Consider the following 144,179-nt stretch of genomic DNA (forward strand, 5'->3'; position numbering starts at 1 on the left):
ATTTTCCTGAGATTGCCCTTAGGAATCAACCAGCTGAGTCTTGCAAACCAGTTCTATCTGCGTGAACTGCATACACTCATCAACCCTGGGACTGTTTTTATTAACCGTCTTACCAGAGCACCCATAGGCCTTGCGCAGAACCGAGCCCTCGGCGCCCTCGATACCACACAAACACTGCCGGATGCTGTTCCAAGGAGCCAACGGCGTAATTCAACGCCAGGATACGCATTCGCGTACAGGAAACATGGACACGAAGCCCGTGTCCGGTCTCGGGAGAAACGCCACGTGAAGGGCGGCACTTCTACAACCTGCCAGCGCCAGCCCAGCACCTGCTGCTGTACCTCCATGGCAGGAGGCGGTTCCGTACTTGTATTCAGGTACGCACTGTCATGTTTTGTTATTTTCTGCCGTGACGCCTCACGCACTTACTTTTAAAAAGAGTGAAAACTTTGCTGACATGCCTGTGAAAAACGAAGAGCAGTTTGGGTTTTTCCACGGCTACGTAATCCTCAAGAGCGATGTCGTAACAACCGCGATTTTACAACGTACCTACAAAACGCGGTCCGCACCCTGGATCCGAGGCACCTGACGCTGGGCGCCCGGCGCTCCCCGCAGCCTCGCTCCTTCCCGCCAGCGGCGCCGCTTCTGCCTCCCTGCACCGGCAGAGTCGGCCTCCCGCTCCCAGCTAACGGCAGGGCTCGGGGCGCCGGGCTCCGCGCCCACCCGCGGCGGGCGGCGCCCAGGCGGGCCGGGCTGGGCCGGGCCGGGCCGCGCGGCACGGGACCAGCCCGGCAGCGCCACGGCCCTTCCCGCCTCTCACCCCGAGGCGGGCACGACGCCCTGAGGGGAGAGGCGATGGCGGCAGCGCGCCTCGGCAGCCGTGCTCCACGGGCCCCCTCCCTTCCTCACACCCCCCCCCCCCGCCCTTCCTCACACCCCCCCCCCCCACCCTTCCTCACACACCCCCCCCCCCCCCCCCCCCCGCCCCGCGCCAGGTGCTCCCGCTGCCCGTGGAGGCGGAACTCACCCTCCGTGCCGGCGGTCCCCGGGGGGCGGCGCGGGCCTGGCGTGAGGCGGCGGCCGGCCCGGGACACCGGTGGCTGCGCCCCTGGCTCCGCGGGAGGCGGGCGGTGCCGGCTACCCGGCGGAGGTGGGGCCGGGGCGGGGAGCGAGCGGCTCGGACACCCCCGCGCCCGCCCCGCGGGCGGTGCCGCGGAGCCCTGCCGGGCGGGTGGGCTTCCCCGCCGGGCCGCGGGGCTGCGGCCGCCCCCGGCACCTGAGGGGAGGGCGGCGGGCCCGCCTTTCGCGGACGGGGCTCCCGGCCGCGGGGCTGCGCACCGGGGCACCCCAGCCGGGCGTTAGCGGCCCTCCGCCCGTGAAGCAGGTAGCGAAGCGGGTGCATTACAGGGCGCCCGGCGGTAAGGCGGGAGCTCTCGGAGGAGGCGCCGAGGAGCCCGGTCTGTGAATCGCCTCCACCGCGCTCGAGGCGCTGGGCACCCGCGCTGAGGAGACTGCGGATGGCGGAGCCGTTTCCAAGCGAATGCGGGGCTTGCGAGGGAAGCCTGAGCACCCGGGAGCTGCAGGAACAAGATGTGCTGCCAGCGTTACCCCGAGGACCGGGCTCCCGCCACCGCCCAGGCCCGCTGGGCCTTCGCAGGTGCCTCCTCGGCAGGACTGGCTGGTGGGGCGAGGCGTCGGTGTGACCCAGGCGTCGGGAGCATCTCAAGCGGGAGCTGATGAAGCCTGACCACCAGGTATCTTAAGCCAAAACTACTGAAGGTCCTCATTTTAGGACAAGTAGAGTCTCCATTGAGTTCAGCTCTGCTTGAAGATTAGAAATTTAAAGTATGTAAGTTTTAGCTAAGAAGTTTTTTCATCGATGATAAGATTTGCAGCAAGTATTTTTCTAGGGATGCAAACCCTTATCCTTTGTTTTTCCCTGTACTTTTATGTAAGCTGAATCTTGGAAATGAATACAGTAATTTGTGTTGTTTTGATAGCATTAACTAACTGATGCAATCCCACATTCTGAAAATGAAATTGTAGGGATACACTTGCAAACAGTCTGCTCTATAATTGAGTTCATCCTCCAGACACAAGCTTTATCTAAGAGATCTTAAAGGGTGCATCTTTTTGACTCACAGAAAAAGCTCTGTGGTGCGGCACCATACGGCGTTTGCCTTCGACTGCAGGACTCGTGGGGAATGCTTGGGACTGCCCAGCTGCTCTCCCTAGTATAAGTGTTGGCTACACTGGAAAGCCCCTTCATACCCGATGGAGCCAAAGCTCTTCATCCTGCATGCAGCAGCTTCTCAGACAGCATGAGGAAGGAGTGCCTCCGATGCACCAAAAATAACGCAATCAAAAGTTCATTCTGATTTGAAAGAATTGATTCCAAATTTGAACAGACTAATTTCCAAGTCTGCTAGGACAGGGGTCTGTCCTACTAAACCTACTGGGTTCATCAGCATGATTATATTAGCACACCTCTATAATTAGTGCATCTAAACGCTTAGTTGCTCAGCGGCGTTTACCTAGCTCTTGGAGACCTGTACTTGCCACACTGACCACTGGTCACCCTTGGCCACCCATCACCAGCAAGCACTGAGAGAGACCTGGCTGTGAGTGGCTTCCTACGCTTCTGGCCCCACACGAAAGCAGCACAAATGTAATGCAATTCCAGTAGCAATGGAAGGTCACATAATCATTAGACATCTACTCAGCAGCAAAACCAGAGCAATACATTTCTACAGCAATTCTGGAGTGGCAGAAATTTGCATTGCTGAGTAGAAAAGTAATGATATAAATGAGAAATGCTCAGAGGGATAATTACTGAAAATCAGCTGTTTATAAAGCTCCAGACTATGACTTAAGTGAGATGGCAAGGACACAGGAACTTCTACTCTATTACACTGTATATAAAGTGAGTGTAACTTTCCTATAAAAATGGAAATGCATTCAGAGGGTAAGTGGAAGAGTCTCCCTGTCAGCCTCCAGGCTACTGAGAAAGAGTAGGAAGAAGGAATATTTCCATGGAGAGGTAGTAGAGAAGATACAATTATTTATCAAAAAAATAATCCTGTGTTCATTTCCCAGTGAGTCATCCAAGCCTTCTAATTACTTTCTACAGATGTAGAGGAAAAGCTAAAATCCAGCGGCCCCAGACATGGACTCCAGCACACTCTCGAGCACGGTTCCATTGATCAGGTCACTCCCTGTGACGGGCAGCGCGCCCCTGTAACAGAGATGCCGTACATATGCGTCACACAACATGCACACCGCAAAGTTTAGTTCAATTTTATTTTCCACTAACAGTTTTCGAATGATACATCATGCAGTCTGCCAGTGTATCCATCCATCTCTGGTAGAATTTTAGAAGGAAGATAAAAGACTTATCTCCACGGGATGGGGGAAGGAGGGTTCAGATCTGCTATCAAGAGTTTAATACCTTTCAGCATCTTTTGATGCAATGGCAAAAAAATTTCCCCTTGTTACCAGCAAAACGTGTCCACAATTTATTTTTTCCTAAATTGAACACTACTGTAAAGATACATAGAGCCCAGAGAATACACATCTGCAGTACACGTTACACACTTTACAAACTAGACATGTATAATTCTACAGAATGCCTCAACCCCCGTGGTTCTTCCACAACGAAAAGTATTTTGATGGACAAGATTGTGAGAGCGAGAGGAACTGGTGGAGCGGTGTTCCATTCTGCACAGCAGATGTTCTCCAGTGCACTTCGCGGCTCATACAGGCACAGCGAGGACAAAAATCAAAGCAAGGGTAGATTAAGATTATCCTGCCAATTTATTTTTTGATTCCTTCCATTTCCAATTGAGAGGTACTTCACTCATGTTTACACAAAGCCTTTCTCCTCCAGTTAGGGAAATTTGATTAGGCCTTTTCCTTTTGGACCTGCATGACCACTTTGTTTAAATACTCATTTATGAAAATGAAACAATGTTCAGCTTAAATTTCTTTATTCCATATATTCCCAAGCCTTACTTATGAAAATTTCAGGCAAATGTGCATCTTGGTCCACTAGGCTTTATAAAATGAAATTTAAATTTACTCATAAGGTTCTGTAGGCAGAAATTATTGTAGTAGAGTTTTTGTGACTTATTTCTTAGTTTTCAAGATATTCAGGATAATCCATTCTCACCCTTGTTGAGTTAAATACAAACTTAAAAATGCATCAGCCAAGATCTTTCCAGGTTTAAAACTTGCCTTGCTTTCAGAGAAAACAAGTTGATGAAACGTGAACTCAAGGACAAACACAAGATACTTGAACATATCAGTAAGAGAAGCTCAAGTGAGCAGGAAATACTTTTTAATTACTAGCAAAAAGAACAATATGCACTTTAGTTCCATCTGAAGTACATTTTCCATTTGTGAACAGTACTTCCATCAATATTTGTCCCATGCATAACATTTTGGATGTGAAATTTAATTTGCGCTATACAAATCACAACTTTAAAATCAGCCTAGAATAAATATAACACAACATTCAAAGAGCAAAGAAAGTAAGACAGCATCAAGTAATGGAAAGAGCAGGAGACAGGTTTTGATCTCTGCAGAGCAGATGTGTGGTTCATTTGTATATATAAAATGTGTAAGACTTAAAAATGGTACAAAAGTTGAATATACAATACGCAATACAAACTTAAGTTGCCTAATTAAAATAGGCTTACAAAACAAGTATCTATATATAAGCAGAGTAAGTTCAATTAACAGAATTAATGATTTCCAATCGAGTAAATATCTTCTGTATTTCTTTTAGAGAATTTTAGCCTAAGGCATCTTCTCAGCGTTTCAGTTACAGAAAGTCCTCCTACAGTCTTGATGTAAAAGTTAACTTGGAGAAACTTATATTATCTTTGCTAGGTGAACTGACTGGCTGATCAGCACTAGCACAAATTAAGAGACGTCAAAGCTAACTTATTCCTCAAGCTGAAGAAAGCTGTCTCAACTGCCGGACATACCTAATGGTGATGCTGTGAGAAACTTAATACTTTGTTTTTCAAGCTAATGCTGCGTTTACAATATACTTCCATACCGAACCTTGAATTTGAGAGACAGAACAAAAGCTTTACTACAATACAAAATCTTTCACAGCAATTAAGTTTGCTATCTTTTCCAAGACAACTGTTTTAGAACCAAAACAAGAGGATCATTAGTTCATAGTAGAAATTTCAGCTCTGAACAGCTGATAAGATAGCACAGAGCAGTTCTGAATTAGTAATTTTATTAAAGATTGCATATGGCAAGTTCACAGTTCATTTTTCTGGCAGTGCACATGCACATAAAGAAAGAAAATATAAAACTTTGAAAAATACAAAATAAATTAAATACATGCAAATTTGCAACTTCATTAAATACTTTTAGCAAAATGCTCCCCAAAATAGTGCAACATTAAAAAAAACAGTTAAATTAAGTTCAACTTACTTTGCAACAACCTAAATTTCAGTAGAAAAAAAATCTAAAGTCAATTCACAATCTTTCAAAATGCTCTACATTAACTAAGTAGTTCTATGTCTACTAATAAACACATTTAGAAATTAAAAAAAAAAAATCAATCTCAAATTAAACAACAGCAAACATCTGCAAAACAAGACTAGAGGGCTATGCTCGGCCATAACCTTCCTAGAATCCACGCTTCGTTAAGATGTAACCTTGCGTACTATGCACATCTGAAGGAGGAGGATATGTGTGTGTGTGGCACAGAAGCGGTAGGCAGGGAGGACAAAAAGTAGCTTCTGCCTGCCAGCGGAACCTTCCCAGAACGATTCCAGTGCCCCCTTGCTGAGAAGACGGAAACCTTCTGTCTGGCACGAAAGAGCGATCCAAGAAAGGCAAGCGGTCTCATCCTTAGCACCGTGCGCGCAGGCGTACCATCCCTGGGACAACTTGCCTATTGTAACTTAGAAAGACGTTCTTTTCGCCTTGCAGTATGCTCTTCACCTCCTAACAAACGTATTCCCCGATCTGGTCTGCAAAGGACAGCTCGAGTAGACAGCTCTCGCCTCCTTTTGGACTCTCTCTAGAGAATTTTTTTTAAGGTCGGGTCTGGGGTTTGGGGAATTTTTTTGTTTGTTTGCTTCTTTAAGGTAGCGTCTGTTCTGGTAGGGGACTGTTCCCTCCGGTACCTGAATTCCGGCGTGAACAGATCAGGGCTTGCCGAAGGCATGTGGGATGGGGAAAGGGGCGGGGGGGATGCTTGTCGGCTTTTCCAAGACAAGATTTCCACAGCATTCTGAAAGCCTTCAAAATTTCATAGAGAACAACGCTTACAAACACATGGCTAGCCATCACACTGCAGGAAAACCCACCACCGTAGGGAGAACTACAAGCAGATCAGATCTTCATTTTAAGATAGGTCACACAGATATATTCATGTAACTACCAAACTTCAAAACTTAGATCTATACTAACAGATTTCTCTGCATCCCGTTTGATCTTTACCAGGTACTGCAATAAAGGTTATTTTATACAGTCCAAAGATTTTTATCAGGAGATTACAAATGGTTCTTTGGGGAAATTTACTTCTGAAAATGTAAGCAGTAAAATTAAACCATATAGCAGCACATTTTCATCCCCTAAAAATATAAAATAATATGTATATTATACAGTAAATCAGTCATGACAGAGCACAATCACCTGCCTTTGATGGCACTTGGTCATTGAATAATTAATTCTTTGATGCCAGAAGTCGGGATTTATTGATGCAACAGAGGACTTTGAAAAAGCATCAATCTGAGCGTAGAAGCCCCAACCTAACCAGCGCCAAGGGGTCAAACGCAGTCAGTGAGAGATTCGGAGTGGCAGACTTCCTATCCTTACTTAGATGGTTATGTTAAATACATTGTACAAGTATCTGCAGAAGAGTTGAGCTGAACACTTCTGTACACGTGGAGATCCTACGAAGCTCAAAATACCTGGGACCCGTGCGTTGCAGATGGCTGTAGGAAGCGCAGGATGAATACGATGTGGATCAGGTTGAAGAGGGGTGGAAAAAAGAAACTAGTGACTTAATGACAGTCCTTAACATGCTAAGTGGTACTGACCTGTCAAAAGAGAGCAAGAAAGGTAATGATAATTAGTGGATGTTTGAGATTAGAAAGCAGATACCCGAGGTGGCAAATCACCTGATAGCTACACAGAAAGGTTGATGCATTGCAACCAAAGAGCCACCGTAACAGCAATGAAATGAGAGTCACGTAAAGCACAGTTTTAACAATTCATGAAAATAGCGTTTCAGTTACCAAGAGAGGAATTTTGTCACATCTATCTTTCCAGCCCACAGTCATAATGAAACAATTCTCTTGAGGACATTGATTCTTTGCCACCTGTAGCATCACGTTATGTCTCGCCTAAATACATCCTTAAACACTATCTAAAGGTCTAACTTTTTTTCCCTTTATCTCTCTGTTCTTATAATGGGATTTTTCTCTCCACTGGGCAGCACTTGGGATATGCTGAAGAGCAGACATGTGCATATCTTATACAACAAATAAGGAAAGTAACTGCAGCTGAGTTTGAAAACTGATTATAAAATGAAAGACTGAAAAAATACAAATCCCAAACAATCCTTCTGTTTTATATGCCTCCTGACAGAGAGGTGCTTTGCTAATATACACACACATATATAAAAAAAATATGTGTTTACATAAATATATAAAATATTGTATATAATATCATGGTAATATATTATTAAAATATACTATATAATTTTATATAACACATATGCATATTATACAGGCATCTTTCTCACTAATTTGATAGCAATTCCACCCAGAAGCAAAGTTTAAGGCACATTACCAAGTACAAAAGGTGATTTAAAGTTGATTATAAAACATTTAGAAATTACAGACTTTTAAACACTCTTGGGTTTGAATTCCCCCTCCCTTTCTCATTAGCCATATGGCAAGCACCATGTAAGTAACTGAACATGCCTAGCACATTTTTAAATTAGCTAATACAAAATCAGCCTTACAAAGAGAAGTGAGTTTTCCTCAATTAAACATTTTCTTGTATAGCTATTTAAAAAAAGCCAACCTTGTCCATATTCAAGATCAAGTTATAAAAATAAATACATAAATATCGATGCATCAGTGGTTTTAAATTTACCCTAAATTAATGGTGGGAACTGTAGTTAGCTCCCAACTGTCATCCTTATTAGCACCTTAAAGGAAACCAGGATGATTATTAATTTATGTACCTTACTGGCTAGATTAACCATGGTCTGGCTAAATTAAATACAGGAATTCATCTTGCTCAAGGATGGGGAGGTGCTGGGAACGTACCAGAGACTTTAGGATAAGGGACTTGCAGACAAGAGCCTGTTTGCACAGTGTATTTCACAAATACAGAACCCCGCACAAGTTGCTTTAATAATTTCAGCATGATGGAGCATTACAGCAGTCGTTAGCATATCTTCACGTCAGTTCCTTCTCTTTCGAAATGAGGTCTCAGACAAGTTTGAGCAAATGTTAGAAGGGCAGGACAGGCAGATAACCAGCTTCCCTCAGATTTGAAATACGAAAGCACGCACATGATCAACCCATCTGCTACTGGTCCGTCCGTCCCAGGTTTCCAGGCAGTGCCTGAGCATCCCCGGCTTGCTCACAGGTCTGTCCATACCAGGAGAGGATCCTCCAGCCTGCAGCTCAGTCACTGAGAAAGGGTGTTGCAAAATTGGTGACAGCAAACGTAGAAGTTTGCGTACAGCACCTGAAGTGCTCTCCAACAAAGCCTCTCAAGTGTTGGATCTTATCGTCCATGCTAAGCCCCAACCTGAGCTGTCCCCAAGCTCTGCTAGAGACCCTCTGCCCTGTGTGCGGGGCCAGGTTGGGTCCCAGATGTAATTAGAGATGATCTCTGCTCCATCTTGAGAAAGGCTTGATTAAATCATGAGCTGCGGAAGTGCAGCACTACCATGGCCACCTCTTCATGAGCAACCTGAGGAACAGGACCTGCATCCTCCAGATGAGGTGTGAGGGGGTTCTGAGTAGCTCCGTTTCATGAATTTAAAGACAGAACTTCGGAATGGGCTGACTTGTGTTAACACTGATCTGGCCACATATCTGAAGCATGAAGAACAATTCGACATAGATTTCTACACTTAAGGCATTGTTCCCATTATTCACTTCAATCTGGCAGTTACTAACTAGCATGCTACATGGGACATTCAAATTTGCTCAGACACTGCCTTTATGCTTATTTCCACTTCTAAAACTTATTATTATTATTATAGGTTTTCTTTAATGATTTAGGAAAAAACATATGAAACCAGATTTTATAGTAGCTTTGATAATTTTGTGCAGATTTTGGCCTAAACTTTGTGGGGCAGCATGAGAAAGAGTCAAAAGAATTTGGATTTTGGTTTGTGTTTTTTGATCCTATCTAAAGCAAAACACATACCGTAGTTTTTGCTCTTTTAATTCCCGATATTATTTGAAAAACTTTAATATTAACCTTTTTTGAAACCTGCACTGTGTTTAGCTATATTTAGAAAGTTTTCCCACAGGGAGCTTTAAATACGACAATGTACAACTAAACTCTGTAGCTGACCAGCAGAGAAACTAATATGCAACCACCCACATGGCATGATTTGCAGCTATTCACACATGGGGAGTATTGTCCTTCAAGGTTTTGTCAAAATACTTCGCAAAATTAAAAAAACTTTGTAGGAATTACATTGAAGAAAACTTTTCAACCATTTTTATTAAAACAGAAAAGATGAAACTGTAAGATCTAACTCAAACCTGTGCTACAGAAATAAACATTTAGAGATGCCCAAGGCCGTCTCCATGAAACCCCAGTATAAATTCAGCTACACAGTCGTAGCAATTCCAGCGCTTTTTGGAAAAAAGAAATTTCCAATTTCTTACAGAAATACACTGCAACCCAAGCAGGACTTCTACTTTCTACTGCAGCAATTATCCTGGTAGCTGCACCAGTGTGACCTCCCTTTCCAACCAATCACTTCCAAAATCTAGGTCTGAGGTATGCCCCGGGGAACAAATTCATCGCACTTGTATTTTCAAAAGCGTCTGCAATGTAGCCAGAGCAAGGAATTCTCTCATAAGAGTTCTGCAGACACTCCTGGGCCTCCCGAGTCTTCTGTTTAAGCCAGCTATGGCAATTTGCAATTTCAGGACCACATTTTATTAACACCCACACTTCTTCCTCTCCCATCTGCTACTGTTATTCATCAAATGCTATGCTTTGTGGGGTAGAAATCATCTCCTTACATCATGCACATTGCACCTAGGCAATGTGGCCCAAACTGAGCAAAGTCTGAACTTTTACCTGATTAGTCTCACAGGCTTGCCCAGCTCTGCAGAAGAAATTTTACCAATGAACTTCATAAAAAAAGCAAAAGCAATAATGGCTGTTACCACAGGGTAGGCTGCTGGGTTAATAAATCATAATCACCGACCAGTCTAACAACAGTAAGTGTCTATTATCTTTACTGTGAATGACGAATGAACATAAGATAAATTGCCCCTCATCCTGGTATAAAATTTTCATTCCAGAGATACAGTTACGTTACTTGACAGCAAACATTTATATGGAAACCCCACCTTTATTTCACTGCTGTTAAATGAATATAAAAGAAAGTCCCGTTCTAACTCTAGCTGTGTAGAACTGCGCCATTCAAAAGCACGGTGTAGCTCTACAGAGCACAGAAATCTCTCAACAATATGATGGAAACTATCTGTATAAAATTTTCCCTGCACAAGTAGTACCTTTGCTAACATTCTTATTTGGGCCCTTGGGCTTTCATCCAACAAGCTCAGAATTCAGATTGCTCTGATACTCACAAAATCCGCTGGCAGCCAAACAGTTGCAATTTGCCAATAATCTTATTAAGCAAAGGACCAAAAATGATGAGAACTGACCTTCTTTAATCACTGCCTGGCCTTAGTTTACTACATCTGCAAGACATCTTTCTAGATGTGTGCAAAAAAAAAAAAATCTAGAACTTGACTAAGTTTAAAAACCAATTATAAAGCCTAAAATATGGTTCTTTGAAGTAGTAACCATAGAATAGAATCATAGAATACGTTGAGTTGGAGGGGACCCATCAGGATCATGGAGTCCAGCTCCCACAACATTTCAAGTTGTTGCCTTACATATAACATGTAATACCTAATATAGCCAGGCGTTAGACTCGATCTCGAGCAATAAGGAAACTAGACCCATAAAAGCCATAACGGACCTTACTGTCAACTGAGAAAAAAACACCCACACACACTTTTTAAATGGCTTCAACCCAACCTGTAGGGCTTCCATTTGGTTTTCAGAAATTTTTTTTCTGATTTTTTCAGAAACCATAATTCGTAAGTTTACCCTGTTTCTTCTAAGATTTTCTATCTTCTTTTTCTCCACCCCTATTGCCCATGAACTCCTCTGCAGTATGTTCCAAGCACAGGCTGAATCTGCTCATTTTCCACTGCCCTCAACTCTAAAACTCAGCATCTAAAACATTTGAGAGGTATTCTATGCCTTCTGATTGCTTTTAGTTGACTTCCAAAGCCCTATCCTGTTATACAGCCATCTAGTTTTAAGTGTGCTTATTTTGTTAATAACTTTTATTAATCTACAGTTGTTCACTTGACACGTGTCTATACCTAATGTGTGGCCTGTTTGAGTCTGACACTTAATTTCATAGCAGATGGTATATTAAAAGCTCACCAGTTTATGCAGGTAGCAGCTCTTTTTTCTCACAGAGCAGCTGTTATGATATATGTTTGGAAATATTTTACATGCCTCTGTATCACACTCTTTTCCCTTTGCTCTTTCACGGAGGTGGGAATGCAATGAAGTAGACAGACAGAGACAGCCTCGTTTGTGAGATGGCAAAGGCAATTTCAGTTCAGACTGAACTAATGCACAAAAATACTCAGCAAAGACTTGCCCTAATTCATCCACAGCGAAAATATGTTGCTTGCAGCTACAGGGCTCATGGAAAACACAATGAAGAGAAACAATCCGCACAACACAATAACAGCTTGAGTGCGACATGATGGATGGTTTGCATGCATGCATGACATGAAACAGTCTCAAAAAAAAAAAAAAAAGAAAAAAACACTCAAGAATGCCGAGTGCCTAAAGGAAACCACATACTGTCAGAAGAGAGTTATAAGACAGAATTAATCCTCAAGGAGGCAAAAAAGCCAAAGTTGGAGGGACAACTTCGCAATCCACTGGCTGCTTTTCACAGCCACTCACTACTATCCAACTCTTAGTTTACGTCTGCTATTATTTTAGATTATTGTTGGGATCACCCTGCATGGCTCGACCTTAAGGAGAAGGAGCTGTGGCGTTGATCTGCACGGCTCGACCTTAAGGAGAAGGAGCTGTAGCATTGAGAAGCTGGTAAACAGCTGGATATCTGCAGGGCTCAGCCTTGAGGAGAAGGAGCTGTGGTAAACAACTAAGAGGAAGCAAAGGAGTGCATGGACACCTGCAGGCAGCGAATCCTGACTGTGTGAGAGGCGCGTGGACAGCGCATGATATTTTGTATAGAGCCAATTGCAATAATGTGTGTAACAAGCTGTAACCAATCATGAGTGTGCGTGCAGTGACTAAACAAAAATTATGATATATATCGGAGTCAGACAAGACAATAAATGGCTTCGGAATATAACTCTCATAGAGTTGTGAAGTCCATCCTTCTCCCGCAGATTATAACGTCATGTTACAGGCATACTATCTCAGAAATAACGAGCGTTTAAAGAAATAAATGGAAGGGGAGGGTACAAGAAGCAGTCTCATGGGAATATGCTGCTCCTCTTTCCAGGATGAGATTTTTACTTAGGAGAAATGCTCAAGCCCTTGCAATTAAAGAAAAATATTTACATTTTTTTCTGAAGAGAGCTGAATAAGAGTGCAAAGCAAAAGAAACAAAAGTAAAGCTTGCCAAATCGTGACACTCAAATTCAGAAAGCTCTGTGCTGCTGCCACTCACGGCTGCTCTACCCCTGTCCTAGGCTGGAATACCACAAGATGGAAACATATTAATATTACAGAAAGCAGAAAATTATATTGGCAGAAGGAACCTCCGGAACTCTATTTTTACTACATGAGTTTCACACCTCTATGTGTGAATTTCAGTAGATTTACCAGAGCATTTTAGTTTATTAAAAAAAGTTTTAACTGACAAATCATTAAAATAAAAACTCTCAGCAGCAGCTTGCAAAGCATTCTAACAAGGCATTCCTCAAATTACTAATTTTCACAGTTAAATTATCAGCAAATGACACCTACTAAAACTAGAAAACGAATACTGTGGGTCTTCTAAAGTAAAAATTAAATACAAGAAAACTGTGTCATCAGTGAAAGAACAGGTGAGTAAGGTACTCCGGTCTTACTTCTCGTCTATTTGGTGTTGTGATAGTAGCTGGAGTTTGACATCCCTCCCCCTCGGATGGCATGGACAGCCGTTGGAGAAGACGCTGGGTAATGACCAGGGCGGATGGGCTTGGCTGCAGAGGAGAAGTAGGAAACCAAACAAGACATTCAGCTTTCACACAAGGTGTTCTACCTTAACCTTCTCCTTTAGTACAAACCCCATTGCCTCCAACCAAGGGGCTGTGCTGGGCAATGTGGTCTGTAATCCAGCTCTGAGGAACATAGCATTCCCTTCCCTCAGCCAACAACAAATACATCCATTTTCTGCTTATGACAGAGCCCATGCATGGCCCTCATGTCTGCAAAGATTATGGACTGTCTATACAACAGAGGGAAGTCACAACCCACTTGGTGGTCAGTGATGTACTTCCTATGTCCAATTTGACTATTTATATCACAGAATCATTAAGGTTGGAAAACACCATTAAGATCATCAAGTCCAACCCTCAACCCAACACCCCCATGCCCACTAAACCATGTCCCGAAGTGCCACGTCTACACGTTTTTTGAACACTTCTAGTGATGGTGACTCCACCACCTCCCTAGGAAGCCTGTTCCAATGTTTGACCACTCTCTCCATAAAGAAATTTTTCTAGAAAAATTTTTTTTTCCTAGAAAAAGAAGAAATATCTAGTCTAAACCTCCCCTGGCACAACTTGAGGCTATTTCCTCTCATTCTATCGCTGGTTACTTGGGAGAAGAGACCAACACCCACCTCACCACAACCCCCTTCCAGGTAGTTGTAGAGAGCGATGAGGTCTCCCTTCAGCCTCCTCTTCTCCAGACTGAACAACCCCAAAATATCATATACATCAATGAATGATATCAATATAATTCCTGAAGATGCTGAGACATAGCTGCCAACGGCTTTCTACCAGAGGTAGCATACATCAGGAAATATTGTGTGCTGCCTAATTCTCTTTCAGGTTTTAAGACACCAGGATTAGCATCACCATCCAAAACATTATCCTTCTACTTTAGCAATTCCAACAAATCATTTAAAAAATTGCCCCATCTTAGACACCATTTGATTGTATACATCCATTCAGATTTCACCATAAAGATATATCAAGCATCTGAATTATATAAGAAGATTTTTGATTCTACATAGTCCAAATTAATTGGAGTAGTCAGGAAAAAAGAGAGGAAGGTCCAGAAACGCAAGGAAAGAATGAAAGCAGAAAGAAAATATGTGGGGGAGGAAAAAGAAAGTGAGAGACTAATTTAGAGAGACAAGTTTTCAGGTCACTAGAAGGGCACACAAGACCCATTATGCCATTTATTTACCGAGTTAAATAGCAGAGGCACTTTAAACTTTAGGTGGGGCAGATTCTATTAAAAAGTGAAGTCTTTGAAGATTCCCGTGCAACAGAGGAGAAGCAGACCCTGTGGTTTGCCCTGGACTGCTGCTTTCAAAGTGCTCTCTATTTAAACATGAGCAAACAGGCCAACCATGAAGTATGTGAGCAACCACTAACCCTTTAGCTCCATGTCCTTACCAATTTGAGCAGAGTGTGCTCTCCGTGCCATGTTTTTGGCTCTCACAGCCTCCTTAATGCGATCTACCTCCTGCTGGTACCGTTTGCGGTCTCGCATGGCGTTCTCCTTGGCCTCCTTCAGTGCGCTCTCCAGGGCCTTAACTCTCTCTGCCGTAGCTCTAAGTCGTTTTTCCAGCTTAGGAAGCTCACAACGAAGATCTGCATTATCACGTACCAACTGCAAGAAAAGAGGTTTCAAAGATATCCTGTGAGAAACTATGGGAAAGGTCCTCTTACAAGGAGAGGCAGAAAATACGACCGATTCCTCTTCACACCTTGTATACTATGAATTCCAGGAATGACTGTAAAAAGCTTATGTCAAAGACATAATTTTCCAGAAAGATGAAAGAAGTGAGTTACTCCATTCAACAGAACTTCACACATCTGATCCTGGAGGATGAGAGCTCTGGGATAAACCCTGCTACTACGATGTCCGCTTCTCTAGACATTAAGAGCAAGTGTGGCAGCAACTCTGCATTTCTTTGGAACGCAGAAATGCCTGGCATTTCATGAATACTTGATCACCTCATTTCAAAATGGCAATGCTTAAATATGGCTTATAGACAACACTGGGTATCATGAAAAATTCATCAGCTCCACTGGTTATGGCACGCTTCCCTATTTGTTCCCTACTCAAGCATATGGGAAAATTGGAAACTTCAATGCCTCAAACATTGCTAAGAAACCACTTAAGGCCTGTAGCTATAAATGTGATGATTATACGCAACTTCAAATTCATGTACTTCCTCAATTAAATATGAACCTGAGCAAGATCTATCGATTATTGGAATAACATCTAACTACACTTGCAACAACAGCCAAGACACAGAACTGATTTTTTCATAAATAAAAAAATTGATGCAAACAGTTCGAAAATCCAGTACGACTTCTACTGCACAGATTATACTGCTACTATAAGTCAACAGAAAACTGTTCCAAAGGTATGATTCTCCCTTTTCTGGAGTAAAGGGAGGAAAGTGGCTTAACTACCACATTAATAATAGACTAAAGCAACAGCACGTACTAACATTCATACGTTGTTTGACAATCAAAATGTTTTACACCTGCTAGTCCAGGCTTAGTGCCAGAAGAAAAATACAAATAAAGCTAAAAAAAAAAAAGTCACAATGTGCTTTTTCTGCAAGTGTTGAACCCTTGTTCTACCAAACAGTTATGATATGAAATAAGAGCAGGATGATATCACATTCAGGTCAAGTCCAATGTCATTTCTCCCTTTAGGTTTCTTATGAGATATGGACTCCTAATTGGTTTTGAGTAAATATACACTAATGAGAGCTATAAAAATCCAAATCTGAAAACCCAGCAGATGCATGAACTGAGTGCAAAAAAGGCGAAACAGTAAAAGGAAAAACACTCCTAACATGTCCGAGTTTCCACATTCAGAAACTAGGTCTTTAAACCATCTGTTCACTGGGAATCTCAAAATACTGAACCTTAGCGAACGCGTGTCATGGTCCAGCACTGCTTGCTTTTTTGGCACTTCCACAGGAATAAAGCAAATCTTGGAGAACACTGAGTCTCACTAATAACAGACTCAGAAGCTGCGCTGGAGAATGTTATGTCACTATTCAAAAATGAAATCAAAAGTACCCATACTACTTTGTGCTCCACACCTGAACAGTGGGACACAGTACAGAAATACCGACAGCTGACGAGGGTGGAAGCATACTTATTGGCAGAAATGATCCAGTTTTATCTAACGAGGTGCTGCCTAGATATACACACTTCCAGTAAGCAGATAAGTCTCTTTCCTTGACGTATACCCGAGATACTGGCCTACCACACATCCCCTCCACCCCGCATTTGCACGGCGAGTACCTAGGGTGAAGGGCTCTCCGTAGCCCTTGTCTCTCTGAACAGCAGGATTGCAAAGGAAACGGGAACTCCATGAATGAGGGAGGAGACAGAGATGGACATGCCCAGAAATGGCCAACCTCAGCATCCTGGGGAGGCATCAGCCCTTAAGCTGCACAAAAAAAACTCTATTTCTTCGCTTTCCTTATCTGCTGGTTGACTCCACTCATGTCACCTCCAAGGGTGCCTCTAAGCAGCTTTAGACCAGGAGTCAAAACTGGGGATGCACAATCCATCTAGAAACCAGCTATCAGCACCCAAACACTCTATTCTGGTTTTTATGCATTATACCAATACAGTGACTAGCAGTCTTGCCAAAACTGCTAGAGTCTGTTTTCACAGAAAAAAAAAAATTGTCCATTTTAACATATTGATAAGAAGTACAGGTAGTAGGAAGAGCAGCTCTACCACCAACTCTTAATGCCAACAACTTTACTTGAGAACGTCCTCAGACAGTACCTGTTACCTTCCAAAATTATCCTTTTAAATATAAAAAAGTTTTTTTTTAAAAAAAAAGGTAATTTGTAATACTACAGAACAGTGATGCATGCAAAGTTCTTCCCATAGGTGAATTTTCAGAGGCAATTACTATTAATCAATGAAAAAAACACAATAGCTTTTGGTCTAATAGTAACTAGGCACCGGAAGGAAGGAGAGAAAGGAGGAAGGAGAGCCCCTACCTGTTTGTGAACCTTTGTAAGCTGTTCCAGGTTGTTCTCAAGAAAGGAAATTTTCTGCTTCTGCGCAGCACTTCCACCTCCATCATCGCTGTCAAGTTCAACGCTCTGCACAGACAGTTGCAGCATTCAGCAAAGCCAGGCAGAAACTCAAGGGGAAGCTCAGGTCTTTTGTAAATTTAAGCTTCCCAAAGGCAGAAATGTCTTACAGAGCCCCAAATTAAAGACAGTTTACATGTTCATTTGATATTTAAGAGCCACATTCCCCAGTACACAAAAAATAAACTATTCTTACTGAACAATTATGGGGGGGGATCAGGAATAGATGGTACTCTAAATACTCAATCAAACTTCAAAGGACTGAAAAGCATTGCGAAGCCTTTGACTGTGCAGCTTCAGACTCTTCTTCAAGAGTTAAAAATACATTAATTTCTGCCAAATAATAACTTCGCCAGGAAAAGGCTGACTATTCACAAGCCCATAGAAAGGGCCGCAGCATTCAGTGTAGCGTAAGTTAGTGCAAGTTATATTGAGTAATTTCTGGTACCTATTAATACCATCTTTGAGAATTTTGTAACTGAACTAAATCGGATTGGTTCATTTCACTTAACCACCAAGACTTGTCCTTAACAAATTAGGACCAAATAAAAGCTAATAAACAGCAGAACAGTTTTAATCTTATTACTCACTGTTACTGAAAAAGACAGCAACCCATTTTGTAACAACATGCACTAAAGGCTTCCAGCAAATCACAAGAATACTGTAAAAAAAAAAGAGAAGTCTTTGGTTTAAAAGAGTATAGAGTCTTACTTTTTTAACGCGGGTGGTGAGATCTTGCACAAACAGTTTGCGTAGGTTGTGAAGAGTCTGGAGTTCTCTTGCCTGGAATCAAAATAATAATAAAAAAACCCCACAAGCCAGTAAGACACAGTAGACCCTCTCAGGTAAAAATTCCCTTCAGATTTGAGTAGATAATATGACTTTATTGTGATTTACTTAAAGAGATGTACCAGCCAGTAGGTATATGCAGCTCACAGAAAGGCAGAGCCCACGCTGTTCCCCACTGAAGAGCTCCTGCACCTCCCAAGGTGTTCACCACACCAAAGATACTTTGGAAAAATATGTCAACTTTGTCTTAGGGAAACAACAGCAGAAAGCTGAAGTCTTACAAGTTGGCCACTGTTACACACATCTAGTGATGTGAAAGAGCTCTGGATTCACTCTACAGCAAATGCACTGGCCTGATATGAATGCTTATTGCTGGGCACTTCAAGATGCTTTTTAAGTTTTGGCAAAAATCCAGGCTTTCCCAGCTTTTTTGTATGAATCGACTTCTCAGGGTCAGTGAAATAATCACCTTACTGGAGATGTGACACCAGGAGTGGCAGCCCTGCACCTACTCCCAGAGGAAGGAAGCACTAAACCACTTGCAGGAAAGGAAACTATACGGATAGGCAGTTCACCCCAACCCCACACTGCACCAAAGCCATGCTGAAGAGAACTCTTTCCAAAGTTGCTAAGAGCAACTTTAGCTTTTCCATTTTATGCTTATAAACTGGCAGACAGGAATTTAAATGACTTAATAAGCTCCACCCCGACTACAAGCTTTTGAACTCAAATCTTTTATTTTTCTCTCTCAAGAGAAAAAGACAAAACTGACGAGAAACCAAAACCAAGAAGCTTCTTTCATGGACAGCTAGAAACTACATTACAAGCACAGCTTATTTATGTTGAGTGATGTGGTACCCAGAAGAAGCACCGTGTGCCATTCGAAGTCAAACAGCCGCAGAGCACACACCTCCCCCAGAACTCCCATTCGGGGTGCTGCCCCAGCAGACCTCCAACCCTGTAACCCCCTCCCTCACACCCCCTACTTTTGCTTTCTCACCAGCCCAGCACTGGGAAAGAGAACGAGTCAAAGCAAAGGCAGTAGCTGTGTTCCCACCAAGACTGTCCAGAGAACCATAGAATCTCTGGCTTGGAAGGGACCTGTCAAGGCCATCTAGTCCAACCCCCCGCCATGAGCAAGGACATCCCCAACTCGACCAGGTTGCTCAGAGCCCCGTCCAGCCTGACCTGGGATGTTTCCAGGGATGGGGCATCGACCACCTCTCTGGGTAACCTGGGCCAGGGGTTCACCACCCTCACAGTGAAAAATTTCTTCCTTATATCTAGTCTGAATCTGCCCTCTTTTGGTTTAAAGCTTGTCCTACCGCTACAGTCCCTTGTAAAAAGTCTGTCCCCATCTTTCCTATAAGCCCTCTTTAAGCCCTGGCAGCTGCAGGAAGGTCTCCCCAGAGCCTTCTCTGCTCCAGGCTGAGCCCCCCCAGCTCTCCCAGCCTGTCCTCCCAGCAGAGCTGTTCCAGCCCTCGGAGCGTTGCTGGGGCCTCCTCTGGCCCCGCTCCAGCAGGTCCGTGTCTCTCCTGTGCCGAGGGCTCCAGAGCTGGACGCAGCCCTGCAGGGGGGTCTCCCCAGAGCAGGGCAGAGGGGCAGAATCCCTTCCCTCGCCCTGCTGGCCACGCGGCTTCGGGGGCAGCCCAGGATACAGTTGGCTTCTGGGCTGCAAGTGCTCATGTCCATCATCCCTCCCTTCTCAAAGTAATCACCCCAGTGACACACAGTGCCTGTGGAGCCTGATGGAGCCCCCTTACCAGCGGGCAGGTATGAGCCACCACCATTTGGCCTTTGATGGCTCATGTTTTCTTGTAATTTGCTATGCTTGACTTTTAATTCCTGTTGCAGTAATTATTAAAACTCTAACAAATTGAATAAAATTTTGTTGTAAGATAGTTCAAGGATGTTTATTCAAAAATTTAAAAAATACCATCTGGGTTTCTGCAAGCTGACGGCATCGTACTGCCTAACTGTGATTTCCAGCTGTCTTACTTATTCGGTGTACAGGGCAAATCAAGTCTACATGCAAAGTATCCAACAAGTACAGTTCATAGCAGAAAGGCTGGTTAAATCTGTCCCTCGCATGAGTTTCGTTTAACAAGGGTTATATCTGGGGGAGCTATCAGGAGCCAAAGCTGAAAGGACCAGAATAGTTCAGCTTCAGTAATGAACTCTAACTGATCCTGAGGCCCCTATAAGCTTAATTTTTAAAGCATCACATAGAGAAGAAAATGCTGCTTTTGAATTAATAACCATGTTAACACTAGCAAAAATTACTGTATGATGCTCCTAAACCAGCTATGGTTTTGACCAGCTTCTGAGATCTTTGAGAAAGCTTGCGTATTTTACAAACAGATAAAACCGAAGCTTCCGACAAAACTGTGCAGCAACAGCTTCAGGACGGGTGTCATCCATCATAGACTGCATTTTTAACATTGCACGCACAACATCATATTTCTCCACAAGCTTTTACACTGGTCGAGTCAGGTATGTATCACTTTATTGTAGCTACACCACCCAGTAGGCTGATTATTTCAGGTGATTTGAAGGAACAAGGACAGCAAAACAAAAAGAGTGCCGGTAGACTTACCAGTGACAGCTTATTCACAGGAGGCAACAATAATAGTACTTAATCTTAAATTTTAAAATCCAATCTCACCATTTGGCGAAATGCACAAATTTAGCCTATTATGAATATTAAATAGCCTTATTAAATAGCCTATATTGGTCATTTCCTTGGGCACAGATACAAGTGATGAAGACCTAGGGGGGAAAAAAGCTCAGTAAAGTGTAATTAAGACATACCACTGTTTCCTCCAGCCCCTTAAGATCTTCTCTTGCTTGTTCCCTTTTATCATTAAGCAGTCTAGAAAGATCACAACATTAAACACAAATCAAAATTGTTGAAGTCATATAAAACAGAAGAGAATCAATCAACATTCAGTTTGAGTAGAACATCTGCAGATACGAGCAAATCGTACATCTCTCTGCATCTGTAATTATGCTTTCGACTGTCCCAAATATGCAGCTTTCTCACATGGAATGGCTAGGCACCATCTCGATTTTGTGTGTCCACACATGAAATTTTTGTCTCTCATTTCCAGGAAAGGCTTTTACTCGGATGTCCGATATATTACTTAAAAAACAAAACCCAAAAAAGCCCACCCAACACCCCCAACTTCTTTCTTGTTTGTTTTTGCTATGCATTAAGGAATGAGGGATTTAACACTTGCTATGATATTTCATAAAACCAGAGCTCTAAAAACATCTTTTTTGGCAAGTATAAAATGCACTATTGAAAAGCCTATGATATAAAAATATGGAGTAAGTGGTAAACATTTATTAGCACTGTCTGTTGGTTTTGTTACTGAAATGACATTTTCAGTGTGAATATTTCAATGCAAATGCAACTCACTAGCACATCTCCTGTGGGCACCTTGAGAGACACTATATTCAAGGACACCAGATGAGAAAACTGTTGACTTACATGAGCTTTTCCAGCTTCATTTCTCTCTCCTGGTCCTCAATTTTTAATTTATCATAATCAGCACTCAGTTTCTCTTGTTCCAGTTGCAGCTTCTGATTCATACTAGAATGCAAAAGAAGTCATCAGTACAGCTCAGACCGGAACCCCATAAACAAGGGTGGGTAAATCTCCATAAACAAAATGGGGTTACACAGAGAAAGTAAAGTTGTAGATCTCTACTGAAAAATTCTGGAAGAAATTAAGTGTAAAGAATCTGAAGAACGATATTTAAAAATATTTGAGAATTAAATTCAGTGGCTTGCTTCCTTTATCTTAAAGGACACAAATTGTTCTTGCAAGCTTTCTGTCCCGCTTCCTCACGTTTCTCATTTCCCTATTATTAGTCTTTGGCCACACAATAAATATGATGAAAGAATGAGCACTACATCAGGTTTGCCTGGATTACGAACACTGACTAAAAGAAGAGCAGAGGAGCAAAGAATTCCATTTTTCAAGTGCTGGAGTTTCTGAGTAACAGAGTTATATTGCTGTGTCAGGAAGAAATATTAAGGGTTTGAAAATGGGACACATTCAAGTCACCCAGACTTTCAGAAAGTCTGTGGCAGGACTAGTTGCTATCAGGGGCCCTCAAAACCTTTATCTTTTAAAATCTGTTCTCCTCCAAGCTTCTCTTACCTACTGACCTGCAGGTGTAACATTATTCTTTCTTTTTCCTCTTTATAATTTTATGGTCTTATTAAAGCTCCACAGTAAAGAACTAGGCACTACAGTCCACCGTGCAAAATAGTTAGAGGGTGGGCTGTTGCATGTAAGGACATCACTTTCTGTAAGACACCAAAATACGTAGACATCAATTAAAACTAACAAAGCCAACCCCAAAACAACCCTACGGTGCCACAGAACAGGGCAGGAACAGAGAAAGCGATGGAGCGAGTGAACATACTCTCTGATTTCATCGATTATTTTCTGCTTCTCTTCAATTTCATCCCTCAGCCGGGACAGCTGCTTCTGGTGGGCTTCCCTGTGACTCTCCATCTGCTGCTCCAGGGCCTTCTGCAGCGTGCAAAAACCAGAGCCATACGTGAAACAGAAATCCGGTAACACACAGCTAAGCTTCCTTCTTCCTTCCGATAGCTAAACCAACCTATCCTTCTGGATTTGAGTGAAGCTTAGCAAATCAGGTTAATTCAGGAATCTGCCTGATATATCTTTCTGTGATTACAAAACTGTGCAGCTACTCATCCACACATTTAATTTGGACAATGTACACCAGTTTCTACTCATTTCCTTGCAAAAACTACCGCATGTGAAAGCCAGGGTCTTGGCATATTAAGTGCCAAGAATGACACTGTTTTTTACCAGTTCTCTATTATTTCACCTGTTTATTCACCAAGAAAATACATGTACAGCTAGACCTGAAACAGAAATAAAACCTGAAACACCCTACCCCTCTCTGAGAATTGTTTATCCGCAGTCCTGTTATTCAAATTCTATGATTAGAGGTATCTCAAATAGTAAGGAAAACTTAATGCATGCCTTTAGATGGCTAATAAAAGATTGGCTTTTTTCTTCCAGCTGCAAGGAATAATTGTACATATAACTGCTTTAATACTTAAACTTTTTATAATGGAGGTAAAAGTTCTGAGGCTGACAAACTTCTATCACTATCCTTGTAAAATTATATTTTTCCTTTTATGCAATTTGCAACCCCATCAGAAACACAACTCGCACATTACTGCCTAACATTTCTTCTTTGCATTCCAATGGAAGAAAATACCAGAAAACAGGTTTATATTTCATTATTATTTCTAGGAGATAGACAGAATTCTTGCTAAGCAATTTGGGAAAGTGGTCTGGCCTCTTTTTTATCAAGTACCTAAATTATATTAACCCCAGTATTCCGATTCACTACTTCACAAATTGATTTTCAGCAAAGTTCCACTGGCAAAAAATCAGAGTAACATAGAAGTGAATCAATATAATTTTTCACTTGTATATAACAAAACTGTTCTCAACTATGGATGCAATATACTGGCTTTTATATTTCGGTTGTCTGTTTGTGTGATTTGAGGAACCCAGGCACCTCCAATTCGGCAAACACGGTCCACCACATGGTCTCTACTCTTTGAAGCTAGCTCAGCTTACAAACTGGTCTCAGAAGACACACTCACCTCAGATAGTCACGCTATGACTTACTTTTTTGCCATCATCTGGTCAACAACCTCAATACTAGCAAGTTCTCTAATTTCACATTGCAAAGGTTGCTCAATTACACGAGGTCAGGTTTTCTAACAGAGGCTGGCAATTCTGACAGAGGCTGAAAGTGTTTTCTAAAAGCACACAACATGTGCAGGAAGAAAATAATTACACCCTAATTATCAGCTTAAAGAACGATCTCACTGAGAAATGCCTTCTAAAATTGCCGCACCCCATACTACCTTCATCTCCTCTGCGTCCTGAAGCCGGGTCAGATGCTCCTTCTCCTTATCCTTGAAACTGACTTCGTGCATTTTTTCTGTTTCAAGTTGGAGACAGTTGAGAATTAACCGCACGGTTCCAGGACATGCTACATCCAGCCATTTAAAAAAACCAACCAGTTCCTCTTTTTGCAGGGGGCACGGGAGCAGGGGAGACAGCTTTGGAGGGGCAGAAACAGCCACGGTTTGCAGTACCCACGCTGTGACCATACTGCCCAAACCCCTTTTTCCTTTACTAACAGGCCACATTGTTTTCAGCCCACCCAGCACCTTTCCAACCTACCCTTGTCTCCCTATAACCCTACTTATCGCAATCCTCCTTGTCCCCGTTCACTTTCTGCTGGGAAACGGTGCCTCCAGAACCAGGTCATTTCTTATGAGTGGAGTAGGAAGATCAGGAGATAGAATAAAAAATTATAGTCTAAAAATGCAGGAGGTGTTAAAAAAAAAAAAAGTATTGTCACCACCTGCTGCTCCCAGAGACAGAGAAGATCCCTTGTGCAGAAATCCACAATAAAGTTGAGGCTACTAGGTCGCATTGTAATTATACATAAACCAGGAGCTTAACAATGCTACAAGAACTGCTTTTGATACACATTTTCCACATTAAAACAGAAGGGGAAAAAACCAGTAATTATTAAAATGAAGTCAGCTGGATCCTATATAGGAGGTAGGAAAGACACACCTCTACTTGACCCTAAAGGAAGCAGCTTCCTTTTGAATCAGGCAGGACATTTGCCAGAGGGACAACTGAAATTAGATGAATATCCAAGAATTTTACAGAATAGAGATTTAGCAAGATTGATTGGTACCGCTTGGCTAAAGTATTTGGTGGTGGGTTTTTTTATTTCTCACATCATTAAAGCACAATGTAAAGCTTCTCATAAAGTTTTTGATTCTTTTGAAAAAAAATTAAGTTTCTCTATTTTGTGAATGGATTAGGCTGAAGGGATAATTCTGTTTTTATCTGAAGAGCAATATACTACAAGGAAGTGCAATGTGTTAAACATTCTGAATCACAATTTTACGTCTTCACTGCAAAATACTATGCAGACAATAAAATGTTGTAGGACTACTGTACATATGATACTTCAGCCAATACTGAATTTTCTAAGATATGGTAAAGTAACTGTTGTACCTTGAGCACGCAACTTGGCAAGTTCTTCATTGAGAGAGTCCTGTGACTCTTCCAGCTGCCTTCTCTTCTGCTCCATATTTTGCATGTAGTCTGTAAGGGACTTGATCTTTGCTTCATGCTTTAAAGACAAGGGCAATAGCAATGAGACATAAGTACCACAGCTTGTTACCCAGGAATTCAGGTACTGTGCTACATAAAGGAGGAAAAATAGAAAGCTCTCCACATCCAGAGCTGATGACTAGGAGAAAATACAGCAGAAGTTCTAAGAAGGAGCTAATGGACTAAAACAGACCACATTCTTAAAGGTCACACTTAGTAGCCCAAGACCTATACTCAACATACTCAACAGTGCAGGTAGTAATTCCAAAACATCATTGGAAGCTCATGACTTGGTGTTAAGGAAACAGCAGCAGCTTTCTAAAACCAGCTGAACACCGGGCTTCTGACATGGCTTCCTGGATGCTTCAACCTGCAGAAGCTCAGATCAACCTTCCCCAGCCATCTTGATGATTTGTTTCTTGCTAACATCCTTTTGAACTAGAAGGGCTTATGTCTAAATAGAAACTAGTGAAGAACGTAGCGAAAACATTAAAAATTGAATGAAAATTTTCTAATTTGGGGATAAAATTAAGATACTGTCTGGGAGTTATTGTGTCATGTTAATAAGGCCACTGAAGCAGTTGTGGTTCACTGTTCTTAAAGCTCACCTCAGCAGAGAGGGGTTGAGACCTCTGGGTTCGTGCTACTGTAAAGATCACACTTAGAGAGGAGTAATCCTTAGAAGGAACTTGAAATAGTTCAGACTCTCCTGACACTGAGGTCTCCAGGAAGGGAAAGGCACGTGCCTGAGCTGCACGCTTTGGGCAGTAAGTCCTCCAATAGATTCCTAAACCTGACAAGAAATTTGTCCAACTCCTAGCTTGGCTCCAAATGTTCTGGCCCCACAATGGAGACGCTTGGTATGGCACACAGCGGTGATGCACCATTTTACGGATCAGTTTAACAGTGTAACCCTCTCACACGGCGTTGCCATTGGTAGTAACAGCAGCTTTGGACTGAGTTTGCAAGGCCTCAGGACTGAGACCTGCCAGGCTTGATCTCTCTGAGCTCTTCCTGACCTGCCTTGCAGCTTTTCTTCTTTTCTTTTCTCTTTTTTCTCTTTTCTCTTCTTTTCCTTGGTGGCTTTATAGATAAGGTGCTTTTGCCCATTAACAAGATTTTGAGCATAACAACACCCGGCTTCTTCCTAGTTTTAAACACAGACAGACCTCGATATGCACATAGATGTAGAACCTCCAAAAAGCCAAGGCGATCACCTGCTTAAGAGTATTTCTGCTTGGTTTCTTCACCATATGAACACACAGTACTTGGATAAATCTCTCAAATCCTAAACCTCCACTCTCCTGCCTGTAAATAGGTACTGAGGACAACAGTTAGGTCATGCTTGTGACAATCTCTGAGCATTGAAGCTCTCTGTGACTCCAGTGTAAGAGAACAAACACCAACCCCACCGAGGCAGCCAGGCTGTCTTCCACTCACTCCTTCACCGGGTCAGCGTAAGCTAACACCACGGCTGAAAGAGGCTGTCCCGCTGCCGAGACCTTTATACCCAGCTCTGTGTTCCTGCTCCTCTCCTGCAGAAGCATGCATACAGCTGCTTTGCGAGTCAAGCCTTAATCCGCTTTACTAATGCAAGTTCCCAAGGAAAGGGAGAAGCACGGGTTGGCAGGATGACTTCCTTCAGTGGCCATGCCAGCCGAGTGTCTACTTTAAGACAGGATGAAAAGTAGTTTTTACTTAACCTTTTTGGACAGCCAGTACCCTCAGGACTCCAGCCTCCCGGTAATACCAAGAAGCTTTATTAAGCTGAAGCTGGAAGCTTCAGCTTTATTAAGTAAAACTTAATAAAGACATTCTGCTGCAGGACAAGAGGGTATCGTTGCTCCAGGTTTTATTAGACTAACTGGTAGCAAATGAAACACATTAAACTGTATCGTCCCCTCCCCTTCACATGTCCACTTGAAAGCCGTTGAGTATGTCAAAACAGTTAGCCCCCTCTCCTGCAGCAAGCACCACTGCTTCTAACTGCCGCCCACTGTGATGCCCTCCTACCACCTGGATTTCTATCTTATATAGTAATGTTTTCCATAATGTATTATTTTATCCATTGCTGCCTAGCTATCTTGTTTGCATCCTGACAGACCAGATATGGGGTGCTCTCCAGATGTTTTGCTAGTAAACCATACAATGCTTCCTTTCTCGGGTTTTAAAGTGAGGGTACAGGATACAAATTCATGCACAGGAAATCACTCTGAGGAAGATTTTTAGCATTATGCCATACAACACATTTTGCGATCTACAGGAGGACACAATCTTGCCACAGAACGTGCTGAAAAACACTAAGGGGGAGGAATGGGAGAAGAGAGAAAAGAAACAACAAAACAGACAAGAGAAACACCACTCTGCTCCCCAAAGTCTCATTTCTTGCTCCTAGCACACACATTTCATGAGGAAGGAGGTTGAGAAAGTCATCAAACCTGCAAAGGGACAAGGAAGGAACAAACGTACTTGTGAAATGAGGAGCTGGCAAGCGGCAAGCTCCCTCTCGCTGGCGTTCATCTTCCTGTTGGAGTCTATCTGGGCACTCTCCAACTGCTTGCTGCGGTTCACCAGGGACTTCACCTCAGACTTCATCTTGCTGATGTAAAGCCGTGCCATGGTGAACTCCTCCTCAATCACCCCATTCACATCTGCTAACTAAACACACAGAAGATTGCAATCTTGAAGGTGTGGTTCTTACAGGTAAGTCAACGCAAAGCAGTCTTCCTGCTGTGAAACTCTCGTCTAGAGCTAGGAAGCCTCTGTGAAAGCACAGCAGCCCTCAAGGAGTACCCACAGACCTTCAGGTCAGCTTTAAACATGTTATACCACTCTGTTTTGTACAATCTTCACTGATGAGCCTCCGAAGTGAGAAATTAAGGCTTGCGCTCACAGAGCGCTTCATCACCTAAAGAAATCAAGCCCACCAGCATGGCAAGAGCATACTTTGAAGAAACCTCATGTCACCAGCACAGGAAATTTTCCTTCTTTCAAACTGCTAAAAGCTGAAAAGCATTTTCGAAGTACTCCTTAAAGAAGCCTCCTTTTGAAGGGTTGTGCTTCTTGAATAAGGAGCTGTAAGACAGACATGGGTCTGGAAATCTCACCTGGCAAGAGAAAAGTACACACTCTCATCTCTAAATATTAGTATCATTCTGTTTATACATAATTTCCTTCCCCAGTTTAATGTGGTGCCTTTTATTTGTATGTCTCTCAATAATTTTTCTTCAGCTACTTAAAATTCATGTGACCCACTGATGAGCTGCGAAGGTTTTCCCTGAGCGAGCATATGGCTACCAATTTCATAGGCTTTTCGCCTTTTTCCCAGCACGGCCAAGGGGAAGGTAACATGCGCTGTATCTTCTCCCAACAGCCAAAAAAAAAAGTGACTTCTTCCAAAACCCTCAGTCTACTCTGAAATGAAGACACACTTTGAGAAGATGCTAATTGCCAAGAAATTTGAAATTATTCTTCTAAAAGCTTCTCAATCTGGCCTTATTTACGCTGACAGCTGTTCTGTAAAATGCTGACATCTTAGTTACTATAAAAATTTCTATCAAACAGCCTCTGCCTCCATTTTCAAAGATTTCATCTTGCAGTTCCTATTACAGCGGCCACCAGAGGTTGCTGTAACATCTAGCAAAGTCTGGTCTTGTGGTCCTGGCATAACTACACCAGACAACAGGAACCATGTCCTCTGCAGTAAGAGTGAGCTGGAGCATCTGTTGATCTAAGGAGGCTTTAGCAGGCTATCAAAAACTCTGAGTCAACTCAAAGCACTCCAGCCACACACACGCGCTGTACTGGGTTCACGTGGCCAGGGTTTGGCACCGGGGGCTCAGGAGTGGCTGCTGTGAGGAGCTGCCAGAAGCTTCCCCCACATCCAACAGAGCCAGTGCCAGCGGCTCCCAGATGGACTCGCCACCGGCCGAGGCCGAGCCCATCGGTGACGGTGGCAGCGCCTCTGGGGAACAGGGTTAAGAAGGGGGAAAAAAATGGCAACAGCAACTGCAGCTGGAGAGAGGAGTGAGGATGTGAGAGGAGCAGCCCCGCAGCCCCCAGCCCAGAGCAGGAGGGGCAGGAGGGCTCCAGGCGCCGGAGCAGAGGGCCCCGGCAGCCCCCGGGGAAGCCCCCGGGGAGGCCGGCTGTGCCCCTGCGGCCATGGAGCTCCACGGGGGAGCAGATCTGCACCCGCACCCGGGGAGGGCCCCACGCCGGGGCAGGGGGATGCCCGAAGGAGGCCGTGACCCCGTGGGCAGCCCGCGCTGGGGCCGGCTCCTGGCAGGGCCTGTGGCCCCGTGGGGAGAGAGAGGAGCCCCGGCTGGAGCAGGTTTGCTGGCAGGACCTGGGACCCCGCGGGGGCCAGGCTGGAGCAGCCTGTTCCCGAAGGACGGCACCCATGGGGGGACCCAGGCTGGAGCAGCCTGTTCCTGAAGGACGGCACCCGTGGGGGGACCCAGGCTGGAGCAGCCTGTTCCCGAAGGACGGCACCCATGGGGGGACCCGGGCTGGAGCAGCCTGTTCCCGAAGGACGGCACCCATGGGGGGACCCGGGCTGGAGCAGCCTGTTCCCGAAGGACGGCACCCGTGGGGGGACCCAGGCTCGAGCAGCCTGTTCCCGAAGGACGGCACCCGTGGGGGGACCCGGGCTGGAGCAGCCTGTTCCTGAAGGACGGCACCCGTGGGGGGACCCAGGCTGGAGCAGCTCGTGAAGAACTGCAGCCCGTGGGAAGGACTCACGCTGGAGAATTCTGTGGAGGACTGTCTCCCATGGGAGGGACCCCAGGCTGGAGCAGGGCAGAGGGTGAGGAGTCCTCCCCCTGAGGAGGAAGGAGCGGCAGAGACCAGGTGTGATGAACTGACCACAACCCGTCCCACTGCGCCGCTCGGGGGGAAGAGAGAGAGAAATGGGGAGTGAAGTTGAGCCCAGGGAGAAGGAAGGGGTGGGGAGGAAGTGTCTTAAGATTTAGTTTTTATTTTTCTCATTATCCTACTCTGATTTGATTGGTAATAAATTAAGTTAAATTGATGATCTGGATGATCGATTATCAAAGAAAAATTGCAGAGGGTCTATAAAGGTCATTAGTCAATACACAAAGTTAAGCTGGTCTTACTATCATGTAATTATTTATGTGGTACCTAGCACAAATTTACCAGTGCTGGAAATCAGTAAATTTAAAGTATCTGATGTTCAGAAACACACACAGAAGCATGGGCTCTTCGATGAAGTCAGTCACCGTTGAAAGGTAATAAACACCAGGATGCAGAAGACAATTTCTGCACAGACCTTTTCATTCAGGTGCCCTGGACAGCCGTCAGTACAGACCTCGGGCTCTGAGAACTGTTTACCTTCAGTTACTCAACAGTTTTAGGACAAACTTCAAAGAATAAGGTAGCCACCCAGAAGCCAAACCTCACCAATAAAGATTCTTCAGATTCTGGGAATGCTGGGTCAGGCTAACTAACAAAGGAGTAGAGCTACGTGCATATTGTTTTGGGGGGAACTCAGTCCTCCCCGTTGTTAAATACATCGGCACACAGATGGGCTGCATTAGTCCGGCCCCAAACACTGAGCTGGGAATAGAAGCAGTAATTGTGCGCGCAGACACTGACCATCTCTGACCCAGACAAAGACTTCGTCAGTATTTTACTCTGTGCTCTAGCCAGGATTTAAACAGCAGTGTCCTGGGAGAAAGACTGCTGCATCACACGCATTCCATAGCAAGTATTTTTATATTGCAGGAAGTGTGGGGGGCAAGCAATAAGGACAGACAACTTACAGTTTTAACATCATTAGTACCAATGATTCCTCCAATCTCTCCCAGGTCCTTAAGCAGCAAGTTCAAGATTTCTGTAGCTCTCTTCTTCTGATGGTTACTGAGCTCCTGCAACTGGCCCAGCTCCCTCTGGGTCACTGTCAGGACACTCTGAAAAGGTTTAAAAGCAAAAGTTACCCTCCCCTCCGCAGACTGGGCATCAGTTCTTCCGTGATATCTAGGTTACACAGCACTGTCTTGTATTTCCCTGAACATACCTACTGGCTCAATGTACTGACACGTACAATTCCACCTTGCCATAATCCACTTTCACAACTCGCTTGCTAACAAGGCTACTTTAGATCTATTAAATGCTGTAAATCCAATAAGAATCTTATTTGCATAATACATGTCAAAGAAGGTTAATCACAAAGAAGCAGGTATAGAAGGATAGAAAATTCAATTTTTTCAAATGGATTTCATAGTAATCTGTTTTACTGAAGTGGATAACGAAGCTTTCCATAAAAACAGACCTGTTAACTGCAGCTTCCTCACTTTGTGTAATGAATTAAGGAACAAGGATGTATTAAGCTTATAAGCCAATCTTGATTTTTGTCAGATCAGATTTTTCCTTAAGATCAGTACACACCAGCTGAAAAAGCTGATTTTTTTTTTTATTCCTTCCTTGAGATCCCGACTCTATACAAAATCCTTCCTCCACAGCACAGAGTCCAGAGCAACAAAAATGCTGCAATTTGCATAATGCAGATTTTCACACCTTTCTTGTCATAATACAGTTTTTACATAACCAAAACACAGAATGTCCAGGTCTCACATTCAGTTCAGTTGACACTATGGTGGGCAAAATACAGAGGTTGCAAGAGAGCCACAATCTGCCATCAGCTTCCATAGAGCAGTCTGTGAATTACCTTATTTTATCGTTTAATTAAGATAAAGATAATTAAGATAATTAAGAGCAAGGGTAGCATCGGCAAATAAGGATCTTTTAGCAGCTTTCCTGCTACTCCAATTTTTAAACTACATACCAACAGACTTGACAGCAGTATCTCAAAGATTGCTGAAATAGCATAGGCTAGCAGTTATCTGGGAACGCTATGGAAATCTTTAGGAGAGGTGCAGAGTGAGGGGGCGAGGAGGGAACCAGCGCTATAAACCCCTTGCTCTTACACTCTTCTGTGCCAGCTCATCAGCCAGCTGCTCGTTGGCCCTTGTTTTGTCCTCCACTTCTTGGGATTTCTGGTCATAATTGACAGCTAATTCTTCCAGGGCTTGAAGGACCTCTTTCACTTCATCTTTTGCTGCTTCGTTCTCAATCTGAAGACGGGTTAGCTCCTCTTGAATCTTCTCATAATCTCTCCTAGTGGAGGCCAAAAGCTGGAAACCAGAGATGACAGAAGCATTAAGTCACTCAAGAACTCATTCAAAAGACAACATTGAAAAGGGCAAAAACGGACAAAGAGGGAAAGAAAGCATGAGCATGCAAGCGTGTGTGCAAGAGAGAAAGCAGGAGAGAAGAAATCCTGTTACTCTACCAGAAACAGCATCAGTTTCAGCATAAAAGTATTTGAAGGAAGCATAAAAGGCTCTGAACTTCAGTGAAGAGAAAAATCTTAATCAAATCCTATTATGGCACAAGGCTAAGGCAGAGAAACTTATTTTAAACAGTATCATAGCTCCAAATAGATTTTCTGCCCTCAATCCAATGCTGCAGCTAGGACCAAAAAATACCACAAAGTAAAATGTTTAAACAGACTCAAAGCTTTGAACTGAACCAAGTAAAAGGCCTCTCTGAGGCAGTCTCAAACATCTTATGGCATTAGAAAAATATTTTGATAAGCAAACCTATGATGATTATTCTTAGTTGTCATCTGAAGCATGATGCTGAAGACAGATTAGCTGCTTCTATCTGCTGAGGCAAAATATTAACTAAAAAAGAAAATAAAGACTTCATACATACTAGTGAGTTTTTCCAATTTGTAAAACTTATTAAATTTACTCTTAGCATGCTACTAAGGGAGATGCTGAAGTTTCAGTGACAGTGGTGATTGTAAGAGGTCAGTTGTATGGTCCTCTCCCTTGTCCTTGCCCCATTCCATCTTCATTCAGATGGACTAAGACTTTTGGGCTCTTAGCACAAAACCAGACTCAACAGCAGCCATATGCTGCTAACACCTACCATTTATTGCTAATACTGTATTTTTGAGAATAACAATAAAATCAGGACTTAACATTGCATAAAAACATAAAACATAGAACATATAAAACTAGTGCATGAGATACAAGAAGGTGATCATGCTCATCCTAACAGCAAATTTTGGACACTCATTCACGGAACTCACTTATGGATTAGTATAATATTACTGTACTACAGCTTTCTTGGACAGTGGAACATAATCTGCACCACTGAAGTGTGCTGGGTGGATTTCTCCTGCCCTGTCCCACCATTGCCCACTGGCTCCCAGGCCATGAAGTTGAGTGTGAGACCCCAAGCAAAACAGAAACATCTCTCTAAAACGGACCACCTAAAAGGAGAATGTCAGAGAAGACATCGTGGGTTTTGGCTCAGAGTGCTAATGGAAAATAGGAAACCAAGCAGGCAGCTTCAGACATTGGCACGTGCCCAAAGTGGCGAAGAGAGGATTCAGATGTAAGGGAAATTTATCTCACTGGTAATGCTGCAGCCTCAGAAGTGCACTCACGTTATGGAAAAACCCACTGAATTGCCAAAGCCAGATGGCATGTAAATATTTAAACAACAAAATAGCTTAAAATAATCTTTCTACTAAACACAGATGGAACTATTATTTACATTTACTTAAGAAATTTTCTGTGTGAATATTACTGTGACTTCAAGTAAAGGGAAGTGTTATATATCACCTAGAGCATAAACACAGCTCCCCAGAAGATTCTTGTTGATATAATGTGGAAAAATATACCAAGATTTAAAAAGGCTATTAAACAACACATTATACCAATCAGTTGTAAACAAAGGGAAGGAGACTATGGCTGCAGCACTTCACCAAGCTGTTCACAGCACACGAGCTGCAAGGGGGGAAGATTCAGAATCCCCCCCAAAACACACACACTAAGAAACAGCCAGTGGTGAAAAGGTACCAAAAGATACCCAGTACCAGCACAATGCCATCTGTGGCAGGCCTTAGCTTTATAATTAACCCACTAGCTTAATCAAGCAGAAAAAAGTAGTCTGGTTAATTAGGGGGAAGCAGAGTGAGGCAGCTGCTCCGCAGCACATATATCATAGAGCTAATCACAGCTCTAAGAGAGAACAGGTACATCGCTCCCACAGCACAGGTGAAGCTGACGTGTGGAAGACAAAACCTGGACAAAATTAAGTCAGTTCCCTTAAAGAAGAAAACAAAAGTATCACATTAGCTTTCAAAACTAAGAGATGGACAAGCTTATCAGATGAACCAGCTAAGTCTTCTGAACAAGCGGTGCAATACCAGCTGCAGAGATTTCAGTAAGTCAGCAAAGCTAGACTAGAATGTGTGCAAAAAAGGGGGAAAAGTGGCCTGTAAGGCAAGGATTAGAGGCCACTGAAAACTTGATTCATCTTCCAGACATAGTATCGCTTACGGAACACAAAGAGGGTGAGGAATAAGCCAGTATATAGCATGCTCCTAAATATCTAATGCAAAGAAAAGAATGCACATCATCCAAAAAAATAAGACACAAGAAAAACCATGAGGGAAAAATAAGCTTTAGATGAGAACACTGACATAAAAAAGATGGGAGGAGTGAGATGGCGTAAATAGCACACATAAGGAAATAAGTTGCTGAGAATGCATAAAATTCTGTTACATTTGTATAGCCACGGACATGCGTTGCATGCAATACAGGGTAATCAAAAGAAAGTTGTGGCAAGTAAATGAAGAGCTTAATCATGGAGTAAAATAAAACTGTAATTCCTGTAGTGAGGATAAGTCCCCAAAGGTGGCAGGTACGACATGAATAGCGAGTAACAGACATTTTCATTCATTGTTCTCTCCCTGTTAGGAGCTAAACCTTGGAAACCCTTTCTGAAGGCTTGGCTAAGGATTGAGACATGGACAGAATAATTTTTCAATTCTGAGAGAGGTTTCACACCCAAAAAAACCATCCAGCATAATGCTGTTCTCCAGCTGAAGTGGCTCGGGCACCTGGGAGAGGCATGCTCCTAGAGAATCACGGCAGTGTTTCATGCAAAGACAGACCAACGTTTCGCAACATTAACGACAGGTGAATTCCCACACCAGGATTATATTATGTATTAGTCTGAATGGTCCTCCTCCCATTTCCCACAGTTTGAAAACCAGCAGAAAACCATCTTCCAAGAAATACCCAATTACCAAGTTCCCCAAATGTTGCTGTGATGTTATAGCCAGATTCTGCATCTCAGAAACCTCTCAAACAAACAACAGATAAGGAAATTACTTGACTGTAAGTTTAGTGTTCATATTCCCCATCTTAAAAACAGCAAACATTTGTTTTACGGACAGAAACAATGTCATAAAATGTTTAAAGTGAGTAATCCAAGATTTTAAAGCAAATCTGTGGCAGCACCAATACTTGATTTTTCAGTCTTAACAGATTTCTCTCAGTACTGCCTTTAATTGCCAATGCCAGAATACCGAACATCAATAATTTATTACCAGGAGTATTTTTTATACCGTCAAACTGGGAAATCTGTTAACAACCTATGGTCCATAGGGTCTGGACACCTGGAAGGATACAGACATATTGAAAAACACATTTGAAGTGAAAAATACTGGCCATTCTCCTACCTTGGTATCTCTAGCACCACTTCCCAGCAGGACAGCACGCTGTTATAAGGAGTTACCAAGGCTTCACGCTCTTCTGACAATATTACAAAATTTGAAGCTTAAACTTAGCTGTGACACAGGTTTCTCTTACCTACTGAATTTTAGCCAGTTAATAGAAGCACATCTAGCCAACAACTGTGACAGAATTACTAAACAAGGGTCTCATCAGCAAAATGTAAGGGTTTTTTTTATTTGTTTGGGTTTTACCTCCTCTTGATCCAACATTTGTTGCTTTAGTTTTTCAGCCAGCTGGCTCTGCTGGTTGATTTCATCATCCTGCAATGAAACAGAGTTGGAGATTTTTAGTTTCTTTTAACGGTTCTCGTTGGTCACTTTTATTTCCCCTTTCTAGAAAAGGAGGAAGAATAATGCCCTAGCAAACCTTGTGCATGTTTGAGTGCTATGAGAGGGGAGAAAAATATACATCCACAGAGCTACATAGAGTAAAAGCAATGCATACATGCAGTTGTCTCTAGTATATGCCTAAGCAGAGGTGTCCCTGACGGTAAACAAGACACTGATGTGGTCAGAGTTGCACCTTATAACTTGCAGGGGACTTTGCCAACACATGTGATGTTTTATAGCTGTACAAATACATGCACACCCTCTCACTCTGTCCCCAAATTTCAGCTGAAGAGAGATCATTAGAGACAGATTTGTTAACCAACTACAATTTACAGCTAGCTCTGACTGCATTAATGAAAGAGGAAGATCAAACGACAACACAGGGCTTGGACCCCTCAACTGCATAATTTGCATTTTCCTACTCCATCACAGACCCTGAAGAAAACACTGCCAGGTAATGCACAGCCAGGCATACAATTTTACTGGCATTTCAACTTCCTTGTTAAGACAGCATCCTCATGGGTAGGTAATGATCTTAAATATGGAAGAGAATTGATGATGGACCTCACTGTACAAGTCCTTCCTCCAAAACACCACAGGAGGCACACCAAGCACAAGACTTGACCAAGTCCATCTCTTCTTGTGATGGATATCCTTCTCTAAAGGAATGCACCAAAGATAAATGGTTGCTTTTTACCCATCAAAGCCAACTGACATTCTGTGTTTCACTGATAAGCATGATAATAGCTTGGTTTCTGATAGCAAGTACAGCTATCAAGTAGAATACATTGAATCATTTGCTAATAATAAAAGTCCCAGATATAACATAAGAATGGTCTACACTGTAATAAGTTATAAATGGTGATACTTTGGGTTTGTTTTGGGGATCAAATACCTTCTCATTTCCTATAGTACCACAGTAATGCACCAAATTATGCTTCCCATGTTTTCTAGGGTAAAACTGAAACCTGCCGCCAGTTCCCTCAAGAAGAATACAATGGCCTTTGCTACTTTTGATGAGGAAAAGTGAAAGAATGACCGATTTTTTTTCTTTTTCTAATCAATACGTAGAAGCTAGAGACTGCTACCGGGAATGTATTCTCCATCACAGAAAAGCTGAAATTTCTTAAAGACCTTAACTGTTATTTTGAATGCCGTCAAGATACTGCTAATTACAATTGAAAGTTAAAATCAAGTTTTGATTTATGATTAAATCTACCCTGAAACTTCTGCTAGATAGCCTTTTAAGCTGTTCTCATCCATAATGGTCAGTGGTTTTAGTATGCCTTTTTTTCCCCCACTTCTTATCTTCACACAAGCCAAAGCTATTAATGGCAAGTGCTCAGTAAATGCATTGCTGATAGCTTTAAGTGCCAATGATCTATTTCAAGCTGTGCAAATAAATAAATTTTAAAAAGCCACCTGCACTCCAGGCAGTGTTCACAGCTAGAACAACATGAACAGGAGAGACACAAGGCATGGTTACATATTTTCCTTACAATTCTAATACACAATAAATATATAAAAAATATTAAGATACAGTCTCCCTTTTTTTCCCTTTCTCCTGTGACTCTGAGATGACATCACAGTTTGCTGAGGGATTTTGCAATTTCGCTGAAGAAAAGGAGGGCTGAAAAGTCTGTATCAAGCCCTTGAAATGAAAGGCAAACTTGGCTCCGATTTCATGGAGAATGCCCACAAGCGCTATCCGCAGGGGGAACAGAAGCGGATAGCTGACGTGATAGAACAAGATCTGGTTTTATGCAATTATAATGTTTTGAACTTTGGGACATTTTCCAGTTCGTGATGCTCAAGAAACACAGAGACACCCCCACCCATTTTGGCTTAGTCTTCCATTTACACCCAGAGAATGGAGTCAAACCAAATGTTCACACCTTATCATCTAGCTGTCTGTAGAGACTGGCAATCTCCTCATCGTATTTCTGTTTCTCCTCTGTCGAGATGCTGGCAACAACTGGTGTGATGTTGTCAATAATTGGGGTGTTATCACAAGGCTCCAGGTTCTTCTGGTCCTTCGCGCTGATCTGTTCATCTTCAGGCACAGCTTCTCCTGTAGGCACACAATCCGTGGTCATTGCAATCCAAGAGATAGGGTAGCCCAAAACCATGGGCATCCCAAGATGGTCCTTCACAGGTGCTGAGAGGGACTCAGCAAAGCAAAGAAGGGCCGTATCCAGCTACGGGCCTGCCATCTGATGCAAGGCAGGCAACAAATGACAGGCCAAGCTAGGTGTGGAAGAATGGCCATTCGTTCTCCACGGTTAGAAAAACAAACACACAAAAAGCAGCACCCGCTTGAATGGCTGCCATTAAAAGCACTGACCTCCTGGCTCACCTTTCACCCTATAGATGGGATTAACTCTATGGATTAACAGGAGTGTAAATAAGGAGGGAAAAAAAAGATCCAACATTCAGCTTAAAACCTACTGGCAATTAAATGTCTCTTTCTCCAGATTTCCAACTGCCTTATCAACTCTCCCTCCCCCATAATGAACTGCTAGAGCATCGGGACAACAAGACAGCTGCATTTAAAATTATATTCACCTTCTGCCCTGTCACATCTAAAATTAAGGCTCATACACCAATTTTCAGATGTTGCCTATGCATACCAAACAGGATGTTCTCCCTACACATTTTCTTTCAAAATCATTTTCTCTGAGGAATATTTTCTTCGGTAACACCGGTGCATTACAATTACGAGCCTGCTGCAGCTCAGTGGAGAGGGACAGGCAAGGCGTTCATGACAGAAATTGAATCTACTCTCATTAGAGTCTGGTGAAAGACTCCGCGAGTCGCTGAACACTGCATGCGTTGCGTGAGGTGCAGGAAGGTCGCATTCAACCCTTCTGCACAAACAGGTTTTTTCCTTTTCTATGAAAAGCTACAACATTTTAGTCCCGTAAAGCTTTACTAACCATTCCTCTTGCCAAAACAGCGTAGGCACTATTTATCTTCCTGGCAAGAAAACAAGTAAATAGGACAAATATATCTAAAAAAGAAAAAGGCATGCTAATTCAGGCCCCAGAGCAAAACAAAACAGGGCATGAAAGACCACCACCAACTAACAGAGAAGATAATTTTTTCAAGCTTAAAGCATGAAAAAGAGTAACTTGAAATCAAGCACCATAACCTCTATAAAAGTACTACACTCAAAATACTTTTTGCCCTGGTTCTAATAGCTTGATAATATTTTACATTGTTAATGAGAGAAGTGTAAATTGATTTTTCATTGTTGCATTTCACTGGGGCAGACTAGGAAAGGTGGGCTCGGTCAGACTGTGGGACCTTGCACACACAGCAACGCTTCTCTGGCTGCGCAGAATCCATCAGGAGCCTCCCAATATGAATTTTGAGATTTTCATTTCAATTGTGGTATTTCGCTTCACTCGGAAGCGTTGTATGGCAGACTACCATGGGTGAAAGGAGGAGGGGAGACTAAATTTGATAGAGGTGCTTGGATGAGAACAACCTCCCACCTGTAAAACACACACCAAATAGGGCACTTGGGCACAAGGCTGCTGAAACCCTGCTTCAGTGAGAACTGGGCACACCCATTTTCTGCTGCAATTTTATTTTGGATATTATTTTCTCTATTTATAGAACAAGCTATTCAGAGCAAGTATTTATGCATCTCTCTTGCATTTTATATTCAAGATGCAATTTCTGTGACACTTCCATTTGTAAAGGGCCCCCTTCGACAGAAGATCCTTCCAAATGATGCTATTTCAGAAGGTCAGACAAGAAATCAATAGTATTTTGAATGCATTGAATGTATTGCTCGGTGACGCCAATGAGAAAGGCAGGACAGATGGAGGGGAAGAGGAGGTGTGTGTATTTAGACAAAACAATAGAGACAGCATGTTGTAAGGCTTGTTTACATAGCATATAGAAAGGAACCATACAGGGTTTTCTGGAAGAAAAAAAAAAAGTTTCTGGAATGGGAAGGAAATTAAAGTCGTCACATTTAGCAAACACAGAACAAAACACGCAGAACACGAGTGGGTTAGAAATCCCCAGCGCTCCTCACCACCAAGAGCAGACTGACCGTCTCCATAGCAATTGCACTGTGCTGATAAGGGAAATATTCCCTCTGCTAAAGTCTCCAGAGAAAGACACGGAGCACAATCATTAGGTAACGATCTCATTTGAAAGGCAAGTAAACAGCATAGGGAGCCAAAATTTACAGAATTAAGGAAAAATTTTTTGCACCCGTAAAGGTCAGGTATTATCTTTTAAGCAGTGATTTCACCCAGGATGTTCAAAACGGACTTGACTGTGCAAAACAAATTGTGACTAATAATCAAATCACAGATTTGTTCTCGCTTTAGATACTTCACGTTTGCGAGGGTTACATACTATTGAACTGTGCGACACATCAACACGTAGGACCTGGATGACAAGCAATTTAGAAAATAAAAATGACTCCAAAGAAGCAGTAATTTACTGTTGGGGGTTTACTGGGATTTCAGGGTGCAAGGGGGATGCAGGGTTGGTTTCTTTTAATTGGGGTGTTGTTTATTGGTTTGAAGTTTGGGGTTTGATTTTTTTTTTTAATATGTGGAATAAAAAATTAGAAGTAAGGATGCTTTGCTAGAATTATTTGCCAACGTTCCACGTTAAATAAAAATTCTTTAATTTGTATGTATGCATAAAAATATTCTTCCTCCTCTACCATCCTACACTTGATCTTACAACCTACCCATAGCAATTCTCTATGTTTCTAGACAGAAAATTGGCTGTTCTCAACCTAAATTTCACTTAGGAGACAAGCGGTGATTCTTCTTATCAGACGACACACCTGATCATTGTACTAAAGGACTAATTATTCTAATGTTAAACTCAATTATAAAAAAAACCACAACCAAAATCTAGTTACCTTAAAGCATAATGGAACCGATTCTCATGCCTGAGGAGCAGATTTGTTTAAAAAAACCCAAAACCCCAAACATAATGACATTTTACCTTTTCTTTATTAATATTACTAACATTATTAGAAATTTTTGATGCCTTCCTGTATTCTCTACATCTGATATCATGCTAGTTTTGGTATTTAAAACGGTACCTTCTGTAAATGGATGCTGCTTGTTTCCCTGGTTTTTGCTTCTTCACCTTTCATTTATTATTATGAAGTGCGAGCTACAACTCTGAGCTTAAAATTAGTATGACTTGCAATTTAAGGCAAGATTTAAACATACATAACTTAAAAAATACAAGGACATGGACCCATTCCCATTTTCTGGTACATACCATTTCTCCACCTGTTCAGTTCCAGCTCTAGATGCTGGATAACATTCTTTAGACTCTTGTTTTTGTCTTTCTCCTTCTCGTACTTTTTCTTCCACTCCTCCGCCGTCAGCTCCAGATTCACAGAGACCGTGTTCTTAATCGTCTTAGCTCTGCACAACAAAAGCAGGTGTCAGTTGCTCCACAACTTTTATCTCAACACAACAGTAAGGATTCAGAAATTTTTCCGTAACACAAAGCGAAACTACTAAACTTTTGCACTTTATTTTCTGAAGTGCAACGCCACAATTCCATTTTCTCTCAAATCCTCAGCATCATTTACTACCTGGAAGCCTCAACAGAAATTCTTCCGGATCAAAATCCAGCAGCCAGGGACCTGGAGCAGACACGGATCTGCCTCTTCATCCAGAAAGAGAAGCTCTGGAAACTGTTCTTGGATTAAGGACAAAACCAAGTCTTGTCATTATTGCTTTGCTAGGTAAGCTGTCACCTCACAGCTTCTCCTGGCCTGAGCCCCACCGCAGAGTAACCCACGCCAGCATCCAACCCCAGCCTCGCCCCATCTCTTAACAACCATCTCTTCAGCTCCACCGACAAAACTCAACCGTATTTCAAGAATCACAGCATAGAGTATGTCAACACAGTGAAGCAGAGATATAGAAACTTCTCCTTCTTGAAAGCCAAATACATTTTTGGGGGTGGAAGGAAGGGAAGGAGGAGAACCGCTGGTCACCACCAGGTAAAGGGGATTACTGCTGCGCTGAGGAAGGCTCTCAGTGGGAAGGGAGCCTGCTCTCGTGCCTGTGCCACTGCAGGCAGGCTCATGAGTTACTGCCCCTCTAGGCAAAAATATCACAAAATTTAAACCCTTCTAACAACAACCGCCACCGCTTTATTATTGTGAAAGTGCTTAGCTCCAACTGAACCTAAACAATTACACTAGAAAATGCAAAGCAAGCAGAAAAAATGCACAGCACCTACTCTAGCAAATCCACATTTAAAAAGGAAAACCAAACAAATCAGTATGAATCAAGAAAGCTTCAGATCTTTGCCCTTCACTGCTCAGACACCGAGTCCCTCCAAATGACTCCAGTGCTATTGAATAAGATAGAGGTTAAGTACAGGAATAACAGACAAATCGGTTTGTGAAACGTGGGCTGAAATGTCAATGCAAGACACTACGCCTAGGAATGGGCTACAGATACATGGGCTGACTCTCCTCTGGGGAAAGCACAAGATCTTAATTATTTTCTTCGCAGCTCCACTTCCTGATTCCAAAGCATCCTTTCAATGTGCCCCTGTACCCGGCACTGGTGAGGCCGCACCTCAAATCCTGTGTTCAGTGTTGGGCCCCTCACTACAAGAAGGACGTTGAGGTGCTGGAGCGTGTCCAGAGATGGGCAACGGAGCTGGGGAGGGGTCTGGAGCACAAGTCTGATGAGGAGCGGCTGAGGGAACTGGGGGTGTTCAGTCTGGAGAAGAGGAGGCTGAGGGGAGCCCTCATCACTCTCTACAGCTACCTGAAAGGGGGTTGTGGTGAGGTGGGTGTTGGTCTCTTCTCCCAAGTAACCAGCGATAGGATGAGAGGAAATGGCCTCAAGTTGTGCCAGGGGAGGTTTAGATTGGATATTGGGAAAAATTTCTTCACCGACAGAGTGGCCAAGCATTGGCACAGGCTGCCCAGGGAGGTGGTGCAGTCACCATCACTGGAGGTGTTCAAAAAACGTGTGGACGTGGCACTTGGGGACATGGTTTGGTGGGCATGGGGGTGTTGGGTTGATGGTTGGACTTGATGATCTTGGAGGTCTTTTCCAACCTCAATGTTTCTGTGATTCTGTGAATCACTAAAAATCCTGAAATTTTGTTCTGTCAGCAAGAAAACACTCCCATATCTGTGCCTCATACACCAAACTGTGCTCCAGTGATGTGCACTATGTGGTAAGCAGGAGTTTTATCACTTAAATAACCCTGTACTTTAAAATGTGCAGATGCCTAATGGTTAGCTTTTATATATTGTCTCTGCCAAAAGCATGGCTGAAGTTTCCACTCATTTCACTGCACTAGAGGGAAAAAAATGCCACATGATAAAGTTTTATCAACTGCATTACCCCAATGATGTATGAAGTACTTACCAGCAACTAAAATTAAAAAAAAAACATAAAAACACAAGAAAAGATGGAGCAGAAAGAGAAGAAACCCACTCACTACTAACAGAGGAGCACATGCATGTGTTGATTAGTGGAAGTGGACCTGCGGAGATGGATTTTACTCCTAACGCTTATTTTAATGGCAATATAATTCTTTCTTGCTAGGAAAGCTGAAGGAACCAGTAATCACCCGTGACTCATATACCTTCCCTTTAATGTTATTGAGGCTCTTAATACTGTCACATCAGAAAAATGAAACACCACAACCAAAAAGCCTGTAAAAGAAACCATTTCCGTAGACAGCAATATTCCTATCCAAAATGCTGACAAATAACACACGGTATGTACAGTACGTGTGCTGCTCTGCAGGTCTAGTACATCACCAGTCCTCCTACTTGTATTTCCTTTCTTACAGTTCAGTGTTCTCCACCAGGCACTCCCATTTCAGTCTGATTCTATAGCTTTTGAGCAAACAAACAACAACCCCACAATAAACCCCAATCAAGCACTCTCACAAAATATTTAGCTATTTTCCCAGGTCTTTCAGCTGATCTCCTAGTCCTCAGTAAGGAATATCTTTAAAATGTTCCTCTTCCTAGAGAAGTGTTAAATCATGTCACATCACTCCAAGCTCTGCTAGCCAGGATGCGCAGAGTTTGTTTGTGAACTATTTTGCTCCAAACAGAAAGGCAAGTTTTACCTATTATTGAAGAGAGAAACAAAACCAAAAGAAATGTAGACTGAAATTCTACATTCTGAAAGCCCAGGAAACTGGACTTCCTCTACACACACTTCCTCAAGTCCCCAAGAATACAACTTCCCAGAGATCCTAGAGCACTGTTACACGTTACAGAGCAAAAGCAAACCCCTTTTCATCTAGATCTAAAAAGAAAAAAAAATTTTTAAACCTACACTACCTTTTAATCCCCTTAATCTGAACTCTTACATTTTACTGCTTACATTTCCTTTTATTTCAAACCATACCTGCAGAGTTCAGCATAGGAGCAAGCAGACCAAAATCTAACACGGTACCTACTCATCTGTTTAAAATTAAATGTCCCTGTGGCTGCATCACTGCCCTGGAGCCTTATCCAGAAAGACTGAGCAGGAACTTTGGGTCCGCTCCTCTGTCCTACAGAGGTACAAGATTGACGCTCATCTGAAATCACCTGCAGTCAGAAAATTGTAAGTGGGGAGGTTTAAACTGTAAACCACCAAAACATTTAAACTTTACTATCAACAAAAACTGTGCAACTCATTATACTTCAGAATTGTTAATACTCTTTATTTAATTACTACTATGGGAAGCAGAGATCAGAGGAATTGGTGCTTTTTGTAGCTACCTGGCTTGCAGCACGTGGGTCCCTCCCCACCTTCCACAAATTCCTGCAGCAGATGGCAAGGACAAGTTAATACTGGTTCTGGCAATGCCAGATGGAGATCGTGTTGCAGAACTGTCCTCCAGCCCTAACCCGCACTCACCCGCAGCGCTCCCAGAGGGGCTGCACCCAACCACCGCTGTTTCTCCCGCGCTTCTACGTACTCTTGTATGAATACACTAAAGGAATCACCTTCCCTCGCGAAAACCTAAGGAAAGCTCACATTAAAGGATAAAAGTGGGGCAATGAATTAACAGAAGATTGTCAGATTAATCTTTTATACATGACTTTACTTTCAAATATAACATGCTGCTTAACAGTGTGGGCTTCGATGCAAAAATTATGCGTGGTGGAAAACAACCCAATTCAGTATGTATTGTATGGTACAAACTGCTAAATAAATTCTAAGTCAAACATTCATAACTTGCTAGTATTTTTTCTTTCTTCTGTTATACGAATAAAACAAAATGAGTAATTTTCCAAAGCATCAGAGTTCTCCTCAATTAAAACAAAAGCAGTAATGACATAGTGAGCCTGACCTATTTTTTAAAAACTTTGCAAATGTATTTCATATCACTTGCCAAAGAATACATATGGAAGAGAAATTTTCTTTCTGAATACTTCCACACTTATTTTATCCTTGCTTGTTTCTGAGGACTTGTTCCTAAATTGTTAAGATCCTTCAAACAAAAAATGTCCATGAGCTATCATGGGAATCTATCAAAGTTGTCGATATTACAGAGTCCACATTCGTCACTTTTCTAACAGTTAAAAAATATTTTTTACAACCATAACAATAATCCTTAAGATGCCATTCAAGGAGATCTTAAAAGCATCAACAGCAGTATCGGATGAAGCAAAACCAAACATTTGCTGCTGAGTTATCCAACAGAAAACTGCCCAATACCATTATCTTCCCCATAAAATTTCAAAGAACTACTATAACACTTCATACTTTCTGCAGGAAAAATTATCAGAGCTTGTAAGTAGTGCAGCTGCTGGCCAACATTAATATTTATTTTTCTGGTACTTCAGGGAATAAAGAGACCGTTTTCTCAAGTTCTCCAGTACTATTAACAGTACAGTTAACTCCAGAAACCATAACCTCCCTATTTTAAAATGCCCACTCATCTCACGTCCCTCGGCACGGCCGGCTCACAGCATGTGGAAGAACCCGAGTACATGTCATCCAGCCTAATGCCCAGCAGAACTCACCGCTGTCCAAACATCAGGGTCGACTTTGTTTCTGCTTCGTTGAACACAGAAGGAGAACAGCATATCACAATGGTGGTTCTGCAGTTCCCACCAAGGGAATCCTGAAGTATTCGGGTCATTTTGCTGTCGCGGTATGGAACATGGGTTTTCTAATCAAAATAATAAGTAAGAGGCAAGAACAATTTTTTTAAATAATGATATTGTAATGAGAGAGAACATGAATCGACAATGAGAGGTTTAATGGATTTGGAGCATACAATCCTGAAGAGTAATTGTTTTGATTGTGCTAAGATTGGGTAACCGCTCAAGTGAAATCACTGAGAATTAGTTTCTGGTTTGTGGTTGGAAAGCTAATATTTTCTTCTTTCTGAATTGAAATGTTAGCTTTTTTTAATGTGTATGGCAAAGAAACAGCTAGATAAAAATCAACACAACACAAAACAGGATTACTTACAGTTCCTTCTGCCAAGGCAGATATCACATTGCCTAAAGCAGACAAAGACTTATTGATATTTTTAGCTTCATCAAGAACAGCTCCCTCCGCTCCGGTTTTGCTGACCTACCGAAGAGAGCAGGCAACAGTCAGGCTCAGCTACCGGCGTCTGTACAAATACAGATACAATGCAGATAATGCAACAGTTAAAGAAGTTCTGGGAAGAAAACCAAAGCAAGCTTATCCTCAGCGTGAAGAGGGAGAAAATTTTATATGCCCTTTTTTGTTAGTGGAAGCCTGTAATAGTTTCGCCTTTCTTCCAGTGTAAGAGCAAGTTGACCCTTACTTCGTTCAGGGAAAAGCTGCTAAGTCTGGGCTCGCCTGAGGACACTCGGGGACCACTTCCAAGACCAGACTGTCCACACAGATAGGGAACACTGCAGGTATATTCTCAGGGCACACCCGGTGGCACAGCGTACGCCACCAAACATGGTATCTTGGCTTTGTATTTCGCTTGCGTGGACCAAGAACATCAGGACAGAAGAAGCATGATCTCACTCATCCTGAATGCAAGGTTTACTGGTCCACAAACTGGATCCTAAAGCGGCCCAGATGAGAAGCTTGGTGGCCTGGGACCAGCACTCCTTTAGACAGCAACACAGTTTTATAGCCTTTTCTCTCTCTTTTTTTGGAGGGTGGGGTGGGTGGAGAAGGGCATGGAAATGTAAGAGAAAGCCAGATATTTTCTCTACATTAAAACTACACTATCTGTACTTTCCTCTAAAAATGCCACATGCCATAAAAGGAAACAATTGTATTTCTTAGAGAAGACAATCTGCCAAGGAAACCCTTATAGTATTAGAGCCTGACTAGGCACTCATTTTCTAAGCACCACTAAAGAGTTTTGAGTTTAACATTTAGTATTATATGGAATAATAGAAATTAACATGATTAATTACTCTGAAGGATGGCTTCTGCATTGTACTGCTGGGTTATCAACTAGTGTGTCCCAATGAGCAACCTGAAAGCTGTGCAGCCTATCAAACAAATTCTTTTATTTTACTTCTCATTTTCAGAAAGAAATAGAAATCTACTACCACAATGAAAGACTTTGCTTCATCATGAGTAATTATTTTGACATGCACAGTATTTACCAAGGATCGAGCTTGAACAAAGAATTCCATAGCCTTGCAAAATGATGAGGTTTGTAATTTATTTCATTTACAGATAAACAATTTCGAACACTCCAGAAGATGTTAGAACGAGAACAGGGAAACAATGACATTTTCCCACTGCAGTACTGTTCTAGACCATTAATCTTTTGGAAAACAGACACAAGTTCTTTTCTGGTTAGTATTTTTCTATATTGGAAAGCAGAAATAGTCACCACAATCAAGTCAGTCATTCAGGGAGCTTCAAATAGACTTCAGCTGTACAACTGCATTAACTGCTGTTATTTCATTGATCTAATATGTGAAATAATTACAGAAAACCTAGAAATAGGACGTGTCTGAATATAAGCAAATTAAAACAGCTGTTTAATTTGACAAATGACATTATTTTCTTCAAATACACATAATTAAATGTCAAGCTATATAAAAGCACACTGGTTCAATCCACTTCATAAATGAAGATATACTGCAGATTTTGGGAGTTTGCATTTCATACCAATAGTTCTGACCCACTCCTTTTCTCCATCCCACGGTTAAAAAAAAAACCCAAAAAACAAAACAAACCACAGATTGCCATACTCATGACAACCTAAGATAAGACTTCTGTAAAACCTAGCTTAGTTTTGCACTGCCACACATTCACATGATCAGTTTAGTGATCCCACTATAGGATCATCCAGCAGTTCAGGAAAAAAGAAAGATTACCTTCTCGCTCCCAGCCAAGTCTACCAGGTACAGCTTCCCACTGAGTTTCTTCTCAGTTTCCACATTCTCTTGTTTAATATTAATGAGGAAGATACTGTGGCTCCTAGAGCTGTGTTCATTCATATCTGCAATCAGATTTGAATGGTTTTGTTTCAATGACTTAATAACTTGACAAGAAATTATATTTCATCAGAGCTAGCCTATGGCTAGCAAATTCAAAAGTATGAGTCCATCCACCAGACAGCCTAGACCACTGTACTTACAGCAGTGTCTACGCCAAGAGCTGCAACCACCACCCATGGTCTACAAAACAAACTCCTACTTTCTCCTAACATGGCCAAATTAACCCAATTCATGATGAAAGACAACCTTGGGAAAAAAGCTTTTTCAAAAAAATTTTTCTTTCTTTTTTGAAAGATTTTGTTTCCCCTGAAGCAATAAGATTTGACCAGAAACGGTAAAAAATAACAAATCCCCCCCCCATAGCATAAGAATAAGAAAATAACATTGCACAGGTACAGTAAGAAATACAGGTTCTGTCCTTTTATGCTTCTTCATGAGTACAGACAGCCCATACAAAAAACTGCTGTGATATAACAGACACTATTTAGACATCGAACTACAATGAGGATGTATGTTCAGCATCCTGGACAGAGGAATAATTTTGAGCTGAGCAAGAGAATTTAAAGAGAAGTAACAATAATTGCAATAAAAAGAAGTTCAGCAGGTCTCAGTGCAATTGTGTGAGGAGATCTCACAACTTTTTAGCAAAAGTTTTCATCAAAAGCATACTTTTTAAATTAAAATTTCAGAGTGATTTTTATTGCTCATGTAATTAAAAATCCTCCTTCTCCCAGGCAGCTACAGTTTCAGCTTCCACTTATTCTAAGTGCGACTGTAACCATGTCATGCTTGAAGTTTCATAAAGTAGCAAAAAGACAACATTAAGAATCAGTAAACCACTGTTTCCTCTGCTTTCTCAGTTACTTTAAAATCCACTACCACCTTTTCCCATTCACAATCACAGAAATATTTATATTTATCTGAACTCCCTTTTTCTCCTCCGTCTCCAAACTCAAGGCTTTTTTCAGTAACACTTCCAAATTTGCTCCTCGCCATTTCAGGCTAGGTAAAATTCATTCTGTGAACTCTGATCAGAACTTTTCTGTGTGCACCAAAAGCAACAGGTAGTATCACAGCAAAAGGTGTATTTGGATATGTTTTGTTACAGAGAATAGCAGAAACAATGCGAGGAAATGTTACTCAGAAAAAAGAGAATACATTTCTATTAGTATGATGAGAAAGGCATGGGAAAGCTAAAGTAGTATTTACGAAAACAAGAAGGTAGAGACATGGAAGAAAAAAGAAGTTACGCAGTGGATCATAAAACATAAAATAAAATTTTAAAAAAACAATCATATAAACAAACAAAACAAAACCCCCCGACCCCCCTATACACAAAAACCCACCCCACCACCAAGATTTCAGTTATAAGCTGAGGTTCTGCCAAGCCCATGCTTGCATCAAAGACATCTTACAGTACAAATTGGGAAACCAGCCAAAGACACCTGCACTTTTTTATCACCGTAATGCTACTAGGCTGCATGCAACACCATGTCAACAAATTTGCCACAGGCTGAAGCGATTATTATGTTTTTTAATTGAGGAAGATTTGTTTGCTTTGGCATCATTAGAACTCAATCCAAGTCACTGCTTCACTGGGATAACTTGCAAGAGAGAAAGAGGCAGAGTCTGGTAACTGCCCGTCTTTGCCTGCCGTTCGACCTGTGAAATACTCCAAGTTCTTGACTTGTAGCACAAAGAAGAAAGTATGTACATAATTTCAGTTATACATTATTTCAAAATATCTATACTATGTGTAACAATACATATTTTGACATGTTATATAGCAATAGTATAGAATGCCATATATTAAATACAGGAGTTCTCAAAGCTGAAACAGTCAATAAATGCAGTGAAGCGGTAAAATAAAGTACACTATTCATTTTAGAGCATTATAGTTTGTGCATCATTAGATCGCTCACATAAGTAACTCAAAGTACTTTATGAACGTGAAGAATCAATACAATCAATACATCCCTACAAAGCCACCCACACTTTATAGCCAGAAAAACTTCCACAGAATACTTACTTGTAACGGCTACATGACGGTTAGCTTTCCCTTCATCAATGACATCCAAAACTTCTTCAGGACTAGATACAAATCTTTCTGTACAACCCTAGAAATATGCAAGTTGAAAACAGAAAAGTTTAGGAAGTGTCCTAGTACCCCAAATGCCATCAGGAAGAACATTTAGCACCAATGAACAAAATAATTAGCAGAACCATCAACATCCAACATGATCACGAGTGAGGCAATGGACCACAACATGCCTTTGTATGACTGTCAGGAGTCGTCCACGGGATAACGTGAGAGACAATTTTCTTTCACAAGAAAAGACTCAGTCCAATCAAACACACAGGAGAAAAGAGTTTCTATACGTAGAACACACGTAATGATACGTCATATATTCCTGTTACTAATTTGGGTTAGATTACATACCCAAATTAGCGTTTTTCTCTCTCAAGCTGCCAGACAAGATGCACAGTCCTTGATCTCTGCCTTAACGCAGTATTACTGAAGGAATTATTTTATCAATTTTATTTTGCCCTCCCCAGGATGAGAATAAACAGAATAATATTACATGTACATTATTAAGGCTCACATACGTTCATAACAAGTTTATTACATTTAAGTGAAGGCACAGGAAGTCATAAAAAATTCCTCACACAACAAATCTATTTTAAAATATTGCGACATTACAGCATCTATTCAACAAAATATTAAAGAACAAAATTCTTCAAGATGTTGTCTTTCATATCTGACATGAACTGGGAATATGAATACTTAATATTTAACACCGTATTAACAAAATGTAAATGTTTAAAGTCAATAAAATAAAGCAAACGTGATTCAAGCCCATTAATATTTCAGGAAACGGTTTAAATCCAGGGACCAATACTACTTGAACATTCAAGACTCCGAACATGAGTTGAATCAATTCAGCAAATGCACTGAGATACGAATGAAAATGTGTAAATAAATGCATATGTGAGAAAGAATGAAAAATGTTCCTTGTACCTTAACATATGGGACTCTGTTTTTATCTTCATGTACAGCGAGGTTTGTCTTTGACACTAGAAAAAAAAAGATGGAGATCATTAGGAATTTTCCACAGGTAATACTGTGTCAATAATCAGCATGACAGACAAATACTGTGAATGTATTAAATTTGTAAATGAGAACTGTAGTCACTTCCCAATCCTGATGAACTACCAATATTTCTGTTACATAAAACTTGTTTCTTGTTCTGTCAATCTTGTACCTGTTTCTTTAAAGTTAACTTTATGGCAGAAAAGCTTTTGTTTATTGCTTGGATTAATAAAATAATCAGAGACCAAATTGTTTTTGGTCAAAGCAGCAAGAATTTCCAGAGAGACGGAAGAACTCACTGGAATTTAAAAAAGCTCAAATACTTGTTCCTGGTTTTGTGTTACCATTAGCGTACATTCTTCTGTCTTCAGACTGATTCAACACACACAGTTCACACTTCAATTACCATACAGCATGCATACGCAGAGACACATGTTGTGAAAGAGAGATCACTCCCAACAAACTACCTAACAGAAGCAAAGCAAGGAATGAGTTGAACCGAGCGTATTCTAAATTTAACAAGAAAACCCCACAACTCAACCGAACACTATATACATTTTTAAATTACAGTTTTACTTTAAGAATACACATTGACAATGAGGCTCAGACTTGCCTTGAAGTCTGTAAAATTCTCTGTACTCAGTGATTTACAATCAAGCTATGTAGCACTGTAGAGGTAGGTGCACAAGAGCCAGCGATCAGATGACTTAAAATGCAAAATTCTCTTTCACAAATCAAGTCATACAGCTTAAATTTAAAGCGCTCTCAAAGAAAGTAACTGTTTCCACTTAAGCGTTGATTCAAAGCACTAAACCAAGCCAAAAAACACTCAGTCACATAAGAAATGCAGAACTTACCATCAAGTAGGTCCCTTATTTTGTCCAAATATATTTCAAAGTAGGAAACCTAATTAAGTAATCATAAACATTACAGATTTAAATGTTGGCTATTTAAAAATCTCTATGCCTCTATTTCCAGATCTGTCAAAATAAAAATCACCAACTAAACATAAAACCCACCTCCCACATAGTTTGAATCACATCTTTCATGTGAACATACTTGTATTTTGAATGATCTACAAGTCATTGGTCTTCCTCCATTTATCAATGATTCATCAGGAAAGTATATCAAAAAAAACCCTTCAGACAATCTTCATCTGTTTGGTTTTTTTTTTACATAGGCAAAATTGACAAAAATATTGAACAGAATCAAATCAATTCAGCCACTATCATATCAGTACAGCTGCATCACAAGAAGGGTCAAGTTTGACTCCAGCACAAAAGCAGACAAGCATCTTCAGTGGTTTAACATACAAGTTACATAAGCCTAAGCAATATATATTAAATTTTTAAATGAAGCATATGTAAGTGTTCTGTCTTGAATCAAGTCACAAAGAAGAAACTGAAAATGAGCTTTTCAGTAACAGAGAGACAGACAATTGTCCTACAAAAGAAAAAAAATTGAGCGGGAGAATGTATGAATGACTCTCTTAATAAAAGGGTATTCAACTCACAGAAGCAAACAGAAATGTATTAGGGGCGTGGTGCCTAACCATACCCTAAATAAACTTTATCCAGGGATTACTTAGCTAGAATACTAGATGGTTAAATTCTGGATATCAGTAAACTCTATTTAGTAAAGTATCATTTTCTCTCATGTGAAAAGTAAGTTATGTCTGGGTTTTTATACTGATGAGTTAATCTTCCTATGTGACAACTGCTATTGAATATAGATATATTTTGCTTTTGTGCATTTACATTTGCATTTGTCCCATTTAAAGCCATCCTCTGGACCAGCTCATTTCAACAGTCCGGTTCATCCAGACTTAACTCATGTGCTTTACATTATCCTGTTAACACACTGTTGCTGAGGACCAACACACACAGGAGATACCAAGTTCCCCTCCCTGTTCTAAACAGGTATGTGTTAAAGGGGGGGCAGGGGGGAAGTCATTTTCAACATTGGGTCAGTTACTAAAAGAGTGTGACAGTGTGGTTAAATCCTTGCTCCCAATGACAGAACATGCATTTCTCTCAAAGACAGCTCCTTGTATAATCACTCATTCATTGCTATTTAGGCGCTTTTCCGTTAAGATATTCATACACATCAACTATGACACGAAACCAGTGCTGGCAGAACATGATTTGTAAAGTGATATTCTTCTGCCAGGACAGGAATTTACTATGTCTTGTGCAAGGGGGTCCCCATCTGTTGGCATCCAAGTGCTATGATGTAGAATAGCAATAGCCACAGGAGAGCTGTACAGCTGGTGAGATTAAATCAGTGTCACTCCTATGGAAGCTATTTCTATGAAAATTTGGAGGCATCTCTTCTTAAGGAGCTCAGCATTTTACAATCTAAGGTCTATAAAAATACTTAGATGGTTTTTTTGTATTTCATAAGGCTGCTGCTTCTGTCTGTACTTCATGAGCTCACCCCCAAACAGGCACTGCTAAGAAGGTTCTCAATACAAAATGACCTTCCAAAAGATCAGTAGCTGGTTCAGAGTTACTCTGCTAGATGATTAAAACATATATATACACACACACACATATATATATTCCCAGAAGTGCTTCAAGGGCTTTAATGCAAGCAGCACTAAAAAGTCACTCATCTCTAACTTTCAGGCACAAGAGGGTCAGAAGAGGAGAGCTCCATCTTGGAGAGCATCACTTGGTCACAGCAGGAGAAGGGATGGTGTTTTCACACTATCAGTGCTCAGCTACTTAACTTTACTGAAGCCGTCTAGTATATTTGTGTGTTTTGGGGGAGGGATGACAGTGGAGTACTCATTTTTCCTGCAACTCACTGCGTAATTTTACTGATGTCTGCTTGGAAGCAAGCCGTAGCCTAACCCAACTCTGCCAGACGGACCAATGCCCCCCCATGGCTGAGAGCCCCCCAGGAGACCAGATGAACAGTAGGAATTAAAGGTCACTCAAAAACTTTGAGAGATTGTATGGTTGGAATCAAGATCAGGACACAGAAAAACATAGTAGCTGTTCAAATGGAAACTTAGACCACCATCTCAAAGAACCCATAAATAAGCTTTTAAGCTAAAAATTACTTCTAAACATTTTTCCGTAAATTGCCCAAAGCCATCTTTCCACCATTTCAAACCTACTTATTATGAAGGACTCTTTATATCCTTAAGATAGGAACAACATGTCAGTATTCTCACAAATGTCACACATATCAATGGTATTTACAGTCGTAACTAGTGGGGCTGGGGTACAGCTTTTGGAGAGGCTGCAGTGAAATAAATGTTCTCTTACCATGTTGGCTAAGCCCACCAACTGTGGTGAGAGACAAGGCAACCAACAGCCTAGCAAACCTGAGCTGAAAACACACTCAGGAAAAATTTCCATCAAAGGCTCGTAACTGTATTAGATTATTTCTAGTAAATATCCTCAGTAACGTAATGGTTTTTTGAGTTATAAAACGGAGAAAGGAAAAATTCTGCAGCGCAATAGTGTAGCATCAACACACACTCCCATCCAAGTCAACTTTCTTCCATCCATTACGTAACACGCCATTCCGCATTTACCTTTATATGAAACTCCAGGTTTTCATCCATGGAATAGATGTGATCAAAGATGTCATGTGCAATTCTCGGAATGATTCCCATGAGCTGAGGGTCGTGCAGTTTCCCCTACAGACACAAAACCAAACCGTAACTTGGAAAGCCTTGCTCAGGCACATGAGGAGAAAGCCTTGTCCAAACACACCTTCCTCCAGCGGATCCCTGGGAACGTGCCTGCTGCTCAGGGGGGGATTTGCTTGATGTAAGTGCACAGAAAGGTGGCAGAACGACTCGACATGGGAGCACTCCTCACCCGACAGAGCACCTTTTTGTTTTGTCAGCTCCTGCCGTTTGCCCAGTGTGCTGTCCTGCCGCTATTTACACTGCCACTCTCCGATGGAAGATGGAGGAATAAACACAAACGTACAAATTGCAGCCCGGTTCTCCCAGTTAAATCAGATATTTGGAAACATGTCAGAAGCAAGAAGTATTAAAGCATTTTGTTTCTCTTTCACCACTATGCTAGAAAGCTAAAGGGTAATCTGGGTTGTGGGGATTTGGGGATTAGAGTAATATATTCTGATTTGAGCTTGCTGGGACTATTGCCAGAGAACTGTGCCTTACAAACACTCCCGTTCTCTATGTTAATTTGCACGACTACCTTCCTCTATTCTTTCCAGAACTGAATATTAAATAAAAACAACAATTTCCCTGGCCGCACGGCTCCTTTTAGTTGCATTGCACTTTCTGACAAAGCTGGGCACGTACACGAAAGCTAACACCACTTGAACATTGAATAGAAATATAAACTCGAAACAAAAATCTTTTCTGACTACAGCGTACACTGCATTACTATTTCCATATGTTATATGAAACTGCATAAATATGCAATAACAAGTCAGTTCATCACAACATACCGTCTAAATACTCTAATACACCTTTGTCTAAATCTTTGTCCAAGTAATGCTGCCGATATCACCATAACAAAGCATCTTACTCCAAATAGTGGTAGGGAATTTCTATTTTTTTTTTTTTTAAATATAGTGGGTAGCCATACAATTCTAAATCATGGGAAGTCAAATTTGATCTGTAATTGCTAAAAATTATTAAACACCGATTTTTTTTAGCAAAATATGGAAATCATACACAGGTATATGTGTTTCTCAATATTATGCATGTTCGTGAACGACTAGTGTGTCACATTGACCTGTTTCCAAGTTACTCAGCCTTTATTAGTATATTTAAAGATAGTCTTTCTAGACGTCGCTTCCTTTATGCTAAAGCTGGTGAAATGACAGTCAACTTCTAAGCATCAACCTAGGATGAAGGAAATTTAACATGAAGTACTGACATAATCTCTCATTCTATCTCAAAGCCTGTATTTAAAGCAGTTATTAGGTTTCTGCCCTTGAATTACACAACTTGGGAGGAAAAAAAAGGGGAAGGGGAATATAGATAAATCACAGAATCACTAAGGTTGGAAAGGACCTTCAAGATCATCAAGTCCAACCATCAACCCAACACCCCCATGCCCACTAAACCATGTCCCCAAGTGCCACATCCACACGTTTTTTTGAACACCTCCAGTGATGGTGACTCCACCACCTCCCTGGGCAGCCTGTGCCAATGCTTGACCACTCTCTCCGTAAAGAAATGTTTCCTAATACCCAGTCTAAGCCTCCCCTGGCACAACTTGAGGCCATTTCCTCTCGCCCTGTCGCTGGTTACTTGGGAGAAGACACCAACCCCCACCTCACCACAACCCCCTTTCAGGTAGTTGTAGAGAGCGATGAGGGCTCCCCTCAGCCTCCTCTTCTCCAGACTGAACACCCCCAGTTCCCTCAGCCGCTCCTCATCAGACTTGTGCTCCAGACCCCTCCCCAGCTTTGTTGCCCTTCTCTGGACACGCTCCAGCACCTCAACGTCCTTCTTGTAGTGAGGGGCCCAAAACTGAACACAGGATTCGAGGTGCGGCCTCACCAGTGCCGAGTCCAGGGGCACAATCCCTGCCCTGCTCCTGCTGGCCACACTAGTGCTGATACAGGCCAGGACGCTGCTGGCCTTCTTGGCCACCTGGGCACACACTGCTGACTGCCTTCCTATATAGCAGCACTCAGCTGTATCTAAACTGTGAATATTTTATTTCTATTTCACAAATAATGTTACCTTCTGTAGCAGCAGCAGTTAAATGCTATACCATATCCAACATCCTATCAAGCTTCCCAAAAACTGAAACGTCCTTGTTTTATGATACACCATTTCATTTCAGACTCTGAGAATGAAAAAGAGGGTGATTAAATAAACTAAGTCCCTGGTGAAGGGGCAAACTCGTATGCACAACCGCACACTTCAGCCAAGCCCCAGCACCTTGCCAGCAGAGCACCCGCTTCCATCACACAGCGCTGTTATTTGAGCAGAGGCCGCAATACAATTTCCACACCATCCATCCCTTCTCCCTGAAGAAGTCCTTGAAAAGCTCAGTGAAACCACCCAACTACCCTGCATTACCGCATGGAGAGAGACTTCCCAAAGAAGGGAAATGAGTTTTTCCTAAAGTAGGATAAACAGAGATTTGCTGATATTTCAACACCCACAAATGCAACCAAAGGCATCCATGCTGTGAAGTGCTGCAAGATGCGTGATTCCTAAGGCAGCAGAGGCAAAGGCAGCTACAGAACCCTTTTCTACAGAGGCTTTGATCGAGCTGGGTTGTTGGCTCAGCCAAAGGACAGCCTGAATTCCAAGTTTTGTTGCAGAGACTTCTGTCTGCACAGCAGTGCATCCGTTTTGGAACCACTGCATCAGGCAAACCTTTCCTCTAATAATTGCTTGGGCTCTGGGTAAGTGACAACTTATAAAAGTATTTAATTAAACATTCTCCTAGCCTCAACAAGCCCTGTAATAATTATGCTTTCCCTTATACAGCTTTCTTTAGCTCAGAAGAGAAATCAATCTGTAAAATATGATTAAGTGTGCATGTAACTCAATCACTGCATCTACAATTTCTTGGGCTTTGTCACTACTTAAGACAGTAGAAACCTCAGTGAAGCAAGATCACATTCACTGCTTTGCAAAGAAAGAGTTAAGAACTTCAAAAAGCTGTAACACCAGCATTCTCTGATGCATTGAAAAAATAACCCTTATCATTTTTCCTTTATTATCAATGGATTTTTATTAAAACAAGAGATGATTGAAACAGGTCCCGCTATAATTTATGGAGACCATAAACTGGAAGGGCAGAGAAAGGTAAAGGTAAACTGGAAAGCTGGAATCAAAAAACCCAAAACGCTCTCATAGATTTAGCTGTGACCTCAGGCAGAGTTTGGAGAAATGTGCTGCTGCTGCCCTGCTGACATTGCAGTTAGTGAACGCCCCCTTAAGCACCAGGACAGAGTTCTCTGCTCATTAAAGCCTCTCATTTTAATAAGAGCATTAATTTCCACATTTAAACATAGTAGACAGGCTGTAGCTAGTGAAGTGTAACATTTGAGACAGTGCTGTTTTATTTCAGATGTTGACATAATAACTACAATCTATAGGGACCTAGTACTGAAAACTCTACTACAAAGTCAAAGTATAATCTTTTGGGCAAAAATATGTAATTTTTGAGAAGGTTTTGGTTATATCCTGCTATACAGGTTGGCAAATGTTTTATCTAGCACAGAGGAAAGACCTATGTATGTCAGAAAGCCTGTCCTGGCTATGTTATACTACCATGACCTGCTTAAGCTTAACACTAACACTGTGAAGCTTTTCACATTTACAGAAAATCCTCCATAACAGCTTTACCAAGAGGATTTACTATTTCTTCAACTTCAGATGACTTTTTTCTTCCACAACATACTTTAACAACTTTACAAGAGGACGTTAGGTTAAAAAGGGGATTAAAACTGAATATAGACTTGATTCCACTTTAAAATGACAGCTTTTTCTTTATAAAAGTAGTAAAATAGCCATTTTTCTACAGTCATTTTCTTTATTGCAGCTTGTAATTCTGAATATAAATTGGCTTTAAGAGATCTTTCCCCTTGCCATGTGGAAGCACCAGCTCAAGCCCTGCAGACATTTTGATTTAATTACATTCAGAGCCGGCGGATTACTCAGCCATTGTGCCATCTGTGAGGGCTGAGCTAGTGATTTCCCCCATCCTCGCAAGAACAGGCTTAATTAGACATGAGGCATCAGTTATTGCATCCTCCAGGAAAAGAGCAACTGTGGCAATCGAACAGCAATTTCACCAGGGCCTGTTGGCTCGAGAGAATATTGCTTTCCTTCTCCTTTAACCTTCAGCTTAGGTAGGTCACCCGTGTTAATCGTGTAGCAAAACCATCTGATGCTGTTAAACAAATGAAAGCTCATTTTTTTCCTTTCATTTAGCAAAACTTTGCTGCAGCCCTCCTGTTTACAGGTCACAGTTGAACTGAAATGCTCCAAGACACCCAGCTTGTACAGCGTTGTGATGGAACAATCACATGCAAGGATTAAATGCTTGAATTATCCTCCTTTTTTTAGCAAGGGACTAAAATATCTAAAGGTCTTCTAACTGAACAGTTAAAAAAAAAAACAACCACAACACAGGAAAAAAACTACACCATCACACTTCATGTAGCAGAAAGATGAACAGATTTAGGACCTCAGCCACTGGAATCTGGTATCGTTTGGTATTCTTCTCCTCCAAAGCCACAATCCTCAAATTCATCCATCTGTGCTGCAGCACACGAGAGTGGTATTCCCAGAAGGGGAGGGCAAATGAGAAAACCAGTAACTCAGGCATGAATTTTCATAATCCTGCATGCAAGGGAACTCTATAGACCCTTATTACTGATTTCATTTGTGGATTAACAAATCTCACCCAAATGCTTTAAAATATACATATACCTAAACTGTTTTGACAAATATGGAGAAGCTATACTTGATATTTTTCACTCACCATTTGTTAGTTTAGCTAGATATCTATAGACATCTCAAAAAAACCTCCACATTGAAAGAAATAATACAGCTTAAAAGGCAGTAGAAGCTAAACATACCCAGATCTCTTTTTATATGTCACTCACAGCTGAGTGCTCCAGATAGCTGGCTTGTTCAGGTAATTGGTACATATAATTCAACTGCTGCTACCAAACTGATTTAATTTTGCCACTGTACCTCCATAGTATGCGTTTTGCCTGATGATGTCTGTCCATAAGCAAAGATTGTGCCATTGTAGCCTTCAAGAACATCTGCAAGAAGAAGCAAAACAATTAAAATCCAGGTTCAAAATGTCATTATGAGTTACCACTGTTTCATAAGTCTTCTACAATGCTGAAGCTCAATTAGAAATTAGTTTGTGCAATAAAGAATGGGGAAAATACGACATAACTAGCTATCTTTAGGCCAAAAAAAAAGCGTAACAAAATCTAAGAGAATTACAGAATTACTGACATGTTTCTTAAAAAAAATCTCTGGACACTAGATATTATCCAATATACCTGTGCAACATGGAAAAGAGGAAACTTAATTACCTGCATTCTAAACCATCATGTAACAGAGAAAATTAAACAAAATCATACTTTTTCAACTACTAGAACACCCTCAACAGTTCACGGCCTCATTAATTTCCAAAGCAGAAGAGCAAAGCAAGAAGAAAGTCAGCTGAACAGGAATTTGCTTTATTGAAAATATACATCTCTCAAGGAAGAATGAATAATTTTATACTGCATTAAGACATAAAAATATCCATTTTTGACTTTGCACTGGTTAATGTCTATAGTAGCTTTCAGAAATCCGGAGGGTGGGAAGGCAGCTGGTTCTCGTGCACAGTCCCACATCCATTCATTGCCGTTGAAAGGATTACTGGGTTGGACTTGCTCCAAGGCAAGTGAACTTGAAGTCTTACCAGGCTACCGGGAGAAAAAAAAAAGATATATGTGTGTGTATATACACATATTTATAGTAAAGATATATACATGTCTGTATTTTATACTATTGCATATAACACCATATTGTTATATATACATAAACACACACATATAATCTCCTTATTTGTATCTCCATATGTATGTATGTAGATGGTCCATCTAGGAAGGAGAATTAAATAAGGTATGTTAGAAAGATACAAAAAGAATGAAGAAACAAGTGTGAAAAAAATTGAGATAAAAACCGCAGAAAGATGATTACAAAGAAAAGAAATGGATAAAAAGAATGGAAAGGAAAAGTGATCTTTTTCTGAGACAACCACGACATAGACCCTAAACACACATTTCCTATACAGTAATACTGAAAATAAGGATGAAATTGGAATGAAGCCATTTAAAAAAAATACATTCTAATTAAACACAGAATGTAACTGTTTTAAGTTGTGGCAGAACTATTTTGGGGAGCTGAAGAGGACAGACATGCCAGAGGTTGTACAGATCTCCACAGGCTGGTGTTGGGTAAATTTTTCAAATCTTGAAATCTAGGAAGATGACAAAGTTACAGACTATAATTACTGTCATTCCGGTTATTAATATTTTGTATGAATTTAGCATCCTCACCTGTTTATAAACACAGAGACACTGCTTATTCTTGCTTTAGGGAAACAAAGTTTAAAATAAGGAATTATAAATAATAATTGCATAGATAAAAAAACAGACATCCAGCCATAGATGCAGTGCCATCCTGAGTTCATGCCTTCGACCCAGAATTTCACCAACAGGTTTCAAAGCAGGGCCAAAGTTCCTGTTACTGGTATTTCAAAACATCCATTTGCCAGTTCTTTTCTGAAGAGAACATCTCGCTGATTTTCAGTTCAACACAGAATGAACTTGAGTGGAAGGGAAGGGGTAGCTGGAAGGCAGGAGAAGACAGCTGGCGAGCCTCGCTGCCAGCCATCCGCCTGCACCACGTTCAAAGCTCATTCACTTCCACTTTCACGGGTACAATTTTAACAGCATTTTTTTCCAATGAAACCCCAATGTATACTATCTTTGGAAGACGCTGAAGTAGAATTCTGCTAGGAGCTCCACTCAACTTGCACCAATAGGTCTACCTTGGGTGAACCAGCAGAAACACGGAGTGCAGGACCAAGGATGGAGAGACGGAGGTGCAGCCAAGGATCTGCAGCGTAAGAGCGGTGGCAGCAGCTCACAGGAGACAGGAGTTACGTCTTGTTTTTTAATACAAAAATACTACTGTCTTTTAGAAAGTTAATCAGATTAATACTAAATTTCAAAATAGCCTGTAGGAAAGGCAATGTTTAATGCAACTGTATTTGAAATATTTTAAATGAAAAGCTTACTTTCTTCTTAAACGCACTCACACATCTAAGCACAACAGGGAGGCAGTCATATTTAACTTTTGAGACTAGATTCAGTTGTAAGTACTCCACATCTATTGTGTAGACAGTTCCATCTTTGTTAGCCAGCAAGGAAAGAAAATATTTGTGTTTGGACTTTTTTATTCTCACCTAAAATCTAGCTAGAAGTTGGAAAAGGAAGAAGGTTTGTTTTTCTCGTTAGATGAAAGCCAGCTCATGTTTGGAAGGTGCACAGAACCAGAATTTCAAAGGTGTTTAGGTATCAAAAAATGGAAATAGTTGTCCAAGGAGGAAGTCAGAAATCCTCAAGCAAATATGTGCAACCCCTTTTTGTTTCTAAAAGATCACCTAGCATCCAAATACCTTTTAAATTCCACCCCAGGACCGTTAAGCACAATCTAAGAGTTCACTACTACTATTTCCAGTTTTTGCCAAACTTGGTTAACATTTTTTAAAAATGGGTTGAATTAAAAAAAAAAAGGCGTATTATCTCCAGGTGAATGCAAGGTACAATGTCAGTTCTATGCTGGTACCCAGCCTAGGGGGAAAATAATCTGATTAATCAACTGTTACACAAGAAAATTGCTCAGAATGTGCATCAATGTATACTAAGATGCATCACTGCTTGAGGAAGCATAGGTAAGTAATTTATCTTCCCAATTAGCAAAAAACACCTTATTTTATAAAAGTCCTTTGCACCAGCTGCAATTAAAAAAAGTCAGTCTCTGTGGTAGAAGAGGTTATTTTTGTTGGACAGCTTTCCACCTTAAGATAGTTAATATACCATCTGTCAACTGGATAAAGAGAAGAGACAGTTGCCGACAGAAACAGCCTTCACAAAACTTAAGAGGAAAGGAAAGGGGGGAAAAAACAGATGAACAAAGCGACCAAACAAAGGTCAGTTGGGACTTTTGCGGAACTCATAGCAAACAAAGCAAGGCCAAGTGCTTGTCTTAATTCTTGGTCCAATCCTCTCTACAATGATTTTCAGTTTGATTTACCCTCCCCGCAAAAGCCAGCTACTCGACTCGGCCACTCAACTGCTGCCAGATGGCCTTCCTCCTGATGAGGATGGTCAGGAGAAGTAGCAACGGTCTAAAACCTCAGCCCTTCTGTCGGGGCTACAACACAGACTGGCTCAGGTTAGGGACCCAGAACAGTCTCTCCAGCAGCACCGGAGCACCCAGCAGAGCTCTGCAACAAATGGCCAAGGGCAGCTGTGGACTTGAGACCTTTCACATGGACCACTGACACGTAAAGGAGTCTTAATGGCAAGAAGAAAGACCAAATGGCTTTACGGAAGTCCTTTCAGCCTCATTCCTACAATCAAATTTTTAGGTCTATATTTACCTTTTCCTTCTCTAAACTTTCTAGTTCTGCGACTCAGCATTTGAGGCCCATATTTCTAACCAGAATAGAAAGTCAATAAGCTATTCAGTGAGAGCAAACCCACTGCCCAAAAAATCACTAAAGCAATTTTCTCCTCCTCACAGGACACACAAATGTGCAGATGTTCACATGTGCACTAATGTGCTCACAGCTCCAGTGCTCAGCAATAGTTTGGGCCATTATAAATATTCTTCCCTCAATGTAATTGTAGGAAGGATGCAAAATCCAGATACAGACATCCATCTGTGTAGGCTGAGAAGATAAAGCTGTTTTCTGGCGATAGAGCACGATGGGAAACAAAGCTTAAGTGGTGGCAATCACACGCTATTGTTCCCTTTCAGATTTAGTGATATTTCTCAGTTTGGTTAAAAAAAAAATGCAAACACAAGTTCCTAAACTGTGGTCATATGCACCAGTGATGATTCCCCACACACTTCCCCTGCTGGTACCTCTGCCCTTGGGAGCACCTTGAACAAACACCATGCCAGCGCCCACCCCGATGCAAATCACTGTAGCACACAAGATTGCTTCTCCTCCTCTAAAAAACTCCTCATTTCTCATGTTTCTCACGTGTGGAATGGGAAATACTTTGACTTAGTCATTCAGCTGTTTACTTAAACCTAATCTCATTTCTTCATTAGTGAAAAAAACCTCATTTAGATCATCCTTATTGTCAACATGGTTATAATAACCATTGTTTCAGAGACTGTTAGGCCAGCTGGCATTTTCTGTAATAACATTAATCACAATGAAACCATCAGCCATTTCATGGGAGTATAATGAAATCTGATAACAAATGGTAACCTTGAAAAGCTATTTTAAAAAGTCTCAAAGATTTAAATAGTGCTCCAAGTTGTAATGCACTCAGCTCGTATTTCCATGTAGTAAATTACATTGTTCCAGTCTATCAGAAACAGCCCAGTCCGTTTCACATACTTCACTTTGTTAGGCTTTAAACTGAAAATGAAAAGTAAGGAAATGTGAGCCCAGAGCTCAAGAACATCATTCCAGTAACGCTGTGCTCTCCCTCCCAGGACCCCCTCCCTGTCCTACATCCTCCTCCTCTCCTCCCCTCCCTCCCCATCACTCTCCTCCTCACTTTCCCTTTCTCCTTCTCTCTTTTTTCCCTGTTTTTCTCTTTTCCTTTCTTCTACACCCTCCTCCTCATCAAACTTGCCTTTCAAGTCATCTAGGAGGTCCAAGTTAACACACGTGCAAAAGTATGTTTGAGCTCTATTTTCAGATAGGACTTTGGAGAGTATTTGCCTTTCTATTTAGCTAATGAAGAAGACGTAAATCACTGATTTAGGTCTTCCAAATTGCTCTCAAACAGGATTTTATTTCTCTCGCCATCTTCAGGGCAAACCAACTTCCACAGAGGATATAAATAGCCTCCGCAAGTCTACAAATAGCGGTGTGCTGCTTCTGTTAGCACACACTGTAGTATTGAGACAGTTCCCCAAACTTCCAAAAGTTGAGCGGTGTGTCAGCAAGCTGAACTAGTAACTGCTAAGCTCTACGCCTCCAATCCCACCAGTTTTTATTAAAGGCTTACCCGTCTGAAGTCAGAATTGCCATAATTGCCCCCTCTGAGAAGAGGCAACTGAAGTCTTATAACTCATTTCCTCTTTCTAAGATCAAATAATTTAGCTTCTGGTCCTCACCCCTGATCATCTAGACTACAGGCATGTTGGTTTGCTCGAGGCTGTCCAAGTGAGCCAACTAATTTCCTCCAGAACAAAACGCAGGCTTTGCAGCAGGGCTGCGCACACCAGGGACCTCTCCTCACTGGCAGACACACAAGCTCTCCACAGATCCACCTCCATGCCTGAAATGCTAGCGAGTCCTTCAACACTGCTTCAGTAGCTGCTGCACCTCTGAGTGCAACCCCAAATCTCTCACGCTACATAAATTCCACAGTGTTCAGCAAGCAGCCTTGCATTGCTATACAAGCACAGCTCTGACACCACTCCCATAGTCTACATACTTGGATTTGAAAACAAGAACTGATGACCAAATCTTGGGGGGCACAGGGACACCACACAACTAGACCGGGTACTACTTGTAACCCCTGAGATGCTGTAGCAGTTGTAATACCATCATGGATGGACTATGCAGCATCAGAACCAAGCGGGAGCTCTGAGGGTGATTTGGGAGGTAGGGGAAAGTACAGCAGGCAATTAAAATGCACCCAAAAAGTTTGATTCTCAAGTCAAAATCTTGAAGTTTCATCAGTTTATGAAGGTTTTGTTTTAAACAAACAGGTTGCTATCCAACAGGCACTAGTGTTCTCATTTCATTTTTAAGTGCAAGCTATATGCAGGCAAAGCAGCTACAAAAACAGTGCCTTCTATATTTTCCTTTAACGGTCCACCCTTCCATTCAAAGACACAGCTACTCCGTGCTCATCCTGTACCAAGTAGCCTCACGCTGCATGGAGAATGTGCTTTTTGTTGCTTATCATCTATCGCAAAAAGCAAATATTTGTGTGGAATAAGTGTCACACACAAGGAGAAAGTAAGGAACAACTACAAGCAATTCCTTCAGCTTTTTCTTTTGTTGTTTGTTCGGGTTGGTTTTTGGGTTTTTTGGGTTTGGTTTTTTTGTTTTTGTTTTTTGTTTTGGGGGGTTTTTGTTTGTTTTTTGTTTTTGTTTTTTTACACAGACAAGTCCTTAAAAAAGGAAATGCTTGGAATTACTAATTACTAAACTCCCACACACACATCTAAACATTTATTATCCTGTCTTTAAATAGCTTGAGGGGACAGGGAGACATCTTTTTCCCTCCCCCCAAGCAGGAATAAACAAAGACAACACCTACCTTTAACAATCTGCTTGGCACAGGCATTATAAACTTGTTCCTGGGTGGTATTAGGAGGTAACACTCTATCAAAGACATACGGCTTCCCTTGCTGCAAACAAAAGAGAAACTCTATAAGGTAAAGAGCATTTTAAACAGTTTATAGACCCAATTTAACAGGAATCCTGAAACGCAGCATTTACTACAAAGGAAGCCATTCAGTGCAACAGAGATGACAGTATTTTGTTGACTTAAACAGATGTGACATCTCGTGTGCTCCAAAACCATCTTTTCTATAGCTGGCAAATAAAACACGCCATATGTTCTCTGTGTGTTCACATTTGGGTCAGCAGCTACAGTTACAGGAAACAATAAGCTGAAATATCAGCAACAGAAAGTTGATTATTTTCTCCCTCTCCTAGGAGTTAAGGGGGAATAGCCATATCAATATGTGCAAAAGATTTGCCGTTCGTTACTGCAAACTAGTGAAAACCGTGGTGTGAGAAACAGCAATCAGACCCAAGAAAATCAGAAGTTTGCAGGTCCTGAGAGCTACCTTCTGCTAAGGCCAGGGTGGCCAGGCATGGTCCCAACGAACGCTGTGTTCCTTCAGCAGAAAGAGCCTGGTTTCGTTTCTACACTAAACACGCAAATGTGTGTCGGTAAAACCCTGGGTTAGACCCAAACCAGGCACCCCAGACAGACTGTACATTGGCCTAAGTTTGTATTTTATTCAGAAATTGTCATTATTTTTATCCTTAGCACCTACAAATAATAAGACGCCGTGTGGAAAGAGCTCCAAAATGACGTTTTGAACGGGATGGGGGCCATTTCCACGTTGTGAACCACCCACCACCGTCTCACCACAGACACCGAGCAGCCCCAACTCCCAGATGACATCACGACTGACACTTATTCATACGTATATACGGTGTAGCACAACCCGCGCATACACTTCCAGAAAATTTTGATTCCTCTTTGTAGCGAGTATGATCGGTTACAAGAGAAACACATATTAACAATCCTAAAAATAGGTCTGCATGACACTTAAAAGGCAAATCAATTTTTAATACAGCAGTTCAGCTCTTTACAACTCAAAAACAAGCAAGGCATTTGCATTTAAAATACAACTCCTTTATTTAAAGTTACAACTAAGCGGACGTGTAACATCTTTCTCATCTTCCGTCAAAGCCGGTAATATTTCCCGTCGAAGATGTGACGCCTGCTCCGAGAGCAGCGTACCGAGGGTTTCAAAGCTAACTGCGAGGCAGCTGGGTACCCCATGTAGGAGCCTTGTTCTGCTGGGTCGATGTGCCATTCTGCCATTTGCAGCCAGCTCTTCAAATGCTGGGCTCAATTAGCTGGTTTTGTCACACTTCGATTTTACTTCAAGCCGATCGTAAGCTTACACTTGCCTGCTCCTTAAACTCTGCTACTTAACAGCCACAGAGGAAAATAAGACAGAGGGGTGTTTGCCTGCAATGTGCGTTCTTCATGTTTCATCCCAGAATTGCGAATCTCAAGGATAAGAAGGCAATTTATAAATTGTTTAGTAAATAACTCGTGGTCTTGTGCTGGCATGGGGGCCACCCAAGCACCCCACCTGGTAAGACACAAGCCCAAAGAGGCAACTCAGACCGACATCACCAATGTGGCCCCAGACCCCGGGAGTGCGGTGGGACTGCTGGGAGCACCCAGCTGGCACCCACCCCAAACTCTGTCTCTCCACAGCTTTCCATGGACAGTGCACACTGTGCGGCTCTCAGCTAGACAAAGCTCTTCGCTCCCAGGACGAGAAGGGCTGCCCAGCCCTACTGTAACTATTCTTGGAACAATTTCTCAAATGGACTTTTTACCTACTTACCCGCATTTTGCTTATTCCAAGCACTAGACAATAAGCGCTAATGCAAGAGGCCAAACACGTGGACATACAACCTCAGCTATCCACTTATCCCATTTATTTCCTTCATGCCTGAGTTAAGGCTTATTAGCTAAGCAATGTGAGAGAATAGCGGAGCGCGATGCCGGTACATCATCCTACCATAGCAAACACAGCACTCCAGGCAAACGTTGCTCTGGTGCAATCAACCCAGCTCTTCTACTGAGCTCTCAACAACTACAGTGTCAAAGAGTTCCAAAAAACAATCCCATCGTAATCGTGCTGCACGCAGCTGAAAGAGGCACTGGCTGCAACTGTTATTTACCCATCAAATTGAAAAGCTACAAATGTGAAGCAGCAATTCACAAACATGCTACACAGGTCAGATTCTTTCCTCAGGATTTTTGTTCTGGGAAGCTAAAAGACTGGAACACCCATCACTGATATCTGAAGAAAATCACAGAATCACAGAATCACTAGGTTGGAAAGGACCTTCAAGATCAAGTCCAACCATTAATCCAGCGCCACCATGTCCCCTAAACCATGTCCTGAAACGCCACATCCACACGTTTTTTGAACACCTCCAGAGATGGCGACTCCACCACCTCCCTGGGCAGCCTGTTCCAATGCCTGACCACCCTCTCAGTGAAGAAATTTGTCCTAATATCCAATCTAAACCTCCCCTGGAGCAACTTGAGGCCATTTCCTCTTGTCCTATCACTGGTTACTTGGGAGAAGAGACCAACCCCCACCTCACCACAACCCCCTTTCAGGTAGCTGTAGAGAGCGATGAGGGCTCCCCTCAGCCTCCTCTTCTCCAGACTGAACACCCCCAGTTCCCTCAGCCGCTCCTCATCAGACTTGTGCTCCAGACCCCTCCCCAGCTCCGTTGCCCTTCTCTGGACACGCTCCAGCACCTCAACGTCCTTCTTGTAGTGAGGGGCCCAACACTGAACACAGTATTCAAGCTGCGGACTCACCAGTGCCGAGTACAGGGGCACGATCCCTGCCCTGCTCCTGCTGGCCACACTATTGCTGATACATGAAATGTATTTCTGATACAATAAATGAATGTGAAGCATCACAAAGCATCTGTCACCAACCACACAAAACGAGTTGCGCTCCATTATCCACTCAGCACTTACGGGTTTTTGGGGAGGTTTTTTTGGGCTTCATCTCCACATTGATCCTGGACAAAGACAACCCTCAGCTCATGCTCCTTTCCGCAAAGGAGAGTATGATGAGTGGGCACAGACTCTTCTGCTTATCCTCAGTTTGAGACTTTATACCACTTTTGCTCTACTACCGCTTCTCCTGTGCCTTAAATCCTCTCAATCCGGCTTAGCCCTCTTTTCTCCCCACCTACACCACCAGCCGCACTCCCTGCTCCTTAAGCTACTCATCCTCCTCCCCCTTTTTTTGTTCAGAAGTTCAAGAAGTTCTTGTTCAGAGTTCCTGGGTCTCTGATGTTGGAGAAATGTTGGGCACCTCCCCTGTCACCCCACTCACCTTCTTCAGCTTCCTGACCCTTCCGTCTCACCAGCTCTCCTTGGAGTACTCCTCACCGCCATCTCCACCCAGCTCCAGACTCCTGAGGGCAGGCTGTGAGCTTCACCACCTCTCCTACCGGCTTGTCCCTCACCCCTTCCACATCCCGGCTGGGCAGCTCACAGAGTCACTCTGAGTATGTCCCGCAGGAGCTCACCCTCATCTTATAGGGGTTGGAGGAGACCACACCACCTTAGACCAGGGAGAACATGGCCAGCCTGAAGGAAAGCTGTGGCAATTCAGCTGCCAAGATACTGTTACGAGAGAAGATTTTTCTCTGGAGCAAATTGTAAGGTTTTGGGTTTGGGGTTTTTTGGTTGGTTGGTTGGGTTTTGCTTTGGGGGTGTTATTGTTGTAAACTCTTAATTTTTGACAGACTTTCCTCAAAGTTAACAAAAGCCATATCTATCCTACAAAGGCAACATGCTGGCAGATCCAAAGGTTTTGCTCCAAAACAGAGGAGGGTGAGCAAGCATGAACATCACCTTATTTTTAGCATGTTCACAAGCAGTACTTTTTCCCCTCTTGTCACCTTCAGAAACAACACAACTGCTTTTTTTTTTTTTTTAATGTAACTCAGCTTGAATTAAATATCAAAATCAGGAAGATTTCAGCCTTATTAGAGCTTATTCAAGAAAGTAATAAGGAGCTAGAAATAAAGCATTATTTTCTGAGTTGATGCTAACAGTTTTATCTGTGTGCATCCTCCTTTTTCAAACTTCCTCATTATATGCAGTGTATTATCTTTCATATATAAATCACATCTTCCTTCCTATGCCATTACTTCCTACAGTCCCCCTGACAATCTGTTCCATTAACTTATGCCATTGCTGCATAATGGCTAGGATAAGTGCTCCGATCCACCCACACAATTCCTGTTGAAGTTGTACTGACAGCAAGATAGATTCTGCTCTGGCCCTTCGATAGCACAAAGAATGCTATTCATATGTATTGCCAATTATTATTTCACCAGCTTTACGTTTAGAGTTTTCTACTCAGTTTACAGGCTCGGCATTTAAAAAAACCTGAGGATTTCACAAGAACAAAAAGGGTATTAACTAAAAATGCATGCGCTACCAAAACCATCATTTTACAAGTAATATCACAGAGCAGTACTATCACTAGAAGATAATACAGTCTCAATTAAAGATAACCAAATACATTTCCTCTTTAAAAAAGAAATCTCAACTCTCCTAAATCCACATAGGCAGGAACTGAGAAGTGCTCAGTGCTTAAAGCTGCATGCTAGGAATAATTTAATGCAATTTCATGATTAATTCCCTGTGATCTTCAGACAGACGTTCAGGGTCAACTCCACCAGCATACCTGCAGGTTATGATGCTAAGCAAGATGACATCTGACTTTCCAGCCTCTGAGCTCAAAGGCAGAATCCACAGTCCAAGGTCTGTCCCCAAAGTGCCTTATAAAAACCACAGGCAAGGTGAGATGGCTTAGAACAGAATTTCCAACAGCCAGCATGTAGCTCAGATATATAACTGCTAAAGTAGAAAGGCAGAAGACAGCATACAAAATGCTGAGTTTCTTTGCTTTCTGGCGCTGTGAGGAGACATTTGAGTCAGATGAGGAATTGTAGCCTGAAACCATTCCCCAGAATTAGAGATACTGTCCAGATTTATCCCAGGACAGATGCAACTTTCTTCTGCTTGAGCAGAAAAGAGGTGTGAGCAAGTTATATGATGACTGGTGGTTGTGAATATGCCTAGTGAAGTCCTGACCCCAAACGTACAGGACCTGCTGATGGCAGAGGTGAAGCTCATTCGTACTTGCCTGCAAAATACCATGCCAGCACATGCTCAAGGGTGGGATCATTTTGAGTAAGACACAAGAAGAGGTCAAGCATTCATTTTTAAAAGACAGAAAACCATCCATCAGTCCATCCAAGGCTCATCTCCACACGTCCCAAAGAGCGCAGAAGCACAGGGGTAGGTGGGGGACCCAAACGGCAGACTACAGGAAGAAACACCCTGACAGGTCTCCTGCGAAGGCTGGCCCTCGAGAGCATCTGCCCCATGGTCCAGGCGTGAAAGCCGACAAGACGGCTCTCAGGATCACCTTGCAGATGGCTTCGGGGTACAGCACATGTAATGGGATGCAGGGGAAGAACATTTCAGGATTGCACAAGAGTTAGGGGACAATTAGGGGAGGACAAAGGCAAGTAAAAGGAGGGATGTGGGTGATTTGGGAAGGAACAAACCTGGGATGAAAGGACAAAAACATCAGCCACGTAAGCAGGTTGCTGGTCACTATGCTTGTCCGGCCATGCCCCATACCCGATCAGTACAGTCCTATCTTCTCACTAAATTCCCTCCTATCTCTTCTCTGGGTGAGGGAGTTCATTCTGTGTGCATGCACGTGTACGGGGGCCTAAGTACCAGCAACTGCCCCAGGACCACAGGTCAGAAGGTCCGTGTGTCCATGCTGCCAGCTGCATCTCTCTGCCAGGCTGCTGGATTTGGCTCTGCCTAACAGCCGATAGTTAGGGCACTCAGCTGAAATGGGCACATAGACTGTGTACACAGGGTCCCTCTCCTCCTTCTTTGTCCTCTGTCCCCTCAGAAGGGAGGAATGTTCTTTCCTCCAAAGCCTGGTCAAATGAAGGCATCCCCCTTGCCCCTGTAAAAGGGGTGCATCAGTCATGCAATCATCAGCCGAGAGCTTGGGAGAACTTTTGGTCCCTGCGGAAAACTAAACAATGCCAAAACACATAGCTCAGTTCATCAGATGAATCGTCTGGCAAACCATGACTCTGATGAAATTCTGCCGTTATTATTCTGCCTCTCTATTCAATTCAAAGACTTTTATTGATGCAGTTGGAATGAATGATCTATGAGTGGGTTTAACATACCATACGAGATGCCACTGGCAGTACATACGATGGATGAGTATGCAGGTAATAGAATCTGGTGATATGCAGGAGCTTAATTAATGGGAAATTATTTCCCAGCTAGTTTTCACTACCACAAGTGCTCTTGTAGGAGAGGTTTTATAAATAAAAGATAATTGCAGGCCTGGAAGATGGCATTTTTCAAAGAACGGAAAGCAAACTATTACCAGCGGCAATTCAATTTTTCAGTCGAGGCACATCCCTTGCACAGCACTGAGTTTCTCCCTTAGAAGGTGGCATAAAACATATTTCTTCCCTCTAGCCTGTAGGAGTAGGAACTAAAGTCTTTACTCCCTTTGAAAATGTAGAGGCCACGTTTACTGAACGCTGCATCAAACTTGCTCCGTTCACAAGTGGGATAAATAGCAGGCCCTGCAGATTTCCCTTGGTATTAGACAGAACTTACTAGATAGAATGACTTCTTTTCCCCACAAGTTATAGAAATTCTGCAACTACAAGGTTATTTCTATTTTGCTGGCAAAGCACGAGAAATAAACAGGATCCATCCCATTCTCCTGAAGCCATCTATCTCTACTGCGGATAGAAAACATGAGGATTAAAGACAGAGGGAGAAAATGAATGCATGTTAGCAAAACAGCTAAACGTAATTCTGATGTTTTCCCTTTATTCAGTCGTATTGACTAAGGAAATGCTACTGCCACCCCATCCATTTTCTATGTTAGCTTGCCCTTTAAAAACATTGGGGCATTAACAATTCACCTAGTGGATGAGACTTCAGAACACTTGGGATAAAAAAAATTAAGGAAATTTATTCAAAATAACCTGAATACAACACACAGTCAAACCAAGTTCTTCAAAAGAAACTCTTAAATCGTGGTAATACTCCTAAAACTCAGTTGGAAAATAAATTAAAACAAGCAGTCATGTATGAACAGGTACTGCAGAGCAATTTGAGTCGAACACAACATTACTTTTGCATAGCGGGCTTAATTATTGATCTACCTTATGAATATTTCTGTGGAGCTGACAGAATGTGGCCTGTGGCCAGGGATCCACTTTTAGCTTTCACTCACGGCAGAAAGAACCTTTAACTCCTTGCAACAAACCCTGTTTTCAGAAAGTATTGCTTTATTTTGGTATAGATCTGCAATTTAGGAAACCAAACCTTAGAAATTATTTTAAAGATTTTCTTCCACCTAGATGCATGACCTGGAAAATATATCCTTTAAGAAACTTTACATGAATTTTAAGTATAAAGATCTCCCAATACCAAGCCAACTATCAAACAATACTCTTTAGCAACATTTTTTTTATACTGCTGACACAGCAACACTCAGAGTCACAGCTCTCCACTACTTTTTACTTGTATTGGCGCAAACTAGTCGCCACCGTCCAGAGGATGAGATGGACCCAGCATCGCCAGCCACGACGGACCCCGCAAAAGCTCCAAGAGCACCCACCAGCACCACGCAAAACGGGACCTCTTCTTACTCGAGGGCAACCAACTCGCTCCTCCTCCTCCTCTTCCAGGACTGCCCAACGTTGCGTGGCTCAGAGCGGGACAGGGAGGCGGACAGGCTGCAGGACACAGCTTCCTCCAGCTCCTCGCCATCCTCATCGCTTCGCAGGCAGCCTCGGCGGGGGCACCGCCCGCTCGGCGACGGACTGCCCGGCAGCACCAAGCGCCGCGCCGGATGCTGCGTTACTGGCAGTGCGACGTCTGCGCACCCTTTGGTACTCCTCCCACAGCACAGCCTAACGCCATCAGGACTAGCAACACCCTTCCAGCTCGCCAGCGCTCCGCACGCCACGCGGCAGCTTGTGGATTTGGGCCTCGGTTACTTAACTGCTTATGCAACGGCACAAAACTGGGTATTGGAGAACGGCGTTATCCTCCTGCTGTTCAATTTAATCTCTGAAAAGATGAAGCTCTGTTAATGAACGTGGGAAAAAGGATTTCATTTGGTGCTGTGTACAGCACCCGCCTAAGATGCGCATCACTCCCCCTTTCTTGGGTCTTCCAGCCCGCATTAAGAAATTAAGCTTTTTCACACTTCTTTCGCAAAATTGTTTCTTCCATCTTCTCTCACAAAACTAAGCCTTAAGTAGATATGCAATTCTTAAGTTCCGCAGATCCCTCCGCTTTATCATAGGTATAAAACCATCAGAGCGAGGAATTAGACAGAGGCTACTCTAACTGTGCACAGGGAGACAGGAGAACATCGTCCCCAGCACCAGTCCTCTGGCTTTCAGGTAGCTCGCACCACTGTTCGATGTGTAACAGATAACTACTGGTTTAAATTTAATGTGCTCTATCTAATTTTATAGACCTTTTCAGGCCTATTCGAAGCTACCTTCCTAACCTACTCATTTTACTTCAGCAAAGCACAGACAAGCTTAATTAAACTCACTTTAAAATGCTGTCACTTGCATTTCAGATACAGATCCTCTCGACATCTGAGGTTCTTAAGTAAACGAAATTCTTGCAAGGATATTTAGTACTTAATATTCCAGGCCACAGTTTGCACACATGGTCCCTATCTAACCTGCTTTTGATAGCTTCCACCTTCAACGGACACCTTCCAAAATCTTCTAGGAAAAAAGCACTAACGAGCTCTGAAGGTAAGCTGGACTCACGATTATCCAAAATTTCTCCAGTTTTACCAGGCTCCAGCATTTCAGCTAACCTACCCTACTCCCTTGTATCATCAGGATAAGAGAATCTCATCATTTCTTTTGTACATAAAACCATGCAAACTAACATGAAAAAGAAAAAAAAAAAACAGAAAAATATTCCTTGTGGAAGAAAAAAGAAAAAGGTACCGTAATTATAGAAGGCTGAGACTCCTCTAACTCCTAGGTCTTGTGATTTTAGCAGCAGTTGATAATGAAAAGAGAACAAAGTATTAATTGTCTATTTGGTAAAAATGCAATACTGCAAAATTGGTTTTAAACTAATGGGGTTTTTGTTATTTGAAGAACACTATGATTTTCTTTAAACAAAAATGAAAGTTTCATAGCCAGAAAATAATGCAGTAAAACCCATCCTCAAGCAGCTCCCTACAGCAACAATGGAAGGGGAGTCGGATAAGGCCACCTCACGGGTGGGAGGCTGAGGGAGTAAGTTACATGTGGAGCAGCACCAGCAAAAAGCAGAAAAGCTGGACGGATATTTCAAAACATGAAACGAAGCAACCGTGGTGAAGTAAAAGTCCCAGGTAAGATGCTGACCTTCAACTCTACCTACAGAAGAAAAGCGCATCATAAACCAGCCCCAGTTCAAGACATCACTACATCTTAATTCTGCCATGGCAGCGTTGTGTTAATCTCCACTTTGTTAAGCATATCACTTACAGATTTATGGGGCAACTGAGTGGCTCTGGAGATTAGTAACAGGATACTGAGCACTGTCAGTTGTAGACTCAAATCCACCTCGGGTCAGGAGAGGTCAAAATGAAATGAGAGGGCATCACTGGTCCGTCGAGCAGCTTTCTTTTCAGCGTGCTCCACAAAACCAAGGATTGAGGGGGAACAGAGAACAATCTACAGCACTGCTCCTGGAGCGTCCCATCAGGCTGGATATACATTGGCAAAAAGAAACAAGTGAGATGCCTGCACCCCACCACCTGCATTATATGGTATTTGTTCTGCAGAGAAAGCATTTCACAAGCATAAACTGTCACACTTGCAGCTGGGCTATATACTCATTCAGTCTCCCGGGGATTAATCCAGAGCCACTAATTTATCATTCAACTGAATCCTTAAGGATGTCAAAACTGTCCAGGCAATCCCAACAGCAACAAGCCCAGACCCCAACAGCGAGCGTACACAGTGAGGCCGGCCACATCTCTGCTCCCCAAACAGACTCCCTTCACATTGACTTTAGACTAGATATTAGGAAAAATTTCTTTACGGAGACAGTGGTCAAGCATTGGCACAGGCTGCCCAGGGAGGTGGTGGAGTCACCGTCACTGGAGGTGTTCAAAAAAACATGTAGATGTGGCACTTGGGGACATGGTTTAGTGGGTTGGTGGTTGGACTTGATGATCTTCAAGGTCTTTTCCAACCTTAACGATTCTGTGACTTGTGCGCAGCCAAAATGCCGTCTGCATGGCGGCACACCATGGTGAGAGCACGCTTCCCTGCTGGGGGCACGCTCCCCCAAACGGGGTTGAAGTGTTCTCATCCCATAATCACCGAGAGCAGTTAGGACCAACAGCAACACCGCTATGGGTGGATTATTTTCCTCTGCCCTCAAGAACTGAAAGATCCCAAGTGTTCAAAAGCCCAGACTAGCAGCATCCAAGACATGCGAGAGAAGAAGATACCAGCGTCCATAATCTAATGGAGTAACTGTAGTGCCAGAGATCTGGAGATAACCCTCACCCTTGACACTTTGCTGGTTGAGTGTGTTCCTGATTCACCGGGAGACCAGTCACAACAACCCAGGCTTGCCTCCTCGTTTACAAACCGACACACCAAATGCCAGCAGCACTGGGACCTTGAATGTTTACTGACCTCACGTTGTAGCAGGAATTTAAAAGCCTACGATATAACAGAAGCATTATCACTAGTCTGCCCCAGCCTCATGCAATGTAATTAAAAATGTATTCACTGAAAACACATCAGAGAATTAAGGCAGGAGAACGACAGCACCCCTACTTCCACGCTTCCCTCCACCTGGGAAACTCAACAGAAGGACCGGAAGGGCAGCACAGGGCAGTGCTGTATCTGGTTTTATCTCTAGAGATACCTGATGCACAGCTGCCCCGGCATTACCTTCTGTTTTGCAGCATGACGGCTTGCAGCCTAGGCTGGTGTTGTGTATTGGAAATACTCGGCTCTGCATCTCAGCGCCTACAGTCACAGCTACAATGCGAGCATGGAAGAGCCTTCACAGCAGCTGAGATGTCGAGGCAGGCAGAGCAATTACCCCGTCACCGAGCAATGCAGACAAGTTGCTCCTGGCAACAAACGTCTTCAAGCATGGGCCGAGAGCAGCGTTCACAGAACAGAGACCCCATGCACAAGGGCGGCCATTTTGATGAGCTTCTGCACGTCCGCCATTTCTCTCTGGTACCGCGGACTCTGCAGCACTTGGGGCAGACCCAGTGCTGCGAGGTCCCTGCCTCACACGGGAAAGGCACGTCTAAAACCTCATTTAATAAGAACACGGAGCAATTAGATCTTCCAGGAAGGAATGTACAGGAACTGCAGCGTTTCATACAGCCTTTGATTCCCACTACAAAACCGCTGACCTCCTTTCACTCTGGTAACACTTCCATTGATTTCTTTCACCTTTTCTTCTGATCCTTATCTCAGTTTGCCTAGTTTCCTCTCCATCCGCACCCTCTGCGTAAAGAGGGACCTGCTCCCTTCCCATCCATAACCTTACAACCAACAAGCTTCTGCTTCTTGGCTTGTTGCACTGCTTTCCTAATCCATCTCATCTCATCATCTGGAGGGGAAATTAAAAAAAGCGAACTCCCAAGTTTCGCACGGTGTGTCCAAATCTCACAATTTTAGGACCAATCATCCAGTCCTCCTCAAGCTAGAGCACTTGGGGACAGGTAATCAGACAAAAATCATAGTTTATAATAACAACATAGTTTATAATTCAAAAAAATAAGGATTCTGTCTCTGATGTAGTGGGGGACTAGGAAAGCTTAAATAAGAAACTGTTAAACACAGACCCCCATGCTATTTGTAAAATCCATACATTCATGGGAGCAGGGTCATGATACTGCAGTGCTTGGTTTGGTAATACTCAGCAACTCTATTCCAGTATAGGCATTCTTATTTGTACCTCTAGTTCATGAAAATCACATTAGGTAATTAGACAAATAGAGACAGAAGAAAAAAATCATCCTCACAAAAACACTGCGACCCCTTACAAACTAGAACTGCTGCCTCCCCCATTTTTGCACCAGTTACCAGGAAGAAAGCAGAGTATTCAAGAATCTGGTTTTTGCATTTCTAATAATTTATCAGTGATGGATTAACTTAAGTCAATGATCAAGAAATTCAGAGTTGTTTAAATCTCATTCAGAATTCAAGGGGAACTGATCCCAAATGGCTTTGAATTTGGTACTGAGAATGCCTATGCCAACTTGTCCCACACTGAGAAATCTGTGACGACAAGTTGTGCTTTCCTGGACAGCTGGCAAAGAGGTTCCGACTGGGTTACTACACAGAATACAGCCCAAAAGGTCACACAAATAGTTTGAATAAAGGTGGTATTATTAGAGTTGGTTAAAACACACACACAGGCACACGCAACAAAATATCCTCCTGTGAAGGTCCCCAGAGCAAAGAGCTGGAGAATCTCTTTAGGAGAGAGACTGCTTGGACCTTCTTTGGCAATTTTTGCGTTTTTAAGTGCAGAAATAGCTCTTGTGGCTCATAACCCCTTCCTGTGCCTCCCCTGCAGCTAGAAATGCATTACAGCTTACACATACAGCACATCTCTGCTTACAGCACAGCAATGAGATCAGCAGACCAGCCCTGCTTTCTGCTAAATTATCCAGAAACAGGCAATGCTGGCTGGAATTATCTGGCAGCAATTCCATTATCAGATTTAGTAATGCTGATACATTCCTTCTGCATTTCCCAAATCATCAAGGCAGGGTACAGCCTGGCCTGCTGCACTCCATTCCTTCATAGTGTTCAGGAGGCACAAAAAGCCATCGTGTTAAATGCTTACACACATGAGTGAAAGCCCTTGTGCTATTTCTTGACCCACTGGGGCAAGGAAGATGAAGGTAGGACCATGACCTGGAAGATGACAGCCATATAAACACAGTACCTGTCCCCTATGTAAAGCATGTTTCATCTTCCTCTTCCTCTCTAGCACAAACAAACAAAACCTGCAAGACACAGGACTGTCAACTAGCAGAAAACAAGGAGGATAAGGAGGGTGCAGACAGTCATTAAGATCTTTTATTACCATTAGCATAAGCAGTTGCTCTTCCTGTTAAGTCACAAGCCATTCTGCTGATGGGCTTCAACCTCTGGCCACCCTCATTACTGGGCACTACTTCCAAAGAAAAGCCCCCAAAACCCCCAACCCCTTAGTCCTGAAGCCACAGAGGTCTCTTGACTTCGCCACCCTTGATGTTTATCCTACTTACAGTTCCTAGATGCCAAAGTCTCTGAAACCCACGCCACTCCAAATGGCAGTTTTTAATAATAATAAAAAGCGAGCAGTTCTTGTCACACAAACTAGCTCAGCCTTGGAGACGAGTGGTAAGTGAACACTCGTCTCCTCTCCACCTGGCCCTCACCCACTTCAAGAGGAGAGTTACCTTTTCCCACACACACCAAGTGTGCAGCGGCAGCAAAAAGGAGCTGCCTGCTTTCCCTTCACAGCAGCTTACCTGGAGACGCTGGACGCTGCCTACTGTGCGCACCCAGGGCAACGAGGCATCTCCATTAGCAATGCTCCTCTCAGAGCGATGATCGTGGCAAAGCCCAGCGTGGGATCCGAGCTGTACCAGCAGGACGGTGCTGCTGTCGCTGCCCCGACGCGGGTCGCGGCCGGAGCTCCTGCTGCTCCTTTGCCCCCGCACATCTGCGACGGCCTTCACACAGCACAGCCGCTGCGTGCGGAAGCAATGCGTTTCTAGAGTTACCGACGGCTCTTCAGAACAGCGGGACAGATAGGCAGCAACGTACTCCAAGTCCTAAAGACAGAAGGTACTGCTCCCCAGGACAGAATGATTGCTCTGAATTCCCACCTCCACCAGCAAGACTACCGCTGCTTCAGGTTTCAGGCTTCTTGCGTTTCAAAGAGTCCCAAATTGACTTTCCCAAAATGAAACCAAAGCGTGTACCTGCAGCTACCATAGTACCAAAAAATCAGAAAACCCTGAAATTGAAACCACCAAACCTAGCAACAGAGAAGAGAAAAGGAAGGATTATTGTATAAACAGGGGACCAAGGAGCTGATGAGCATAAGGTGACTTATAAGTCAAATCCAAGTTCGTTCAGTTCCAGTACACCAAGTCTGAATCCAAAACAGGCCACACACAAGCTCCACTAAGGTTAACGGCTTAAGAGGTGCATCAAGCCAGAGGGAAAACAGAAGTCCCATATAAAGTGATATACTATTGACCAATCCAGACAAAAGTGAATACTTAAAAAAAAAAAAAAAAAAGGTAAAAAACGAGGGCAATAGTTCAGTCTGCTTCTAGAAAACTAGCAGATCCATAAGCCTTCCCACTAGCTCTGCGCATAGCCAGCCTGCAAAAAGCACCGGGAGCTGGTTCCCCCTGCGGCAGGTCCCGGCTTTCTGCCGGGAGGACGGGCAGCCGGATGGCCGCTGAAGGCTGAGCTCACCGCTCCGACTCGGGCGGCCACTTCTGCACTTACAGATAGTCATAGCCATCTCAAATAAGCAGCCCTTCAAACGTCTTGATCAGAGGATGGAGATAGCAACGACTCATCTCAGCATTTTTTTCCCCAAAGGGATGCAGTTCTGCGGGTGAGCCGGGCACGGACAACCAGGGGTTTCCATTTCTCATTCTTTTTCCCAGCTCTGGCACCGGCTCACAAAACACACCCAGTATGAAACCACCTTAGGTGCTTCCATTTTCCTTCAGCTCTTAACAGCAGAGTCCTACCTTCCTCCCGCGCAGAAAGAGGGAAGGCAACTCTTGCACGCCGCTTTGCAGCTCAGTGATCAAGTATGGTACGATTAAAATAAATTGTTTATGCTGGCAACAGTTTTCTTTGAAGTTTATGGCTAAGGTTATTCTATAATACTCAGAAAACGTGGGCTGCACATAAAGCAAGCAATGGACAGAATAAACCCTCTATTACCAATATAAGCAAATATTTTTCTCAAGTATAAAGAAACAGAATCACAGAATCACTAGGTTGGAAAGGACCTTCAAGATCATCAAGTCCAACCATTAATCCAGCGCCACCATGTCCCCTAAACCATGTCCTGAAGCGCCACATCCACAAACATGTGCTTCTGTATAGCAAGATTAACTTTGCTTTAAGATTTGTTTGCGTCATTGAACTATTTTGCTTTGAAGTTAAATTGTAAAAGATACCATAAAGTGAAAAACAATCAAGCCAACGTGTTTATCAAATGACAGCAGAGTTTTCCACTGGGTATTTACAGTTGACCCAGAAAGTGGTAAGAAAATAAAAGGCATAGAAATAGGTTCTAAGGGGAGAAAAGCCAAACAAAATGCAATATAAAACGGGAGAGAAAAAAAAACTAGTATAAAAGGGGAGAGGAAAAAATAAAAGGTAATATAAAAGGGGAGAGAAGCAGAGGATGGATATGACATGGGAGTAGCAGTTCCAGGCCAACAGGTCAATCTTCAGTAGTGGCATTTTGTACGATTTATATGGTGACAAAAATCAGCATTGGGCTGTTACAGAGGAACGGACTGCTGCAGCCAGAGAAGGCTGAGCTGCGTGGGTGCAGACAACGGGGTTTGCAGTGTAACCGAAACAGCTACTGAGAGCATCGGCAGTAGAACCTGGGAGCTGCGTGGCTTCCCGGGGTCACAGAAGTCACGGCATTTTAAAAGGGCACGCACCACCGATCAAGCCATCAGCAAATCCTGTCAGGCACGCGGCGAACAAGGCAAGGCGTATGCATTTGCTGTGCCTGCTCCAGCTGAATTAGCCACAAGCATCTTTTGTTGGAACATCACCGCGTGACGTGAGCTAGTCCAATATACATAGAGATACATGCATAGATCTATACATCCTCGAACTGCATTCTGTGCTTCCCTCACAAGGCTCTAGTGCCTGCAAGTACAGCTGCTCGGTTATTTGCATTACAGAGCAATGTATTTTAAAAAAAAAAGCCAGAAGACTTTCCTTAGTAGATTTTTGGAACAGATTATTACTAAGTGAACGATATAAAATCTCAAAGCTCCGTGAGAAGTTGCAGCATTATCCACATCTCACTGTTGGCCCAAATACATGGATTCAAGCAATTCAGGAGAACTGTACAGTCAAGAAAAGAGATTACAAGTGCAGAAAAATCAGACTTCTGTTAACAGCATTGCTAAAAATGTTCTCTAACCCAGTTACCCCAATTCAGATAATGGTCTCCTGCACATCCTTCGCTAAGAGGAAGAATAATTGAGCAGTCAGAATGATACTTGTGTATCAGAGACTCAACTTCCCTGCAGATTCCCAATGTGACTTTAAAAGTCAGCTTTTACCCCCGCAAAATAAGAGGTCTTCTTTACCTCACAGGCTGCCACAAGGACAATTAAATAGAAAAGACTGTGTCATAGTGACAATATCTAAACAAATTCAAGAATATTTTGTTCAGGAGTATAACAAAAGTTAATGCAAGCCTTTGGCCATTTGACACATAAGAAAACGTGTTTTTCAGTACCGCATCCTCCTCACACAACCAAAACGTTTAACAACAGTTTCAAAACAACCACAGTTTTTCAAGAACCCTACCATTCCCTGACCCAGAAGAATGTCTCTTACACCAACCAACAACATCTCCTATCCATCATTATAACCAGGTAGCAAAGCAAGATTTAACAGAGCGCGAAGCATTGAAAAAATGAATCACTTTTTGCAAAGACATCTAAGAGGACTACTATTAAATATGTAAGTCCTTATCTCTGAATACTGATATTTCACAGGGAAAAAAATCCAACATTCTTGGTTTCAGCTGGACTCTGTCTCATAATTGGAAAATATGCATTTTCTGAAGCTGTCATGGGACCAATTATCAATATTATAATGGGAACCCAATAGCAATCACGTGCATTTCCAGGACATCCCATAGAAAGTCAAAATCCAAAGAGGCCATAAATCTATTGAAACGGCTTGGTTCTTTCCAGCAGATAAATAAAAAGAGAAATACCACACCTGCGACTCCACACCTTTAAGATTCTCAATGATCCCATTTTGGATATTTAGAGGTAAAGGTTTTTTTGCTGTTGTGCTGGGTTTGGTTTTGTTTTTTTTTTTTAAGTATGAGATATTTTCACACTCCAAAATTCAATAAAATTGAATAAAAGGCATTTTCCCAGTTCATAAAGCCATCACACAGACAAGCACCGTTATCCAATGTGCACCTTCCAGTGGAGCTAGAAAAAGCAAGCGCTGGCAGCACCACAGTCAAGTCAGAAGTGCCAAGCAGCCACTGAGCTGCTCTAAATCACTTTTCTGCTCCTACACCCACAGCTGAAGCACAGATTACCCCGTAGCACACAGCCAGGCCGCTGGCTCAAATGACTTGGACCCGGTGTCCCTTCTTGCGGGTTTTCTGCGCGGTGCCAAAGCGGAGCTCTGCTGCCTCACCCTGCAGCATCCCGGCTCTCAACAACAGAACTTAGATCAGACCCCGAACCAAGATGCATTCCCACACAGATGCAGGTTTTTTAAGTCATCTGAGTAACTTGGTAAATATCTTTTCGGAATGGATCTTGCCTTGGAGTGGCCTCTGAGTTTTAAAAGGCTGCAGCAACACAAAAAGCAAACAAAAGAAGGGAAGTAAAGGGTCTGAAAGTATTTGGTAGGCAATCGTGATTGGTCTTATCTGGTTACGTCAAGAAACAACACGTCAAGCTCAAAGGTATCCAACAGACACAAAACATCCTGTGCACAGGACTGCTGCCTATGTTAGGAAAAAAAGAAAAAAATAAAAAAAGGAAAACCAGTCCACAAATAAATTCCCCCCTGCGTAGAAGAGATCTTTTGATTCAAACATTCAGGCCAAATTCCAAATGCACGTTTGTATTCAACTGCACCACGCAGAATTTCACAAGAAATGCAGCCAGACCGCCCCTTCCATGGAAGCTAGTAGGTGGAAACTGGGTGATGCGTGTTTCTTTCCCAAGCAGAGAACAGATCACCCCATTCACCTCTTTCTTCTGTGCCACTGCCCCCTCTTCAGCACACATCCATGACTCCCCTTTTCCCTACAGGTTCAGTATTACTGGCGAACAACACAGCTCAATTTATGCACACCAAAGTCTTCCAACAAAAGAAGAGACAAATACTGACGACACAAGATACTTAATTTTCATTTAACATTGTCCTCAGCAGAAGGAAAAGCCCACCTTTAAGAAAATGGTTGTGAGATCTGCAGGTGTTGCAGCTCTGCAACTTTCTCTGATATGCTGGACACAGAGTTAGAAATATATGTTAGTGCCTGGAGACAGAGTAAGCATTTCAGAACCAGTAAATCTGGAAGAAAATAAATCCTAAAGTGAGTCCTTTTAATGGTAACAGGAAGGACAAAAAGGTAATACCAAGGGTATTGGCAGTCCAGTTAAAAACTGTCAAGAAAAACTACATTAAATAAGCTCTCCTCCCATCCTCCCAAATACCTTTTTTTTTTTTTTCCACAAAAGCAGCCCTCCCCTGCCCCGATCCTCAAAAACTACTACAGAGAAAAGCGTATTAATATTAAAGACCTGTAAGTGGCATCTCATCCTTCATTTTCTCTTTTGTAATGGCTTTTATTCTTCTGGCACAGTTTGAAACACTGAAACAATATGTGGAGATGTAAGTACACATCACTCCCTAACAGCTTCCTCGCTGCACGTTAAGCCTTCATTTAGGGCAGGGAGCTTTAGGAGAAATCATCTCCAACCATGCAGAGAAAAAAAAAAAAGCACTCCCAGGCTTCCCCAAATACCGATAAATCTGACTGTACCAGACCAAACAGCCGTTTGCAAAAATGAATCCCAGCTCCAGTGACTAACTACCGCATCTCAGGGGAAACGAAGACTGCAACAAGCTGGAACGAGGTACGCGAGCACAGGTGCCCAATGGTCTAAACCTTCTGGTCCAAACCAAAGGCATCCTCCAAGGAGCTACCAGAAGGAAAAAGACAACATTGAGAGTGGCGTGAGACTACATTCTCCAGTTGTTTGACTGTCTTGCTGAAATGTACCATCTATTATTTTTAGTTTCAAAGCTTTAAGTAGGAATACATGTTTTTGACAGGATAGGTATGCAGGACGAAGATATTTTTAGAGAAAGACATCCAAATAGGATTAGAAAACAATTTAAAAAGCCTTCAATGCCCCAAGGAAACATAAAAGGGAATTTGCTTTGGTGAAAAAATAGTAAGTGTTGTATTTCAAGTAAATCATCTTTCTAGCACTGCCAACAACAAATAGAAGCTATTTTCACACCTTATTTCTCACTACATTTTTAGATAACAGAGAAGCTTCTTGGATGAAGTTGTAGTTTAGTTAGTTCAGATCAACTTCATTGATCCATGTTGAATCATCTTCCCCCAATTCAGCACTTACAGAGAAGCTCAAAAGAATATCCTTTCCCAAAGGGAAACAGCTCAGGATTCAGAAAAGAAACAAAATAGGAACACCCCTCAAACCACACCGTCCCCGCAGGAGTGACTATCTACGCTTAAATCTAGCAAGAACGTGCCAAGCAGCATTTAACAACCTGAGGATTTTGCTTCCAACCTTAACTGGAAGTATCTGTGTCTCAGGAGCATCTTAGAAAACCGGTTTGATGCCAGCAGAGTCCCGGGAGCCGAATTGGCAGCCACTCATCCCAATATTTGTGGTGCAGCCTGGGGGAACCCCCCAGAGCATCACCTACCATGGGATCGGGCAAACACAAGGGCGTTGCTCATACAGGCCACTGGTTACCCCCTGAACAAGGCCACGCTCTGCCCCATGTGATGTTTCAAAGCGATGTTTCACGGGCCAAGTCCCCATGCAAACCCGCAGCGGCTCCTCAGGAAAGCCATCTCCCCGTCCCGTAACGGCCCAGGCCAGGTTATGGGACTGGACAGATGCAAAAGCTGGTGGTGCAGAAGAAGAACATTTAGGGTTTGGAGAAGCTCAGAGACTTTTTTGCAAGCCCTTATCAAGACAGATTTTTTCCCACTGACTTACATGACAGAAAAGTAAATAATACTGTAGATTTACATTGACTCTTACACTGTAGATTACAGTGCTTTATGGAAGTATCTCTGTGTCAAGAAACAAATGTATTGTATTTCTTGATAATTAGATCCAGAACTGTTTGATTCTTTAGCCAACACACTGTCAAAACAGAACCAAAAAACTACGGTATTGGTGATCTCATCAGTCCCATGATTCTAACCTTCTACACAAACACCTGCAAATAAGCGTGAAGCACAGCAGTATGCCCAGGGAAAAAACTACTCTCTTTAAATATCAATCACGCGAGCAGCTCCCTGAACGGCTACCACACCAGTTCTTCAGTAAATGAAACAGTTTCTTCTGCAAGGCACAGAAAAGCCAGCCAGACCCGGTGCAATCAGCTCACATTTGTTCTTTCCCAAACGAACAGCAACGTGCTATGATCTGCGGGCTTCCCCTTCTTCATGAGACACCTACTGGCTTAAGCTATGGAGAGAAATCACACAAAAAAAGCGAATGCCAGATCTGTCAGTCTTGTGCTGCTGCTGCTGCTCTGGAAATAGTCTGACCTGAAAGCAACACAGCCCAAAGCCACAGGGGAGTGAGCACAGCACATCGTGGTACATCTCCTCCACAAAACAGGAAACTGCAGCAGGCAAGAGAGGTTCACAGCTTATGCCAGGGTACAGGAAAATCTTAGGGTGTGGGAGGATTAGCAGCATTTTTGAAAGACATAACTCCCACAAAGGTATTTGTCAGCTTTTGGTGTCTTCGGATACCATCGATTCCATATAAATGTCATGCTTAGCTGTGCCAGGTACTTGTGCCTGGAGAGAGTCCTGCGCAAAAGCTTTCACACAAATGTGCTCAGTCTTCACTGAACAGGAGAGTTGAGCAGAGCTGGAAAACACACCGAAGATGCTGGGAGACAGAGCAAGCACCAGCTTCCCAGATTACATGTTCTGCTAGGAAAACGGCGTGCTGCGTACCCACCGACATATTTCACAGCGAGGCAGAAGTCCCATCTCACTTCACGTCCTACATCAAACCGGTATGAGCTTTTTATAGAAGGTATTTATAGATAACGTCATGAACAAATCCTCCATAAGCAGAACTGCTGTGCCTTCTGAGGGAGAGATGGATGCCTGGCTTTTGTTGGAAGCACAATGTACCACACCCCATGAAAAAAAGACATGCAGCACAGGGTGGATTTTTACTATTACTATTTTTTAAACCAGTCATTCACCTACTATCCCAGGGTTTTTTTGTAAGTCTTTCTTAACCACAGAGGGACAACCGAGAACTGCCTACGGAGACCTCTGTACAGGAGGGACTTCAGAACGTGCCTTCTTTTCATTAGTACAAACACTGCAAACTTCACTGGCTCACACGAAATGAAAGGTAAAACATACCCGAATATTCTAGGGACGGAAATAAGTGAGAATCTCCCCACAAGACACCAAACAATACTGATAGCAGAAAATATTTTAAAAAAACCCAACAAACAACGCTTCTCCGATTCTACCCCACCCACTGCAAAGAAATCAGCCATCAATTTTTGCTTTCCTTTATTTCATGGAATACGCCACTGCCAAACAGCAGTGACCACTGCACAGCAGCAGAGTATCAGGTGATGATTTTTTTGTTTGTTTGTTTTTAAGGCCCAACAGTCAGTTATGTGGAATGTTTCACAGGTGAAATAACAAAATCCCCCCCCCTCCGATCCTGCAGGGACCCTGTGGCTCTCCGCTGGTTTTCCCACGGGCAGTTTGCCACGGGAGCTGGCCGAGAGCTACGCTGAAGCCCCCCAGCGCAGGCAGCGAGGGGCCGAGGAAGGCTCTGCGCTGCCCGCCTGACACCGCGCGCGCAGCGGAGAACTGCAGGGCTCAGCAGCTCCTGCTAAGCTGGGCTTTACACATGCCCTCACGCTGCAGCTCAAAAAGCAGCTGACAACCAGAATGAAGAGTCTTTTATCCCCTTTCTGGCAATATTAACATGAGGTTTCCCAGCTGGCTAGAAAGATTCGTTTTAGACATTCTCCTTTGTAAACAAGAGCTATTTGTCTGGAAAATCAGCCTTGCACTAAAAGGGAAGCAGTCACTCTAGACCTACCAGAAAAAGGAGGTGAAAATACTCCTTCACAACTCCATTCTTCTGTTGTTTACAACAGGGGAGGGGGAAAAGGGCACAAAGCACTCTCCCCCATAAACCTAAGCCAGAAACGTTTCCTCACGAGGAGCATCCCACCAGGAGCTGAGCCTCCCTGCATCCTTCCTTTGCTGATGCTGAGGAACAAAAGCACTCAGAGGGAACGGGGGGAAGCATGAAGAAACCACGCGCCAGGAGACTGCCTCAGTTGCTTACTACAGCAAACAGCTCCACGCTCTCCGACAAGACCGTAAGAAACAAGCCAGCTAGAAAAATACATTTTTAGGTATGTCAGCCAACACCATCAGTCAGAGAGTCACCTTGAGGTTGCAGAAACATAAAATGAAACTGCAGTCTGGTGAGGCTGTTGGGTAGCTAACCACAAAAGAAAGCAATGGCTTTACCACTGTCGCCTTTTCCTGCCATGGTTAAAGATGAGATACATCTAAAAGGCTTATATTTTAAACTTCAAAGTAGAATCAAAATACAGTGGGTTTCTTCTGTTTTAACCAAAGGAAAATGTAAGGTGAGACATTTTAATCTTCCATGTTGCATGTGCAAAGCGCATGAAGACGGATGGAAGAGGTCAGAATATAAGACACCGTGTCAAATCCCAACTCTGAGAGGTTTAACTGGTTTGAACGGAGTTAGGACATTGCCCTAGGACCTCCCTGACAAAGAGCTCTGAACCACGCAACCACAGGCATCATAGAGATACGGCTTCATTCACGGTGTGAAAGATGTCCTGGGGAAGCTCAAGCCTAAGCTGTTAAACTTCCTCCGTTGCTGTTTGTTTTCAAGAAATACCATCGAATCATGATCTTTAATTTTTGTTGGAAAATCTGCTCAGGGCCCTAGGGAATTGTAATAGGAGGTGACAGTGGGAAGTTCCAAAGGAAAGCATTTTCCCCACAACTGTTAGTTAGGAAAGAGAAGTAAATTTATTCAGACTTACTAGTCAAAAAAGTAGACAATTCCTATAAATCATTTATATTTTAATTTTTCTTATGTGATGACAGAATTCCTCTGGGAGGTTTTTGGTGGTTTTCTTTTTTAAAACGTTAAGAGAACCCCTTTCTTTCCAATATTTTATGGAACAAGAATAAAAGCTGCATTGCAGTGTTTTTCAAATGCTATAGTAAAACACTACCAAAAAAAGTGTTTGGTTCTGGTTTCTTTTTGCTTTATGTAATGCTTCTAAGAGCTTCTGGAGACTAAAATGCTGCTTTTTGAGAAAGAAGTCTACTCTGATAGTGCCTTCCACAAGAAGTAGGATTCCTTCCCCCTGCCAGGTGGGATTTGTTGGAGCTAAGCAGGACTCTAAACCAGTAAATAATAACACACAGTACTGCTTTCTACTAGCACACTGCAGTGGCACCCACCATGGGTCAAGTTACACCAAAGCTCAAGTTGCTCAGTACTGTGAATAAAGACAACAAAGAATATGTAAAGATTTTCACGTTCATTTACACTTAGAAAACTACAAATATCCCCAAGGAACCCCAGATGGATGGTTTCTCTTTGAAAAAAAGAGGCTGGATCCGAGGACGTATTTCACTAGTTAAGATGACTAAAATGTGCACCTAAAAAAAAAAAAAAAAAAAAAATCATCGTATTTTGCCCTGGGAAGGGAAAGGAAAGGCATTCTCTAAGCTTCTGACTAGATTTTCAGGATGGCAAATAACCCCTAAAAATGATCCTGCCACATTGAATATATAAATATTTCTATGTATGTGTATAAATACATACACTTTTCTTGGTTTTAACTATTTTTTTTCAACTTCCACAGTAGGAAAGCGACAGTTTCTGTTATTTTTCCTTTTTACTTTTACTAAAGGAATTATGTCCTGTCTGCAAGATAGAAATACCTGTTTCCAAGCATCACAGTTACTGCTTTCCCAGACAACAGATGCTTTAGAAACAAAGACACATTATATAGTTGCACATGCACCTAGGTGGGGAAAAAAGGATTCTAAATTGTCCTTCTCTTAAAAAGATAACATCGTTATGGGATTTACAATAGATATATTTTAAGCTACTTTTAATATGTCTGAGGGTTTATTTATTTAAGGGGGGGAGGGGAATTTGCTGATAGTTGTTTCTTAAGCATCCAAATGACTGTGCTACAGTCGCACTTCCATTCCAAGTATTTGTTGACCAAAGACAGCTCTCCGTTGCTGACCGAGGTTGAAAACCCACTTGGTTATTCTGTTGTTAACAGACTGTTGTGGGTGTTACCACTTTAACTTTCAAATAAAGAAAATTAATTTGGCGACAGAGCAAACATTTCATAAAAACAAATTAAGAAAAACAAGTTAGTCATTTGTGTTGAGAATTGACCCATTTTTCTCCTCGCTTTTCCACAGCAGTTCTGCAGCATCCGTGAAAGAAGTTTCTAACAAACTCAAGGTTTTAATAAGAGCCTTAACAAACCACACAAGTAACTGCTCGTTCTTTGTATTATCAACTAGTTTTAGGATCTCTTTACCACAGCGCAGCATGGATCACGTTATCGGTTTAACCGCGGTAGACCGACAAATAAAGGAAAGCACCAAAGCCAAAGGCTGGTTGGGCAATAAACCAAAACCAGCCCCTCGGTTCGAGCGCCCGGTGCTGCCGCTGCACACCCAGCAAGGCCCACACCGGCAGACCCCTGGGCGCAACCCCAACCCGGAGACCCGCCGCGGAACGCGCCGGCCCCGGGAGCCAACAGCAACGGCCCTTCCCCGCACAAGGCCGATGACCGCGCTGCGCCATGTTAAACCCTGGGCGAAGGAGCCGCATCCCGCACCACCCAGGCTTTCCTCCTTTTAAAGCCTTTGCCCCTGCGAACAGCTACCCCCGGCGAAACGGGGAGTAGCGACTTGATGAATAGAGTATTATTTTTTTCAAATGAGAAGAACTTCACCTCGCGTGGGCCACTATAACTAACGACGCTTGCGCGGTCCCCCAGTTCTTCTGCAGGGACCCGCCAGCACGGACTGGTGCCTCGGCGGGTCCTGCCAGCGCTGCCCAGCCGCCCACCGCCAGCAGCCACCAGTAGCCACCACCAGCACCACCAGCCGCCGAGCGGACGGTGGGCTTTGTCTCGCCTCGCAGGGCTCCGCGCCCACGCGGGACGCTGTGCGGGGCGCTCCCGCCGCCGGGGCGAAGCGGGCCTCGCCGCAGCCCCCGGCAGCTGCCGCAGGGGCGCGGCGGAGGCGCGGGCGGCCGCCCCCGCGGAGCGCCGGCGAGCATGCCCAGTCACCGGCATGACATCAGCGCCGGCACCGGCGGCCGCCCCCGCGCCCCCGGCCCTCCCCGGGCCCGGCCGGCGGCCCCCGCGGGGGCGCCCAGACCCCTCGGACGCGGCGGGAGGGGGACGGCCAGCCCCGCCGGCGGGGAGCGGGCCCCACGGGGAGCGCCGCCGCCCCTCCCTCGCTCCGCCGCAACGGGAACAATGGGCGCGGGGCCCGCCGGCGGCGGCCGGGGGGCTCCTACGGGCGGCGGGACCGTCGGGAGGGAGGGAGGCTGGCCGCGAGCGGGGGGATGATGCTCGCCCCGTCACGGCACCGCGCAGGCGAAGAGAGAGATGCGGCAGACTCACCCCGATGACCACCGTCTCCTCGCCCTTGAATTTGGGGATGAATTTGTCCCCCCGGAGGATCTCGGCCTCGTTGAGGGGCCGGAACCGGCACATCACTTTGATGCTGCACTCGGCGGGATCCGCCATGGCGGCGGGGCGGGCGGGCACCGGCCGCAGGGAGCGCGCGCTCCGCCGGGCAGGTGCCGCAGACGCCCTGCTGCCGCCGGCGGGGCGGGGCGGGGCCGCACCCCCGCCGGCCCGGCCCCGCCGGCCCCGCCCCCGCGCCGCGGCGCCTGCCGGGAGCCGTAGTCCGCGCGGCGGCCGCCAACGGCTCTAACGGTTCCCGTCAGCGGCGCGAAGGAGAGAGGACTGCCCCCGCCGCCGGCTCTCCCCGCCGCAGCTAGGTTAGCTCTTCAGCCTTGGTAATTTACAGCTGTTAACGGGAGTTACCCCGGCGGCGGCGGGGTATCGAAAAAAACCGCCCGAGAGGGAGCCGGAGTTTCATTTCCACCTGGCTTTAAGGGATTAGGCCTCCAGCTGCTGCTGCTCTCCAAGGGAAAAGACGACCGGATCTTAAGACAGAGCTGCACCCACGTTGAAGGCTATTTATTCCTGGGATGTCATGCCAGCGCTTCCCTTCATTACATTACCTTATTTTCTGTGAGAAAAAGCAGAAGCAATGGCATCTGCGGCTGATGCTTTGACCTTGCTAAATTTACAAGAAGTTTGCCACAATGCAGTCAGTGAATCAGCATCTGGGAAAAACAGTGTCTGGAGCCTGTTCCTGCGCTTCAGAGGTGCTGTCCTCCTCCTTCACCTTCCCCTTCCAGCAATGTTTCTTCCTTACCTGCTAAAAATACCTGTAACATGCCCTCCTGCCCCCAACCCTGCGGCAAGGCTAGTTCATGTCACCAGATTAAAGTTATTTGAAATAGTCTAATGTACCACGTCATGTCCTCCTCCATCTTTTTCTCCCTGCAAGAAGCTAGACCGCTTAAAGAAGAATGCAGCCACTGTGGATGTCTTCTGGAGGGTTGCAGACATTCCCTAGACTTCAGCGACTCCAAGCAATTTCTGAAATGGGTTTCCTCCAAAGAACAGAGTACCAGTTTCATTAAATCAGCCTCAGTCATACAATTAAGATGACAGTAGTCGGTTCTTCAGCGTTTCCACAGAGATTTCCCTTTCTTCTCGCTGCAGTGGTTGTCCTCATTACCTGATGCAGATGGGAGAAGAGCAGGCTAGTTACAAGGGCTCTCATGCCCTTCGTAAAAGCAATTACATCAGGGAGAGTTAGCAATGTGCAGCATGTGATAAGACATTATTATATGATGCAATTTATTCCCGTGGATTACCAATTATCTAGCCCTTTAAGTTCTCTTACGGTTTCAAGCTTTTACCCTGAATAGCTAAATTCGTTAGTCATGACAAGTAGGGGCTTAGTCATAAAAGACAACCGTTTCAATGAATTAATCCTTATTTTTGTCCATTATCAAGAGCTCATTTTGGAGCAAGATAGGCAAAACCTCTATTTTCCTATTAGAGTAGGTATAATCTGCAATCAGTAAGAATGCACTGAAGAGCCATCGTTTCTTAGCAATTCTGTCACAAACAATATTACATTGTCTGTATGGTAGACAATACCGTATTGTCACAAAGCTGCGATTTTCACTCCTTATTACCCGATTACTGGGTTAAGCAGCCTAGTAGGAACATTAGTTTTCCAGCCAGATTCAGGAGTTATCAGAACCTCCTTGAGCTTGTGAGCTTCTTCCAAAGGTATGATTTACAGTTTATTGGGAAACTGCTTCACATAAAACAGGAACTATCAAGACACAGAAAAGCAGTCATACTCTGCTGCTGTAATCTTAAGCTTTATTAATTGTTTTCATTTCTGAAACCATGCTTTTTTTTTCAGATTGTGTACTTAGAAGAAACATCAAGCTACTGTTCACTTGGGTTTATTGAGCTACAGTACACCAGAACGCAAGAGAATTTTCTTGCTACCAGTAACACAAAATTAAAAGAAAGCAAACCTTGATGTCATCTCTTTTTCCTACTTTCCCAGCAATTGCTCCAGCTGCGTACTAAGCCCATGGTTTAGATCACCCTGTCAGACTAGATGCGGTTTGACAGCAAGTTCTGATTTTTCCTGAAGAAATGCTCAGTGTCTCCAAAAGGAATAACAAATCCCCTCCTCGAAGACTGGGGTGAAGGGAGACGGCCACAAGAGAACAATGAGGTTTCAATTCTCCATAGATGAGCCGCCAACATAGCCAGGCTGCTCAGGCTGCAGGAAAACCAAGAAGGGGGCATGTGGCAGAGGTTCTGAACAGCAGCAGAACATGGATTCCGATAGAGGCACTCCCATGGAAGTAAGGGAGTGAATGCCTGGGCATTTCAGAAGGGGAAAAAACGATTTCCTATCCAGAGAGCCAAAAGAACATTGCTTCCTTTGATGGCTTCTGGGCTCCAGGAATGAACTTTGGAGTTGGGAAGGAGCTTCAGGGGAAAAGGAAGAAGAAGGTTGAATTTCTGCTGTCTTTAACAATGAACAGACACCAGTACAGGCCAGGAGCATAACTTGTCAGCAGGGAGAGCAACTTTAATGTAGATTCCATTGATCCTGGTGTCTCGTCAACAGCCATCGAGATGAAATTTGATGATATGCTTGTGTCATCAGTGCTGAGATATGTCTACGGGTAAAGGGGTGGTAGAGGATTTCTTCCAAGAGGTAACAAAAGGGCTGGGATCTCCATGACAAAAAGCAATTTTAAATGTCAAAGCTAGTTAGTGTCCCACAAATGCCTGAAGACACTGTTAGGAGTGCATCAGGGAAAACATTTACAAAGCCAGAACATAAAGAGTATAACAGGAATAAAAATAAATAAATAAAAATACATAAATAAATAAAGGAAGCCGAAGACAGAAGAATAAGCAACAAAATGAGCTAAAAAAGTGCTGAGAGGGCAGCTAGGAGACGAGATACAGAAACAATCTAATCTGCATCCCCATGCATCACCCAAGGCAAGGAGAGACTGGGCTACAGGACCATTTGTCCAGGCAAAGGAAAGATTTAATAGCAAAACATATAGGATCTGCGTACCCAACACTCTTGGTCGCCCAAGGTGATTATCCCAGAAGCAATATTTCCTTTGATCAGACAGGTAATGATTTCTTTGGTGGTCAGGGGCCGCAGGGGTTCCTTTCTCACACTTCCGCAGAAAGGTCTGATTTGGAAATAAGAGCACTGCCAGTCCAAAGAAACCCAGACATCAGGAGATGTTTGGACTATGCTAGGAGGGAGTTTAAGAGCAGCCATTGTTTCTGATTTGCAAAACACTTCAAGATATGCTTAAGTGTATGTTAAGTACACACATAAATCTCGATCTTCATCTAAGTTATTCACATTATGCATAGTCATATATATATGGTGTTAACCCACCTATTAAAAATAGATTCATTTATTTTTAGCAAACCCATTTTTTACTACTTTGTATAGAACAGCAAAATGTTTTAGTTGATTATTCAATACTCAAAACATTTTTCCAAGTTGCAATCCTTTCATTTGCACTACTTAATAAATAACACAAAAAGATTGTAACTTGGGGGGGGGGGGGAAGGTTTGTCTTCCTTAACTATAGGAAGCTATAAAGCAATCATAAAAACCCCAACCAACCAACGAACCCCAAACCCACTAAAAAATCCACAACCCTGAAACACACGGACTTGCATTGAGGGAGAACATGTCCGTTGTCAATGCCCCCAACTTTACACATGAAGATCCAGAAAGAGTTAAACAGCATTTCAGGCAGATGATGCCATCTTCTGGTGTCACTTACACAGCTGTTGATTTAAAACCAGGATGACTAGTCTAGTCAGCTCATCGTCAGGAAGAAGGGAGAGGATGCTATTTTAAGCATCACTCTGTCCCCAGGGCAGGGTTCAACAAAATAACATTAATTCAGGAAGAGTCAGCGAAGCATTGACAGCGATGGTGGGAAAGCGTGCACCAGGCTGCCACCAGCCCCTCCCAGGGGGTGAAGTCGGGGCATATGGGGCTGGATTGCAGCTCGCTGAAGCAGGGCCTTGCGTCTCCGTCAAAAATCAGTCTGAACTGCTACTGAGGTTTTGAAAGTGTAACTACTAGTTGTGCCTAGCCTTGGTCAGCTGATCATCTTCTGCCCTGTTAACTTCTTTCTGCGGTCCTTCGGAGAGTCCAACGGCTGACAGGCACAGTACTAGTTTATTTTTACAGACATTCCTGAATAGATAAGATCTTGCCTGAATAGGATACGATAGGTATTGTGCTGTGGTCAGAGCATTTCATTTTACCTGTAGGAACTCTAAGGAGGTGGTTGAGTACTCCCGTCGGACAAAAAGATTCGGGCTGATCTATCTGTTCTGGTACACGTTTTCTCTTATCATTATCTGCTATAGTATAGCCTTAATTAATTGCCTCCCTCCTTCATTTGCCCTTTGCTCTCTAATTGATCTTGCTACATTACCCTCCCTGTGTAATTACATTTGTATTAGAGTTAAATCAGTGTGTAATGGATTGAAGCCCGATTGGACTAAACAGATTTTCCCATTCTTAGTAGCAGAAACAATCGCAACTTTAGGGAAAAAAAAGAGCAGGTAACTGGGGTAGCAGGGGAGAGGCTATCTTGGCACAGCGATAGGGCTCAAGACATCTCCCACGTTTTCTGCACAGGGGATTTGGGGCCATCACGTCTCTTCATACCTGCCTATCCACTCGCCCTGAGGCTGGGGAAGGATGCTGGGTTGCACTACATAGTTTTCACAGTTGGTACAGGGAGCACCACTTACTACTAACACTACTACGTATGGAGCAAGAATGGGAAGATGATGCCAATATTCAGAGAAAAGAGTGGACAAAGCCACTGAGGACTGGACATAGCCCATGTTCAGGAAGCAGTTCTGCTGCTTCACTGCTATTCCCTTTTAGTTTTCAGATTTTAGCCCTATTCCAACTACATTATTCTTTTTTTTCCCTTAAACTGTAGTTACTGGGTGACAATACAGACTGATTAAATGGGGTTAAAATAATAGCAAAACGTAACTTGCATGGGTGCTCTTCATTAATTTTTTGAGATTACACCATTTAAAAAAAAAAAACCAAAGCACACACAGATGGCATTTCAAGATACACTTAGGTGACCTGGAAACAAGCAAGTCACTGACAAAACAGGGAACTTAACTTGAAACTCCCTGTTCCTCCACTTCAGGAACAAACATTCTCACATTCGGCAATGTCATTTTGGATACTGACTGTCGCTGCAGCAGAACGACACACAACCACACCAATTTAGGGACAAGGGAGAACTTCACAGCAGCTGGCTTCAGACATTGCTGCTGGGCTCCTGCAAGTAGGACGCTGGCATTCCCAGCTTTTCCCTTACACAGTCAGTGAAGATGCAACTACCTTCAGTCAGTTAACAGAAGTTGTCTGACAGTGTTCTGCAGTGACTCCTTTAAGAAGGCTCTGTATTCCCCAGCAGGGGGACAAGGCACACAGGTTAAGTACTTGGCCAGCTGGGTGCTTATAAGGACAGAGTAACATAGGAGTAAGAATTGCAGCCTGCTTCAAACTCATATACTTAGTCAGTGGACTTTCTTACCAAACAGAAGTGAAATCAGTATTGCATTCTCTCACCAGTGCATCTTCACATTCTCATCCTGGCCACTTAAGCAAAGCTTTGTAAAGAAAATTACACATATATGTTCTCATTTCACACATAAGCTATTCTCACACACTATTGCTGGCCTGCACGAGAAATGCTGCCATTAAGTGCATTCAGGCACTCTGCAAAGAGCCCGAAGGCTGCTTGCTTTCCATGTAGGCGAGAGCAATGTAGCAGGGTAGCTAGAACGTGACCTCCATTAAAGACAGGCAACAGGCTCCCCAGAATGAGAAGTTCCAGCTGATGCAGTTATGGTCAGATGTGGTGGGAAGCACAGCAGCCCTCATCCTGAATCTGCTCCCGTCGTTCCTCCCTTGCCCCCAGTCCCTACGCCCGACTGTGTGCCCTGGCTTCAAGCAACACTGCGTTACCCTAAAACTGCCTGTTCTTTTCCCAAGAAATCTCCTTCCAAGCAGCTGCCTGCTCTAGGGCGCTTCCAGGGTACAAGTGGTTCCACAGCAGGGCTCCACACGCCAGTGTACCACTATCTCCATGTGGATGGCTTTCCTGGGAGATTTAACAGACCCTGGGTTGCTTTGGCTCAGACAGCAATTCCCCATATCTAATGTTTTCCACATAATTAGCTGCTTAGATCAGAAAACCAGTTATCTTCCATCTGCCTTTGTTCAAATGTAAACACTTGGATCTTCACAGCTAACCCAACCTCTATTGCCTGGCTCTGCTGCTACACAGGAAACATTTCCTCTCCCTGTTACAGAGATGTCTTTCCTTTTTTCTTCTTTCCCAAGTAGCAGTTTACTGTGAAAACATGTTTTAATTTATGAAAGTTACTCTCCATCCTTCTAAGAATAAGTCTGAAGAGTGCAAAACCTGAAAGTACAAGAAATAGGGAAGCAGGATTGGAAATGGTTTCTCTGAAGCCAAGTCCCGGCAGTCTGTTGAGATGACAAGCCTATACAAAGAGTGTTTAGTTTGCTGGAGCCTGCAGAGCTTTCCTGTTTGAAGATGTGAATTTCTACCGGGATGCTCTATGCTGAGGGTGTGAGCGGTTCTTCCTGCGCAGTACTGGCAACCGAGAGGAAGGCTCACGAGCTGCGCACATGATGCCCAGTCCACCTCAGGATAAGTCAGTCACCTCCTGGAAGGCTGCACTCTCTGAGGATTCTGCCTCAAAAATCACAACTACCATAATTAGGAAATAGGAAACATTTCTGTTATTCTCTACAAAGGAGTTGGAAGTAGTGGAGGAAAATGGACTATCAGGGAAGGAAAGGGAGTCTCCAAGTCAGCGCCTTAGGAAAACCGCAGAGGGCTGCAGCAACTGTCATCTTGTTTGGAGCAAGGGGGGAGAAACCCACACATACAGTCAACTGTAGAGGATTAAAAAAAAGGGACAGCTCTGCAAACAGAACAGGATATTGGTCAGCTGTTGTCTGGAAAATGAAGGAAAAGCCCTAAAGCAGAACTAGAAACAAGATGCCTCCAATTAAACACATACCAAAACTCCAGTCAATCTATAGATTAAATAAATTAGATAAGCCTTATTAGAAAAAAAGAATCATAATTTTCTAGTATCTGGCATCCAAGGGAAAACTCTGCACATTACACTTGAAGTCAAATCTAAATTGCTGTAGATAAACTGCATTCAAATATCCTACCTGAACAACACTCCCTAATACATAGTAAAGCAGAAATCACTATTCATGTCATATTGCAGATATGCACGACATTCAAATAAGGGAATTAAAAAAGAATAGTATCACATCCTTAACACATACTTCCAAAACAGCACACACAAGTAACTCAGTCACTGGTATTCTGCTGCTGCGTACCAGTATCAGGAGAAAGTAGACTTTATAACACCACTTTTTAAATGAAGATTTCAATGGACTACAGTATTATTCATCACACTCCCTTTTCCTGCACTTGAAGCACACAATTAATGGCTAGAAATTCTTAAAGATGACTATTATAGCTCTACTTTACAGTAAAGCTACATCAATACTAATCCTTTAAGTGAAACTCATTCAGCATATGGCACACTTAACGTATAGCCTTTGGAGTTTATGAAATCCTTTTCTCCACCTCGCATTTTTCCAGAACCTATTAAAAGTTAAAAAACCCTTGAGCTGGAGCTTTTAAGTAATTAGATGAGGATTAGACTATACCAAGTCATAGACATACAGCAATCTTGGAGACATTTTCGGTCCAATTTACCATGAAAGTGATCAACGTTTGTAGTGAGAAGAGTCTATACCACAGAGCTCAGTAGCTGTCATTTGCCAAGCGTACAACTTCCAATGCGCAGAAGAAATGACTTCACATTTTCATTAAACCTCAAAAGGACTTAGGGAATATGTTAAAGAAGCAAGGTTATTTTGATATATCAAGGAGAATAACTTCTTTTTGCTTTTTCAGACTCAGTTTTGCAACAATTCTGCTTTCAAAAAAAATTCATTCATACTTCAGAGTACATAGGTCATAGTCATTCCCAGAATGAACCTAGTTCTACAGAAAGCCTCAGACACAGGTAGATCATGTACATGTAAAGAACAATTTGTCAGGGAGCAGCAGTTCCAGTGAAGGCATGGTGCAGAAAGAATGATGAAGCAGCTAGATGATCTTCAAGGTCCCTTCCTATGATTCTATGAAGTGTGCGCTGGCACATCCCCAACCCTGCCATCACGCCTTGCCTGACTGAGGCAGCGACACTGAAGCATCGTGGGTTCCTCTGGCTATTCTCCACAGATATGATCTATTATCATCTCTCCTTGTGGACTTCATACTGAATAGAAAATCAAGCATCAGTTAAGCAAAAAATAGTTCATTTTAGACGCCCAAGTTTTTTGACAAGCTCCCAGTATTTAAAGCTCTGCAAGTGTTTTTAACTGTCAGAACTTTTAACTTACAGAATGTAAGACAAAACATGTTTAAACACAACTTGGATTAAAAATAGCTCTTTATATAAAAAGCTAAGAGGAAAAATACACTGACTGCATCATATATAGGCAAAAATCACAGCTTGACCTCCCTTTGCAGGGTGCTGGACTAGGCAGTGTCCTGAGGTTCCTTCCAACCTCAATGACTCTACTATTTATAAGAAATACAGAAACATTATCCAAATTACAGGAGGAGAACCAAACAGCAGAAAGTTCAGACTGTTTGCCCAAAGTTACAGCCGAAGTTTCTCTGGCAGAACAACTGTCTCGTCCCGATTATTCCCAGGCCTCAGGTCACAACTCCCAGACCATCCCTCCCCTTCTGCACACTGTAAGCACAGGAAATAATCACAGAAGCTGAAACCTTTTGGAAAATAGTGCATATGCTGTGGTCAAAACCATCAAACCACCACTAACATCCTCCAAAATTTACACTGATACTGCTTGCACGTTGTGAAATAAACACATATGCAACGTGTCCATGTTTTGATATGTATTTTTATTTCCCTGCAGTTTTCACTTATCAAGAACAAGTAACAGGGAAAGTTGTCTGAACTAGTGCATAAACAAACATTCTGAAACACCACTACACGTATCTAATTTACAAGAACCGTATAAAAAAAGTCACTAAAACACTACACTACGAAGGTGTCCAACGCTTACAGTCAGACTTTTTCCAACCCGTTACTTGCCTTGTAGCCACAGGAAAACTCTCCAAAGTTGAAAAGACAATCTTGCCACAACCCTCCCTCCCCCCCACCACCTGGGATGGCTCGATATCTAGACATCCAATAATTAATTATTGCAATGATATATAATGCAATACATACCTGGTAAAATATCCTTTATGTGGTGTGTTACAGTTTTAAAGCCGGTTAAAATATGCAGTCTTCAGATAAAATGTAATCAGTCGAAAATTTTCTCATATCTGCACAAGTTCATGTGCGCTAGATGCATAATCTCCCTAGTCAGGTTTTTTTCCTGTGTAATTATTTTTTATAAACTGGTATTATAAATAGAAATATACATTCAAAATATATGGAAAAGTGAGTTACTACATTAAATTTGCATGTATCGATCCATCCCTTTCCCCTGCACAGTAATAGAAAATACTATTTTGCCTTGAACTTCATATTTGACAGTGAAATGCCACTAAAGTATTTACCAAAAAGTCCATCTAGTCAAATTGTGAAACAAAATGAACCAAGTGAAAACTTTACATTTCCTTTAGAAAAAAATTACAAGAATTTTGTTTCCTAGCTATGAATCTTTAACTTTCTTTTTTAGACACAAAGTTGGATTTATTTGTACAAGATACAAAATGTAAACATGGCAAAATAAATAGTTAAAACAAGTGATGCAGGATCCCATTTCATGCTCATGATCCCATTAAAGAATTATTTTTTAATCCATTCAGTTGCAAATTCAAGTGCAAAAGCATGATGATGAATATCTACTATTCAAGTAACAGAAATAATATTGATGATACAAATAAACTATTTTACAAGGTAGTGATTTTCCCAATTTTACAAAATTTACATTATATATCGACTTAATACACGATATAATGATAGTCCATTTAGGTCCATTTCAGTTCTCTGTGATCCACAGAGTGCTGTATTTTGCATTCAGTTGGAATATAAATGACTACACCATTAGTACAGGTTGAGACACTGGGTTGAGGTTATGTCACTTCCATGGCTACTGTTGTCTCTGCTATGCCATTTAAACCCAGTCGTTCTGGTTCATGGTTCTCTCTGCAATAAAAGAAATATTCAGTATGTACAGCTAGAACATCAGTATTTCCTTATGCCGTTTTAATAACTTCTTACATGCGCTATGTGTTTTTACACAGCTGTCGCCTGGATCAGGGAGAAACCTTAACACACACACGAGAAACAGATTATTTAAAACTAAATATTGGCATTTAAGAACTGCTTTTACTCCACTAACAGCGCAGTCCCTTCTACAAGATTATTGCATTTAACTGTAAATGACCAGCCTAAATGATGCATAAGAGTACCGAAAAGCCTCCTGAAGGAACAAAGTCAAGCTACACCGTCATGACTTGGGATCAGTTATTCCATTAGTGAGCAAAGCACTGTTTTAATGTATTTCCCCCCACACACACCCCAATTCTGCTTTAGCACTAGTGCAAGAAATCTTAAATATTTTTCTACTTTATTATCATTCTCTGTAGAGAAGCCTAAGACCTATTCAGCTACGGTGGTACTTTTCAGGCATTTCCTGACATGACTTGAAATACCCCTCTGACTTGAGGGAAGTAAGAACTAAATGCATTAATGATATAGAAGTATGCTTTAAGGCACAATTGCCAATTTTAAAATACCTTTTCCTCAATCTATGCAGTGACCAAATTAGACATGCAATTTTCCATCTCAAAAAGCTCTTTGCAACTTCTTCAGAAGCATTATAAGATAATCAGTAAGCCATATTTGCTAATATCCATTTTTTACTTTTCTAATTCATAATGTGACTTTTTTTTTTTAAAAACATCATACAAGCCAGCAGAGACTTAAAACAAAGCCCAGATATCATAATTTTCAGAAAAAGTAGCCAACTGCAAGCTCCTGCCACTCCTGTGAAACATCTTCTAAGTATCCTGAAATAATAGTGCTGCTGTCCAATAAGAATAAATACCCATCTATATACGTAACATGCAGGCTGGCACATCTCTGGTTTAGAGTTTACATGAATATGTAACGCAAGTATCCATATGTATATATAAAATAGGTACGTGCCAGCCTGCATCTTACAATATGGGTACAAAATGTCGTGGAGAGAACATGTGGCCAGTTTGACAGAACCTACTTGCAAGTGCTGCATGAGAAGGAAAAAATGAAAACGGTTAAAATGAAGCCATTTTAAACACAATGTAAGTTTACCAAAACTACTGGAGCCTAAAATCAGTGCAAATTATTTGGGGGTTAATCTGCAAAAAGATGGTCTTGCATCAGCTCTTGTGGTTTGTCACGGTCACACTGAAGATGCCAACAGCTGGACATTTTCGTGAAGTTGAAGCTACCGACACTGAGAAGTCTCTTAGAGGTGGAAACAATTCTATTCAGTGCTCTAGCGCAGAGTTGGGCACACGTATGGAGATATTTATGTAGCACAAACGTAATTTAAAACTGCTCCAGCTTGCTACACACTTACCGTGCTATACTGCTGATGGCACTGCTGGGAGTTACCTTTGGCACTCTGTCCATACTGGCAGCAACTGTGGCAAGTTTTAAGGCTGTTGGCGACGGTGCTGAAGTCCGTGTGTTGATATGCACATTGACCGGAGAAACAACACTGACGTTGTTGAGGTGCACTGCATTCGTCAGGCAAGAATTGTTCATGGGAAGCGTTTGAGGGCTGCTTGTGCACAACGCGGGAATTAAGTGGTTTGTGGTGGTGTGGCCAACTGTCCTTACAAGCTGTACAGTTGAAATCCCTGGGCTGGATGATAAAGCCATGTTGGTGGAGTACAAAGTTCTAGAGGTTCCTGTTACAAAACAAATGGTGTTAATTAAAAATATGCCATCCCTTAGATTCAAAGCCAAAGATTAACCCCAAAGTATGTATGTCGCTGGAATTGTGCAAGAATCTGTTTTTTAAAGATTCACAAAATGTAAAATTTTAGAACTATTTCTAGCTAACATTAGAAATATTTCATGGGTTTTTTCATTCACAAGAACACCAAAGTTACCAGAAGAACAAAGAACTTTTATATTGCCCAGATTTGTACACCTCATTTTAGATGCCTTGCATTAAAGTGGCAACATTCCCCATAAAAGTAAATTGAATGGGGAACACCTTAGCTAGGCAACCTCAAAGACCAACTGTGAAACCAAATTCTGATGCACTGAATCACCTCCTTACTCTTACCTTGTTCTGCTGGCAACATAAAGAGGTTCTGGGGACCAGTGTCGCTCAAGGCTGCAAAACTAGGGGTCTAAGACTAGGCAAAGTAGAAGACTCCTTTCAGATTATGCTGCAGTGCTCCGTTTGCACTTCTGAGCTGGGAGAAACTTCAGGTTTCACAGTGTGTATTCAAACTAGAGGTCATCAAGTTTCATCTTGGTATCCTAGCTATTCACTGGTCTGATTTTGATCATAAAGGAGCTAGATACATTTTCCCCTAGATTCTTATTCCTGAAAAAACAATCCGCTTTCAATTAATTTACAAATCTTCCTATCCTAAATAGCAATAGCTATTTTACATCGTTGCCACTTACAGCTCTGGAACAGTAACGGAAGTCTAATTTTATATGTGCAATAGTTGCAGTGGTTTTCATCAACCGTAAAGCTGTGTACCATGTACCGGCATGGTACTCTACCATGTGCCTGATCTTATACCCCTCAAAACATAACCCTCTCAGATGTGATCTTAGAGAATGATACATAGATATATTTTGCTTTCCTGGAACTGTTCCACTATATTGATTTTATTCAGTTGTGTTTTTTTCCCCTTCTGTTCATTTCATATTATTATCAACCCAGCCTGGCAGAAGGTCTATAAAACTAATCACATCATAAGCTGTTAAAACAACAAATTACTCTGAAAGCCTTTTATTTGTTATAGCTGTCAAATTCCAAACAACATTTGTCTCTCAGCAACATGGCTACTGCACCAGCATGACTGGCATTACTGCCTTCTGGCAATGGAGGTTCAGAGGCAGGGGGGAAGGTAGTGGATGCCCATGTCTCAACTTTTGCTCAAAGCTGGGAGGAATCCTAAATGCAATGAAATCTGAAACTTACAGCAATGTCAAAAGAACTGCTAGAAGTAGTTGATTAGTGCGTTTTTGTCTGAATACACAAGTGAGATAATGACCAAATAATATAGCAAAACTTTTCTATTTCCTCCTCAAAGTACTTAATGTTTTAAGCAATTGATTTTTTTTAAATTGCACATTCACACAGTTTTTAAAATGCTGTCACTTACACTTCTGATCATAACAGATTAGTAAAGGATAAAAGCCTACAAAAGAAAATAGAAACAATGCTCTTCCAGTGTAAAAGAACATTTGGTAGTTGTATTACCATAGAAACCCATATTCCATTGCACAAAAGTATTTTAAAGAACAATATTTAGTCTATCACAACTAATATATTTGAGGTTTTTGTTTTGTTTATTAAACAGTATTTTAGAAATCAGAAATAAGATCAGTTGACATATTCTCAGCTCACACTAGACCATGAGTTTTAAGAAATCATCACCTGAAGGCTGGACAACACCATTAATATTGTTGTGGCTGGTGTTTTGTTCCTTTGTTACCTCACTGCGACTAGGAGCAGGTGCACTAACCACTGCAGATGCAGCAAAGTGGGCACTGGCTGAATCAAGTGTTTTCGACATACAGTCGGAGGTGCTGGAGCCCTGTGGGAATAAAAAAACCCGTATTTTTTCTTTATAATCACCTAAGTACAAAATGAAATACCACATTAGGATTGCTATAATGCACAATTACCAGCAAATAAACAAACACACTTTCTAAACATGTTCTAATGCACTGTAACATTAAATATTTCTGTATCACAAGTCTGATGAAAAGTTGAAAGTTAGTGTCCAAATGAGTGTTGAGCACGTCCTGCCTAATTCAGCCATCAGTGGCAAATGCAGTTCTTAGCACAACAGATCACTTCCACAAGGTGCTGTTTAGCCCATGACAAAGGGGGGTTGGAACTAGAGGATCTTTCAAGGTCCATTCCAACCCAAACCATTTTATCATTCTATGTGTTTGAGAAGTTTCCTCTAAGAAAACAACTATGCCTTAAGTTTCCTTCTCTCTTCTGTCTCCAGGCAGCAAATATACTACAACTGCAAGTCTAAAGAATTTTCAGTATTTATGGTACATTCATTCTCAGAGTAATTTGTACCACCACATAACTGTCCACCGCACGCTGGAAGTATACATCCTCTATTAGTCCAGTTTCTCTGAAAGAATGGTAAGTACTGGAAAGACACCCTGAAATGGCTGAATGTATCATTCTGCAATTTCAATTTATATTAACTAAGAAAATTACTTTCCATAGACATCCATAGTGTCTTAAAAATCCAAAATTCATTCCTGTTATTTAAAACGTCCTGGTATCATGTCTTTATCCTTACCAAAAAAAAAAAAATTAATCGGTAACTGTCAATACAGAATCCCTGAATAATCAAAGTAGAAAACAGTGAGGGCAAGTGACAAACAGCACTGGCAATTAGATACAATAAGCTCAAAAGTAAAATAAGTTTTCCTGGTAACAGACAATAGCAACAGCTTTTATATTTTCTTGGTAAGAAACTTAAGAGAAAACTAAGCTCAACAGAAAACAATCTATTCTTCCCTTGCAAGGCATTAGGAGGAAAAATGTGATTCTTTTAGAAGAAAGAAGTAGGAACACTGGGGACAGAGAGGGGGAAGGAATCAAATTAAATATGCAAAACTACCTTTTTCCTCTCAGAAGCTACCAATTTTTAGTACTCACTGAATATCTGTCCATAACAGATTACCTCATAAAGTAGTTTTAATAAAGAAGTATCTTCAGAGCACTTATACAAAGGAGGAAGAAACAGTGTGACTTGACAGAAAACTGGGCATTTCTACACTGACCGACTCTGTGGACGCAACTAGCATTAAAATATGAAGTCTCTTACTCAACTTTTAAAATGTAGCCATGATACTTAACTTTACAAAAAAACCAACAGGTTTTGATGTTGAAACTTAAAATATTATCTCATTTGAAACACAAAAATGAAAGCAAGGTATTTGTACTAGCTACAGCACAAGCTGCCTTCTGAGCACTACCCAGCAAACTGGAAAAGCATCTTGACTAAAACCCATTCTACACCCACTCTAAATTTTAACATATTTACTCAAGTGTTATATTTAGCTTGTAATAGAGGCGAAAAAACATAGTAAGCAAAAAGGAAGATGTCAGCATATGGCAACATTTAAGGTGCATTACCTGTGCTTTCGGATGTGTCTGTTGCGAGGAATGCTGAGATTGCTGTTTCTGCTGAAGCTGAGCAAGTTGTTGCCTCTGCATTTGAACTAACTGCTGTTGATGTGTCTGAAATTGTTCCTCTGTGATACCCCCTGTTACTACAGAAAAGAAAGTGAAGCTAGCGTTAAATAGGCCTGCACAAAACAAAACAAAAATACATCTAAAATGCAAGAGTGCATCTGTGTTGGATAACAAGTGCTTGAAGGCAACATACGTTGCGTTAGATGCTTGCAAAGATCTTCATATATTCTTATGTAAAGGAAAGGTCAAGCTAGATTTGTTTGTTGTGTTCTTTTTAGCATTGAATCAATTTATAACAAAATGATTCATAACTTTCATTACTTTTAAGTAGTTTCTATCTTTGGTAGGTTTCTCTCCAGTAGCTTTAAGCAAAAGCTTAAAGAAATGATTTTCCTGGCTTTCAGAAAAAAGAAAAAAAAAAAGAAAAAAAAAGAAAAAAAAAAGAAGCATGTCCTAAAAATCATAGCTGAGGAAGAAGTACACTGGGCTGAGCTGCATGTCTTCTCCCCCAGTAAATGCTCTCTGCTTATTGCTGTACAGCTTTCCTTCCTACAGTTCCTCATAATTGTCCTTTTCTCTGACTCCAGAATGGACTCTAAAGGAAGCATACACCTGGCATTTGAGAACACCTACTTCAACAGCACAACCAGAATTTATATATTTAAATAGTTTGTATACAGTTCCATACCAACCCTCACTTGAAAGGGCTATAAACTAATATAGAGAGACAGGGACAAAGCTACGCTCCAGGTCTAAAACTCAGTAAATGTTTGCAAAGATCACAAAGCTCTGTTTATTTAGCAAATCCAGTTTGAACCTCCTATTTCACACTTTTTCCTTTCCGAAGAAAATGCTTAAGTTTCACCTGAACAGGTTTTTCCTCTTTTTTTTTTTTTTTAATGGAGTAAGAGTTTAAGAGTGACATAATACTTTTGCTTATTTATGAGAACCAGGTTAATGCAACCCCAGTAGTATCACACTCAACAAGTGAAGGGAATGGTGAAGTCAGAAAAGCTGTTCTCAATATTCTCCCCCTGAAGAACTGCACACTTGATAAATTGAAAATACTGTCAAGCATTTCATGTTAAAACCTGAGTTTGTGCAGCTGAGGCTAACCTGAGAACTAAGTTCTCCTAGGAGGAAGTAAAGAGAGAATCCATTTTTCAAAGATTCCCATTAACTACATTTCAGCAGTTTATTCTGAACTATATTTTTCCAAGATTGAAGCTGTCATTCACCTCAAACACCTGGATTCTGCAGGAATATCATCTTATCAAAGAGACACTGACCTAACATTAAGATACTAAGTGATCTACTTTTTTGGGTCTGGCTCTTTCGTTTGCTAGGTGTAATACTCGCGGTTGTCCTGAAATTCCATTCTGAATAAAAACCAAAATTAAGACTGTGGCTGTGTAGAAGTTAGTACTGAAATGTCTTCTCTACTGCTACATTAGTAAAACAGACTTCAACCATGATAGGAGGGCACTTAAAAATCCAATGACTTAAGCAGTTACTCCTACTAGATCCTCGAGATTTTACTATAATTTCCAGCCTACTCTAAAATCAATTTTAGTTTTTCAATCAATATTCATATTTAGCTGTACTTGGTTCCTCATGAGGATTCTTACCTATTATTACAAGCATTTAACTCAAGGTTCAGTCAGCTAAACCGGCTAAGTTCCCTCACAACTGTCTCCCAAAACGTGTTGCATTACTAAAGGCAACAGAGCCAAGAACAACATTACAGAACACTACATATATATGTGTATTTCTATTTTTAAGTTCTGAGGTAACATTCCAGAACATGTCTTTTGTTTTAAAAAAAAGTGTTTTAGAATAAGCTTAAACGGTACAAAGAAATACCTGAATTGCATTTAGCTGTAATTAGCTATTATTTTTCTGCAGTACAGGGGTATTTATCCAGACCTCAAAGTTGCATTCTTCTATGCACTATGAAGAGATAGCATAGAAAGCAGTCTCTACATCAGAGGATTGTCTACTTTAGTCTATGTATCAATCCTGTGCTTTCAATCTCCCTTCCCTCTCAGTTTGCCACAGACCATGAAGTCATGAAACACTCTACTACAAGGTGCAGGGAACATTACAATAGCAATGTCGTCATCGCTTACTCTGCCTTTACATGTTTAAATTCCACTCGGTTCACTACCCATCACCAGATATTTATTCAGTGGTCAGACTGAACTCAGCTGCTAGACTTGTTACAAAACAGCAGATGTTCATTAGCACATTTAATATCATTTGTTTCTGCCAAATCAAACCACTGAGGGGTCCTAAAGAAAAAAAAACACCAAACCTCTATCATGTCCCAACATGGCCTTTAGGATTATAGTTAAGTGCAAGTGTTCTATACTTCTTATAAAAGGGTCTATTTACCAGAATTTTTAGCTTCCGGTGATGAGTGTCAGGATTTTCTATATTACCACAGCCAGGATTTGAGGCTTTAATCAAAGATCATCTTTCAGGTAGCCTCAAAAGTAGTACTTCATTAATTACTTCTACATGCTATTGAGTTTTGGCAAAAAGATACCTCTAAAAAGTAAAAGCTTGTTCCATAAGCAAAATTCTTCAACTGAGAACGCCATCATCTGCAGTTGTCTTTTGTGTCTAGGGACATGGTAACTAAGCAGGTAACTATTTAAGCAGGTCACTATACCTGGCAGCTGAAGCTGACTGGAAGCCAAATGCAACTTACTGACTGTACTACAAATTGCTGAAGATTTTGCCTAAAGTCTACTTCTTTCTTCTGTCCCAAAAATCAGCTGAGTTGCGCTCTAGGAATTCAGCAAGCAGGTTAAGTATTACTTCACTCTCCTAAGTAGTACCATCTACAAATTCCTGGTAACTTCCTTCCTCCATCATCTCTACTGAGGATCAGATGTATCCCTGGCTCATCAGTTGATCTCATTCTAGATTAAACCGAGAATTTTTCTGAAGGTGTCTCTGGCAGAGACCAGCTTACTGTTCCAGGTACAGTGTGTAAGACTACAAAACATTTACCCAACCGGCCAAAGGGATCAGACTGTTTCAGTCACCTTGTCTCCTGAAGTTCCTCAAATTCAGTTTTCCCATTTGCAGTTGTTATAACATGAGCAAGAGAATAATTTAGCTTGAAACAGTGGTTCTTTATTCATACACTGATTAGACACTTTCAAGAAAAGACTAGTCAGACATTTTAAAAACAAGTCTGTCTTTCTGTTTGTACAATGCCTAGCATTTAAGGAAATACCAGCATAAGAGTCACTTTATTAATACAAGTGAAAAATATAATGTAGAGGTAACTTTAAAATATTCTTGTGCACCGAAAACCAAAGCAAGCAATTCCAAGTCTTCTCTAAACTAAAAGAAAAAACCAAAAACAATCAGTTTAACTACTGTCATTGTTTCCTCTAGAGGTAGCTTTATGCTTACAGGTAAGTGTGCTGTAAAATCAACAGATTTCAGTCATCTCCCAAACAGAATTACTTTAATAAATGCAGTGACAGCACCTGTGCTGATTTAATGCACAACCAGGCTTTGACCAGCCCTTCCAAAATGTATGCACTACTAAGGGGAAAAAAAAAAAAAAAATAAAAAAATCTAACAGCAGTGCTTCTCACTGGCTGAGTTATTTGGTGAAGACTTCTGCTGTCTATTGCATCTGATCCTTTACCAGAATTACAGGATCTGTTTTGTAATTTAAATCTGGAAAGAAAAACGTCTTCCACAACCATAAACTTCCCTGCATTATGCACTTCAACTACTGATTGATCTCTCTTCTAATCTAAATGTATTCTTCATATGATTTCTAACATTATATAACAGATGTTAATTATTATCCCTCTGCAAAGTGGCTTAGACCCATCAGATTTGGTTTTATGCTTTTTTTTTATTTATAGCTATTTCTCCCATCATTGAAAAAGCATACTTCTCTATCCTTTCCTTTAGTTCCTTTCCCCTAAGAGGGCAAATCCTGAAGTACAGGAGTGCTAGTCCACATGGGTACATAGGTCTGTCTCTGATTTGCCATGTGGCACCAACAATTTAGGGTTTTTATTCTTGTTGATGGTACTACCTGAATCAGGAAGGGCTGACATTTCTTTCTGCTGTCTACACAGTTCCCTACCAAAACACAGGCCCCCTCCTTTCACTGAATATACTACTTAAATAAGAAAACAAAAGTGAGAACAACATTATGTGCCATCTTTCCTCTAGCTACTAGAATTCTTTTCCACTGCTACAATCTTCATTTATACTAAAGCCAGGTGTGGAGATTTCACAAATCTCTTCAACCTTATTCCTTCACTCATTTCTTCATATGCTACTAAAAATCACACATATGAGCTTCCACCCCAAAACATTCTCCTAGTTTTAGGCAGACTCCAGCCTTGGGGGAAGGGTGGGAAGGGACTGCAGAACAGAATTCAAAGCCTCAAAGTTTTATATCTAGCTAATCCTTGAAGAATCAGTTGGTATTTATTACATTATCATGAAAAATTCTACAGAAAAAAAAATTATCAACTTAACCCGTATCTTTTTAAGGAGCTTTTTTGACCTTGGTATCATCATACTTTATGCATACAAACAAAAACCTTCCAGTATTACTTGCTCTTGTTATATAAAGAGCTACCAGCAAATTCTTTATTGCTCCTTACAGCTTACAGACCATGTTTCGTATCTTTAATGCTGACAAACTATCCTTTCTATTTACTGCATTTGCTTTTACATGATGTCTCTTGATGCTTATTGATAATCCCATCACATAAATCTGCCCCCTCCTGCTACAGGTGCAACTCTCCAGCCCTTCAAGTTTCTTACAGAAAAATGTATACAAAATATGACCATCGCACATTCTGTCTGTTCTCTTTATACAGCAGAAAAATATTCTTGTGCAAATCTTTTAATGAGAGAGAAAGAACGATATAAAGGTTGCAATGACTATACTGGAAAATAAGTTCTGAGAGTAAATATTCTGTGCTTATGTCAGTACTACACTGATGTTACTTAAGCTAACACTCAGTCTTTTAAAACCATAATGGAGAGAAAACCACTTTTGTCTTCAAGAAATTTAATTTCTACACATAAATTCTAAAGGTATGTTGATGAAGATCAAATACCCAATCCTGCAACTGATTTTGAAAGTGATGGACCATTCTACATCCATATGAAGTTAATTATGAAATTTAGAATCAGCCTGTTACATTATCTAATTATCCTGTTTTACAATATCTAATTCTGCACATACACAATGGAGTAAGAAAACATTCAGATGCTTGTTGATGTCTGGTAGTAGATCTCTTTTGGCTTATCTCCAATTGTTCAGCTTTTTAAAGAACCATACATCCTTTTACGATTACAAAAAAGTGACAATGTTAAAACTTAAGCAATTACAACTCCTAGCACATGAAGCAAGTGATGTAAAGATGCTAATGTAAGCTTACAGCAATTTTTTTCTTTTGGTGGCTTTTATGCCAACTTTAGTGCTTCTATACCCAAACTGCTAACAAAGGGTCTACAAAGATCAGAAGTGTTGTGTATATTTTATATTCTTGTGAAGATACTACAAGAAACTTCTGGGTTTTTTTTAACTGTAAAACCATTTATATGCGTCTTGCTCATCTGCAGCTATCAGGCCATAAAGCTGAATGGTAAGAGCTGGCTACATTAGCTATGAGAATGAGAAATGACATGTGAGGGAAAAGGCAATCTCCTATCAATCAACAGCTGATGATTTTCTGAAAAAATCAGAAAGGTGCATCATTAGAGCCTTCCAACATCAACATTTTTGCTATGACAGATATCAACAGAAATTGCTCTTTTCAGACTTTTTCATGCTTGCTCAGCATGCTTACTAGGTTACCACTAGAGTTTTCTGAGATGTTTTGGCAAGTTTTAGAAAGAAAAACTCTGACAACAGAAGAGACATTCCCACCCACCCCAAGAAAGCAAATGGTTTTCTTTTGCATTTATGAAGGGCATTCTTCTCTCCTTAAGCAAGGTTAGATCAATTAACGTCTTTAAGAGTCAATCACACCTAAGCAATTCTTAAATACGAGCAGAATCCCTCCTTTGGATAATGCACGTTCAAGTCCAGCACTTCACCAAGTTTCTATTGAAACTGAAATAAAAGCAGGAGGAAGAGGACTGTTTGTGGAAAATTTCTGTATGTTCTGCGAAATACAAAATAATTAGCTTGTATCTTTGGTTTACGTACACATCACTGCTGAAGATGTTATCAGTCTAGTCACAAGTAAAACCACTGGAATTCAATATTTTAAGTTCCAGAAGAATTCAAATCCTTGCCTACCTGATATGCCATTCTTGCTGGTGTTCAATAAAGCTACAGATGCTGCAGAAACTCTTTTATTATTCACAGTCTGCCCTGGTTTCCTTGAGGTACATTCTTCGCTATCACTGTCCTGTAGATTTAGTAGCCTTGGCTGAAAACACTGCAGTCGACATGATCTGATATTGCTTAGTATTTCAGGAAGGGACAGTCTGTTTTCACAACGTTTATTGGAAGCATTGGTCCGTGAAAAATTAGAAGAAAAGTCTAAAGTCTGGGAAGAGCTTGAAAAACTGTTCAGCATTTCCGGGTCAATCTGTCTCAAGACAGGATCATGTTCTGTGGATATTCGGTCCATTATAACCCTGATTAAAAGGGGATGAAAAAAGACATTAAACTATCTCTTTCTAATACTTTTATCCTTTGAAGGGGAATGAAGAGTAAAATTAACACAACTGTACCTTCCACCCCTGCCAATTCGTCTTCTTGCAAATCCTATACATCTTCTTGGAATTGTAAGGGTTGTAAGGCAATGCCTGAACCTCAGTTTGTCCAATTCTGCCAATTCTGAGTTTTCATATGAAGAATTAGTTTGGTCCAAACGAGGCTGTAAAGAAAAAAGAAAAGGGATTTTGCACTCATTTATAGAGCATACTTTGGTTAGGTTACCATGAAGTGATTATCAAGTACAGGCTACAGCATAGAAAATGCTGAAAATGCCCACAGAACTATCGCTTCATTAATATGCTCAGATCTTCACTTGGAAGATTTTTTTGTTAAAAAATGCCTGAATTCATGAAGCAGAAAATCCTTTTTCCTTGGTTAGTCATAAAATTAGACGCCACAACCAAAATACAGAACAAGGCAGAATTAATTCATTCTACCAAGCAGCACATAAAATCGTCCTACTCAGACACAGGTCTATCTGGCCCAGTACCTTCTGTCTGATAATGGCTCTTTTGGTGATTCATGACAAGATATAACACACAGGGAGCAATTTTTTTTGTTTTATTTTGTTACAGCCTCTGAGCTTCAGGCTCTTAGAAGCCGAAGGACTTCCTGCAGGCATGGCTGCATCTTGACTACATTTTGTAATGAGTTGAGGACCTACCCTTTTCAAGAACTTGTCTAATCCTGCTAGTAAGGGTCAGTAGCATAAGAGCTTTTGTCTGTAAAAATGAGTTTAATCAAAAATAATTGACAGAAATACCTCAAAGCTATAGGCACAACTCCAGTGCTAAGTACCACGCTACAGAAGCATACTTTTAGTACTTATTGTGACAAAGGAAATACCATGAAGGCCTTTTCATTTATCAAGGATCCTGCTGAATCACTAGCTGTACAAAGCAAAGTGACAACAATTCCCAACTCAGCTTGCAACCTATGTGTGTAGGTAATTTCAAAAGGTTTTCTGAAATGGAGTTTAGTTTTACCTGTGAAACACATAACTGCGAAAGGTACCAGATGCTGATCTGAATGGCCTTTGTTCCAATACACAGCATTCAATTACTGGATCTTGACAGTGTATTTGCCATATCAGCTTACCTTAGGGCATTTTTATTACTCCATTAATATCTTCGCTGTAATTATGAACTCAAACAGCATAATCTTTACAAGCAGAAATTCTGTGTGCTGAAATGTCTTATACGACAGATTAATAAATATTCATTAAAGTAATCCATTTTTGTGATCAGGTTAAACCTACAGCAACAGTAGTGCTGTAGATTCAATCAATTTATGTTAAGAGTTAACCAAAACTCAAATGGCTTCCGCAGTTTAAAAAAAAACAACCCAGAAGGCTAACATTAAGGCTGTTAAATAACCTGCTTCTAAAAAGCAATGGAAAATTAACAGGAAAAAAAATAAAATAAAAGTTTTCAGTCATCTCAACGTCTTTTGGCAAAGGAGTTAACTCACAAGCTAAGGCAAAAAAAAAAAGAAAATGATAAATTCTAAGCAAGAAAGAAGCTTCAGCTAATCCTCTGGAGCTAAGCAGAAAAGATGACTACATTAGGAATCAACAGGTTAAAAAAACCACTTCATCCAAACTGAAAGAACAAGTTAAGAGATCACAGAAAAAATGGGTGACAAAGAGAAAAGTATATCTTAAATAACCCACTAATAAATCTTTAGAAGGATAAGATTAGTTAAAATAATGACATATTCTTGGAAAGATCAAGTTGTCTGTGGTATTGTGGAAATGACTGCAACACAGCAGGACACTGCAAAGCAAGCACAGGAGCAGGTGCCAGCTCACATCTGACCTGTGCAAAGAACTTTCAGTACAACTTCACGCTATAATTTCAGTATTTCGGGGGTTGTTTGGGCTTCTGAAACAGCCTACCTAGTGACTAAATGACTTCTCTATAAGTGGCTTTAAAGGCAACACAGTTACACAATTATTTTGTTGTGTAAGTTCTTTCTCCCCACCGGAAGCAAGCAAAGAAAAAACAGACCCATTATAGTGTTGTGTTGCCTTTCTTGGTCCTCTGCAGTCTAAAGCTCTCCATCTATATGCACATGCTTGGTAAAAAATTTCACTGTTGGTGGTTCTGAGATGATGTCAGGAGACATATAATTAATCTCTGTCCCCTGCAGAATCTTGCAATTGCAACCTAATGTTTTTCAATACATCTACAGTTTTGCACTGATTTCAAAAGCAAACTTTTACTTAATTGGGGGGGGGGGGGAGATCTTCAACAAATTAAACCCATCTGCTTCAATCGCAGACTCAATGTCCCAGTAGGATCCCTCAGCACGTCTGAGAACTGGGACAACTAGTACCTAACTCTAACAAGCTCTACAAGCTGGGAAGAAACAAAGTGCTAAGAAAACTGAGGGGGGAGAAAAACCCTCTCTCTTCTTAAAATTGGCTGAATTGGTCTGCTGGCCACATATTATATTACATTACCTCCAGGTAATTACAGAGGAACACTACAATGAGAAAAATTCTTGTGGAAACTGCAAATTATTTTCTTTGAATTCACCAAATCATCAAAGCTTTGGTGGTAAAAATGGGAACAGAAGTATTACATTAGCACTATACCAATCTAAATTGAAAAAAAAAAAAAAAAAGGCAAAAACCACCACACTAAACCCAACAGCAGAGAAGTCTTACAGCGTAATACTGGCATCCTGCTCTTCTCCTAAAAGCACAAGGTCCATCAGGATCATTTTCTTCTTCTGTTTCTGATACTGGTGAGGGTACCTAGACCAGAAAGCAAAGTCAATTCTTCCAACTGCCACACTGACATAATAAATACATAAAATTGTATTATAAAAGTTTATATTTATATAATATGAATGGACATATTGCTATATTAAATGCAAGCTTCTCAGAAGCATAGCTTAGAAAAAGAAAACAAACTTGTAGTTCATGCAAGTATCTTTTATATATATCCACTGTCCAACAGAGTTATTCTCCATTTCAAGCTATACTGGCCAAATCACAGGAAACTGCAATTTCTACTGTGCGCATGCTGACATTTTTTAGCAGAGTATTACCTGCGGGAACTCATCTTCATCTGAACTGTGGAAGTCATACTGTTTAATATCACTCTTGTTGATAACAGCCAAGGGCTCGGCAGAGGGCTGTTGAGGAGTTACTACACACTCTATTTTAGGTTTCTTTAGATACTTCTTCTTTTGACGTACAACATCTGACACCTCCTCCTTTAGAGATGAATGATGAGGATGCTGTTTGTGAAAAACAAACAAAAAATTTTTAAAAAGTAATTAACCTTTCCTCTACTCCTTATCTTCCAAAGCCTCTCAACGTGCAGCATCTGCAGACTATTTCAGACACATAATGCAAAATTTCTTCAAAACATTAAAAAACCCAGAACTTCACCCCGATTGTCTTTACAGATATTTACTAGTAAACAAACAGAAAGCTTTCAAGCCATATGACTATCAAAGAGGTTCCTTGCTTTACAATACATTCCGTACAGTGTAATTGGAAATCCTATTCCAATTATTTTCTGAAATCTGTTTTCTATGGCAAGCACTTTCAATTTTCTGAACTGCTCAGATATGTCAAAAGAAACAATCTAATTTGTTTCATGTTTCTCAGATAGTTTATATTCTTGAAAAGATGTAATGTTGTTCAGTTTTGCTATTTAAGATTTTGTTAACATAAACCCTCTGTAGTAAGCAACTCCATAAATGTTAAACTGTTCACTTGAACACAAATGCTACTAAACTTCAAAGCTTTTAACTTAGGAGGAAGATTACTTCACTTGCAAAATTCTCAATTACAAGTAAGAGCCAGTGCAGTTTTAAAAAAACTGTTTAAATTTACCCCAAATTACCACTTATCAGTAAACGTCTGACTGAAACTAACTCCAGGAACGGAGTTCAGCTTCATGACCAGCGATGAGAAACACAAGGCATACCAAAACTCCTTGTACTCAATCCGGTGACCACTAGGTGTCACGGGTGCTAAATACAAATTTCAAAAGGTCTTCAACTCTCCAGCTTCACATCCAAGCTTTTTATAATAACTAGCAGTTGAAGTTATTTCTCAAACACACGTCTCAATTCAAAGTTGGGTGCACTTCTTTTCCTGTTACATTAAGAGTGGAACATCAGGCCTTACTCTTTTACTATACTGTACTGAGTTCAGTGAGCTTAACTATAATGATGACATTAAAATGTCTTGCAGTGGAAACTTGTTTTTTGGTTTTGGTTTGTTTGGGGGAGTTAGTTTGTTTTGAAAACATGACCATCTAGTTTTTATGTTTTAAAGCAAAGATAGCTCCTAAGAAGGACAAAATATACTTATGACTTAAGTAACACTTAAAGGAAACATGATATGAAGAAGTAGAAACAAGACAAGCAGAACAGCCATTTGTAATAATATCATTATGCTATGATTGGAAGCAGTGAATTTTGCAATTAATGCCCATATTAACTGCAAAAAAAAAAAAAACACCAAACCCAAATCTTATTCTTAAGCAGTCATTAAAAAAAAAAAAAAAAACAAACATTAACCCAAGATGGATACATTTGTCAGTACTGCTGCTTGTAGCGTAAACTGCTTATGACTACACTACTATCTCTCATGTAATTCTACTGAAACCACACGTCATCAGAACCAACAAATACAGTCACAGTCATGGTTAACGAGGATCCTCCTGAATTTTAATTTTTTTTTTCTTATTTTAATTTTCTTCTGCCCAGATGTAAAGACTGTCCTCATACGAAGACTGTAATGAGTACACAACATTATGATCTGATTCTGTATCAGATCTGAACAGTGACAGAAGATAGAGAGTTCCCTTTGATTTTTTTGTTTTGTTTTGGTTTTGTGTTGTGGGTGGTTTTTTGTTTTTTTTTTTTTGAGTGGAATATGTTTCTTCACAAGACAAGTTTAGCATTTCTAGCTATAGATGATTCTTATATTACTACTTCTTTGGACACTAACAAGGTCAATTATAAAAATAAAACTAGATCCATCTGGTTTCTGTACAGATTTAAAAAAATGTAAAGGGAGACTTTGTCAGAGTAGCATTACGTACAGCATTCCACAACTTCGCCAGTTTCAGTACAAAATAACTGGCGTGTGACACACAGCAACTCAAGTCTCGCGTCTTTCTGTACCCATTCTCCCAGAGCAGCCTTCCATCCCTTTCAGAAACTAAAGGTTCCCGAATTTAGCCACTCTTCGACCTTCCTGTGTTTGCCTCTTACCTAATACTAAGGGCCAAGCAGTGGCAGATATAAAAATGCCTACTCAGTGCTACTGAGAAGCATACAGGCCACAGTAATAACAAACTACTACAATTTCCAGTAAGCGTTTTTTTAAAACATGACTTGCTTGCAACTTTATTCAGCTGTCAACAAGATGCAACAGCTGCATTCTTGTGCCTGGAAACGTTACTAGCCAAAGACCACTTAAACAGTTCCGAATAGTTTCTACAATCCTTTGGCATTCCAGCTGTAATTCTGTAAAATCCTGTATTTTCAGGACAGTCTTTGCACCGAAGGCCACTTGGTCCTCATGGACACAGCTATCAGAAAAATTCAGTGCTCCAGTCTCCCTTTGAAGGGAGGAAGGAAAAACAATTCACTACATTTTGCAACCTCATAGAGGTCCAGATGTCCACTTAACACATTCATGTTTACATCATCTTACAAGGAAAGAGACAGAACTGAGAAGGAAAATGAAGACTACTACAATGCTGTTCTTTAAGAAAGAAACAGCAATGCCAGCCAATTGTTTTAAAACTTAGGTGGGAAAGACAAACATTAAATTGGAAGGAAGCATAGCAGTGTCCTGGTCTCCTACCTTCAAGTATGGCAGCCTCCTACTCAGTTTTCCAATGCAAACATCTGCAGGGTATATCCAAACAAATGATGAAACTGATAACAAGAGACTCGCAGCAGAAGAAAGCTTACCTTAACTTTACATTCTTGAACTTTGTGGTGATTTCCATTATGAAGAGCGGATGGAGTTGTGCTCATCTCTTTTTCAGATCTATTAAGCTTCACTTCATTGAGGATTTCACCTCCATAATCACCCAAATGGTACCTTAAAAAACACAATTAAAAATGTAATACTGCATTTCCACTGGGTAATGTTTGAAAGACACAAAACCAGCAGACAGTCTGCATAAAACCCTTCTATTTCAGCTTCTGAAATTTATGGTGCTATATAAGCCTTCAGCCAGGCATGTGTGCAGGAGACTACCACCCATACAGAAATAAATTACAGGAACTGTTTTCAAACCTACCTGATGAAAATTAAAACCTTGGTGTTATAAATGACTTCTTAAGAGATACAATTTGCAATTTTACCTTTTCTCAACAACTTCTAATGTTAAATGCAATAGCTCGCGTTTTGTTTTCTCTCTTCTCTTAATCATCTCCAAGATTGTTATGGCTCTGCTAAACTCTCTTCTTAATTTCAACATCTTCTCATAAGATGCTTCATCATTCTTTCGATTCTATTGAAAGATTAAATAAAATTTAAGTCAAAAGCAAAACCCGTGAGGCATAAATAGCAAAAACAGTTACATGATGCTGCTGCAAGCAAGAATGAGTACACTCAGAAGAAACTTTTCCTAAAGCATAACCTAGTAAACAAAGACACAAAAAGCAAACAAAATCAACTTTTGAGATTAAGCTGAAAAAGAACTTCTCAGCCATTTCCCCCCATGCTTTCTCTGGTCAGATTCTGTATCAACCCAGTGGAAGTTTGTTAGAACAAGGAATTCAAGACTTTGTTCCTAAAGCACTTTTTCCACTTTGATTCTGCACACAGTAAGGTTGCATACATATGTGTACAAAAGTTGATGTAAAATGCTTAGCAATTACGGATTTCTTAGTTCAAATCAATTAATGTTACAAAGACAAAAATCGAGCTATTTACCCCATGGCAAATGGAAGACTGTTTTCCCCTTTTTCACAGAAGGGGAGGCTTGTAACCTAGCAAGTCCCACAGCTGCTTGTTTATGTGCCAATACCTATAAATCGCCCTTTGAGTTTCAGCTTTCTAGGAAACGGGCAGACTGTAAATTGTCTATAGAGAATTAATGGATTACACACTGGCTACGTCATTCAGCAGGTCTGAATTTAGCTGGCTCATCCAATATTGCAACTATTAATAGAGACAGTCAGATCAGTAACTACAGGATCCTGTAAGATGCTGCATAGGAATCGAAGTGATTCCTATCACTGCAGGATTTAAAGTGACAGATTTAAAACCGTAAAGTTTGACAAGTTACCTTTCTGGTCTGCATCTTCTCAGTTCTCCTCCGGAAGGCAACATATGGGTCGTTGTTGGTGGAGCCATCCCTCTTTTCTTGTTTGATTTGGGGGATAAGAGATGGCCCTCTGCAATTCTTACGCTTTCTTACCCAGTAGTCATATACAGCCTTAATAAGGTAGTCATCCTCATTTAGCAGCAATTTAGCTTCCTGAAGAGTTACAAGCTAAAAAAGAAAATTCAAAAGGTAAAACTGAGATGAGGGTGGGGTGGCGGAGCAGGGAGAACATCCCTGCATGTTCACATTGCTTGTACACTTTCTAAATAAACTTGATTCTTTTCTAGCACAGGAGAGTAAAGGGAGGGAAAAAAAATTATCTAAATTGAAGTACTTAAGCCACCAGTTGGTCTTCCTGAAGTTAAATACATAGTTCCCAGCTTTTCTGACCCATCACCATCTCTCAGAAACTTTCATGCAATAGTCTACAACTTTATCAATTTGCCATGAAATCCGAAAACACTGTTTGAAACAATTATAAGCACAGGATATAAATAACTTACTACAGTCTGCAGATCATGATTTGGGAATCACTTTAAATTTTTTTTTTTTCTCCTGAAGACAGAAGTTTCTTATTGGTTAGCCATTATTAACGTGTGATTGTTTGCAGTTTAATCTTGGTTCCCCTAGAAAATATCCTACTGTAGACAGAATATATTCTCAACTGAATTAGTTTCTTAATCCTTCCCCCCAAAATGTTTGCTCTGTGATAGAAAAGGATAATTACTGTCCCTGTTTATTGCAGCCCAGAGATACAAAGACTTCACTTCTTAGGTAAGTTATTTCAGTAGGAGGCAGTTAAACACAGGTAATTAAATAACTTTTTTTTCCCCTTTTTATGTTAAGCTTTTTATGTGGAAATCAGACTCTAAATAAATGCAAAAACTATCACTGACTAACTAGTACATTAGTTTAATACGCTCATATCATCTTAAACGCATTCATTACATAAAAAGAAAATTGTATCTCTAGTATTACTTAAAATAGAAGTCAGACAGCACTTCACCTTCCCCATAATTTGAACATCAACTGAACAACTTAAATTTGCAGTTTTGCAATATGTCAAACTGTTAAATTTTGCCCCGCGTTAGGATAAGCAGAAAAAGAAATGATACATTTCATAAAAATAAGGATATCCTAAGTGTAACCACTGCTACTATCTAAGTGTTAATTCCAGTCAGAAGAGAACAAAACCCTTGCAATCTACCACAGAATTAGAAAAACACTGAACTGTTTTTAAAAGAAAGAAGAATAAAAAAGAAATAACAAGAGGAGGAAGTCACTAATCCCTCTGTGCTTATGGCCTCATGCAGCACTAAAACAATAATTTTGCATCTGTTCTACCTAGAATGGACATTAGCCTGGTTAATCAAATGCACATACTCACCAGCATACCCCATCTATGCGTAAAAAGTGATATGATTGTGTGTGTAGCTAATACACAACTTAAGCATCATCCCATCACTGTGACTATCAAAGTAACTTCAGTCTTATTTGTCTTTTGCTCCCTTTTTTCCATTCACACATTTGTTTAAAAGCAAAAATTGACTCTGCCTTGAATACACAGTTAGAAAAGTTAAATTTTGACCCTGCTTGCCTGTTTTTGCAAGTACCACCAGTAACACGGGTGCAGAGTCCCTATATTCCTTGCTTAAATCAGGTTATCAAAATGTCCAAGAGGAATGTCTGGAACCCACTCCTTGGCAAGGAAGGCATTTCCTTTTATATTGCAGAGGTACGTCATGTCAACTGTAAGTGAATTGTGTAGTAGCTCACTTGGGTGGGATTCAAGAGCATTATAACCCACGTGAGGAAGGAATCTGCCAGGCAGTCAAACTTCTTTCTTTCCCAGGCTCCAATAACCTGCAAGAGTCGATTTTATCCTGCCATTCCTAACACGGAGCTCAGGACAGAGCTACTCAACATCAGCTGAAAACCTTCTGCAGTCCAAAAGCAAGACAAGAAGCTTGAACACACACATCGCAATCCCTGAAGTTAGGCAGAAAATACTACGCCGGAAGTCCCACAGAAATTTCATCTACAAAGTGATTTCTCCTTACATACCTTACCCTCAAGGGGGAGCCTATATTATAAGAACCAATTACAATGCTTCATGTACACATAAGATCTTTTCTGTCATGGACTTCCTTAAAGTACTTTCTGGTTCAAAATACTTTTTCCCTCTCTAACACTTCAGTGTTATTTACATTTAAAGGAAATAGAAAGGGGCAGAGAAAATTTTTCTCTGCCTACAGAGAAAAATCCATATTCTTGTAATATTTTAGGAAAATATCTTTCAGTTCTTAAATTTAACTTCATTACTCACGCAATGAAAGATGAAACCAGCATAAGAAGGTTGCAAATTAATCTTGAAAAGTGATAATGCTTTAACTGAAAGCCAAAACAGCGGCATCTACACCAAAGCTCTAAGAGATCCGTTGGTTTTGGGCTGATGTTCAACACGCTCAACAAGTATCACCCAACGTACTCTGCAATTTTTTTCTTCACATCCTATCTTCTTAGTAGTGTTAATCCTTGTTAAAGTTGCTCTAAGATGTAGAGAATACAACATTTTGGCCTCTTAGCATATAGCATTGAACTAAAACAGGTTAAGTAACTGAGGCAGAACTACGAACCCTGCAACAGATTTTTCACTCCTGCAAAACACCCATCTCACTGAGAAATAACTCTACCTATTTCAAACTTGCCTTTCAGAAACTGATCCTCGAGATGTAATTTCTGAGTAATGTTTTTGGCTTTAAGATCCTTCTCCAAACACTGGCCTCCTCGAATACCTCAGGAACTGACTATTAAGATACCGGTACCCTTGTGATAAAATAAGTAACTAAATAATACACAGCACATGCTTGCTTCTACAGCAAGGAAACCAGCCTCTGACTCTGGAGTATAACTTACTTTCTTGCACCTGTGCAGTTCCTACAACAAGGGCCCAGTCTTAACAAATGCTTTGCTTCATTGTCCATGCTTCTAAGCTTCTAACCTTCAAACATCAACTGAAGTCAATGTCCACTAGGAGCAAGTGAAACAAAGAATCTGGATTCTCATATATGGCTATAAAGCCAAATCTGTACACCGACCGATCACCACAAGTTTCTTCCATACCAACACAGGTGAAACAAGAGGTTGTAAGTTGTCCTCTCTATCACACTGTCGTCAGGAATTAAAATTTAAAAACAACTCCTCCCAGCCATCCCCCAAAAGCTCCCCCCTCACCTGTTTTTTTTAAGTTACCAATACTGACAATAAGAGACAGCAGTGCGATTTCCGTATCACTGCAGACTCACACAAACACACTTATCCTGTTAGTAAGCTGGTTTTGGCTGGGAGAGAGTTAATTTTTTTCGTAATAGCTGGTATGAGACTACATTTTGGATTTGTGCTGAAAACAGTGTTGATAACACAGGGATGTTTCTGTTATTGCTGACCAATGCTTAGACAGCCTCAAGGCCTTTCCTGCTTCTCACCTCACCCCACCAGCGAGAAGTTGGGAGGGGTCACAGCCAGGACAGCAGACCCCAGCTGACCAAAGGGACATTCCATACCATACAACGTCATGCTCAGCATAGACAGCTGGGGGAAGAGGAAGGCGGGGCGGGCGCATATTTGGAGCAATGGCGTTTGTCTTCCCAAGTCATCATTACACATGATGGAGCCCTGATTTCCTGGAGATGGCCGAACACCTGCCTGCCGATGGGAAATGGTGAATGAATTCCTTGTTCTGCTTTGCTTGCGTGCGTGGCTTTTGCTTTCCCCATTAAACTGTCTTTACCTCAACCCATGAGTTTTCTCACTTCTACTGTTCCAATTCTCTCCCTCATCCCACCATGGGGGAGTGAGCAAACAGCTGCATGGGGCTCAGTTGCCAGCTGGGATCAAACCACAACAGAAGGAAATAAACACATATCTGAAAAAACAAACAAAAAAACCACCCAGGACCACTCCACCAGAAAACTCAGAAGTCAAAAAACCTCAGTGATGCCTTAACACAGTACAATACCTGACTAGAACTGGCTTTTTCGAGTCTGTCAACCATTATTTCAAACTGCAGCGGCTTGATTTCCATCTTCCGATTTAGTCTGTTCAGTAAGGTTTCATCCTCAGAGTCCATATCATAATCTGGCTGTTCATTGTCCAGATTAAAGGCTGAAACAAAAACACACATGCAGAAAAAAAGGTGAAATGCGTGGTAAACAACATACTATGGAAATACAGAAGCATGCATCTTACAATCAGAAGTCAAAAACAATCAGTAAAATTTCAGATTAGCACATCTCTGCCATAGCACTTTCTTCTTTCTGCTAAAGTTTCCCCATGTAACAGCTGCAAGACAGTAGTTAGAAGTTGCTTGTCTCTGACTTCCAGTGAGGGGAATCAAAGAAGTTTCATTTTATTTTAAGTGGCTTGAAAAAGGAAAAAAGCTTTAGTTTAAAAAATTACTATAGCGGCATAGAAACTTTAATGTATTTTTGTAAAGCAAAAGCAAAAATGCTTCTTAATGCTGTTATAATACAGCTCCTCCAGAATATTGCGATAATATTCTTAACAACTAAGATAATTGTCAATCAAACCCCAGACTTAGAGAAAAAGCACTTACACCAAAGTTCCAATATAATTTCAGTTGCCCATTTTTAAATAGTTCAAACCTAGGGTCTTAAAATACTTAATAGATGAAACTTTTCCCCCCCCCTTTTTTTTTTCTACAGCTTGTTGCACAGTTATATGAAAAAATGCTACACCAATCCTGTAGGAATTGTTACTTTTTCCTCCAAAACCAACTCAACTCTAGATTTAGAGCCTGAATATTCCTCCATACTATGCAAATTTTAAGCTCCTGACTTTACAACAAAACTCATGTCTTTATTGCAGACTGCGCTATTCATTTTCCACACTCACACAAAGTTTCTGGTCCTGCAAAAAGCAAGAAGGAAGTTATCATTCAGATAACATAGCAGAAACTAAATTTTAAGAGAATGAGCAAACTGCATACAACAGCAAGAATTCTTAATATGGAACATTGATTGCACCTAATAAAACCCTGAAGAGGTGAAACACTAACTACAACACTCCAAATAATTCAATTGCCAAGTTACTGTATTAAGAGCAGTGAAGGCTTGTCAAAATACATTCTATTCTTATTAGACAAATAACACTATCTTATCTTTACGCTCTTAACTCATGGTTCTATCTTAAAGTGCTAACTTAAAGAAAACCTCTACTACTAAGCTTCCCAGAGTGCTTTGAGAGGACCTTAAAACAAAAATTTGGAAGACCAAGAACAAAAGAAAAATGCTAAAAAAAAAAAAAAAAAATCTTTAAGGCAAGTTACACTATTTTCTCTCCCATGGTCTGAACAGTCAACAAACAGGTTGTACGCAGCACATTCTTTCTGTACCTCAGGCTAGCCCAAGACCATTCTTTCTGTATTCCAATGCAGTAAATCAGCTAAACCACTACCAGCATTTAATCTACTTGGCCATGCATGGAAACTCAGTCAGATACAATTGATAACAAGTGGTCCCTTACCATTTTCAGCCACAAACTGCTACCCCACAGAAGAGACAGTGCTCGACTGTACTAAGTCTGACAACACCACTTAGACAGCTTTTCTGGCCTAACACACACACTGAAATAAACTACAAAAAATTATTTCAGGAAGAAATTAGTAATAATGGGCTGTAACTATGTATTAAGTGGAATTATTAATTTTAATTCAATAATACAAGTTGCATGGCAGCTTTACTTAAGACACTGTCATTGGGCATACGGCCACAGCACTCCCTCTAACAACCATATATTAAACTACAGCTTACAACATTGGATCCTGCTTCTCCAGTGGCAGCCTGTAAGAATCAAAAGTTTTGAGATAAAAACTGACCAAGATTTTTTTTTAATTCATAGTTATGTAAATGTGCATTAAAAACATCACCAGGCAGGACCATGCACTCGAGAGAAGAGAGACTGTTACAGTACCTGGGCTGACTGCCACATGATACCGTTCAAAGAGCTGAACAGCCAGCAACTAGACAAATATCAATGAACTAACTGCCAAGTATCAGTGCTGGACTCGAGGAAACCAGACTGCTACACATCATCTTTGGCTCCTGTAAGCTGTGCTCCAACATCTCCTGTGTGGTCTCAGCAGAGCCACCTGGGAGCCTGGCAGTGTTGGTACCAACAGCGCATCACACCACCCATATGCTGGAATGGGGCGAATTGTCCCACTTGAGCTGTAACCCTCACGCTCCGTAACTCCACTCTGTTTTCCAACATTGGAAAAAGCTTCTCTCACAGCACTGACCGCTGCTCAAATGTGGACCGAGTATGTCCGACTCCACCCATGATTCATCTAAGTTTCAAAACCCTTCACAACTCTCTCAGCCAAGTCCAACCTCGGCAGCTCATACTTCTCCAGCTCCTGTGGAATAATGCTCAACATTGCACTTTCCCTTCACTACAATCTGTAATTCAATGACCTCTTAAGCATAAACTGCCACTTTCAACAGAAAGGAAATTGGAAAAGTTTACCCTGCCCCAAGACCCAGAGCCTACAAAACTATTACAGTCCTAAAGTACGCTGTGAAACCACATTCAAACAACTCTGCTCAAGGGAGGTGGCCAAAGTTTTCTAGACCAGATATTCCCAACATTTTGGAAGAGGTCTCCTAACAATAAAGCAGGTCTCTCTACAAAAAAAAAAAAAAAAAAAAAAAAAAAAAAAAAAAAAAAAGTTTTTTAACCATGTTCTCACCAATGACGTGAGACTGCATAGAAATCCACTGAAGTCCAGAAGAGGTGCTGCTTGTTTACCCTCAGACAGATATTGATCTTACATACACACAAAAACAGTGTCAACCTATTACCTGTCAACAGATAATTCAGTAATCCCCTGCGAACAAAATGTTTTGAGCCAATATTTCTAAACCAGAATATCAGTGAGCAGGAAGATCCTTGTGACAGGAAAGACGTGACGCTGTTCACTCGTACACTGTAAGCAGTGCCAGTAGGCTTGCCTTCATTTCCACAATGAGGAAAGAAGAGTCACTGAATGTTCTTGAACCATGCACCTTCCTGAACCACCTCTCAGAACAGAATCAGACAGGCTCAAGTGAGATGCAACTAGCAGGAGACACTCTAGACAACAAGAAGAAAAGAAAAAGCCCAACCATTCCATCGACAAGCAACTTGGAAGACCAATCAGCCTCAGGAACTCACTATGAATATTAGTGATAAGCAGGTGAGATCTCCATCTCACATAGAGAAGGCAAATGACTGCACTGCCAGTTTCTGAAATGATCCTATGGTGCACCTCAGCCAAAAGCAGGAGAATCCCTCCCTCTCACTGCCCACTGTTAGCAAGGTGAACCAGTTTGCAGAGGAGTAAGATCCACTAAGCATCACCAGTTCAAGACACACAGGGGTGTATGCAACCCGAAGTGGGACAGGGAAGAAAAGCATAGCTTCCCCATCTGACTGTTATATTGGTTCATCTGCCCCTGTGAACCACTGGCTAAGTAACAGGTCATGTCCACCTAGCTTCATACATGGCACTAAATTTTTTGCTGATAAAGCATCAGCTCTCTTTGCAGTTAACAATAATGAATAATTATGTTAATAACAAATGAAGTGCTGAAAACACACCCCTGTAATCCATAGAAAACAAAACAAAACACAAAACTACACCCTGAATTTCAGCTCTACAGAAATATTTTGACAAATAATCAAAATGGTAAGATAAAAGGTATCCAACATGTACTTGCCAGGAACAAGTTACAGCAAATAAACCCAGTCACGTTTTCCTACACAAAAAGACATCAGTACTGTGAGAACAGTAGTAGTCCTTGTCACATATCCTGCTTTTCATACCTTCTAGCAATGCTTTTCTTTTGCTAGCAGTGCTTCTCATACCATTTGTCATGATCTGTAGTTATTGATGTAGTTTCACTTTCAAAGAAAGAGGGTTTACACAGAGGCTGCAGGTTAAGGACACCGAAGCAATGGAAGCAATGCTTGCATTCCACCTCCCGTCTCAGTGCAGACAGGAAGGCCACAAAGTCTCAGCACCCTGTGGGGGTCTACGAGTGTCAGGAAATGTAAGGCTATTACTCCTCCCTGAACTGCTGCATGCAATCGTCAGGAGTTAAATCAACCCCAAGCTGGCTCACCACAGCTCTGGGACACTCATGGAAGTGTCCCCCTTCCCTGAAGTTTGTTTATCAGTGCTCTTTGAAACATACTTTCAGCGACATCCTTAATCACCAGTTTTCTTCTTTTCCCAAGCACCGAGTAAACTGTACTGGTTCCAGAAAAAGCCATTTTTCATCCCGGAGTTGGCCTCTAGTAAGGCAGCTTGCTGGCTTCAAAAGCCATCAGAATTCACAGGTGGTTTATGTGCTGTGTGATGTAACTATCCATCACCATGCTCTGTTTCTGCCCCGCCATAGCAACAGATGGAACTGTTCATTCACGCCTGCAAGAATTAGTGAAGAACTAGACTCAGCCACAGAAAGCACTGTATTTCAGATGACTTGCTACTAGTTAGTGTTTTAAGAACAATCAATCTGCTAGTTCATGTAGGTAAAAATGGATCATCTATATCCCTTCCCGCTGGTAATTACTGGGAGAATCTTGTGATTGACTGACAAATCTAGTTTTCCTACTCCAAAACTTACGCATTTCTCCATACCACATGTTTCTACAGTGTGCTGCTGGACAGGGCCGCAGTGATCCTACCAGTGAAGCTTATGAATGCTCAGAACTTGTTGGTTTTGCAACAGCAATTAGCAAGCCAACATCCCAGTTTACATCCTCTACCACTTTAACCACTCCCGATGGCAGTACCTTTCAGAGGTATTTGCTTTTCTTTACTTGAGCTCCCCTGGGAACCAAGTTTATACTCACTTACAGAAATGCAATTTGTTTTTAAGTTACATTAAACTGGAGTTAACTTAACTAAACTAACTAATTTCATTTAGCTAACTAAATTAAAGCTGTGGTTCCACAGTCATTTTAAGCTCGCATAGGCTTGAGTTACCACTGAAATAAGTGGTTCCACTAACTTCCCTCCCCAGCAAGCCATGTTCCTACCACCTTCCTTATGCCAACACCAGCAGCCATGCAATGAGCCAAGACAGAAAACTGATAAATATGAAGGTTCACCTAACCAGAAAGTGAAAGATAAGCTTTCTGCCAGATCACTTCCCTGAGTTAGCTCACCCATGAACACAACTGCCACCAGAAAGGCACTGGCAGTAAGAAAGGAGTTGGCAGTGTTGATTGATCCTCATGGCCGCAGATAGGGATGTGCTGACCATGAGCAAACAAAGAACCGTATCATGGTAATTATATCCAAAAGTAGTAACAAAGGAGCAAGACACCACCTCAACTGCAAGTCTGCCGCACCTGACTGGAAGGGAGCTTCCAGCACTCTCCACCTGCACCAAAATACCTCAGGGCAGGAGCTATTATGCAAATACCCATTTTACATATCCAGGCTGCAAGCCCACAGCCTGAACAGATCCTGCTACAGCATCCTCTAAAAACGTAGAACACACAATGCATAAAAAATGGCCAAGTCTCAATTACGTGAAATGCACACTTCACTTGGTTTGTGGGTTTGGGTTTTTTTTTTTTTTAATTTAAAAAGAGTGACTAGAGCTCACCCCACACAACTTAAATGAAGATTATTTGACCTATATTTGAACAATCTGGCTGCGTTACTTTGGATAACACATTAGTTTGGTATTTTACACATAGGTAAAATACACATGTGTATGTATATATACACACACAAAATATTTTTTTTTTCAATTCTTATTGTTTCTGCTAGGGACCCTAATTTCCTTACATCCACTTAGCTATAATTCTAGCATAGGTACAGTGTACTAACTTATTCTCTTTGCTGCATATTAGTAACTTATAATGCATCTCCATGTTACTAAAACTACAAACATTCTTGAAAATTATTAAGCATACTGGAATAATTAGGGTAGTTGAAGGTTTTTGTTTTATATTCAGTTCAAAGTTGCCTGAGTTGGTGCTATCTAGCTCAACTAATACCTGGAACCATGCTTATTCATGACTTCCATGCCTCACAGAGAAATTAACTTTCCTCTGCTTGGAACCACTGGTCTAAATAAAAGAATTATACCAGTAAATTTAAAAATATTAAAATTCTTGGCTACCAGATGAACAGCAAAACATAATTTGCTAGAAATAACCACCAGTAAGTATGGATTACAGTATGTGGCCTCTTGGCATTTATCAGTTTACATAACTTCCCCGGCCAAAGTGAGTATTGTTCTTTGTGCTTTTAGCATTAAAACAGAATTTCTAAACAGTTTATGTAGCATAAAGCTGCCTTGTATCACACCTACTCCAACCAGAATATGTGGGAAAAATTATCTTGGAGCAGTATCTGATGTTTATTTTCAGCTCAAATACCTTCTGTAATTCTGTCCAGAAAGACTGTGAGTTTCAACTAGACAAAGAACATTTTGGCATAATATATTAACACTTTTAGACATGTTTATTAACAATATTTACAGTGTTTCTGGCAATGTCCAACAAAGAAAAGAATAAATTACATTCCTCATTCAGCAGCTTCATTTCAGTTAATTCAACCTGCCTTGCTTGGAGGTTTATTTTTGCTATTAAGGAGATAAATAATTAATTTCCTTTAGCTCATTTCTCACACTAATCTCTACTGTATCACAGAAGATCTTGAGCATGTTATTTCCAAAAATCTCTTATTTTGTAAATACATGGAAAAAACAGGAGATTTCATCATGTTGGTGAGAAATGATGCAAGGATCTTCCACATACAGCTGGGTTTGGGCTTAAGAATCTTTGCCTGACTTCAATTTCAGTTATGTCTATAAACAGAAGACAAACATAAAAAGCTTTCTCTGCTCAAACCTACATGCAGATCAACAGCCTCGTGCTGCTGTTCAGGTGGCAGATGAAAAAAAAGTGTGAGGAACAGACTATCAACACACTGTGCCTGGCAAGATGAAGTTCGATAAAACCGATACCGTCTGCACAAACCCCAAAAGTAACAACTGAGGATCACATTCCTGTTCAAGATGCTTTAGCATAGCCCTGTCAATAGTCTTTCCAATACGACTAACAACAAAAACCATGAACCTGTGCCAAGAAGAGCTTTCTCTGCAGAGACCCAGGATTTAATTTGTGCTTCACCATAAGGACTGACAAGCCACTGAGACGACTGAATCTAAGGTTTTGCTACGAAGATGACTCCTGGGAGAATTCTCAAGTCACAAAATAACCCCCTAGAACCACATGCTGCAAAGGACAAACATGATTTGTGTGCCAAGGAACAACTGAACTATAAATGTGTGTCACTTGTCAACATCAACCAAAAAAGTATCAAAATTAATCCAGAGACCACTATAATTAACTACACATTTAGATTAATTAATTAGATCTTTTAAGACACAGGAAGCTAAACTCATGCAAAAAAAAACTTCCTTTTATCTGCAAAATAAGCTGAGCTCCCTACAGAAAGAGAACTCTGTTTTAGCAAAGTGCAGAGAAAAATAACTGTAACCATAGCCATGCTATAGCGAATAGCTTGAACTCCACTGTTAGCACAGCTGAAACTGAACCTTCAAGAACTCTATTACGACCAGGAGAAAGAAGGCTAATTTTGTTACAAAAACTCTTCTATTTTATTGATCTCCATTTTTATAGAACTTTTGAGTTAACAGGCACTCCAGACTCATTGAGTGAGCAAGTCAACCCCTCTCCCACTCACTGCATTAGTATAAGCAACTAGGAAGCAGCTAGGCTAGTTCAGTTATTCCTTCTCAGAATTAGGAATGAAGGGAAAAAAAAAAAAAAAAAAAGAATGGCTTGATCAACAATACTGGATGACCAACAGACAGGATAAGGCTTGCCAGCTGCTGTACATGGCCGTAAGGTATCAGCACAAAGCCCATAAACAAATGCAGCAGGAAAAACCTCACATTCACCTTCAACCTTAAATTATTCCACAACTTGAGATGAGACACTGGAATTTACATATATAATTGCCCCTTGGATTTTTGAGTCCTCCCACTTTCTGAATATTGTAGCAACTTCGACCTCAAGACTGTCTGAAGATTAATCAATTTAAATAAGGGGTTGTGGGGTAGAGGGGGAACAAACCCAACGTTTGTTAACTTACGTTGAATGTGAATGAACTGCTTTGGTTGCTTAAACTCCCCTTTATACAAACGATTGTAATAGTTGACATTGCTCTCCGCTTCAGGGACTGGGATAACCATGCTCTCTTTCTTTTCTCTGAAAACTTGTTGTGCTGAGATAGCCCGTTGCAAATGATGTTCCTGCAAGAGGAAAATTTAAGAGTTTATTAATTTCGGTACCAATATATAGAAGTGCATACAAAGACTGCCATCCTTTTCTCCTACTGTTGTCCTGGTGTTCTACAGGAGACCCAGATAAAAGTTCAGGCTTTACTGTATTTTAAAGGACAGCAGGATGCTTCCTTCCAGATTCGTGACAGGAGAAGATGTGCTCTCCATCATTTAGTATACCGTCGGGTTCCTAACTGATAGGAATCTTAGAGCTCCAGTGAATGTAAGGCAGGGCTACAAACAGATGAAAAGAGCCCTTTGTTCAGACAAGAGCACACACCTTCCTCCACACTGGGCAAAAGTCAAACACTCAAACAACACAAAATAACCTTAGCAGAAAATTAGGGCTGGTATAAGCCAAACTCATCAAAACCTGTCATAGAGAAAATTTACGCAAGATCAGTTAACAGATGAATATTAAGTCCTTAAAACATTATAAGCAACAGATTCAAATCAAAAGAATAGCTAATTTCCTCATTCCTGTTTACCCAGCAATTCTTACTGGCATGCCTTCTTTAGAAGTTCAGCTAGTTAAAGCAACAGAAAGAGTAGTCCTCACAGAGAAACACTTGAAAAGCACAGACTCCCTAAACAGGTATCACTTCATTTTATTCTTACAGAACAGGAGTCAATTGTTACAGAATCATTTCAAGTAAACCATCATTTTTTGTGATCTCTAAAACACAGATCATAACACATGTTTTAATTTACAAAGACTTTTCCACACATAATTTTATTAGCTAACTCAGTGAAACTGAGCTACTGCTGCAAGTTAGCACTAACCTGTTGCTTTTCTCTCTAAGATTTTTCATCAATACTCCTGTTAAACTTTGGCAAAGAAAACCAGTACAAATGCAATATTCCAATTCATGCTACCAAGTGCAGTCTGCAGAACACCTGACGTGCACTGACCAGCAAGAGGAGCCTGTCTGTCAGGTGATGGGGTGATTTTGAATGCTACCCCTCTCTCTGTCTCGCTCCTTGAGCCAGAGGCTGGCAGTTGTACAGTGTATGTGTATGCTTCAGATTCTCCAGTGCAGTCAAATCATTTAACCATTACAAAAGCTTCATGGTAAGACTCCAAACTGCTAAACTGGCACACGCTGTCTTCTCTGTGTCCGGTAAAGAGGAAGAGTGGTAGTCTTCATCAGGATGAGATCTTATATCACCACAGCCATTTACACGGGAAAGTTAAGTCGTGAGTTCTCCAGCCATGGAAGTCTAATATAAAACAAGCAAACTGCAGTCTCCTAGCAGATTAACTACTAGTCTCTAGCAGAGCCAGGAGCCTGAAAGTTTTGTTCTCCTTTCATTGTTCCCCCACGCCGCAGAGTTCTCACCTCCAGCTTCCAAAATTTGAGGGGAGGGAAGATGACACAGCAGAGTATCAACTTGGAATTGAAGCTTAGCTCTGTCATAGATCTATGCAACCTTACCTTGCCTATTCCATGGGCTTCAGGTTATCCTCTAGCCAGTCCCACACACCTGACTGCTGGAAAGAGTATTTGTTCTAAACAGGGAAGGAAGAAGGGGAAAAAAAAAAAAAAAAAAGACTTTGCTACTCTGTCTCCTCCTTCAGTTTTCTGGGGTACCCCTCCCCACGATTAACATCAGTGACTATCCGGCCTCACAAGAGGTCAGGCATCAACACCACAAACAGGACAACCACCCAGCGTTTCAATAACTCAACTGGAATGCGGTTTGGCAGACATGGTGGTGCTACATGCTTGGTAAATTCTCTCAGGAACAGGATTTCTTCTCTTTAATTCTACAGAACATGATTTTAAAAAAAGGGTAGTGAATTAAAGCAATCTCCAAAAACATGTAAATAATATTTAATAAATTACACCCTCTTAAATATTAAGATCTTGCAGAAACGCAAATAATGCATTTTCTGCAAAATTAAAATATAATAAATCAGTGACTAGAAGAGCAGCTTGGGGAATCTCCTGTAGCAGATGAAGCAACATTAAATCAAACTATCAGGCTCCCAAGTGAGTACTATTAGAATTAAGACAAGCATGCAATCAAATATCTGGTGTGATCTGCTTGAGTTACTACATACTGAGTAAATCTGTCACTTCACCATTAAAATGTGTCTTGGAGAGCTTCACAGCGCTGAGTAGGTAATTCAACTAAAATAAAATCTGTTTCATTACTGCGTTGCTTTCAACTGATGCCCCTAGAGTTGTCTCCTAATGGTTAACAACACAGTACACAGGAGTACCATAGAAATGCTGTTAGGAAGGACTTGTGGAGGTCATCTGTCCAACTCCGACTTGAAGACGATTATCTCCAATGCTAGATAGGTCAGCCATGACTTTTTCAAGTCCTGAAAACCCCCAGTTTCCACAGCTTAACTAACCTGTTTCAGTGATGTATTACCCCTCTTTCGCCCGAGGTAACAAGAGCAGTTCCCTCACCCTCTCCTCAGAGTAGCTATGGTCTAAGCTTTCAGCCACTCTGGCAGCCCACTGACAGTTTCTCTGACAGTTTCTCACCATCTTTCAGAAATCTGGGAAAGCAGAACAACAACAAAGAGCATTCCAAGAGCAGCCTCATGACTGACAAGTGGAGGAGCATCATAACTCCCCCATCTGGTAGCCACACCCCTCTTAACAGAGCCCAGGCTACAGCACGCCTTGGTCACACAGCATGCGCACGTGCCAGCCCATTGCCTTATCCTTTCTTTCCACCAGTGCTGCTCACCAGCCAGGCAGTTCCCTGCCTGTTTCCACGCACAGTGTTATTATTCTGCCCCAGGTACAGAAGTTGTGCCCTTCTAACTCAACTTCACGTTTCAGCTGGGACAGTCCTCAAGTTTCTCAGCATCCGCAAAGATGGATGCTCCATTGCTGGCAAGCCAACCACCCCTCCAAATATAGGATCACTGACAAATTGGCTGAGGACATATTCGTTACACAGCCAACCAGACGAAGCTGACCAACTTCTAGCTCCCCCACACCCCCAAAACAAAACTAACCCACTCTCCTAAAACAGGATTAAGTAACTTTTAGAGAAGCCACACTAGTCCACAGTGGCCTAAGTAATGAATGGGTAAATGAGGTTTAACTTTCAGAAGTAGTAGTGAAGGACACACAGCAACCAAAATACAAAACATCTTTTGGCTCCATAGCCCATTAAACAGTACAGATAAGTAATTCAGATTCTCAGTTTTTGTAACACTTCTAGTAAGCATACAAAGACTTCCCAAGGAAAATCTGACAATAGGTGTTAGAACTCACTTTACTATAAAAAGCCTTCAAGCATTAACACAGCTTTCAAACAGAAAAGTCTTAACAGTATTACTGTCACTCAAACAGTAGAGCTTGAAAGGAGACAGATAAGCTATGTAATTTTTAAAATTGGAGGGAAGGAGGAAAAAAATCTTTCTGCTGAACATGAAGTTAAGGAAAATATAAATTTATAACTCCTGAAACAGTTCTGTTTAAACAAACTTTAAAGACTTTTATATGAAAGTTGGTCTCATTAAAGGGCTTTATTAAACCTGAAAAAGTGTTTTTAAAGATAGATTTAGTAACTGCTATACCAATGCACCTTTTATGTCCATTTTTTACCTTTTCTTATAGTTCTGAAAGACACACACCATATTTTGACGTGTACTTCATTCTGAAGTACGGGAGATGAAAAGATCGCATACAAAATAACCGAACATTAGAGGAAACAGTGATGATGGCAAACAGAACATGCCACCATGGGAATAAAAAGGAGTACTTGTCAAAGAGTTATTATCCACTAATTCCTTAAAAAGCACATCCAAATCTTTCTCACTAGTATGCCTAAAAAATTTCAAACAAATACAGCTGAGACAGTCCTATTTCTCCAACCAACAGCATAACAGAATTAGAAAGATCTAAATGTTTAGTACATATACTACTGCTTCTTTAGCATATTTACACATTAAAAGAAAATTGTTCTCCAAGTGAACGATTCATTTATTTAGATGCACTTCAGCCAAACAAAAGCACCTTCACTGTATGATAACCATACTGCCAACAGTTCACAGCAAATTGCTAATTGCTCAAGTCACTGGCTTTATATAACCCAGGGTGTTTTCCTTGGTGTGGACAGCCTGTCCTGCCAGCATGAATCCGCTCACCCTGTGTCGAGTGGCACAGGAGTACGCTGCACCTAGCAGTCTCACACCACCATCTCCGAAGCTGCAATCCAAATGACTTGACAGACATTCACAACAGGGCTGACAGGGAGAGTAAGTACCAGCGTTAGGCCCGAGCAGGACTTGAAATCACACCTCTGAACCCATACTGAGACACTGCAGCCCTTGCTTTAATTTTACCTCAGAGGGGAAAACAAAAAAATCCTACAACACTGGTACCTAAAAATACTTAGCTTTGGTTGCATAGTCTGAATCAGAGCAAGGCACCTTCACTGCTGTGTCCTTTCATCCCTGAAATACCACAGATTTCAAGTTCTTTCTAGACTTTCTATCTGGAAGTTTCTTCACTATGAAAAAAAGTTCAACAACAGCAATAAATCAACAAGTAGTATTCTCCTAAAAATTATTTTTGTTAAGCTTTAAAGGGACACAGCAATCAATACTGAACATTATTTTTACCCATTAGAATTATATTTACCAACATAACCCCTTTTGTTCCGCTGCTGCAAAACACAGCACTTGCATCCTATAGATCAGGTTGTTTTTTAACTTAAAGGGTAAGTTCCCTATTGCCATTCCCCTAGTACTCTCTCCAAAATCAAGTTTATCATACTTTAAATAAATGCGGCGGTTTTTGCATGAGCATGGCTGGAAATGCTGATAGTTGAATACCATTTTCACACTGAAAAGCTGATCTGTCTTAATTACAAAAATGCAATGAGCAATTCCATATTGGATACAGACACCCTAGAAGATGAATGTTTAGGACTAAACATATTCATTCCCTTCTTCATTCCTTAAAACTATACCAGACAAGAAATGCTACAACTCTTTAAAAGATTTTTTTTCACCACTTTTATTCGCTTACTAATATTTACATTTACCCTGTGAGGTAGAAAGTATTGAAACATAATACAGTTTACCGTGACACTATTTAAAAAAATAATTTCCTCTTTGCCAGTCCTTTCACAACAGAGCTTCAGGTCACACAATTTACATTAGATATTTGCAACACTATAGACTTTAATGAAATAAATATCTTGACAGATGTTGCCCAGACTTAAGGGAAACAAGATAAAACATACCACAGCTTCGGTGTTAAAATCAACTTTCTTAAGAGGATAGATGGATTTAACTCCATAGCACTCCACTCTAGGTATGATGCAAGAGAAAAGTGAATTTATTAACAGTTTTACCTACTCGATATAAGCTATTTCTAGGCCAATTTAGAGTCAGCTTTCCATCCTACCTGAAATAAAGAACTGAAATAAAGCAAAGAAAACAAGGAAAAGTTACTAAGCCTAGAGATCCTATTTGCTTATTATATTCAAATTAGGAAATACAAATTAATTGACATTTTTATATTTAATAGGGAAATCAGAAACAAGTATAGAATTTTAATATGAAATGTGGAGGCTTGTCTTGCAAAGTCTCAACCACAGCTAGTAACACTGTTGACAACACTTACAGAAAAGTGTCATGAAGCTCAAAAGCTACTTTGATCAAAAGCCTCTCCCCCTCCTAAAGCCACAGCCCTATCTACTCCCTCTTTGCACACACACACCCTTTTTTTTTTTATAAAAGATTGCCAAGATGAAAGCACAATCTTGTGTTTTCTTCCACAGTTAACCCTTTCTGCCAGAAAAAAAAATGGCCAATGAATATTTATCCTCCTTAGTGCAGAAAGAGCTTGATATTTTCTATCAAGGATTCATTTGTCTCCACAACACCAACAAGATGAATCTCTTCTTGAGCCCTTAGCAGCTTACTGGCAAAGCTTTTTTTTTTTTTTTAATTAAAAAAAAAGAAAAGCGCTTTCTGCACATATCAACCAGTATAAACAAAAGGATGACCAACTATCTGACGTATGTTTGACTCCTTGCTCTAATGTTATAATAAGTGAAGGTGGATCTAAGTAGCTGAAAGGCTTAAGATGGGGAGGAAAAGAAACAAAAAAAAAAAAAAAAAGAAGGTACCTGCAGACCTGTCTTCCTTTGTTTTCCCTCCCTCTGCCCTGGGGATGGAGAGAACAGGTAAATGAAACAAAGAGTCATATCCAGAGCAGGAAACCTGCCTGTGCCACACCCCAATTTTCACCCTTGAGACAGCAATGAGTATCTTGGGAAAAACTCATTGCTTCATTTCCAATTAATTTTGAAAAACAAACATTTTGGTGAAATAGCAAAGTTGTTCATATATTATCTTCTACTGATCCAATGGAGAATTACTCTAGTCAGTAATCAGATCTGTTTGCTCTTGCTACATGGTGTCCCCTTAAAAGGTTACATTAGTTACAAAGTAATGCAGAGAGCTGGGCAAACAACAAAACTTCACATACTGAGTTCAAACCAACACACCCAAAGCAAAGCTGCTTTGTAGGACTGAAACTCCTCTAGGTTTCCCTAAGGGGTTTCTGACTCTCAGTGGAAGGAAACTCAAGAAAACCTGTAAACAGCAGGAGAAGGTATGTTCAAAGGCCCTCCTTACAAGTGGAAAGGGCTAATGGAACCACTTCTCAGTATCACTTTTGGCTGTATCTTGTTTTCCCAATATGAGAACCCCCACTTTTTTTTTTTTTAAATAATGACAAGAAGTGCTCCCCACACACTTGCCTTCCACTGTGCCAAATTATGACTACAGCCCCCAAAAAAACATACTAATGGTAGGCTGCTGTTACAGACGACTCAATGGAGGTGGCAGCAAAGTGAATCAAATTGTACTACTCCAACCTAAAAATTCACTGAAGTCCCTGGAATAGGTAGGATTTTTATTAGTTAGCTACTCTAAAGTCATTCCATTATTTCAGAAGAAAGTGAACTAATATGTCAACAGGAAAAAAAAACCCCAAACGAAACTTTTCTGTCACTTTCTTCCCTTTTCTAGTTATTAAACAACTGTAATTTCACAAAGTAATGTTAGTGCTACCTAACAACCAAAGGCAAGCCATTCTGTTACTGTGAATACTTTACATACAAATTATCTGATTATAGACAAATCACCTGAATATTCTCTCAAGAATGCTGCTGTAGGCTGAAACAATACAACAGAAAGGCCACCAAAAACACCTAACTGAGCCCTTGGATGATTTGGTGTTTAGATAAATAGCTCTACATAGAAGCTGTGTATTTAAATGAAGAAAATCCAATTTGGACCCCAAAAATGCCCAAAAATTCCTTCGTTTCCTCTCCGGCAGCCTGACTAAAGCCAATTTAAGCACTATAGAGTGACTAAAGGCAAGCTACCCAACAAGAGTAGAAATTAGCCCATGAGACACTGATGGAGGTATAGGGTAAGTAAGACAACCAGAGAATATGACAATAATTTTTGTGTTTCTTTAGCTAATCTTGCAGCACCAAAAAAACCCCAAAAATCTCTAAATAACTTCAATGCAGAAAAAGCAAGCAATGCAATTTCAATCATCCTATGTAATGATGGACATGAAACAACGGTGAGACATCCCAGATATTACCCTAGTGAATGGGACAGTTGTAACGTTAAGAACAAAAGTGATCTCTCATTCCTATAAATAATGATTGTTCCCTATTTATGAGCATACCATTGACACAAAACTGTCACTGTTGATGAAATGTCAAAAAAAGTCTGGAGCACTATATTTTAAAGCTACATTTAACTATACAAGTTTCCAGTCTGCCAGAACTTGAATATAAATGAATTATTAAAAATAGAATTATTGTTATAACAATGAATTAAATTGAATTACTAAAAATTCCTTTAAGAAAGGCTGAATACGATACTTCATGAGAAATGTGTTTCCTGAAAAGCAGGACCTGTTTTCTGCCAAAATGCCTTTGCATGACCTTAAGAGAAAATTGTTACAAGTACTGTAACATCCAGTCAAAAGACATAGGACCTAGTCTTCACCTAGCTCCTTGTGATACGTTTGTATCATTCGCCACATAACAAATCCAACCTTACACAGAAAAGGTTGTTAACAAATTGCATCTGAGGAATACCTTTTTATTTACTTTACAGTTTGCTTCAATTAGCATAACTTGATTGCTCTAAATCAAATGGGGATGGATATACCTACATAAATAAATACTCTCTCTTATTTTTCAAGTAATTAACCTCATAATGTATTCTAAAGGGCTGAGATTCCACAACAACTAGTTTTCCCCTTTATTAAATACAATATTATACATAGAAACTGAACTCAGTTTAATTGCTGGCTCCACACATCAAAACTTTCATGTCACCACCAGTTACAAAACTGTGCTCCTTGCAGAAGAGGGGAAGAAGAGTCACCAGGAGGGAAGACTGCTGAAATCCTCCAACAGAAGCTGGTAACAGCTCCCCATGGAGCCTGCCTCCCTGCCGGGAAGCCACAAAGACCTGGGAAAGGCAGCGCAGCAGCGGTTGCTGCCTCACTTCATCCCACAATTAGAGATTTGCGTTACCCAACAACTTCATAACACCACATGCTGCTTCTGGTCCCGGCACAGAAATCTCACTTGAAGCTACTCAAGAGCCTCATGTGGCCAAGATGTCCGAGGCTACTTGTGCTATGACATTTATTAGCAAAGAAACTGTGTTACCTTAATATTAAGGATCTAGTCTTTCAAAACACCAGTTCTCACTCATGCCTCACAGGTTAAGTGGGGTCCTGTGTTGTTGGTGCCTACCAGAAGCATAAAGGCTGGTTGGTTACACAAGTCAAAGATCAAGAGGTGTGAACATGTATGGCTGCTTAAATGAAAGATGTGCACTAAAAATACATTCCTGTGGTGAAAGCAGAACTCACTGCCTTAGCATTGAAGTTACCAGGAGTCCTGGTACCAAATGAGCCCAAGAATTTCATCTTCATCAGCAACACAATTTCCTGGAAAGTTTCAGGTATAACCTGTACATTCAAGAACAAGTTGCTTAGAGTACCTCTCCCTGTCTTACCACGCTATGCATTTAACCTTCTGACTTGTGTGCAACGTTTTCTTTCCAGGAGCAAGATCCAAAGTTCTTATCATGGACTTTTATTTAACTGAGATAAAAAAAATTTGTGAAAAACAC

General features: G+C 41.4%; 2 protein-coding genes across 2 annotated transcripts in view; both read right to left on the reverse strand.

The window, feature by feature from the left end:
• Window positions 1-13,392: 13,392 nt before the first annotated feature.
• Window positions 13,393-93,091, reverse strand: KIF5C (kinesin family member 5C; the record flags this gene model as incomplete). The annotated part of the gene is made up of 25 exons (XM_082001765.1): window positions 13,393-13,499; window positions 14,925-15,141; window positions 17,519-17,623; window positions 18,326-18,397; window positions 21,215-21,275; window positions 21,897-21,998; window positions 22,840-22,949; window positions 24,335-24,411; window positions 25,512-25,629; window positions 28,080-28,268; window positions 31,391-31,537; window positions 32,555-32,761; window positions 36,418-36,486; window positions 38,451-38,626; window positions 41,824-41,972; window positions 46,562-46,710; window positions 47,016-47,120; window positions 48,872-48,996; window positions 51,024-51,111; window positions 52,014-52,069; window positions 52,943-52,991; window positions 55,633-55,737; window positions 60,754-60,827; window positions 67,095-67,185; window positions 92,966-93,091. 25 exons carry the CDS (start codon window positions 93,089-93,091, stop codon window positions 13,393-13,395), a joined length of 2,874 nt encoding a protein of 957 aa, XP_081857891.1.
• Window positions 93,092-103,233: 10,142 nt separating this feature from the next.
• The window catches only part of EPC2 (enhancer of polycomb homolog 2), a gene marked incomplete at both ends in the record, with an annotated part of 49,852 nt that continues 8,906 nt past the window's right edge, over window positions 103,234-144,179 (reverse strand). The window contains 13 exons of the mRNA XM_082001595.1: window positions 103,234-103,306; window positions 104,727-105,060; window positions 106,779-106,938; window positions 108,513-108,649; window positions 114,877-115,220; window positions 115,317-115,462; window positions 117,974-118,063; window positions 118,360-118,551; window positions 121,255-121,387; window positions 121,654-121,802; window positions 122,583-122,789; window positions 126,640-126,785; window positions 134,827-134,986. Of these exons, the coding sequence (XP_081857721.1) occupies window positions 103,234-103,306; window positions 104,727-105,060; window positions 106,779-106,938; window positions 108,513-108,649; window positions 114,877-115,220; window positions 115,317-115,462; window positions 117,974-118,063; window positions 118,360-118,551; window positions 121,255-121,387; window positions 121,654-121,802; window positions 122,583-122,789; window positions 126,640-126,785; window positions 134,827-134,986 (2,271 nt within the window). The remainder of the gene's footprint in view (window positions 103,307-104,726; window positions 105,061-106,778; window positions 106,939-108,512; window positions 108,650-114,876; window positions 115,221-115,316; window positions 115,463-117,973; window positions 118,064-118,359; window positions 118,552-121,254; window positions 121,388-121,653; window positions 121,803-122,582; window positions 122,790-126,639; window positions 126,786-134,826; window positions 134,987-144,179) is intronic.

This window comes from Phaethon aethereus (assembly GCF_964289735.1).
Source record: "Phaethon aethereus genome assembly, chromosome: 6".
Taxonomy (NCBI): Eukaryota; Metazoa; Chordata; class Aves; order Phaethontiformes; family Phaethontidae; genus Phaethon; species Phaethon aethereus.